The 103,839-nt window shown below is 42.0% G+C and overlaps 5 protein-coding genes across 6 annotated transcripts; all 5 read left to right on the top strand.

The window, feature by feature from the left end:
• Positions 1 to 10,547: 10,547 nt before the first annotated feature.
• Positions 10,548 to 11,843, top strand: LOC101464987 (granzyme B(G,H)). Its single transcript, XM_004552695.3, has 5 exons — positions 10,548 to 10,619; positions 10,698 to 10,848; positions 10,944 to 11,076; positions 11,233 to 11,487; positions 11,585 to 11,843. Exons 1-5 carry the CDS (start codon positions 10,562 to 10,564, stop codon positions 11,750 to 11,752), a joined length of 765 nt encoding a protein of 254 aa, XP_004552752.3. The 5' UTR covers positions 10,548 to 10,561; the 3' UTR covers positions 11,753 to 11,843.
• A 5,491-nt stretch (positions 11,844 to 17,334) lies between these two features.
• Positions 17,335 to 29,070, top strand: LOC143415052 (uncharacterized). Its single transcript, XM_076880397.1, has 6 exons — positions 17,335 to 17,407; positions 21,259 to 21,419; positions 24,312 to 24,428; positions 24,980 to 25,004; positions 25,163 to 25,201; positions 26,089 to 29,070. Exons 1-6 carry the CDS (start codon positions 17,380 to 17,382, stop codon positions 26,253 to 26,255), a joined length of 537 nt encoding a protein of 178 aa, XP_076736512.1. The 5' UTR covers positions 17,335 to 17,379; the 3' UTR covers positions 26,256 to 29,070.
• A 2,050-nt stretch (positions 29,071 to 31,120) lies between these two features.
• Positions 31,121 to 48,038, top strand: rab3b (RAB3B, member RAS oncogene family). The gene is made up of 5 exons (XM_004552691.5): positions 31,121 to 31,414; positions 33,732 to 33,956; positions 40,227 to 40,345; positions 40,424 to 40,548; positions 43,690 to 48,038. Exons 2-5 carry the CDS (start codon positions 33,732 to 33,734, stop codon positions 43,872 to 43,874), a joined length of 654 nt encoding a protein of 217 aa, XP_004552748.1. The 5' UTR covers positions 31,121 to 31,414; the 3' UTR covers positions 43,875 to 48,038.
• Positions 48,039 to 49,001: 963 nt separating this feature from the next.
• On the top strand, positions 49,002 to 71,172 carry LOC101487937 (nardilysin). Its single transcript, XM_014414262.4, has 31 exons — positions 49,002 to 49,154; positions 49,960 to 50,163; positions 50,592 to 50,850; positions 50,977 to 51,058; positions 52,110 to 52,263; positions 53,432 to 53,505; positions 53,627 to 53,722; positions 54,017 to 54,139; positions 54,399 to 54,456; positions 54,759 to 54,832; positions 55,320 to 55,389; positions 55,900 to 55,977; positions 56,124 to 56,244; positions 57,543 to 57,601; positions 59,231 to 59,285; positions 59,516 to 59,620; positions 59,717 to 59,840; positions 60,712 to 60,798; positions 61,135 to 61,254; positions 62,123 to 62,174; positions 62,548 to 62,698; positions 63,365 to 63,492; positions 65,852 to 66,014; positions 67,400 to 67,431; positions 67,560 to 67,698; positions 68,153 to 68,200; positions 68,691 to 68,743; positions 69,583 to 69,666; positions 69,742 to 69,949; positions 70,366 to 70,455; positions 70,578 to 71,172. The coding sequence occupies exons 2-31, from the start codon at positions 49,973 to 49,975 to the stop codon at positions 70,782 to 70,784; spliced, it is 3,285 nt and encodes a 1,094-aa protein (XP_014269748.2). The 5' UTR covers positions 49,002 to 49,154; positions 49,960 to 49,972; the 3' UTR covers positions 70,785 to 71,172.
• Positions 71,173 to 75,681: 4,509 nt separating this feature from the next.
• LOC101487470 (sterile alpha motif domain-containing protein 9) lies at positions 75,682 to 88,432 on the top strand. Of its 2 annotated transcripts, none has more exons than XM_014414246.3 (4): positions 75,682 to 75,803; positions 80,404 to 81,130; positions 81,269 to 81,551; positions 83,463 to 88,432. In XM_014414246.3, the coding sequence occupies exons 2-4, from the start codon at positions 80,414 to 80,416 to the stop codon at positions 87,050 to 87,052; spliced, it is 4,590 nt and encodes a 1,529-aa protein (XP_014269732.2). In that variant the 5' UTR covers positions 75,682 to 75,803; positions 80,404 to 80,413; the 3' UTR covers positions 87,053 to 88,432. The 2 variants fall into 2 exon arrangements, with proteins under 2 accessions (XP_014269732.2, XP_004552746.4); XM_004552689.5 differs by having other exon boundaries at positions 81,266 to 81,551.
• Positions 88,433 to 103,839: the final 15,407 nt, after the last annotated feature.

The following is a 103,839-nucleotide window of genomic DNA, read 5'->3' as shown; positions in this document are numbered from 1 at the left end:
AAAGAAATAGCAAACCTGAGCATGAAGGGAGAACAGCAGGGAGAGCACGCAGGGGATTACACCAGGTATGAACACAGACGACGCGACGAGGAGCAGAGGAAATCACACACTATAAGTACACAAAGAGACACTGGGAAATCACACACAGGTGGGGGAAACAGCTGGACCTGATTAACCTGACGAGACAGGGGAACACTAACACCAGGGACCAACAGAGGGAGCACAAACCCAGAACCCAGTATCTAAAATCCCAAAACACAAACCATCCCAAAACAGCCCATGAATAATAAAGAGAATAATAACAATAAGGGACACAAACACAAAGTCACTCAGTCATGGCCGCAGGACCATGACAGTACCCCCCCCCCCCCCCTCAAGGGCTGGCCCCTGACAGCCACAAAAACACACCACCAGACCCGGGCGGGCGGCAGGGGGCCCAGGATGGAGGGACCGGGCCACGACCAAACGGAGGCCCCAGAGTCCCAAACAAACGTTCACAAAAAAAAAAAAACTCACAGGGGAGCAGAGTCCAAAACACAGTTCAGGTGGCCGGCCAGGGGCCCGATAACACAGGAGGCCAGGATGGGACCGTTCAGGAGGCCGGCCACGAAGAAGGCCGTGGAGGCGCACAAAAGGTTCAGGGGGCCGGCCGTGCGGAAGGCAACGGCGGCCGCTCAGGCGAAGAGGGTCCGGGGGCCGGCCGTGCGGAAGGCAACGGCGGCCGCTCAGGCAACGGCGGCCAGTCAGGCAACGGCGCCCGGCCAGTAGCCCAGCCAGCGGTCCAGAAAACAGCTGTTTAGCTCCAGACCCAAACGAGGCTGGGCCAGGCGAGGCTGAGGGCACGGAAGCCGGGACCGCAGCAGGCGGAGACGATGATGCAGACACGAAGGCTGGACCAGACGAGGATGCAGACACGAAGGCTGGACCAGGCGAGGCTGATGAGGACGCCGAAGCTGAAGCTGGACCAGGCGAGGCTGATGAGGACGCCGAAGCTGAAGCTGGACCAGGCAAGGCTGATGAGGATGCTGAAGCTGGACCAGGCGAAGCTGATGAAGACGCTGAAGCGGAGGCTGGACCAGGTGCAGTGGGTGAAGATGAGGATGCTGTGGCCGAGGATGCGGGCACGAAGGCTGGACCAGACGAGGATGCAGACACGAAGGCTGGACCAGGCGATGCTGAAGCAGAAGATGAAGCTGGACCAGACGAGGGTGCAGACATGAAGGCTGGACCAGGCGATGCTAAAGCAGAAGCCGAAGCCGGACCAGGCGATGCTGAAGCCGAAGCCGGACCGGGCGATGCTGAAGCAGAAGCCGAAGCCGGACCGGGCGATGAAGAAGCAGAAGCCGAAGCCGGACTGGGCGATGAAGAAGCAGAAGCCGAAGCCGGGCCGGGCGATGAAGAAGCTGTAGCCGAAGCAGGGAAATGAGGCTCAAACAGCAACGCACTAGATTTCATTTATGTACACTATATCTTACTACAGCTGGAGTACAGATTTATGAGGATGAAGATAATGAATAATAAATTCACATTAATGCTGGAGACGCTGAATGAATGATAATTCAACAGATGAAAAGCTCTGTGAGTGTATGTGCAGTTTTACCAACAGCAGTAATAGTTTCGTAACTGCGAGTGTAGAGCATCGACTCTTAATCTCAACACAAAGGCAAATAAGTATATAATATTACACAGTATATGTATACAAAAGAGTCCAAACCTCCAAATTCTACCAACTACATTATAATTAAATTGTATTGATATGAGAAGCTCTATTCAACCCAAAAGAGTCATAAATTGTCTGTGAAGCCGGCAGGAGTCAACCCCAATGCAGATTTACAGGCAGGACTTTAACCCAAAAAACACAGCTCTTATTCCTGGATATGAACAGAGGTTGAAAGAGAATTAAAATATTCTACTGAAGTAAAAGTAATATTACTTTGATGAAATTTTACTAAAGTACAAGTAAAATTACCTGTCTAAAAATGTACTCGAGTAAATATAAAAAGTAGCTGATTTAAAATGTACTCGGAGCAAAGGTTAAATAGGTTTTTTTTGACAGCAGGAGGACAATGGAATACAAATCTCAAAGTAGTTGTTTTTTAATTAAAAGAAAAACAAATTAAAGTGCAATAGCAGTTCAACTGGGTGATGGTCACAAGTGCTGTGACTTTCCCTGAATGACCCAAATAAAACCAAACTCTTAGGTATCACGTTTTCAAGACAAAACTATGTAATTCTTTCATATGAGATTGTGTTCTAACCTGCAAATCATAGAACAAGTCAAATGAACTTAAAATTTTTCAAATGAACCATACAGCAGCTGTTATAAAAAAAATTATTTTCTTTTATTGACCCTGCCCTACTGTACCTTTAGATTAGAGTTCCTTTGTGTTCATCCTCCACTGTCATTCTTTGGATTTCTTGTTAATTTTGAGGAGCAGTTGATTTTCAAAGTTAGTAGTTTATCCTTGCTCGCTTTGCAGTGAACAGTAGTCCAGTACAGCTAAAGAGACGCTCACAGGCAGCTGAGGCAGGCAGGCCAGTGTTGTGATGTGGTTTGTTTGATGTGGAGGGAGGCTGGTACTCAAGACCGCCATCTTGCCCCAGGATGGTGAATGTGTCGAGGTTGTCAGCTTTGGTCTCTTCAGAAGAGCTTTGATCTGACTCCGACTCCCCTTCCTCAGGTTCACTTTGTTCACCAAACACACTGAATGCTTTAATAAAGTTTCAGCCACTGTCTGTTGTAGTTCTTACCACTTTCCCCCTTATTCTGTATTGACAATGAATGTCATCAAGGACCAGTAATAAAATGATTTTGGAGAAATGAAAAAACAAAACAAAAAGAGAAAGCACCAGCTAGGACATGAAAGGTGTGGGACCCTTTTAACCTCTAGCAAGCAAGGGCAGCAGATCTCCTCATCTATCCAATGAGTCGTGCCCCGTATTAAACTTTACTGGTGTGCTGTCTAACAATCTGTAGTGGTGGCAACATAGCTAACTTTACTGAGGTACACCTCAGTAAAACAAAATCAAATATAATATTTCCTCCTCGCAGAATTTATGAGTATCTGGATGTGCCCAACATCTATAGAGACATATCAAAACTACTTTTATGGGTCAAACCCATTCTCAACAAAAAGAAATGCAAAGTTTAGAGAATATTATTGGACTGGATTGTGATCTATGTTGTTAGACTTGATTGTTATCCTTAATATCTAAAACTAAAAGACTCTTAAAAACAGCTGGTTACTCTTTTTCCATGTCAATCTAAACACTTTGTTTACAACAACAACAACAACATTGATGTGTAGTTGTGTTTGACCACAAAGGGTAGGAACTAAGCCAGGGATGGGTCAGGGGGTCAAATGTTCAGTTCCAGCATTAGATGAGCTTTTACCCACAATTATTCATTATTTTATTATATAAATGATTTTATTTATGAAAGAGAAAACATACTTCAAACATTGGTTCAATTCAAATAAAACAAAAAGCAATAAATCTTTACATCATTGTGCACTGCTTTTAAATATGTATTTGTAAATATGTATAATACATTGCAACAGCATCAGTGTTTGTTCCGTAAAGGTTCTTCTTGTAATCAGATTTAGCTAAATTAAATAAAGATCTTCACCATTAGGGGGCAGTGTTTGGTGATAATGTTTTTGTGTAGTTGCTGCTGTAGTGAGGAACAAGTAGATTTAGTGTTTTGTCGGAGAAAGTGGTAGTCCTATGGTAAGAACTTTCTCTTTAATAAAGAAGGTTTTGGATGGGGGGGTCCTTCTCTGTGGTCTCTGTTTTCTCCCTCAGTTCAAAGACGTGTTTGTTTGGTTACCAGTTAAAAAATGTGGTATATATTTGTGGTTGAAGTATTTACAGTACAACACGAGTGATGATATGAGAGCTGACATGTCTGTGCATCTCCAGCCTGAGATTACCGAAAAGCACCACTGAACGACACAGGAAATCATTCCTGCCTGTGGCCATCTCCCTGTACAACGCATCCACTTAACACACTGTTTGCTGCTACAGCTACACATGTTTCTTTTCCAAATATTTATTTATAAGTGACTTATGTATGTATGTATGTATGTATATATATGTATATATTGTACTATTCTTAGTTAGCGTATTGTCTGTCTTGTCTTAATGTTGGTTTAAAATGGAGCACTGTAACAAAAAATAATTTCCCCCAGGGATCAATAAAGTATTCTGATTCTGATTCTGATTCTGATTCTGATTTTGAGAAGGTTCAGCCAGGCTAAATGACTCACCTTAAATAAAGCAATTATTATTTTATCATCACTAGTACTTACAGAAAAATCTCGTACAAAGCAACAACATTTGAAGTTCCATATCAGCTAATAATACTTATTACGTTCAGCCATCTTGGATTTTCTGCTTCCTCAATTTTTCTTTTTCCAAAGTAATCAAAGCAATATTACAAAGGAGTCACTAGAGGAAGCTCTAGGGCAGTTTACAAAACTATATAATCCATTTTAATTTATAAAAGTCTGGCGTGGGCCAGCCAAAAATGATCTCTTGCCACCCCTAGTTTTTAAAAATATATACAAGCGATGCTTTCTTCCTAAATACTATCGTCACGTTTAGTGCGGAAGAAACAGTTGAAAATAAAACATTTTCTAAGGACAGGACGAAAACAGTAAAGAAAGGGAAAAGAAGCTACCTCTTTCCTATTGGTGGAAAAATGTGCCATGTCAAAAAACATTTTTAAAAAAGGCAACACGTGGGATTTGGTTGTTTAGGAAGAGGGGAAAGTTTTGGGAATGACCTAACAGGGTTAACCAAGAAATCATGAAAAATTAGGTTGAAATTTTTGTCCATGACACTGCAGATTTCTGACATTTTGTGTAAATTTAACTAACAATTTGATTTGTTCTAACAAAAAAGTGTGAAACTTAAGTTAGACTTGTGTTTGTAAATGAACTGTCCTGTTTTGTGTAGCTTTCTGGTTTTTATATTTATTTGGCAACATATTTATTTATCATACAGGCTATACAGCCGCAAATAATGCTGAATTACATTGTGCATGTATTGTAAAACGTGATCTATGATCACAATATCTAAAATTATAAAACTGTCCAAAAACAGCTGGTTGCTCTTTTTCATCTGGCTTACAAAAATAAAAAAGCAAAAATAAAGAAGCTTTTTTGTGCAGTCTGAATGTAAACATTCCTGAGCATTAGGAATGTTTCATCTCCACACCTCTACTCAGGAATTTAAATTTGGTAACACCAAAAACCACCAACCGACAATCATCATTGTTTTAACATTTAGCTCAAAAAATTTCCATAAATGGTAAATGGACTGATTCTTATATAGCACTTATATAGCGAGTACTCAAAGTGCTCTACACATCATGCCAAGACTGAAACAGCATGGTTGTCAGCATCATTCGATCTGAAAAATGTGGTTTGTGTGGTTCAGCTTGTGTTATTTTGGCTGTGTCGAGTATTTCCACAGTAAAGAATCTTTCCGTGCAAACACTTTAGAAGGTACTGCCTTTCTATATCCGATACATACACTACTGTGCAAAAGTCTTGAGCGACCCACTAATTGAAATATTTAAAGAAGAGGAGTGGCTCAACACTTCTGCACAGTACTGTGGTCTGTTCAGCAACTACAGTAGAATGAAGCGGGATGGTTGAATAAAGTTTTCTGTAGCGTAATCAGGCTCAAACTACACGGCACAGAATGCATTTATGCATGCGATATCTCTAAAGCACATTTCCTGAAGATCAGGGTGTGTACGTGATCTTCTGTTAACCATAGCCACAGTTACATAACTGAAATAGAACAGGTTTCATCTCCACTGATTCCTTTTAATGTGGAGGAGTGTAGCAGTGTTCTGAGCCCCTCTTGTGCAGTATCTTAGCTGTTCCATCTCTAAGTCACTGGAGGAGTTAGTCGGAGGCTGCAGGAACATCATCTGCAGGATACGGAGAAAAAAAGGGAGGGCTGTGAATATTGCCTGTGTACAAAACCAGCCATGCTGATATCACAGATTAATCACACTCTAGATCTTGTTTTAACATATGGCATAGAAGCTCTTTTGAGCCAACCATCCCTTTAACGTTAACTAGTAATGACTTCATGAACTTCTTCACAAATAAAATTTTTATCATTAGAGAAAAAATTACCAATAATCATCCCACAGATGTAATATTATCTACAGCTACTCTTATTAGCATTGATGTTAAGTTAGACTCTTTTTCTCCAATTGATCTTTCTGAGTTAACTTCAATAATTACTTCCTCCAAACCATCAACGTGTCTTTTAGACCCCATTCCTACAAAACTGCTCAAAGAAGTCCTGCCATTAATTAATTCTTCGATCTTAAATATGATCAACCTATCTCTAATAATCGGCTATGTACCACAGGCCTTCAAGCTGGCTGTAGTTAAACCTTTACTCAAAAAGCCATCTCTAGACCCAGCAGTCTTAGCTAATTATAGGCCAATCCTTGAAAGAGTAGTTGTCAAACAGCTAACAGATCATCTGCAGCGGAATGGCTTATTTGAAGAGTTTCAGTCAGGTTTCAGAGCTCATCACAGCACAGAAACAGCTTTAGTGAAGGTTACAAATGATCTTCTTATGGCCTTTGACAGTGGACTCAACTCTGTGCTTGTCCTGCTAGACCTTAGTGCAGCATTCGATACTGTTGACCATAATATCCTATTAGAGCGGTTAGAACATGCTGTAGGTATTACAGGTACTGCACTGCAGTGGTTTGTATCATATCTATCTAATAGACTCCAATTTGTGCATGTAAATGGAGAGTCCTCTTCACACACTGAGGTTAATTATGGAGTTCTACAGGGTTCGGTGCTAGGACCAATTCTGTTTACATTATAAATGCTTCCCTTAGGCAGTATCATCAGAAGACATAGTATACATTTTCACTGCTATGCAGATGACACCCAGCTCTATCTGTCCATGAAGCCAGATAATACACACCAATTAGTTAAACTGCAGGAATTTCTTAAAGACATAAAGACCTGGATGGCCGCTAACTTTTTGCTTCTTAATTCAGATAAAACTGAGGTTATTGTACTCGGCCCTGAAAAGCTTAGAAATATGGTATCTAACCAGATTCTTACTCTGGATGGCATTACCTTGGCCTCCAGTAACGCTGTGAGGAACCTTGGAGTCATTTTTGACCAGGACATGTCCTTCAACGCACATATTAAACAAATATGTAAGACTGCGTTCTTCCATTTGCGCAACATCTCTAAAATTAGAAATATCCCGTCTCAGAGTGACGCTGAAAAACTAGTTCATGCATTTATTACTTCCAGGCTGGACTACTGTAATTCATTATTATCAGGATGTCCAAAAAACTCACTGAAAAGCCTTCAGCTAATCCAAAATGCTGCAGCAAGAGTACTGACAGGGACTAGAAAGAGAGAGCATATTTATCCTGTTCTTCCCTTCATTGGCTTCCTGTTAAATCCAGAATTTAAAATCCTGCTCCTCACATACAAGGTCTTAAATAATCAGGCCCCATCTTATCTTAATGACCTTGTAGTACCATATCACCCTATTAGAGCACTTCGCTCTCGCTCTGCAGGCCTACTTGTTGTTCCTAGAGTATTTAAAAGTAGAATGGGAGGGAGAGCCTTCAGTTTTCAGGCCCCTCTTCTGTGGAACCAGCTTCCAGTTTGGATTCGGGAGACAGACACTATCTCTACTTTTAAGATTAGGCTTAAACCTTTCCTTTTTGCTAAAGCATATAGTTAGGGCTGGACCAGGTGACCCTGAATCCTCCCTTAGTTATGTTGCAATAGACATAGGCTGCCGGGGGATTCCCATGATGCATTGAGTTTTTCCTTTCCAGTCACCTTTCTCACTCACAATGTGTTAATAGACCTCTCTGCATTGAATCATATCTGTTATTAACCTCTGTCTCTCTTCCACAGCATGTCTATTATCCTGTCTTCCTTCTCTCACCCCAACCGGTCGCAGCAGATGGCCGCCCCTCCCTGAGCCTGGTTCTGCTGGAGGTTTCTTCCTGTTAAAAGGGAGTTTTTCCTTCTCACTGTCGCCAAAGTGCTTGCTCATAGGGGGTCATATGATTGTTGGGTTTTTCTCTGTAACTATGAAGCGCCTTGAGGCGACTTTTGTTGTGATTTGGCGCTATATAAATAAAATTGAATTGAATTGAATTGAGTAGCAATGAAGATGAGGATCTGGCTGCAAACCGGAGGCACGGCCAAGCATAAATACTCACTGATGAATAGGTAGCTCTCAGGTGTACAAGGCAGGCCTGGTAGACACGACCTGCCCACACATCCACCTGGGAGACAAAATCAAATAACCTTTTATTCGTCACATAAACAATCACGTAAACAATTTCATGTAGTGAAATGCTTTTGTGTCTGAGTTGGGACAGGCTGCAGACGTTGCCGCGCCATTTCAGGGCTTGGTTTTAGTAGGGGGGGGTCTAACCAGGACCGCTCCTGGATACCGGGTGGGAATCGAATTTGCAACTCCTGCTCCAAAGGTGTGTAAGGAGGAAGAACAAAACAAAAGCCCCACCCCGCCCACACCCCGGCACACTGATCCCAGCTCAGGCCTCTTTAATGAACTCAATAAACTTTTTTTCATGGCTCTGAAGTCTAAAAACATACAAATAACAATTTTTTTACTTATCACAAAAGTTTAGAAAGTCCTGTGTTACAGCAGCCAAGGTATTAACCCCTCCCTCCAACAGAGTAGCTTCTATAAAGTAGAGCTCAATTAAATAAAAGCTAACTAAATCAAAGAGTTCATCAGGCTGAAAATCACCCTAAAGAGCTCAATAGGAAAAAAACTGAGTTCATCAAAGGAGCTCAAAGTATATAAAAGTCTTTATCCAAATAAAACTAAAGTGGGGGTGTGACCCCGGCATGGATGGTTCAGAAATATAAGGCTGTCAGACACAAAGCTGTGTGTTTCAGAAAACACGCTGCAGCTCCTTTCTGTCAGCTGTGAGGAACGTAGGTTTAGCAGGTGAATGGTGCAATTGTGCACCATTCACTGCTCACTCTGCCTGCAACGACCCACGTGATAAATAAATCACTGAAACCATTGAACTTCCTGTGTGTTGGGTCTGCTACCTGGTCCATACTGGTCCTGGTCCATATGGTCTGGCTGACAGATCACTGACACACACAGCTCATCCTGGCCTGTTTATCTGGAACGTTTTTGTCCACACGTGGAGGTTATATTATCATATAATATATCATAATATAAAATTTTTATCAAAATCTTTTTTTGTTATTCACATTGTGGCAGCTGTCAGGACTTTCTAAATATCTGCACAAAACATGAACAGAAATTCTGGTTTTATTTATGTGGTTTCATTTATTTATTTATTTTACCGTTTTTTATTATATTTTAATGTTTGAGTGTTGAATGAAATCTTTAAGGTCTTTCATATGGGTGTTTGTTGAAGTTTGAGGTGTGTGAACGAGGACGGTGTCTGAGCCTGGTGACTGTCAGACTGTCTGCACAAGTTTCATGCCTCAATCTGGGCGTCAGCCGAGCTGTGTGGAATTTTTTTGGTCCATGTGTTTGATTATGCAAATATTTTATGCTGTATGTCCTTCCTGATGTAACCTTCCTCATTCTTCTGAGCCCCCTTAACCTGTGGACGAGCAGGGAGGGGAACAGCTGGGTCTACCTATACCCACGTTTCCTGATTTTTTTTTCTTATTTTTCAAATGTTTTGATTGTCCATCCATCCATTCGCTCCTGCTTATCCTTTTCAGGGTCGCGGGGGGTGCTGGAGCCAATCCCAGCTGTCATAGGGCGAGAGGCGGGGTACACCCTGGACAGGTCGCCAGTCTGTCGCAGGGCCAACACACAAGGACAGACAATCACATTGATTGTGATTTTTAAAAATAAAATCTTGAAAACCGGGTGAGGGTGAAAGGTGAAGTGCATGATGGACAGGCCGGCAGTCTGTGACAGTGTTAGTAACGCAGCCGACTCGATTACGAAAAGAAAAAATGTTTTCATTTGTTGAGATGATCAGGAGTGAAGAGAGTGAAGATGAGTGAACTGACTACAAGGGAAAGGTTTTAGTTTTCAGATTTACCTGATTTATTGTCACAGTGAGGAGAAGCAGGTCCTCATAACGAGACTGAAAGACAGCAAAGAAGAAAGTCAGAAATGAGTGTGAACTACAAAAACAGCCACTCATTCAATCTGACCAAGTGTGATTTCCACAGAGAAGAATCTCAGTGTTACAGACGAGGTTTCACCCATTAAAAGTGATTTATAATCACACATGATCAGGAGGCCCAAAGGCTCTTAAATACATGAATAAAAGTGAGCAGCAAATGGAGTTAAAATAACGACAACTAAACATGATTTGTGTGTTTCACACTGATAAGCTGATGAACATGATGATAACGCCAGTTTCAATCTTGCGCTGAGTAAAGGATGTGGCTGAAAGCCAAATTTGAAGGATTATAATCTTATTTGGCGATGAAGCAAACTGACGTATAAAAGGTTCACCTCGACACTCCTACAAACAGAACTTCACCTTTGTGCTGGCAACATGCTGGGTCTGCAGAAATTTCTGTTTGTCCATGTTCTGGCATGCCTCGGACGACTTGGTAAGAACTGCAAGTCTTTGTTATTATACTCCAATTGTTTAATGGAACAGTAACTTCATTTTGGTTTCCTTTTTTCAGCACATGGAAGTGATATCATAGATGGTGAAAAAGCCCCAGAGAACTCGATGCAGTACATGGCCTCTGTGCAGAACAACAAGAGTCAACATGTTTGTGGAGGATTTCTCATCACTGAAGACTTTGTAGTCTCGGCTGCACACTGTGATAAATAGTGAGTAATCAGACATCTTTTCCTGTAATCTCTGACTCATGTCACTGAAATGCATTTAAAAAATGTGTTGATTTATTCATTGATCACTCCTTCAGCAACCCCACATACGTTGTTCTCGGCAACCACAATCTCAAGAACGGCAATCATCAAAAAATAAAGATTGAAAACAAAACCATCCATGAAAATTATCAACAGATTGGACAGGGTAATGACATCATGCTGATTAAAGTAAGTACATGTTCATGTTCACAACAGTTTACATGTTGTGTAATTTCCCCTTGTGGGACAATTAAAGGATTATTCTATGTGGTTTTATTATTCAGATTATATCTAAAGAACTATCATAAGAACAGATATATTTTTTACTTCATGTTGTGTCTCCAGCTGCCTGAGAAAGTTAAACTGGGCCACGGAGTAGAAATAATTCAAATTCCAAATGTTGAAATAAACCTAAAAGAAAACCAAGTGTGTCAGGTGGCTGGATGGGGAACAACTAAAACTCATGGTAAACCTGCTGATGAGCTGAGGGTGGTGAACGTGTCTGTCATTAACCCAAGGGTCTGTGAGGAACAATGGCCTGGTCTTCCTGCCAATGTTATCTGTGCAGGTGGATATGAAACAACCAAAGGATTCTGTCAGGTATGTTTTCTGTCCTTTCAGTGTAAACTGGCTCATGGTTTCAAATATATAAAAAACTGAATAAAAGCTGGTAAATTAAAATTCTTCCTCCTCACAGGGAGATTCTGGTGGTCCTCTGCTGTGCGACGGGTTGGCTGTTGGCGTTGTTTCTTTCAACTATAAAGAAAACTGCAGTTACCCCGATAAACCCAACATCTATACAGACATCTCAAAATACCGTCAGTGGATTGACGGGATTGTGAAATCCAGAAAATATGAGGAGTAAAGAATTCACTGACAGTTTGGCTTGTATATTATTGAAATGTCAGGATTTCTGATTCTCTGTTAGCATAACCAAAAATGAAAATAAAAATATACCGCAGCATTAAACCTGTGACGTCCTCATTTATTTTGAACATGTACTGTACATTTAAATAATAAATTCTTCCAAATGATATATACTCAGATAATATTCATGTATAACTATATTAGTGTAGACCTACAATACAAATACAACAACATTTACTTCACCAAACAAAGGTCACTTTGCAGATGCATTAGAAATTAATTTAAATAGCTCAAAATAATAAAACGTATTTATTTCTCCACCCAATATAAAAATTATACACTCTGTTCTGTTTTATTGTCATCTTCAGAAAACAACAGATGATTATCACCAGCCACAGTCTTCTCAAAGTTTGCTGAGTCATGTACACTTAAATAATATAAATGAAACAAACATAAATGTACCTATGTAGTGTTCTGCGTGCAGCATACATATGTATATTCCAGCACATGCACAGTTACACACTTTATTTTAAAGTGAGTGGGGAGTGTGTTGTGTAAATGATGCAAACAGACATCAAGAGAATTTGTATGGCAGTAGATTGATAAGAGAGACTACGTGATGCTAGAGGTGAAGCAGGAAACTGCTTCGTGTGATCCATCACCGAATTCAAAGAAATGTTTGTTGATAGACATTCACCAAACTCCAGATAAAAACATGCTGATGGCTGCACATCGTTACACATCTGTAAACATGTTTTCGCTGCATAAACCATAGCACACATAAGTGATATCACACATGATTAAATAACCCCAGCTGTTATGAAAGCAGACAGAAAGAACCCAAATCGGACACCAACAGATTCAGTTTACATATCAATAAGGAGTGGGAAGAAGTGCATGCCTATTTAATCCCACCACTTTGCTATAAGTTATCAGTTTTTAATTATCTTTATTGTTATAAACCTCAACAACAACTATAAGTATGCTGCTAATTACACATTAGCAAACATAAGGTACATAAAATACAAAATATTGTCACATTATCTTGTTTTTACAGCTTCATGATTACATGCACACATCAAAGCAAGTGCCTCCAGTTTTGGAATGTCAATTAAAACTCGGAATAAGTGTAACTACAGGGGTCCAACAAAGAATGGCCACGCATCATACTGATGTCTTCGAAAAAAAAAACATTCTCTCTCTCTCTCTTATTGTCTTCAAACACTGTGAAAAGTGAAGAAAACACAAAGTTTACAACATAAATATCTTTTATCTTATCAAAGTCTCTCATGTTAGTGTCCATAAACAGTCTTGAGCCAGCAGAACAGAAAAAATGCAAAATAATAGATATTACTGAAAATGTCCTGTACATGTATGCAGCATTTTATAAACAATATACATGAAAACCATACCTTGTGTGCCTCTTGGACCACATGCAGAATAACATTAATGTTGTGGCTGTAGCAGCATCTGTAGCTCCATGCTAGTTCTGACCCACAATGCCAGGGTTGTGCTCTCAGCCAAACTCTGGTCATGTGACCATTACAAACTCTACCTCAAACAAACTTTACATCTTTAACAAACCCTTATTTTGTAACCAGTTCAAGTTCAATCAATGCTGCACGTTTATAATCTTATCCAATACATTTTGTATTCTTTCCAACAAATAAATGAACTAAATTAAGCATGAATCTATCACAGAAACATATGAAATAAACAACTTTATTTTAACTGTCTCAGGGACAGTTACAATAAGTATGAAGTAGTAACTAACTGAAGACAGACATCCATCCATTCATCAGTTCATCCATCTTTCCATTTCCTTCTGCTTATCTGGAAGCCCAGACTTCCAGCTTTCCAGCCATCTCCTCCAACTCACACCGGCGTTCCCAGGCCATTCAGGGGTTGTAAGCTCGCCATCATGTCCGCACTGGGGACTCCTCCCAGTGGGACATGTCTAAGACACCTCGCCTAAAAGAAGGCATCCTAGGCAGATGCCAGAACCACCTCAACCGGCTCTTTTTGCTGTGTAGTAGCTCTACTTTGAGCTCCTCTTGAATGACTGAACTCTGCACTCCCTCTCTGAGAGAGAGGCCAGCCCCGCCTCGGAGAAAACTCCATCGCTTGTATCCAAGATCTCATTCTTTCAGAGCTTGTGACCGTAAGTGAGGCTGGGGATGCAGATCAGCTGGTGCACTGAAAGCTTTGCTTTTATACTCAGCTCTCTCTTCATCTTCATCATTGATCTTTTTCTCTTCTTTATATCTCATTAAAACTATATAGTTGTACCTCATCTTGAAGAGCTTTACACTCAGACCGTTCCTTTCACTCCAAGCACAGAAACACAAAAAGTATAATTTTCTTCTCTCTCAACAAAAAATCACATCCAATAAACTGTCCGATAAAAGTCCATGAAAATCCCAAAAACACAGTTGTTTTTGTCTGTGGAGTTTCTGACATATTCTACTGATTTCGTAAATTAAATCTCTTAACACCTAGTGTAACATATTTGATATAATTTTCCCCAGGGAAAACCTTAATAAATTACACAATACATTTTTAAACAATTTTGTTAAAGGGCAAACATAGTAAATATGATTGAAATTAAAATGTAATTAATTTTTTAGACAAATTTGTCAAATGGTTCAATAATATCTTCATTTTCAAAGAAATGTACTTTTCTAACAAATACATCATATTTCAGGCACCAAGGAGTTAAATGCAGAGAGATTTATAAACACACAGAGTGAAGAAGAAACATTCAATGCATCATGGGAATTCCCCAGCAAGCGGAGGATTCAGGGTCACCTGATCCAAAACTAGCTATATGCTTTAGCAAAAAGGAACGTTTAAAGCCTAATCGTATAAGTAGAGACAGCGTCTGTCTCCTAAATCCAAACTGGAAGCTGGTTCCCCTGAAAACTGAAGGCTCTCCCTCCCATTCTACTTTTAAATACTCTAGGAGCAACAAGTAAGCCTGCAGTGTGACAGTGAAGTGCTCTAATGAGTGTGATATGGTACCATAAGATGATTAAGGTATCATAAAAAACTGATCACTGTTTTTTATGTTATACAATTCTATACAAGTGTTGTCTTGTTGTTCAGCTCCACCTTATATGTTGTGTAGTGATGCACCACCTACTGGAATGGAAAGTAAATTACATTGGAGTGTGGCTCCTGAGCAAACCACTCCTGTGGTCTTGTGTCTTTGACCTACAGTGATCCGTTTCCTGTATTTAAGGTTGACTGTTTGCTGATGCACCATGTGGATGCTCCCGTTATTCTAATAAGGTGGTGTAAAGGAAATATTAGCCACTGCTGTTAGCTTCCTTTGACAGTATTGGAATGCTTCTTGATATTTTGGGATGAATACCTCATTAACAAGTGTTTTTCAACTAAGTCTCTCATCTGTTATTACCCCAAGAAAGCTCATCAATCAAGCTAAAGCGTGCTGTTATTGTCGCGGTACTGGGTCTGTGAGCCAGTGTTTTTTGGTTTAAGTTATACTCTTTGAATTATTGTTTTCTGTATTACATTTATAGTTCCTGGTTGAGGTTTCTGTTCTGTTTCTGTGCCTCCCCTGTGGTCCTGGTGTCATGACTCTAGTGAAGGTTTAGTTCCAGTCTCCTTATTTGTCTCCGTATGTTGTTGTCTTAGTTGTGTGTCACTCTGTGTGCATTTCTACTGCATGTCTCCTGTTGTATTTCTCCATGTTCCAGGTTGCATGTTTCTCCTCACTGGTCTTCATGTTCCGTGTTTCCCTGTCTCAGGTTTCTAGTCACAGGCTTTTTGTTCCTTTGTATTATTCTTTTGTAGCTTCTCCCAGTTTAGGTTTTGTTAGTTTAAGTCACTGCCATGCCCTGCTTTTGTTTGCATTTCTCTTTCCAGTAAAAATAAAACTCACTCACAGTTAATCATTAGTGCCTGCATTTGGGTCCACACTCCTCACCGCTCCACAGTTATGACAGTTATTCATTTTAGTATTCATCTCATCCAATAAATTTGGGAATGAAAAATATTAGCATAATGGAAAAAGTATAATTTGTTGGGCACAATACACGTCATTGATATATATGTTGAACAATTTAGGGTCCAACAATGACCAATATAATCAGTGAGTTTCATTAAATCCATTTATTTTTGCTCACAACACTGTTTTGTAATGTTGTTTGTTTTATCTGCAGCTCAGTTTAAAGACACTGATCAGCTCTGAGTGCATTAAACTTACCCCAACACATGATTTCAGATTGAAAGAAACAGGAGCAACACTCAGTTTATTCCAGCCTGGTTCACTAATAGGTCTGTTTCTATCATGTCCTCCACCCCTTCCTCTTAAATTCTATATACATATATATATATGTCATCCACAAGCATCCAGTAGTCCAGCTTTCTGAGCTGATCAAAGATGAGACAGGTTTGTATATTTAGGACAAAATAACACAACGATGTTTGGTTACTGAGCAGCACCTTTTAAATGATGACCATTACCAGGTAATGTGGGCGTGCAGACACAGCAAAGATCAGAAGGATCATTCCTGTTCAAGCATGTTTATAGTCCTGTCAGTTCTGTTAAATGCATATCAGTTCATATCAATACTATTTAGAATGTCCATGATAAAAACACACAATGCATCTGTGAAATGGGTGTAAATCTATTAATTTTTTTAATTACCCAGACAGTTATGGTTTTTCTTCCCTACCTGCAAATTTGCTCACCTGGTCTTCCCACTTTTGTATGATCTCTGCATCCTCCTCACTCATTCTTTGCTCTAACAATCACACAAAAATGATAATAACAAAAATAATCTGAGTTCTTATTAGAGCAGGTTGGAGATCCACATTTGATAACAGTGCAAATCGCTGCTTTGTTATGTGAAATGATCACCATCAGTGAATGTGGACAAAGCACAAGGTACCTTGGCATTATAACTGTGCTTCTGACTACATGTCCACTGTTACCTCTCAAGCTCTGTGCTGTCACGCAAATAGTAAATGTAATAATGTAGCAGAAATTATTGCAACATTGTAATTGAGCTGCTGCTGATAGGTAACGGCTTTAAATTCATGTAGAAAGAAAACCCTGGTTCTGTCACTACCTATAAATGTGCTGTAAACAGATCATGAAACTATAACCATAATGCTCATCAGCTCCTGGGCTGATAACTCGTGATATTCCAGCATGAGAATTTGCTCTAGTCTATATTAACGAGTGCACTGTGACATTCTGACATGAAGAACTCTGTGTGTTTAAGCCTGTTTTCATTCATTTACCATCTCCAAAAGACAAGTTGGCTAAATTTGACATTAGGATAGTATTATTATTATTAGGATTACTGGAGATATTTAAGGGATGCTATGATGGAATTTAGAGGTCCCCCAGAAAAGGTCTAAACTCGCAATTTTTTATTATTATTATTATTATTATTATTATTATTATTATTATTATTATTACGTTTGTGAGACGTAAAAGTAGTGTAATGATAGCGACCACCGACAGATGGCGTCAAAAAGGGAGGGTGGGGAGAAGCAATGGAGGGCGGGGCTTTCTGACGTAAAAGCAAACATAAAAGCAAACAGACTCAGTGCTTGGTGCGTTTACCCTCCGCTGCCAACATTTCTCCCAGCATGAACATCATGATTGTCTCCGTGTACGGTGAGTTGTCTGTCCCTCTGACGGTCTCTGTGTGTGATCTTTGTTTCAAATTTTCCTCCTTCGCTTTATTTCTTCTGTGAACAGTCACAGTCAGGGTTTCTGTCTCACCTGCAACAGGTGAACACAGCGGACACACTTTGACGCACTCCGATAGCCGGTGCTGTGCCAAAAAGTCAAAAAGGGATTTCCGGTATTTACCAAAAAATGACTGCTGGAATTGAATCCATCATAAATAACTTGTTGCTTTATAATGCGCCAACAAGATCACGAGTAATAATGACGTCACTCTTGTAGTTACAGCATATTACAGTGCCAGCTGCGCTCAGTAAATAAAAACAAAGTAACAGACATCATATTTTTAATGATGGCTTCAGTGTTTTCAGTCCTTCTGCACACGCAGCTGTGATTTAGTTAATGTGAAGTGATTTCCTGGAGGTGCTCAGAGGAGGTGTTTCTTGCTTCTCCTCAAACAATCCTGTTTGTTGGCTTCCTGTGAGGGGAGGCAGACGGTCTCCATCCTTCAAATAAATGCGCAAACTGATTAATCAGCCTGAATAATGGGACAATTTGACACGGATGACCAGTCCTGTTATCTTGACCCGCTAAATTATTATGAACAGCGCATTCCTTTGGTTACCGTTTTATATTCCCGAGCCCTGTGTCTGTTTGCCTGAAGGGTGAATGTGATTGAAACAGGCGAATGACCAAGAAGAACCTGTGACAACTTTCTTTAAATCTGTGACATTGACATATTTAAAGAACTCTGCAGTGCTGATTTCCCTTTGATGGAGTCTCACCTGCAAGTAAGAACAGGTGGAGCGTGGAAACAGCAGCCTGCCCTTTGACCTACAGATCATCGGTCTGCACAAAAACAGTGAACGTGAAGGGAAAGTCAGAGATCCGGCTGGGCTGTTGGGGGACTTTTTGTTGGGTGGAGTTTCAAATCCACGCTGCAGTAATGAAACTAGCTCAGCTCAATTGAAGGGGGAAAAAAGACAAACAAACAGCCATCAGAGCAGCTGACGTCACTCCGAGCGCAGGGCACGAGTGTCAGAGAGAGCAGATCCAAACACGGTTGGATCTGCTCTGGTTGGAGGCACTTGTCTTCGTGTTGGTTGCTGATAGTCTCTGATGTTTGATGTGGTTTCATTTGGGACTGATCGCGTGAATCTGATCATGAATGGAAGCTAAAGTTTGTTACAAGCCGTTTGTGAGCCTTGTTTCCTGTCACATGTTGACCTCTGCAAATTAGAACGTAGCCTAAACATTTAGATGAGAAATGGTCTCATCTTTGTTGTTTCAGAGTATTTTCTTCATGTTTAAGGGTAGTTTGTATGCATCATGATGGTTGAGTCTTAAGTGTGTTTTGAAACTTCCTCTTTCCACTGCTTCATGCTGGATGAGCTCATCGGATGTTCTCTTTCTAACTGCACAACCTGCGAGATTCACACGTTGACCTTTTAAAATTACATCTGAAGAAACGTTTCATTCAGCTGAGACTGAAGAAGTCACCTAGATGAGTGACGAAATGTTTCTCTCACTGAAAACATCACGTCCAGATGAAAACAATCAACCTTTTGGGAATCCCAAATAGAGTGAAACACGAGGTCACCTGAACTGTGATGTATTAATGTGTTTAGCTGCTTCAGATTCACCTGTTTGCTTTCCTGAGTGTTTCTGTTGGTAAAGAGGATAACAGGTGGAGGTTTGTGGTGTATTCACAGGATCAGCTTCAGAACCTGAAAGCAGACGAGTTTTCCTTTAACTATGCTCGTTTGAGTCTGTTAGTCCCATCCTGGCTCTGAGGTTGCATCTGTGTCAGTAAATCCATTGTGTTTGTGTCATTACGTCAGACTGTCAGACTGGAGCTGGTCAGGAAACATCAGATTCAGATAAGAGTCTCTTGGACTTGTTTTCCCATTGCTGAGAGGAACCAGCAACGGGAATCTGTTTTTTAACAGATGTAAGTGAAGTGAGATCCTGCAGTGGTTTAAGATTCCTGTAAAACCCACAAACAAGTTATCAGGAATGTTTTCAGGAGGAGGACTGACTAACAGGCTGAAGTCGGAGGTTTCACTGACGAAGAAAGGAAGTTTGATGGTTGTATTGCATCATAAAAACATGAGAGTGACTTTCACAGCCTGAAAAACTTTGAACCACAGACTGTTCAGTCAGCTGAACAGTCCATGGAAACATCCATCAGAGCTGGATGTTTCCATGGAAACGTGTTTGTTGTGAGCTGTTGTTTGGGGATTTTCACTCTGTACGTTTCCTTCTGTCAGGACATGCTGTGATAAAAAGCAGAAGGCTCGCCGAGGCTGGCACACTTTAAACTCTGACACAGTTTTAACGTGAGGCAGCGTGCTGGAGTGTGTTTCATAGCAACACACGAACACATCAGGAAGAGGAGGAGGAACTCTTCCAAAGGCATTCGCCTTCATGGTTAGAATCTAACAGTGGCAAGGCGGCGTGGCTTGCAGTGTACAGGTGAAAGTATGTCAGTGGGAGTGTCCTCACACTCACAGCAGAGAAACAGCTGAATGAATGAAGGCTCATGTTTGTTACAACAGCAGCACAAGGACTTTGTAGGCATTTCTCACTGGACTTTCCCAGTGATGAAAAAATCTTTGAAACTCGTCCGGAGGAACAGCAGAGATGGTGTTTTGGCCGCCACCCTGTTGGCTTGTCAGTGACCAGAAGTGACCATATTTGGGTGAGAGGGTGGAACACTAAGTTATCTTTTAATACTACCTATGCCGGTTATCAGTCTGCACTTACCGACGTTATGGGAGCATCACACAAACACAGATACCTGCTTATCAGAGTTCAGTCACATCCGGGATAAATCCCAGAATTTCACTCAGAAAAGCTGGAACTCAGACTTCTCAGTGTGTTAATACAGTAACCTCACTCCAGACATATTAATGGACAGATAATCTCTTTAAAATGCTCCAACAGCACAAACACGGTCAGGAGGTCCAGTTCAGGTGAAGCTAGCAGACAGCTAGCAGTCGGTTACTTACTGAGTTGAAACGTCGCCGAGACAAAGCACTGAATCGGTAAAGTAAAAATGACAAATACAGGTGTCACAGTGGTTAGCACTGTCGCCTCACAGCTGTGCAGCATTTACGTGTTCTCCCCGTGTCTGTGGATTCTCTCCAACTCGGGCCAAAGATGGGTTAATAAGGTAATTGGTGATTTTTAAATTGGCTGCAGGAGTGAATGGTTACCTTTGCGATCGAATGCCAACCTGTCCAGGTGTACCCTGCCTCTCGTGCCTCTCACTTAAAGGGTTAAACCTCTGTAAACCACCCCTCTGAAGTAATGCATCATGAACAGCATTTTTTCTTTGGGCCTCAGCTATCAGACTGTTTTGAACCTTTATGATCGTTATAACTTACAGAGCAAATGTTGGGAGTTTTTCCTTCCCACTGTTACTAAGTGTTTGCTCATAGGGGGTGTTTCTCTGTGTTATTGTAGGGTCTTTACATATATTAAACACTTTGAGGCGACTGAGGTTGTGATTTGGTGCTATAGAACTAAAATTTAATTGAAGCTCAGCTTTTAGAAATGTTCTGGTAATCAAATCGAAGACCTTAAACACAGTATGGATCCCCACAGGGCTCTATTAGTGTGCCCCTACAGTTTAAAATGTAGTATCAGAGCACTGCTATAAATTTGACAGCTGGCTTTAGATATAAACATCTGGAAAAGATCCAGTCGTTCCACTTTTGCTGCTGCTTTATACAGCAACAAACTGCCGTCGTAGCTCTGAGACCATCTTTAGGTGTTAGACTGGTCCAGTGTCAGAGTTTTGAAGTTGTGTGACCGTGCCGTTTGTTCACTTTCAGTTTTCGCCCTCGCGCTGCTGCCTGGTCTTCAGCTTTCTGCAGCAGAGTCTCCATCAAGTCTAACCTGTAACTCCACACGGCTCTCTAATGGGTCGGTCCTGTTCCAGCTGCCACACGGGCCCAGTTCATCCAGCTGCAGCACCTGCTGGGAGGATCAGAACGTGAGTCCACCACACTCAGCATGATGCCATTGCTGTTACTGCTGCACACATGCTCTCAGAGTTAGATCAGCAAATCACAAGCAATTACACATTTCACTTTCACAACCTGCTCCTATTGATCAACACCACGATTACATCATAGATTTTGTTCTTTTAACTTCCTTGTTTGGAGAACTCTGGACACTTCAAACATTGGGCGGGTCATTGGACTGGCTGTGCACCTCAGAGAAATCCATAAACAGACAGGGAATGTAAACCCGAGTGATCACAGGCGCTCAAGGTGACTTGGCTGCTAGGTGACTAGCAGCAGTGAAGGGCGGGGCTCACATAGCACAGGTGAATAATAAATTAATTGATAAAGGCTAAGAGAAGAACAGCATGTTTGCTCCTAGAGGACACATCTTCAGGTACATTCAGGCTCGTTGTTATGTCTGTAGCTCGTTTTCAGAATGCTCACTGAGTGCAATGTCAGATCCTGCCATACATAAATACCTGAATGGGTATCAAATCTAGTCCTTCCAGTTATACTTCCTAATGCCTCAGCTGCCATGTTTTGGGTGTGGCCTTCCTCAATTGCTTAAGTGTTTCTTTTGATTCTCAGACAAAGCAAAAATCGGCTGGCTGAGTGAAAAGTTGATTTTAGTGATCATGAAACAGAGCATCAGTGCCAGTGATGCTGTGAGCCAGCAGGAAGCTCTGAGGTGGAGGTTTGTGGTGTTTTCACAGAATCAGGTGTCTTTGAAATTGAAACCAGTTTTCTTTGATTTGTGGCAGTAAATCCGTCACGTTTGTGTCATTTAAGTCAGACTGAAGCTAAACAGGAAACCAGATTCTGTGTTTGTGTGATGCAGACAAGTAAGAGATACTCTGCAGGCAGAAGGACTGAAGTCAGAGTCTGACTTCAGTCTCTTTGAGACCGCATCTCAAAGAGACCGCGTCTCAAAGAGACCGCGTCTCAAAGACGGCATCTCTTTGAGACTTCCTCCCAATCCTCCCAGAGAATTCGATCAGCAATTCCCAGAGAATTGCTGATCAAATGCTAAACGCCTGTTTGTGAACACACTGAAACATGACAGCAGTGGGTCTGATCTCAGGCAGATTATCAGGAATGTTTGAGAATGTCTGACAGAGGCTGAGGGTGAGGTAATCAGACAGGAAGCAGGTTTGACTGCTGTATTACATCATAAATCATCAAAGCGACTTTCACAGGCTGTGGCGCAATGCGCTGTAGGGAAAAAGGAGTCGCCCGGCTCAGTCAAAAGACGGGTTAATGGGTTAGTTTAACTGCCGATTATAAATTGGCTGTATGTGTGAATGCATTCAATCTCACTGAACGCTTGTGGGATCAGCCTTTTGTGCCAGAGTGGCCAACACAACCACACTGGCTGACAAACGCTAGTTGATGAATGGGATCCATCCCACAGCAGTGTGTGACCAGGCCACTGACCTGCACGAGGAAGAGGTGCCAGGTGCCAACAAGCATTGTTACAGCAAAAATAATCAACCAAACACAAATCTCTTTACTTTTGGTGCCCTTATATACAGAGAGTTGTAGCTTTTTTCATTTTTATTTCTCATCTATTGCTTATTTTCTCTATTGTGGCATCTATTTTGTGTTTCATCCACAAATCTATTCTGTATGTTTTGGAAGCTTTTTGACCTTCCCCTTGGATGCTAGGACTCGGTGAATCTACGTATAAAGTTGATGAACAGAGTTTTAAAAAGGGAACAATAGCAGGAGGACTTTCCCCAGATTTCCACTGGACTTTCCCCGTGAGGTGAAGCGGAAGAAGCAGAGCAGAAGAATTTGTTTGTTTTCTTGGTCTGCAGCTCTGATGTAACTCAGTCACAAAGTTATTAACATTCTTTGCTTTATCAACCTCTCAGTGAAAGCTGGAAGCTTCGTGTGGTTGTAAAGTTGTGGCTGACGGCATTGCATAGAGTATGTGTGTGCGTGCGTGCGCGTGTGTGTGTGTCTTTGCTCTTTTGTTTTTCGTTTCATTTCTCGTCATTCTGTGAAACCTGAAACTCGGAGGGTTCAGGCAAATGTTACACAGCAGTAAAGTAACGTTTTCACTTTTTAAACTCGATTATGGAAACAACACAGTTACAATAACAACATTTAGTGGCAACAGCGTGAAAAATGAAACAAAAAGTAAACCTCGCCGTGGAAGATGTGGAATCACTTGTCACCTCCAGTCAGTAATGTTTAGTCTGTGAACTCTTCACTCAAATACACAGAATGACCCACTGGACCATACTGCATTCAGGTCCTAACACTGAGTGCTTACAGTCCAGCTGAAGATCTTCTTATTGCCTTTAACTGTGTTTGTAACATCAGCCTGTGTCTCTGTTCAAACCAAATGCACTTTCTAAATCCCGGAGCAACAAAATTTGACCTGTTGCTGGTGCTAGATGAAAGTTGAGAGAGTCTACCTCTGTGTTCTGGTGATCAATCATTTCAACCTTGATTAGCTGCTGAAGAATTACAATAACCCCCTCCGTGAATCGCCACCTTATCGTGGTGGAGGGGTTTGTGTGCCCGTGTGATCCCAGGAGCTATGTTGTCGGGGGCATTTAGCCCCTGTTAGGGTCTCCCAAGGCAAATTGGTCCTGGGTGAGGGGCCAGACGAAGAGCGATTCTGAGACAGTTAGGTAACACCTATTGCTGACCTTTCATAAGTCGGCCAGCTAGGGTGGTTTAGTGTCTGTCCAGGACATCTCCTGGCTGGGGATTATGTCTGCAGGATGGTGTGGGAATGCGTTGATGTTTTCAGAGGTTTCTGAGAAAGGGAGGTCTGAGAGTCTCTGTTAGACTGCTGCCTCCGTCACCTGCGTAAGCAGCAGTGGAAGGATGGACGGTAATAATCAAGTATTTTGTTTCTTTTGCAGAAAACTGTCATGGCACGAGGCTCACGCTTTCATGAAGTCTTTGTCCACAGTCTGACGGACAACTCCATCATCCTGGCTGACTGTCGTCCCCTGCGCTACATCCTGGAGTGCTCTGGGGTAAAAACAAGCTTCTTGCTCAGATTCAGACCTTTTTTTCTGTGGTTTTATTACAAAAAGACTAAAATCTTCCACTGCTGAGCTCAGTCCTGAACTATCAGTGTGCAAAGTTTAACGGTGATATTTTAACTTTACAGAAACGGAGTTCATCATTTCAAAACACAGATTTACATTTCAGTGCGTGCAGCTGAACACTGAACACTTCTGTGTCACTGACTGAAAAACAAACTGTGCATCTCTGTATCTGATCTGTTTTTATTTTGTTTGTTTGTTTAACTTTATGACAGGAAATTTAAACATGTTATTTTTGAGATTATGGAGCTGTTAAAAGCAAAAAAGGAGCAGAAGAACGTGAGGAAATGGGGCGGGGTTACACATTGATTAACAGGTTGCAAATGTGAGCATACTGTTTCTTCAGTTTCTCAGTCAGAGGAGATATTACCAGAAAAATCAGATCATCTCCACAGTTTGACAGAGCGACTGTTTCCTGTTCTTTGTATGCTCTCAGAAAACTATTTTTTAGCTCTGACCTCAACTTTTTTTTCCCTCAGATGCTGCAGGAGATCGAATGCGCAGGTGAGAGCTCTAAAGAGTAATTAATAATTAATTCATACAGGTGTTCCCACACTCAGCTTAAAAGTTTTTTTGTTTTTTGTTTGTTCGTTTTTCCAGCAGACAGGAAATGCTTTCCATCATCCGCTGTTTCATTCACCACATTTCTTTTTCTCTTCTAGTGAACTGCAGTTCTCACCTGGACCCTGCTTCACCTTCCCGTAAGTCACATGTTTCCTGAACAGGTTGGGGTGTTCAAGTCTCCTCACTCTGCTCTGACATGAACTGCAGCCTCACAGAGTGTCAGTAAACGCCACACCGCCTCAGCTCAGAGGAACACCTGGAGACTGTTTCTTTAAAGTAATGGATTACTTCACATATGTACTCCCTGTAGAATCTAACTGGTTAGTTTGCATTAATAACAGTTTAGTGTCAGTTTAACATCGAAGACTAAACTGTTCATATCTGAGGAGAGCAGACAGGAGAAGCCACAGATATCAAACTTCTGCACGTTTCTTCACTCAGTTTAAATCGATGATCTTAAAAACTTTTTCCTGAAGGTTTGTGCCGCCCGTTCACTTTCAGCTGTGCCACATGACTTTGGTTTAGGAGCACGGGCATTCATACAGGACGTCTTTCCTGGGCAGGTTGTTTAAGTCTTAGTAAAAAGCTAACAGCAGAGCAGGCTGAGGGTTATATCTCAGCATCCCTGGGTCATTTCATACATAAGCTCCTCCCAGCAGAGCTGAATGAAAACAGGTCCAGACTGTTCTCTACGTTCTGTTTAATCGCTAATTCTTGACAGTCCACCTTCAATTAAATTTGCCTCATTAACAAACACTAAACAAATTCTTCTTGTCCTTCCTACGGCCTCATCAGAGCGCTCTGCTTTCAGCACATGCTCATTTGAAATATTTTTCGCCTCTATGGACTCTGCGGCGCTCTGTAGAAACGGAAGTAAGACTTTAAAAAAATTCTGTTTCTGTCAGGGAGTCAGATCAGCGCCTCATCATCTGGACCACACCATCACCATCCAGCAGGATGTTTCTGTTCGAGCTGTGAAAATAATAATGATACTGAGAATGCCCTCATGTTTTTGTCTCCTCAGCAAACCCCACCCACCCAGACAAGCCGAAGTGGACAACCCGAGCCATCTTCGCTGTTAGCCTTCTGTCATCTGTCATCTTCATCATTGTCATGCTTTGGTGCTTCTATAAGAAAAAACGTTCTGTGACGACCCCAACTGCTCTTTACACTCCAGCTCAAACTGTTTAAACACTGCAAACAAACCCATTGCACGGCTCCATCATCAACAATAATAAAAACAATAATAATAATGATAATAATAATAATGATAATAATAATAATTGACTGTTAAATAAACATTCAGTGTATTATTAGATATTCTCTTTAAATATATATATGTTTAAAATGATGATGGAGCCAGATGTAAAGATAAACGTTTTGTTTTAGTCCAGGAGCCCCAAACAGATCCAGCTGTTTAAAAAAAAAAAATAACAAAAAACCCCCCTTTTTTTTTTTTCTTTTTTTTTTCTTTTTAGCAATAAGTTCGTTGATTTCGTAGCTTCAGTCCGACCAGAGGTCAGGGCTACACAGGTACCCTCAGGATAAACAGAGCTTCTAAACAGGGAACGATCACAGATGAATCTGAGCGAGCAGCCAGCTGTGACTTCACTTCCTGTCCATCAACGCAGCGTCGACATTCCCGTGTTAATCAGAGAGAAGCTGTTAACCCTGTAAAGCCTGGATCATGAAATAATTACTCCAAACATTCACATTTTTTAATCTTTAATTAAACCTGACAGACTTGTTTTTATTTAATATCAGTTTGTTTATGACTTTTACTTTATAAGCAACTGCACAAAAATGTTACAAACGTATTGTTCGGTTTATCACGGTTACACAGGAAAAAAATCACGCTGATAAATGTAGAGGCCTCAAAGTCATGTTTCACGTGATACATTTGGCATTACAGGGTTAACCGCTTCTTCAGTTCCTCACAGGTCATCCAAACCCCACCCCCACCTCAATCACCCACCTGCTGCACCAGCAGACGTTCCCACCTTGAGCAGTTCTTATAGAAACGTTACAGGAACTGGCCATGAATTCATTTTAATGCCGTCAGGATAGAAGTTAATTTCTCGTTTTTCTCACTGAAAATTTCTTTATATCCTGCCCGCACCAGTTTTACTGCCGATCCAAACACACACGACAGTGGACTCTTCCTTTGTTTATCCAGTGTTTGGGGTTAAAGGTGACCTTCGGGTCCCGATAGTTTATGTTCACGTGTTAAAACGAGCCAGGAGATCCAGTCTGAGGTCCTGCACAGAGATGGGTTTTCTTAGTGAAACAGATCCTGGAGCAGCTTCAGGTCTGGCTCTTCAGGTTACAACGTAAAGCTGCATGTCTGTAAGCTCTGTAGCCCAGTGGGCCGTACGTGACGCGTTTACTCACTATGTGCAGCATCATGTTACTCGTGATGACTTCATTTATACTTGAATGTTCACGCTGTCAGTCCCACTGTGTCCAAACCATCACCAACATCCCAACTTCACAGTATAATTGTGCTGATGCACACCGCAGGTGCAGGTGCCCCGTGATTGTGTTCACAGCACAGCTCACACCTGATGATCCAGACTGACATCTCCTCATGAAGCTTCTAGTTCGGAGATGTCGTCTGAACGTTAAAAAAAAAAAGCTTCCAAAAAAGAAGCGGGTGTTACGACCGGCGTTTTTTCCGTCCTGTCTTACTCCTCCTGGTATATGGACCTCCGTGTGTTATTCACCTGACGTTCGTAACCACATTCAGTGCCCCGACACACCAAGCTGACCTCAAACGACCCTGAAACCCACGCTGCCCACATCAGAGAAAAAAGCTTCATGGAGAATCTGGCCTCTGCTTAAATCCCACATGAATGTCACAGGAGCTCTGCAATGTTCATGAAATCACTCTTTAGTTTCCTTTAAGATCCGATCCTCTGGACGTCCAGGTGGAACAGGGCTCGGCTTGGTGCATCGGGGCTTTTGGCTCCTGGAGCCAACAACAGGCTTCGAATGCCGAATCCTACTAAACGTTATAAACCCGACAGTCTGTTACATATCGCCGCGTAGGACGCAGAGCCATGGTTTATAAACGAGGAAACGCGATGAAGCAGATACTTCTATTTATTTTCTGAAGTATCACATAAAGTTTTCAAGTCAGCAGCAGAGACACAAGCTGTGTTTCAGCTGCTCTGACTGGTCTTCCGCTGTGGAAGTTGGGAGATTTTAATCATATATATTACTATAATATAATAAATATATATGTATATATATGCTGATGGTTTTCATGTTGCACACAAAGACATGCAGTTTGTCTGGTTTTCTGTGTCAGGGCTCCTGGACTTAGATTCTTATATTGTATAAACATTGATGTAAAAATCAGGCCAGCTGGTGTAAACATGGTTTGATTTCCTCTTTTAAATTTATCTGCTCTTTGCTTTTTCTGTGGTTTGGTGTCATAGGTCTATTATGTTGTCCCTTCTTTGACAGTAACCGCGAGAACCTGCAGGGTTTCTCTCGTTTAAAGCTGCAATGATTGCTTTAACCTCGAGGTGACGGTTGTTGTGATTTGGCGCTATATAAGTAGAATAGGATTAAATTTATCAGCCTCTGCGATGTGATTGGTGGATAAAGGTTTTTGTCTGGTCTGATGTTCATTTTCTCCCATGTTTAATAAAGAAAAGCATCAAAATTGGTCTTTAAATTTGAAGTCAGGCAGTGAATGTCTGCAGAACCGAAACTGCAAAAGAGGCTGAAAGGCTTGAGTGATTAGTGCAGCTTTAAAGACTGAAGAGAAACTCGTCTGCTTTTCGAAAATTGTTGTTGTTTTGTTTTGTTTTTAATCAGGCTGTTTCTCTTATGCAGTGAATTATCACGTAAAGCTTAGAATCTAATCGTATTCTGATCATCTGAGCTACAAAAATGAATTTTTAATGAAAGATGATTGTATTGATCTGTAAATCGGTGAGGGGTTATTGATTATAGCTTCATGGTTATCTCTGTGCTTTAATAAACTCTTTGAAAATGATTCCCCGGTGTCTGTCTGATGTTTACATTCTTCTCTGTGATGAAAGCTTTAGTGTTTTATGAGTTTCCTCTTCACATGTGATCACGCTGAATATGAACAGGAAGTGATGACATCGGCATCACGATAGTCGAGTATGTGGCACGCACTTTAAATAATGAAAGTTAGAATAAAAAGGTCGAGTAAGGTCAGCAGTGAGAGGCTGGAGAGCCTGAGGAGCTGTACATGATTTAAAAATAAATCAATAACAATGCAGCTCAATATCAAGCAGGTAAAGTTTGGAGTCAAAAATAAAGAGCTGAGCTTCAGTCCTTCAGTCAGGTTTCTTTTTCTCTGTGCTGCAGCTGCTCTCACACAGACTGTTCAATAAAACAAGTGAACTGGATACATTTATAGCGACAGACACTGTCTGACACATCTGCCATTGACTGAACCACAACAAGAGCCAGTATCTGCTGCTCCTCCTAACTGTGTGTGTGTGTGTGTGTGTGTGTGTGTGTGTGTGTGTGTGTGTGTGATGCAGTGACAGGTGGAGTGCAGTGATTGGCCTCTGCCAGGCTCCTGTGTCTGGATTGGATCATTAGTTTGAGTCCTGGCTTCAGAGTTTTGGTGAGTTCTTGACAGTGACTCATACACACTTGTCACGCACTGAAAAACTGAGAAGCAGTTTCTAGGTTAGGAGCTATATATATATATATATATATATATATATTATAACAGCAGTTCACTTGCATGGTCTTAAAACCTGATTTGGCCACTTCAAATATCTTTATCAAACAGCAATGTTATGTTTGTTGCGATTTCTGCTGCCCTGTTGGCTACATCCTTTATATGAAAAGACATAAAAACAAAAATTTAATTCAAAGGGTAAAAGTCACTTTTGCCAAAAACTGACAGGACAGGAATGTCCTTTCTGCCTCAAAGTGACTTTATATCCTTCATCACTCATATGTTTGGCAAAGCTTTGGCAGATTATATGCCAAAAAGTCATTTACAACACTTTTTGTCACAACACCAGCTCCCAGACACTGAGTGAATAAATTGAGTCACAGCGCCATCTACTGGATATACACTCTAAGCAAGGCTGAAATCACGGGGAAAGCTTTTGAATGAAATAAAGTTTCCATCAGGTACACTGTCAGGTTCTACAGTGGTTTCTCTGCAGGCATCAGGCAGGTGAGCATTTTCACCTGTTCTGTTTCAAATGTTGGATCATTGCAGATCCTTATAGTTTGTGTCATAATGTAAATGTTTAAAGAGCGCACAGATTCATATAAAGACCGAGGCAATGATGTGTAGAAGGAAACAAATGTGCTGAAAAATATAGTTTCTGCGAGGTGTGTGAGGTCAGTTTTGTGGGGCTCTGTGCAGATGCCTGCATGGTTGTAGGTCTGTTGTAACTGCGTGGTCTCGACTGCAGAGGCTGCGCTACAAGGCAGATGCCCTGCAGACGGGCTGCAACAGCTCTGCTCTGTGAGTGTTGGGGCAGCACATATCTTTCTACTTGTTCTACTTGTTTATTCAGTGAGCTAGTTTCAGTCATTGTGTAAATTGTGTCTCTTTTTAAAATGCCAGCCCCGCCCCCTGCTGCTCCACCTGTTCTTACAGCACTGCACCATCTGCATGTGTTTCCTGCACATGCATGAACCGATCAGATCCCTCAGCTGAAGTTTCTCACAGTGTGAATCTGCAAGTGTGTCTGCCTGCTGCTGCTGAGGATGATGATGCTGAAGATGATGATGGGATGAAGATGATGAAAATACTGATGATGAAAATAATGGTGATAAAGATGATGATGATGATGTGATGATGAGGAAGATGATAATATGATCATGTGATGAAGATTATGAAAATAATGATGATGACGAAGATCATGAAAATCATGTGATGATGATGAGATGATGATGTGATGAAGATGATGAGAATGAAGACAATGGTGATGAAGAGGATGAAGATGATGATGGTGCAGTAGTTCCAACAGGCTGCTGTCCTCGCGCTCCTTCAGCCTCCTCCGTTGTTATGAGTCATCGCGCGCAGCGTCTGCGGAGCGGCGCGCTGTGATTGGTTGAAGAGGAGCCGCCTGCGCGCGCACGGAGCCGCTCGTTGACCGTGGAAGAGCCGCTGCTGGCGCGTGAGGAGCAGCAGGAGTTGTGTGCAGCATGTCATCCTGCCGCCGTGCGTGAAACAGCTGCGCGCGGACAGATTCAGACTCTTCAGATCGTTTCACAGCAAACATCCGGTCTGCACGCGCCTCCTCCTCTCCCCAGCACAGGAGCCACTGCTGAGAAGACACGGATTTTATCTGCACACCGAGACACCGAGAGAGCGTCCGATCCGCCCAGCAGAGGTGACACACACGGACACACACACACACACATACGGACACACACACACTGATCCAGAAACGTCGGTCACACCTGCACCGGTGCGACACCGGGGCTCGTGCATCTCTGCGATTTTCCTCCAGCCTCATCATCATCATCTTCACATCATCGTCGGTGATCGATGGCTTCGATCCTTCTCTAATCGATGGTTTGTATTTTTCGACGCTGAAGCTTGATGACGTCCATGTGGGATGATGGTGATGATGGTGATGATGAAGTCAGAGGTGCAGCTGGTCTGCGGGGATTCAGGCTGCTCCGTGGCTTCTCCTCCCTGCGGAGGCCCTATTGGAGGGATGGCTGCTCATTCTGATTATCAAACAGCACCTTCATCAACTTCACCTTTCATTTAGCGATAATAAGCGTGCTGATGTTAACCTGGTGATGATCAGATAATCCTCTCTGGTATGATGCTTCTGATCAGGAGAGCAGCACGTGAGCTCAGACCTGCTGGGTGTGATTCTGTGGTCCCTGATTGGTCCCGTGCCTTCACACACGTTTTACATGATACTTCATGAAGTTTAAACCTCTTTTGTTCGTTATACTTTTCAATCATTTTTATCCAAAGAAGCGAAAACGCGACTATTTCCATTGGCCTCTGCAGCATCTGTGTTAGTCATTGTACCCCATACAACGAGGTGACTGTTGTTGTGATTTGGTGCTATAGAAATAAAATAAAATTGATTAATTTTCTTATCCAGCTGACGAGTCTGTCCCAGCTGTCATAGGGTGACAGGCGGGCACGCCTGCACAGGTATCACAAGGTTAACAGAGAGAGAGAGAGACAACCATTCACACCTACAGCCAGTATAAAATCACTATGGTGATTATTGATTCATTAAACCACCAATTGTTGCTTCTTTAATGTGTTTATGACTTTAATGTTGCACCTTTAATGTGTTAATTAATTTATATTTTAAATCTACAGAAGAAGAAGAAACAAAGTACAACATCCAAAATAATTAAAGTGGCTGAGATCAGAAATACTTCAAGGATAAGTACATTAAGTACATTAAGACTGTATTTAAGTAAAGTACTTGAGTAAATGTACTCAGTTACATTATCTACAGTATGCTCTCCACTAGTGGTTGTTTTGGGGGTAACAATCATATTGCATTATGACATGCGCTAATGGAAGCGGCACGGGATGGCTCGGGTTCAGCTTCACCTGATGGATATTACCAGCTCGGGCTGAACCCTCTGCACCTGCAGTTCTCCTCTTCACGCTACACACAGTGCTTCCTCATGTTGTGATGTAACTTCCAGACCTTTGACCTCTGAATGGACCAAGCTGTGATGTGTCCTCTCCTGATGGATCTGCTTGATGTTTGCACCCAGAACGTCCTTTTTTATTCAGCTCCTTCAACCACACCTACAAATCAAACACCTGGAATCATCTGCACAGCTTTGACGATTTATTTACGATTTACATTGCACCGCGTCATTCTGTGGAGGAGCAGGCAGATACTGGATGCCGTGCAGAAAACACCCACAGGCCGTAGAAAAGACTAACGCACCTTCAGGTGTGAAAAATGAAGCCGGTGTGGAAAATGCCTTAAAGCTGCCTTCTTTTTAATGGCCACCAGGGGGCGAGAGCTGTGGCTGCAAACAGACTTCGGTCCTGTAGAAGTCTATGAGATCTCTGACCTCTGTGTGTTTTATCTGCTCAGCCACTTGTTTTAGGTTGTACTGAATAAAACATGAAGTCAGTGTTGGTTATTCTACGTTTCCTTTGTCTGCACGTTATGGACTCACCAGTGAGGCAGTCGCTTGATGTTGTTGGTGGTGAAGTTGACTGGTTACACTAGGTTAAAACGACGCTCATGCCACCATGAAATCTGCTCCTGTAGTCCACGCGTGCACAACACTCTGCATCCCACCTCAGAAACACCACTGAAACCAGCAGTGCATCAGACCTGTACGAGGTTCAGGCACCATGAGAGTGAGTTTTAGGCGACCACAGACGTCTGCTGTTCAGGTGTTCTCTTCACTAAATGTTTAATCACCTTCAAAGGATTTTCTTTACCCTTTTTCTATACATTCATGGGTCTAAATAATCAAGAGAGTTTGGAATACTGAGTGACAACACTGTAAGCAGACAGATTCTTCCCATCCCAACTGATCCCATCAAAGTAAAAGAGTTTTTATACCACTGACATGCTCAGACTGTTACACAAGCAAATGTAAACTCTGCAATCTCAGGTGAGACTTAAAAGAAGCTCTCAGTCTGGATGAATATTCATGTTGCTGATTCTTGTGTTTTTGTCCTTTTCAAATCTTCAGATGGCAAAGGCAGACCAGCGTTTCGGCCAGCGGGATGGCTCTGACCAGAACTTCGACTACATGTTCAAGCTGCTGATCATCGGCAACAGCAGCGTGGGGAAGACGTCCTTCCTGTTCCGCTACGCCGACGACTCCTTCAGCAACTCCTTCGTCAGCACCGTGGGCATTGACTTCAAAGTGAAAACGGTGTATCGCAACGACAAGAGGATCAAGCTGCAGATCTGGGTGAGGACGGTTTGCTTGTCTGAGATGCCGGAGACGAACTGGCTTGTGGAAACAGATGCTGATGTCACAAATTATGCACATGGTATCTTGTTGCATTGATGTCTTCAGTCTCTGCCTCTGTGATATTCTTTTTTTTTTTTTTAGCTATAAAGTAAAAAATAATAGAAAGAAGTTGTAAGGCTGGTGGTTAGGTGTTAAACCTGGTTCGCTTTGACGTCAGAGGACACCTGCATTGGTGTCAGGCCTCAGAACCAGCCCCTCTGTTAGGAAGAAGTGGTTTTGCAACCACAAAATGTTTCAGTCATAAAATTAATTATTGATCATCAGATTATCAGTTTAAACTCTGTGTTTGTGTGTCTGTTTTTTTGTGTGGCTCTTTTGTTAGTCAGGGAATGCGATGGTAGCGTCAATTAGCAGTGAGGAGTCAGCAGGAACTTCTCTTTGTTTATATTTTGTCTCATTTGCATCATCCTTACCTGGGCAGGTGGTAGGGTCCATGCAGGTAAGGCTGAGACGGTGAAAGGTGATGCAACATTACCTGGATTCTGTAACAGCCCTTTAAAAAGTTGGTACCAAACAATAACCTCTTTCCCTCATACAGACTCAGGGCTCAACACTGATGGTCATTCAGGGACGTAACACACAGCTGCTTCAGTATCTCAGGATGTTGTTTAAAAGGGATGATAAAAGCATGAGATGCACCAATGTGTCAGTCGGACCTCGGACTTAATGCAAGCTTCTTATCGGTGTGTCGTGGTGACGATGAATGCTGAAGCGGAGCTGGTTTACAGAAAAGTTTAAAGGGGGAATAATGATTTGATCCCAGTTGAAATGAAGAGTCTCTGTTTTTTATGGTGGTTTCATTTTAATGATGAGAGATGAATATCAACCAAAAAAAACCAAAACAAACACATTACATAAAAATTATAAACTGACTTGCATGTCTTGTTGCCTTGTTGGCGATCAGAGCAGTAAGATGTTTCTTGTTGTTGGTCATTAGGTTTGCTCACTTCTCAAGTTGCCAACTCAAAGCCTTAGTAGCTTCACAGGACTTGCTTCTTTTTTAGCCACTCCTTTGTTGCCTTGGCGATATGTTTTGAGTCATTCTCATGCTGGAAGTCCCATCCTTGACCCATCTTCAGTGATCAGGCTGAGGGAAGGAGGTTCTGGTTCTAGTTTGGCGTCATACATCGGCCCCCTCATCATGTACCCTCAGCAGAAAAACAGCCCAAAGCATAATGTTTCCACGTCTGTGCCTGACTGTGGGGATGCTATTCTTTGAGTCGTACTCAGCATTTCTCTTCCTCTAACCTCAGCAGGAGACCGATTTTTGTTTCATCTGACCACAGGTCTTTCTCCCAAGCCTTCTCTCATTGATTTAAGTGTTCACTGGTAAACTTAAGATGGGCCTGAACATGAGCCTCCTTGAAGATTCCAATCCATTACAGTGTAACACGATAACATTATGAAGCTCATCCCATGGAGTTCTGGGCTGATCCACTACTTTTCCTATGATTATCCTCATCGCATGAGGCAAGATCTCGCATGAAGCTCCAGACTTAGACTGATTGATGGTCACTGAGTTTTTGATTGATTGATTGATTGTAATCTGTTCGCCACATGGCAAACAGCCAGTCTGTAGGAGGTTCTGGCTGGTTCGCAGAGCATCAAATACTTGTTTCCCTCAATGAACATACAGATGTATTTATAACGTTTATGTAATGTCAATTTCTGGATTTTCAAATAATATTCTGTCTCTGTCCATTAAAATGAAACTATCATAAAAAATAGAGACAGTTCATTTATTTGTAAGTGAGCAAACTTACACACTCCTACCCCACATATGACCAAGAGCTGTGGGCAGTGATGGCAGACTGAGTATACAGGCAGCAGAAATGAGCTTCCTCTGAAGGTTGTCTGAGCTCACCAAATACAAAGTTAACCTCAGGTTACCCGCTCAGATACAGTCGCTGGAAGAGTGACACATTTTCTCCAAGGTCTCTCCTTTTTTTTAGATACATCTCTGTGCAAAAGTGAAGATGAACCATAGAGAAAGTCACAGTTTGTGAGCCAATCAGCCCCTCTTACAATGCTGAGCATCTCAGCTGACACAGCACCAAGTGAGCTGTTAACAAGGATGAAAGGTTTTCTAAGAGAGATCTTTCAGCTGAAAATGTTGTTGGGGAAATGGATGTCTGCTCACCTGCAGCCATTGGGGAAGTCTGGAGGTCGGGCCAGCTCCATGGACGCACCATGTTCCTCATCCTGTTCCTGGTGAGGTTTTGTGATATGGCAGAACACGCTGTCCTGATGGGTCAGGAGGATGCTGACTGAGCGGACCCATTCTAAATACTGGAAATACTCCATGTGGTTTAGATGTTGAGCTGCAGAGCCAAAGTGCTTGAAGATGCACTTTTCACCAATCAGCAGAAATTCGGAAACACCTTAAAGCACTTGCCTGATCAAATCTTATGTGATTTAACTTCCTGTTCAAAGGGAGTTCTTTCTTCCTCCTGTTGCCACGTCCTGCTCACACAGGGGATCGTCTGATTGTTGGTGTTTTCTCTTTATCTTACACTATGAAGCATCATGGGACAATTGTTGCTCTGAATTGGTGCTGTCTGAATAAAACTGAATTGAACTGGAGCAGTTATTGTGAAGAATCACTGAAATTAACTTTTTTTTTTTTTTTTTTTTAATTTTTGCTTTCATGTCCATAAATAAAAACTGCATGAATAGAATGATCTCACATTAAGTCGAGATCAGACCACATCTTTCATGCATACTACACCAAAACAATCAAAAACCTTCCACAAACTGACCACAGACATCATCTGATGTTCATTTGACAGCCCAACGCTGATCTAAGGTTTGATCGAATGTTTAGCCGCTGCAGATCGCACTGATGCTTCCTGCTCTGTTTTTTATTTGATTGGCTTGATTGATGTGGATTTAGCCTTTACTTGTTCCATTCGGGCAGTTTTTGTAAAATTGTCTGTTTATTCCTTTAAATTAAAGTTTAAAAAGCATCTTTTCCCTGCAGGTTAAACTTGTGCCTCCATCTTTGCTGATGCTGAATCTCTCAGAGGGTTCAGTGATGTGTCTCCTCGTCCTTTAATGTCTCTGCTCTCGCTGCTTTAATACACTGCGACGAAACGTTACAATTCTGTGACGTCAGCTGTAATGTTGAACGTGCTGTGACAGAGCGCACGTCTTCATAAAGCGCAGTAATGATCAGCTGCATGCGTTTAAAGTGGATCAGCAGACTGAGCTCTGCTTGCAGCAAAAACACACTCACAGCTCCTTTTATCAGTGGTGATGTTGTTGCCATGGCAGCGGCCCTTTACGCTCACACACACAGGCACACACACACACACACACTCCATTACTGTGTTGACTTTAGTGGCAATTAAAAGGAGCTCTCAGGGTGGAGAGGTTGAGACCTGGCGGGAGACAAAGGGCCCAGAAGGTGTTTGTGTGCATGCATGTGTGTGTGTGTGTGTGTGTGTGTGTGTGTGTGTATGTTGTTGACATAATTGGAGCCAATCAGAGCCAGCTGATTCAAACTGAAAGCATCGTTGTGAGTAAAAATAGACTGAACACAAACTGTTGGATGGAGAGCTATGACCAAAGCATCATGGGAGGTGTAGTTTATGGCTGTTAACTTCAACATGTTAACACAGATTTTAGATCACTGGCTCTGCTTACAGACACATGTAGTCACTACGGGCGACACCTCTGGTTGTCAAAAGTGTGATTGGATAGAAGTTTAAGAGGAGATTGATCCTCCCGCTCAGCCGAGCTCAGTGCAAACCTCTGATGAGTTTATGGCCTCAGGTCTTATGGAATAAAACGTGATATTTATTTTGGACTTTTTGGCTCTGTTAGTGTCATACAGGAGTAGGAAGTAGGAGAGTGTTTCAGCTGTCTGCATATTTTTGAGGCTGATCATCCTCCATCGTAAACACACACACACACACTCCACAGTCTGAATTAATTAATCGTATACGAGCTCTCGCTGTGTCTCTCCGGATAAAGGCAGAATCAGGAAGTGTTGAGTCAGAGCTAAAATTAGCAGAGTGACTCGGGGCAGCTGTAGTGATACGGAGGATGAAGTGGTGGAGGACGGTGGCGTGAAAGTCACACTGTGGCCTGGCTGCTTGTTGCAGAGATCAATGGCCTGAGACTAGCTGAAAGAGTCTCTGGTGCTTTCTTAGATCATTTTTATTGATCGTCTTCAGTTTCCACAGTAATGATGTGTATTCAATCTGTCATATCACAAGTCAGAGTTATTAAAGCAGCACTGACACATATACATTAGCACAGGGAGGGATGCTGATGCCGTTAGCTGAATGACTGTTTTGCTTAAATATTAAAAACGAACTTTTTATTCATCACCCTTTACTCTTCAGAAGTTGTTCTTTCAAGCCTTTGAGCTTCTGCAGAAACCCAGCAGGTGTCTAAAGAAACACTTAAGCTGAATCAACACACTCATATTTTAGGTTCCAAACAAATTATCTATAATGAACCTGCTGTGTAGTTTATGTATTTGTGAGGATGTTTGTTTCAGGAGTTTTTCCCCGCTGTGTCTCAATCCAGCGTCTTCCTCTCTTTTTCTTCTCCTGCAGATTTACAGACATTTTTACAGCTTTATTTCTGGAGCTTCAGCACTGATGGCTTCATCATGGTAGATTCATAGAGTGGACCTTAAATATGGATGCAGCCACGAAGTCTGGAAGTTTTGGAGTTTACTTTCGGCCTTCACCGTGCTGTTTTTTTTTTTTTTTTGATTGTTTCCAGATCATATTCAGACGAGAGGCTGGAATGCTAAGTTATCAGCTAACGCTCTTGTTATCAGTATGCATCTACAGACTGTATGGGTACATCACACAGACACAGATACCTAGAATTTCACTTCCTAGATGGTCTGTTAGTACAGTAACCTCACAGCAGTCATATTATTGGTCACATAATGTCATTAAAAAGGCTCTAACAGCACAAACAGGGTCCAGAGGTATTGACTGGTAGCAGCTACAGCCACTTGTGTCACCATTTACCTGTCAGTCAAAGAGGCCACGCCTCTAATAATGCAAACTTTCCAGGCGAGTGCTAAAACCACTCCCCCCATACTGTTGTTATAAAGGGGGAAATTATCGATAGAGACCAGACAAGCTTGTGTATCGAGCTGTAAATATGTTTATTTTTGCTGTAAACCTTTAACATCGGAGTCTGAAGGGGCTGACTCACTGCTGGAGCCTCTGCTGGACGTTGGAAGAACTGCAGCTTTTAGTACTTGGAGGCTGCTGATTAGTTAAAGTCTGTTTGCAGCTGGCACAGTCATGTGCAGTGTTGGTCAAGTTACTTGAAAAAAGTAATCAGTAACTAATTACTGATTACTTCCCCAAAAAGTAATCCCGTTACTTTACTGATTACTTATTTTCAAAAGTAATTAATTACTTAGTTACTTAGTTACTTTTTAAAAACATGATTTACAACCTGAATAGGTGATGAAGCGATAGATATTTCAGCCCAATTCTACTCTTTCTACATAATCCATCACACAAAATGTAATCAAATGGAAAAGTATCTTTTTAAAACTTGTTTTATTAGTTTTAATCTTTTAACTTTATGCATCAAGCAAAAATGTAATTATATGCAACATTCTCTGACTGGAAGAAATTTGTTTAATATTTAAACCTATTTTCTGCACATTCCAGCACATAAAATAAAATATTTTTTTGTGTTTACACTCACTCTTTCAAATAGATGCAAGTAAAACACAGCAGAAAATAAATAAAATCAAAGACTAGCGGTCCTGTTGCTCTATTTTCACCTGTAAAGCAGGAGTGGGGTAGGCGGAGGTTTACCCTGGTGTAGGTGTGCCGCAGCGGTCAGTGGAAGAATCCGCGAGTTTCTCTGTGAATTTCCCATTACGTCGTAGCGCACTCGGTGCTTGCTTGGAAGTTTAGGGGGTTTTTTGCTAATAAGGGGAAGTTTTCTTCCCACGCACAACGGACACTAATGTTTTTGTCACTTTTTACGAAATCAAACTCAAAGTAAGGTCAGTACCTCCACGCTTTAAACGCTGCACGCTCATACTCTCTCCCGCACTCCATATATGATCCCTTGTTGATCTGCACACAGCTGTTGTCACGAACGTCGCACTCGCTTACGTCACTGTCATGAGACATTCTCGCAAAAAAAAGTAATCAGATTACACTAACGCGTGCCCATCTCTGGTCATGTGACTAGCTGTGTGTTTGTTTTCAGGACACGGCCGGTCAGGAGCGTTATCGCACCATCACCACAGCCTACTACCGCGGTGCCATGGGTTTCATTCTCATGTATGACATCACCAACGAGGAATCCTTCAACGCCGTCCAGGACTGGTAGGTGATTGGCTGGAAGCCTGTGATTCAGCTCAGAAAGTGAAACTCAGCTCAGGTCATGTTGCTGTGTGTTTGCAGGGCCACGCAGATTAAGACGTACTCGTGGGATAACGCCCAGGTGATCATGGTGGGCAACAAGTGCGACATGGACGAGGAGAGAGTGGTACCCCCTGAGAAGGGAAAACACCTGGCTGATCAGCTAGGTGAGACTCAGCTCTCTTTCACCTCAGGTGGTACAGACAGCAGAAGAAACGTTTCTTCTTCATTAGTTGAGATGGTTGCAGTGAGAGAAACACTGCCTCAGGGCCCCAAAAAGGAACCTAAAGAGAAAATTATATATATGAGCTTATTTAGTTTAACTATTCAAAGAAAAAGGGATGGCTCATCTCTTCCTTCAGCAGCTCTGTGCTGAGGCTCATGGGACATGTAGTATGTATGATGTAGTAAAAAAGTAGAAAAACCCATAGTGTGATTAAAATACATACACACAATCCCTCCCCTTCCTCATATTATCTAACATTTACCTGCAAACACCTGAGCATGAAGGCAGTGCAGGAGGAGCCTTCAGACTAACAGGGATGGTTTCTGCAAACAGGTGTGTTTTCACCAGGTGAGCCCTGTCTGCCGAAGAACTTTCTTTAAATTATACCTGTTGGAGGAAATCTGATTATAAGTTCATTTTATTTTTGCTTTTTCTTGGTCTGAACATTTAGAAAGTACTCAGTTTAGCTTTAATTTTTCTTTATGCACAAGAACACGAAGAACAAGAATATGAAAGCAGGTAAAAGCTGTGGCTCTCAGCACTGACAGGGCGAGTAGCTTTTTATTCCAGTAAAAGCAGCATTGCACTTTATTGTTGATAGATTTTATTAATGCACCACCCTACGTGAATTCATTTTCACACACCGTGTGCTGACTGCAGAACAAAGAAATGAATAACTGTGATTCAGAGCGCCAGCATTGATTTTTCCTTTGTTTGATGGTGTTTAGCCTGAAAATTATTATTAATTAAAGCACACTCATGAAAACACCTTCAAACTTTTTCGGCCTAATTTTACATATGATCAATAATGAACATGCAGAAAAATAGAAATAAACATTATCATGTCTGTACTTTACTGACATCAGACTTCACTCCCAATGTTTTTAGACGAGCTCAGGTGTTATTCAGGGCCCTCTGTTCAGGTCACGTGTATTCAAAGCTGCTCTGAGGTCAGTCCATCAGAGAGCTGTGCTGACACTGAGCCGAAAGCCTGAAACACCTTAAACACACAAATATGGGATGAGATGCTTCACTCTTCATTCTTTCTGTCCTAATGCAGATAATTGAGCTGAAACTGAGCCTTGCTGCAGCTCTATTAACTGTTTAACTCACCTTTCATGTAGCCTGAGAAAGAGAGTGAATCAGATTCTCCACATCAGCTAAACGAGCGTCTGTTCAAGTGTCTGCTTCTCACACAGTCTGATTTATTTAAAAAAAATAAAAAATAAAAAAAATAAAACAGAAAATAATTTCCATGACACGGGAAAAACCTACTCGAATAGAAATGAGGAGGACCTCATGTCTGTCTGACAGCTCTTACATGAACCAATGTTCGCTCTCCAAACTTTAAGCTTTATTATATTAAGGATCTCTCTGGTATCAAATATGGAGTGTATTCCCTTTCATTTTTAAAACTAGAGCAGACATTGACACGTAGCTGAATGGCAACAGTTTTCATAAAGCAAACAGACAATATAAACAGCATCTATCTTACTAAAGCTAGAAGTGAAAATACTCAGCTTAAAAGAAGAAAACTCTTCTGGTTCTTTTCCAGTAAGCGCCTCCATCTCATTCTCAGGGTTTTTTGTCTTTCCTCTTGCATTAATATTCAAGAATGTACTTAGTAAAAACATATATCTAAATGATCTTTCATATATAGCCCTTTTCTACTCTTGCAGAGCACTCAAAGCTATGTGCTTAAATTGTCAAAATCCGGTTGTAGGAACTCAGGCGTAGAGCGTTTAGACGCCTCCAAAAGACAGTTTATTTACAGCACCAGTGCACAGTATATACAGTGAGGGGAATCCAAAACTCCAGGGAATCACAGGGTAGCTCTCTCACACTCACACACGGCAGGGAGGTCACAGGTCCGGGGAGGAAGGTCTGAAGCAGAAGAGAAGGGAAGTCACAAACTAATCACGAATCTCAAATTACTAAGCACGAGTTCGCAGGAGCTGCAAGAAACACTAACGTCAGCAGTACAATCATCCAGCGACGAGAGGATCTGTGTTCCAGCCTCAAATAGTGCTCCCGGTGATGACAGGTGATTGTTGTCAGGTGTGTGGGCCAAGGGCGGGAGCCCACAGTGAGCCCCGCCCAGGCAGAGAGGGAGAGAGAGAGAGAGAACCAAAACGGCAAATGTAGCCTTGTGGGGCCGGCCGGGCAGGCACGGAGACCATGACATAAATGTTTTCTATTGAACAGTCAAACTCAGGTTGATGCATCAGACAGCACGATGAGGTTAGTGTCTTGCCCAAGATGCCAACTGGAGCAGTCAGGAATCAAGCCACCAACCTTCTGATTAGTAGATGACCTGCTTTACCTCCTGAGCTACAGCCACCCCATCTGAGCAATACAATGCATTGTCATCAGCATGGAAAGGAAAGGAGATTTTATGTTTCATTCATTAAATTAAAGAAATAAACCCATGAGAAAGTTGTTTTCCTGCATAAATTGGAAGGTGGAGGTGTTGGAAAGGGTCCAAATCCAGAACACCAAGGAAGGTAGTGGAAAGAAAGCCTTTATTTGTTGGAATATCCAAAATTTTGCAATCCAAAGAAAACCCATGGAGATGCAGGGCAGCACAACACAAAGCACAGATAAAAACCTAATCTGACAAGAACACAGAGGGAGACAGGACTGTTTACACACACTAGACGAAGGGGGAAATAAGCCACAGTTAAACATATTCAAGACAATCAACAGACAGGAAGTAAAACCCAACAGAACCAGAAACACAGAAATAATGAAACACTACTGAAAGTGTGAACTGAAACTAAGTACGACCTAAAAACTAAAACAAATATCCATGAAAACACATCTGCATTACCACAAACTAACTTCAAAATGCTATAATAATAAAATCCAACAGAAAATTCAGAGAATTCAGACATGTAAAACACTAGGACAATGTCATTTCCACTGAGTTTAAAAGCACTTTGTTTATGAGCTATACAACATGGCATCATCAGCATAAAGGAGCATTTCGTTTATCACTAGTCTAATGTGATCCACTGAGTCCGACGCCTCTAAATGTTGCTGCAGTGGTTTTTAAGTAAAGCTCTTCTGCTTCCTCCTGCAGGCTTCGAGTACTACGAGGCAAGCGCCAAAGAGAACATCAATGTGCGGCAGGTGTTCGAGCGCTTGGTGGACATCATCTGTGTGAAGATGTCAGAGCGTGTGGACGTAGAGGCGCCGGCAGCTCCTGGTTCCAAGACCACCAGACTGACCGACAAACCTGCCCAGCTACCTCAGAAGTGCTGCTGATCGTCTGTCATACCCCAAGCTCTCAAAATAAGAAAAAGAAAAAAAAATATATAGATTATCTATTGTAACATTCCTCTGCACACTCGCTCTGCTTCATGTTTGTGAGCGGCCATCCATTACTACGCCTTCTCCAGGCCCTGCTAACTAACATCTATATAACCACTTTTACCATCCCAAGTGTCCGTGGGAAGCCCTTTAGCTGTCAGCGTACTCCATGCTAATGCGGATTTGGCGTGCTTGAAAAGGTTATTGTGCTGCTGGTGGTGATATCACTGTGACCAGTGACTGTTTTCAAAGATTTTTCTCTTATGCAGAAACAAAAAAAAAGAACAAAGCCTTGATTATACTAGAAAGTGACACAGTTACAGACAGGCTGAAAAAGTGACATCAGGTACTTCCGGTTCGTTCTCTTAGCTGTCGCATGGATAATTAGCATCTGATGATGAGCGTGCACGGTTTATTTCATAGTTAACTGTGAAATGCTGACATTCATGTGTGTGAAGTAGAGGCCTTTTACTGTGGAGTGAGGAGTCAGAGGTCAGGACTGTGAGGAAGACTTTTGGTAAGTGGGGGGAATTTGTGAGTCAGGGGTGGAGAGTGGACTGTTTCCGCCAAGAAACAAATGCACTGAAGGAGTTTCCAACAGGATGATTAGATCTGCGCATTTTCTGTGCTGGTGTGACTTCAAGGTGGAAACAATTAATGTCTAAAAAGCTGCACAGCTGGTAACCACAGACTCAACTTCTTGCAAGCATGAAAGTCGAATCCAACAGAAGCTGATCCAGAATGCTGCACAGATGTGAAACATCCAGCAGGAAACCACTGCAGGTCAGAGTGACAATAGGATCCATCCAGTCCAGCTGCTGCAGAGACCAAACTGCAGATGATTGTTAACACTAGTAAAAGACTTTTTTCTGCAAGCCGTTGCGTGCCACTCTGTAGTGCAGACTTCTTCACAGAGAAATAACCACTACAAAGTCGGTGGCTCTTGAGTTAAACTTTCCTTAACTTAAAGGTGAGCGGTTAAAGCAACTACCAGTGGAGTGAAGGACACCTCTGACTGACATATCAGGGGGTGGTAAATACATTAGAGGGCTACCTAAGCAACCACAGCCAGGAACAGCCATAATCCAGCTGCCATTAAAATGATGCAAGATGAGTGAATCACTTCCTGTGTGGACACCCCTTAAGAAGTGTGCTTCATTCGCATGCATCACAAAGATGCCGTCCGGCTTCTCTTTGTTACCCTGAAGATGCTCTCTTTGATTGCAGCACTGTGATGTTGACCGGGACACCGAGGGTGAATCTTCTTACTCTGCCTGAAATTAGACGCGATGATTGACACCTGCTTGCTCCGTGCTGTAATGACACGTGTAGTGAGGCAGCAGGCCTCTAACTGAGTAACACTGCGGGTCAAGTTTAGTGTCTCAAACACGCCAAATGCCCATTTAGTTGGAGTGTGATGTCAGCAGGGTCACAGGTCAGCACAGCACTGCCTTTCCTCTCAAAGTGTAGCACAACGCCACAGCTGCTCATGTGTTTACAGTCCTCCTCTGAGTCATCACTCATGCTGCTTCTCTACAGCTAGCATTAGTTCCTCTGATATAACATGCCTATAGCCCACAAACTCTTACTGGCCTTACTCAGACAGACGCTTTAAGGCTGCACCACCAACGCACAACTCTGACAGGGCTGCAGTCCAGTCGCTCGGGTCAGAGGAGCCGGGTCAGAGGTGAAGAGACAGCACCCCCTGGTGGTTGAACAGGGTCTTAAGATAACTACAGAAACTTCAATGAGAAGGAAAACACTTGAAATGGTGTTAAAACAAAGTATTACTGAGACAACACATAAGTTTACATCCAAGAAAAAACCTCCATTGGGAGTTCTGATCTGTAAAACCTCAGATTAAATCATTACTTTCAAGAGTCATATCGGATGAACAGCTGTGAGTATTGATGACACCTGTAACCAGGTGTGAAATGAAGCTGAAACTGCATTGTGATTTTATGGATGTTTGTATGATGATTTCAGTCTTGGTTTCAGTGATGCTAAATCCCAGAGGTGAAGATATTTTCTCTGCTCACTCTGTGAAAACCAAACTGAGATACACAGATGCTCTTTGAGCATGTGCAAACCATCCACTAAAAAAAAACCTCTGAACTCTGACTCAAATTGTCTGCATCGGGAAGATTATTAACAACAAACAGAACAAATATAAGTCTGATGTGAGCGTGTGCAGGAGCACAAACAATCCCTGTTTGTTATCTCTGTCCTCTCTAATCTGCAGCCTCCAACAGCTGCCCTCAGTTTGATGTTCTGCAGGACTTAACGTGATGCTGCTTGACTTTCAGCTCTCTTTGCATGTCCTTCATAGCTTATACAACCTTCCTGTTTCTGTCTGATGAAGCAGTCCTTCAGATCTTCACTGTTCCAGCCTTCAGTCAGTGTTTCTTCTCATTGACAGGAAGCCCCAAAACGTCTGCCCCTGTACCAGCTGTTTCCATTGTGTTGTGAAGGTGTGGAAGGATTTCTGAATGGACCAATGGGGTCCAAGACTTCCAAGGAATCAGAGGCCTCAGAGCCATTTTTATTTCTAAAGCCCGGTGTGGGTGTGGCTGCTGAAGCCTGAGTTCAGGTGCATTTTGCTGTAATGTAAGGCTGCGCTCAGAAGTGAGATGCAGAGTTCCTGCCTTCACAGAGCCGTGAGATTCTTTAAATACATGGCAGAGAATCAGTGATGACCCCGAATGAGATATGCTTTAAACTGAAACGCTGTCCTTCCTGTGGGACCGAAGCTCTGGATTCACCTCTCTGACCTCTGAGCTTTAATTACAGAGAAACAGAGCACGAGTTAAGAAGACTGGAGTTATTTAAAGCCACTGAGACCTGACGACACAACCCAGAGCTGCAGCAGTCAAACCTTCCAGCACCAACACACAGTTTTTCTGGTTCAGGATCAAGCCAGCGGACTCACATTAATGGAAGCTGCAAACAGCAACAGGAACTCCAAAGTAACCGACATGCAGGAGGTTTGTTTCTGAGGTTAACTGACGACTATCTGACCGTCATAGCTGAATGATCATCCACTCCCTTTGGTGGTGTGAGCGTGCTCATAAGGGCTTAGTTCACATACAAATTCTGTTCCAGACAAATGGAGACATGCTCGGAGCTCTTTTGGTGTTATTATGAAACAATCTGAGATGGAAAATGAGAGTGGAAAGAGTCGTGTTTGCATTCACACTAATCATCAACCTTCAGGTGTGAAGTGAACCTGTTTGAATTGCACTTTGCTAGAAGCTGAGTCAGAGTTCACGAGTCATAGAAGAGTAAAAAGCATCCAGGGTCTTGCCTCTGGCCAGTGCTGGAGTGCGTGCTCGCTGTAGTTTTGGTTTGACTTCCATGTCTGCTTTTTTCCAAAATCACAGAAGACCAAAGACAGGAAAGGAGATCAGGATCAGAGCCCCTGGCCCGGGCCACACTGAGCGCTGCAGCCCTGCTTCATGGTGGCAATCAGCTTTTGCACCGGCGACCGTGCCGCCAAGGCCACACGGAGACTGATTTTTAGTCACGCACACACGTGAGTGGAACTGATGAGTGAGGAGAGCACGTCTCTCGCCCCCTTTAGCAGGTGTAGTCGCACAGCCGCCGTGTTTGCAGTGTTTCCTACATGAGTGTGTGTGTGTGCGTGTGTGTTCGTGTTGAGTATCATGATATTTATCGCGTGTTCAGTTGTACGGGTTCTTGTGATATTTTGAGATCCAGTGCGTTTGTTCATGGAAGACTTGAAGAAACATTTGTTCTTAAATATTCTGATAAACTTATATCCTGCCAAACTGTTGTATAGCAACCACAGCGCACGTTGGTGTGTAACTCCCTGCCGTGTGTCTTCATATGGATAAGAACTTACAATAACATGGACATCGTCTTCATATGATTATTTTCTAAGTGACTTTGTAAATGATAGAGGTAGATCTGATCCTGGTGTTGAGTTTATTTTTCTGCAGTGTAACCATGGACTAATTCTTAGAGAGTTCCTGTAAACTTGTTGTCTTATGGTTTGCTCCTGTTCGGGGAGAAGCACAAAGTGATTGTACAAAATATTGTGAATGTTTGTATATTATAGATCAGATTTAGTATAATAAAAATCACAATCTTTAATCAGAATGCGTGTCGCTTTTCTTTGGTAGAATACATACGTACGCAGTCGTCACCAGAGAATCTTTTAAAAATTACATAAATCTGCAAACAGTTCTGAAAGTTGTGTCGAACCTCTGTGCGATTTGCTCCACAGGGGTCTGCTGTATCACTCCTGTTCACTTCATAATCCTCTCATGGGTCACAACACCTACAGAAGAACTCTGGTGGTTCTGCAGAGGTTGGATATCAGTGATGTCCAGGAGGACTGTACAGAATGTGAATAAAAGCAGAGAGATGGTGGTCAGCTTCAGAACGAAGATTGGGATGGGTGTGAGTGTGTGTTGGAGAAGTATCTGAGTGTTTACATCAACAACAGGCTGAACTGGAGGGATGACATAAGAAGGAGACAAGCAGGCTCTGTTTCCTAGGGAAGCCAAGATCCTTCACTGTGTGTAGCAAAATGATGGACATGTTCTATCAGTCAATGAGTTCTGCTGGAGAAGCAGCGTATTCAAGCTGACATAGGGCGAGAGGCAGGGTATACGCTAGACAGCTCACCAGCCTGTGGCAGGTCTAACAGAGAGACAGAAAACCATTCAAGTCTAATTATTAATCATCAACTTCATACTATGGGGACAAAGCTAGAGTACCCGGACATGACATGTAACCACACAGAACAACCTCAGAAACATCATGGATTTGAACCCATGACCTTCTTGCTGTGAAGCAGCAGTAATAACCACCACACGTGGTAGTTATTATCTGCATTATTGTTTTGGCTGCTGTAACAGCTTAACTGTGGATTTTCGCAGGGTTAAAAAAATCAAATCAAATCAAAATACAGTCAGCCCAAACGATGCAACTTTTTACTTAAGAAAACAAACGTTTCTTTATTTTAATGACAACAATAACCGAGACTGTGACAAACAGGAGGCATCTATAATTTATTAATTATTATATTACTACCGGTACCCCCTTCCCCAGCATGTTTCTCGCACAAGCTTTACAGCTCGATTAGTGGCAACCAATCAGACGGCCAGTCTTCTGTGATTAACGTGACCTCAGCCAATCAGAGGCCTTGTTTTGACCAGCTGGGTAGTACCGGGCTACTTCTCTTAAACTTCGGCGGCTTCAAAGACGAAGGTGAGTGTTTTATTCCTCCTGGCAGGTAAAAACGGCTCCTATCGTCCGTATGTTGGAGTCCAAGTGAAGCTGCTCCCAGCTGACGGACACACAGCCTCCACCTACCCAGCCCGGGCGGCTGGCTGACGCTACTTCCGAGTATCTGGAGTAGCTAGCAGTCCGCTAACCGCTAGGATTAAAGTATATTGAATTTATTAGCTGTGAAACGAGCCGGCAGAGCCTCCACCTGAAGCTCACGGAGCTCGGTGTGTTTGCGGAGACGCCGTCGGCGGTTATATGGAGTTTGCTGCCTCGGTCAACCCGTTAGTGCCTCCGCTAGTTTCATAACGGGGAAGCTAGCAGTTAAATAAACTGGATTTCACATGAGCTTCCGCTCAATTTAAATCCTTGTTAACGTTCAACGTTGTTCTCGCGAGAGACGATGCCGAGTCACCAAAATTCCCTCATAAAATCTGATATTTACCTTTTACCGAAAACCCTTACTTGCTGAAATAAAACCCGAGGTACTTTTCAAAGCAGGAGGCGTTGTTCTTCAATTCGGCATTCATTTAATCTATATATAGTATTTTATTATTGGCTACTTGATGCTGATTCTTTCTGTAAATTAGGAGTTTAGTTTTATGTATGAAGTGATTCCAATAACATCCATGATTAAATAAAATCTGCACAGTCTGGATTCATGTTTCTCCCACGCTGTCCTAAAGAAAAGTGACCAGTTTATGCCGATTATCACAGTCAGCGCTGATACATTTATTTCCAGTGAATTAGTCATTGATAACTTGTTAATGTGTGTGTCTCACTGTAGAGGACTCTCCAAAATGCCTCAGACCAGCAAATCGAGTGGTGCTGGTGCTGCCAGTCCAGCATCTGCGCCAGACCAAGGTGAGCCTCCGCCCCCAGAGGGCGCCAGGGCTCAGGTGGCTGCTGGAGACGGGGAGGAAAGAGCCACTGTAGACGACCAGGGAGACCCAGAGATCGTCAAATCACCTAGTGACCCAAAGAGATACAGGTGAGTGACACAAGCATTTATTCAACCCATGATGAGGGTTCAAATGCAACCAGAAAACTGCTGAGTCCAACTGACAGTTTAACCCCACAGACCTCCATTTCACATTTCAGGTGTTTGCTTCACAAGTGAACTCCTACCTGTGATTGGTTGAAACAAAAGTGTTCCAGCCAGTGAACTGTTAGAAATACTTTGTTTTGCCCCCCCCCCCAGGCTGTTATTTTTGTAAGGTCCTCCTGAAGGTTCATTTTATTTTTCATTTCAGAAAATTAGTGTTCGTTTCTGCATTTCTTTCAGGCTTTGCACTTTGTTTCTCTCAGTTTAGTCTGACGCCTCTCTGACAGGAACGTCAGTGTTTAAAGTTGTTACCTGAGATCCAGGTGTGACGTTACTTGAGCGTTCACTGTATAAACTCTTCTGGTCTCCTGCAGATACATCGAGCTGAGCAACGGCCTCCGAGCACTCCTCATTTCCGACTTCAGTGGGGCCGACGGGGAGGGAGGCGATGGAGAGTCGGCAGAGCAGGAGGAAGAGCAGGAAGAGGAGGAGGGCGGGGAAGAAGATGAAGGGGACTCAGGTGAGGGCTCAGAGGAGGAAGAAGGGGACAGAGCAGAGGAAGAGCAGGACAGCGACTTTGAAGAGCTGGAAGAGGAGAACCCAGTGAAGAAGAAGAAGAGCTCTGAGAAGCAGGTGGGTGTGTGGAGGATGGGTGATGAAGGCTCATCCTCTTCCTTGGAGTGTCTCTGAACAAAAACAGTTTAACTACGTCAGCTCTCTGTGACAGATCCACCGGCAGTGACCCTTATGTGTTTTCAGGCTGCAGCAGCTCTGTGCATTGGTGTGGGGAGTTTCAGTGACCCTGATGAGCTGCCCGGCCTCGCACACTTCCTGGAGCACAGTGAGTGTGAACGTCATCGCAAACATCACCTGAGCTTGTCTTACAAACGATCATCCATGGTTTTAATTAGAATAAAGCTTTATTAATGAGATGTTAAAGTCAATGAACAGTCATCATCAGGTGTCTGTTTCCAGCGTCAAACCTACCCACCCAAATCTACCCACTCTCACGGTGTGCTCACACCAAACACGAAGCAATCGTACACCTCGCCTCACTCACATGAATACAGCTGCGTTGGCCCTCACAGCCAATGAGACAAGGAGGAGTCCAGCCAACAGCTGGAATCAAATTAAACATCCATGTTTTCAGAAGGGATTGCAAAGTCCTCACTTTCCTCCACGTGCTTTCATTGTTGAATCGTGCAGCTCCAGCTATCCCTTAAACAGTGTCACTAAACCCCGCCTCACCGCCTCAGGAGAATCCTGATGATGCAGCACAAAGAGACTTTATTTCAGAAGCTAAAATGCAAATGCAAACTTGCCTCTGTTAGCAGTACCTGTTGTAAGTTATGAGTAAATAACATGAATTTACTGAAATCACTGGAGAAACTTTAATATTAAAATGCTGCCAAAATATTAGAAACATGCTTTTTTTCACTTGTATGAGTACTGCTGGAAAAAGAAGCTGTAAACGTGGTCAGTTCAGCCTGTGTGGCTTCGATCCGAGCCTCCAAAAGCTCATCAGGAAGTCCTCACTATGAGAAATGTTTAAAAAGCTAAAGACTTCCTGCTGCAAAGGGAACATCTGGGTGCACAAATCAGCACAGTCTGACTCTTACAGGTTGTTCTGACGCGTGGTGACGCGGCACTGACTTTTTAAGTGGTATTTCCCACGTAGCTGCTTTCACCAGCAGCCTGAAATAATCCAGACATCACCGTGAGGAGCCTCAAACATCTGAAGGTTAACACGTTAACCTGCTGGACCTACAGACGATTACGTAGTTTAAACCCAGGATTGGGTCACAAGTTGCCAGGAGCTGCTGGCAACTTGTGATTGGCCAGCAGAGACATGCTCTGACCGCTCTGTGCTTCTTCCTCCTCCTCCCCCTCAGTGGTGTTCATGGGCAGTGAGAAATACCCGGCGGAGAACGGCTTCGACGCCTTCCTGAAGAAGCACGGCGGCAGTGACAACGCCTCCACAGACTGCGAGCGGACCATCTTTCAGTTCGATGTGCAGAGGAAGCATTTCAGAGATGCGCTCGACAGGTGAGCTCCTCGGGTTTCCTGTTACCTGCTGTTCGTGGGATCCGCTGTGAGCTTTCAGGCGTGTGAAGGCAGCGCCCTCGCTGCGAGCGGACGGAAGCTCTTTGGGCCATCTGGACCTCTGATGGGAGGTCAGCTGTTCACTGCAGACGCTGTGAGGTAACATTGTCCTGAGGCTGTTTTTAGAGCAGCGGACAGACGGACGGCTGAGGACACGAGCGATCTGGAGGATGGAGAAGCTGTTATACCCACTGTTTCCCGACATGTATTTGTGGTTCAGAAATATCAGAAACTGTTAAAAAGTTCCCACATTCTGCTTTCTCTGTGTGTACACTGCCAAAAACAGCTCTATTTGAAATAAGCCAAATACTCTTAAATCTGACAAAATTGTGTTGTTTTGAGAAGAAAAATCTGCCAGCAGTGGTTGCTCAAATCCAGGCCGGCCGCTCTCAGCTGTCAAATACAGTTCTTAAATTGAAAAGTTGTCTCGTTCTTCCAGAATAAGATTATTTTTCTTATTTAAAGAGTACGGTTAGATTAATTTGCTAATTTTAAGGAGCAACATTTGCTTTCCCCATTGGCAGATTTTTTTTTTTTGTCAAAACAAAACAATTTTGTCAGATTTAAGAATATTTGGCTTATTTCAAGCAAAGCTGTGTTTGCAGTGTACCCTGTAACTGGTAAATAAAGCTGGAAATGAGCTGAAATATCTTATTGAGAAAAAGCTAGACATTTTTTTCTAGATTGAGCTTAATGTTCTTATGCAAAACTTGCTTGTTAAGAATATGAATAGAATAGAAAAAAAGTCCATAACCAAGGTTTTTTACTTTCTTGAAAATTGTTTTTTTGCAGTGTCGTCAGCTTATTTGTTTCCCATGTCCTCTGCTTGGCAGACATTTCCTTAACATTCAGGGACAAATGTTAACATTTCAAATGAAGAGGGTCGCCGTTTACAAAAAGGAGGAAAAGCAGCTTAACTGTTACACTCTTGCCGCCTGGTCGTTGTAAAAATCACACACATTAGTGTCATGAGCTTAAACTGTCCTATAACACACTGAGCTCTCCTACCAGACAAACTGTTGGACACAATATTTAAACTACACATATTGCTGCCTTTCTCAGTCTCAGCTGACACACCAGCTGTGGCTCTGACGTCCTGTCTGCGTTTCAGGTGGGCTCAGTTCTTCATCTGTCCTCTGATGATCGAGGACGCCGTCGACAGAGAGGTGGAGGCTGTCGACAGCGGTGAGTCCAAACATGTTTAAATATTAAAATCTGCCATACATTACGGCGCCCTCTCGCGGTCTTCTCCTCCCTCTCTTTACATCTCCCTCTGTGATGTCACTTCCTGTCCTCTGATACTCAGAGTTTCAGCTGGCGAGGCCGTCCGACTCCCACCGGAAGGAGATGCTGTTTGGGAGTCTGGCCAAACCGGGACACCCGATGAGCAAGTTCTGCTGGGGTGAGAACACACACACACACACACACACACACAAGCTGACTCCACTGGCTTTGTTTGATGGTTCAGTCTGATCAGGGCTCAGTAACAGGGAACGTTTCATGAAGGTGTAGTAACACGTTTTTAACAGATGTCTAAATCAGTGGGCTTGGGCTCATAGCCTGTAATCTGCTCGGTCTGTTTTCAGTTCTTTTGCTGCACCTGCTGCATTGTGTTTCCTGCCCAGGCAGACCTGCACACACTTGTTGGTTGTGGACAGATTTTTGTGTTTAACAGGTGTCGTTTTGTTCCTGTCAGGTAACGCTCAGACATTAAAGCACGAGCCCCGAGAGAAGCAGATCAACTCCTACGAGCGGCTCAGGGACTTCTGGAGGAGATATTACTCAGCTCAGTACATGACACTCACTGTTCAGTCCAAAGGTAACAGTAGAACCGCCACCATGCCGGTCTGTCACGTGTTTTCACTCTGAGTCTGTGGGCAGGACTTGTCCTGCTGATGAGCTGAGTTCAGCCTTGCACCTGTTTATTCCTAATGTGTCACAGAAAGCAGCAAAAACACAAAGTGCCAACAGACTGGACTGAACGCTGTTTATTTATAGAGTAAAGTTCAGCTTTAAACTGAAACTGCGGATAGAAACGAGCTCTGTAACAGCTGGATCACAGTGTTTTTGTTCTTCAGAGACTCTGGACACGCTGGAGGAGTGGGTGAGGGAGATCTTCATCAGGGTGCCCAACAAGTAAGACACACACAGACACACACACACAAATATTTAGGTGATGTCACATGTCTGCATCCAATCACGTGTTGCTGTAGAAACCCTGAACTTTGTTCTGTGTAGAATTAATAAACAGTGATCATCAGAATCTTTAAATGAATAAATGATGAGTTCTTTCATCAGTTAAACCTGTTGATCAGCTTCTTACCTGATCTGTTTAAAGTGAAGAGGTTTGATATTTATTGATATTGATTACTGGACAGAGTGCTGATCAGATGGATCAGTAATGGAAATTACGTCAACGTGCCTGTGTTTGTTTCCAGCGGTGAACCTCGACCTGACTTCTCTCACCTGCAGCAACCGTTTGACACGCCGGCCTTTAACAAACTCTACAGAGGTGACTCATACTGATTATTGATTTTTATGTCATGTTGTTGTTATTATTAGCAGCAATCCTTTGGTTATGAATATGGAGCATGAGCACCTGCTGCTTCCAGGTCTGTTTCCTGTCCCTGTTGTAGCACCTGGTTTATCACCTGTGGCTCAGCATCAGGTCGTCCTTAGTAAAACTGAGAGAGGCAGAAATCTGAATCTAAATCTAAACACCTCACAGTCAGGAGGAGACCCACTGCCTGATCAATACAGTTTATCAGAATCAATCTGTAATCACTAATGTCAATCTCTCGGGCCAATAAGACTATAACACTTAGATAACACTTCCCCTCTCTGACTGGCCAGTCTTCCATCACCTGACAGCAGAGTTCCAGGAAGTGAAGCCATTCGGTTTCCTCCCACATTGTTTCCATGGAGACGTCCTGAAACTCTGATAGTAATGATGTTTCAGTGAGAAATTGGGATTGATGAAGACTGCTTGTGTGTTGCAGTGGTGCCTGTGAGGAAGGTTCATGCTCTGACCATCAGCTGGGCCGTCCCGCCACAGGGGAAGCATTACAGGTGAGTCACTTTCTGACCTTTAACCCTCGACTGTTCAGCGCAGCTGGCTGGGATGTATCACAAGTTAAAGAGCAGGAGTCTCAGTCAGCTCGCACTCAGATTTCATTGCACAGCAATCACTGATCACCATTTTGATCGTAACACGCAGCCTGGCTAGTGCACGTGGCTGTTGTCTAACATCATAGTCACCATCAGTAAGACGAATCCTCAGTTTGAAGCTGTTTACTCTCCTGAATGAATCTGAAAGTTTTCCTTGTGCATCAGGAAATAGACCAATTCAGACGTGTTCTCAATCAGGAAATACTCAGAAAACACGATGACCACTCACTCGCTTTGACATCACTGAACTCTTAAATGCTTTATCCTCACATCATCGCAGACCGCCGTCACACAAAGCTTGTAGTGTTGAACGTCCGGTCTGATGTTTGTGTGTATGTGGATTGCGGCTCACGTCATTTGAAATGTTCACAGCTGAGTGTGTGAACACGTTTGTTTGTGTTCCTGTGTCAGAGTGAAGCCTCTTCATTACATCTCCTGGCTCATCGGACATGAAGGGACGGGCAGCATCCTGTCGCTGCTCAGGAAGAAGTGAGTCATGAAAACAGACGTGTGAATGAAGGAAGGCACTGCCCTGTGTGTGTGTTCTGTGTTTATAAGTATGAGTGTGTGTGTGTGTGTGTGTGTGTGTGTGTGTGTGTGTGTGTGTGTGTGTGTGTGTGTGTGTGTGTGTGCAGATGCTGGGCTCTGGCTCTGTTTGGAGGAAATAGTGAGACCGGCTTTGACCAGAACACCACCTACTCAATCTTCTCCATCTCCATCACTCTCACTGATCAGGGCTACCAGAACTTCTACCAGGTGCACACACATACATACATGTTGGGTTTTCATATCTTGCTTTCCCTAGCCCCTTACCGTAACCACAACCATAACCTAACTGTAACCCTGACACTAAAACCACATTTTGAGTCTCAAAAATGCCTTCAAACTTAAAAAACTTAAAAGATATTAAACTTCTAATTTTTGGTTGCCACAAAGATATGAGTACATGCTCACTAGGGCTGCCACGATTAGTCGACTAGTCACGATTAAAGTCGACTATCAAAATCGTCGACGACTGATTTAATAGTCGACGCGTCGTTTGAAGCTTTGTAAGATCCCAAAAGACGCAGGAATAAGTAGTAGGATTTAAGAGTGTAATAACGGACTGAAACAGAAGATGGCAGCACTGCATGTACAAGGATGCCAGCTGCCGTTAAACCCCGAAGAAGAAGAAGAAACTGTGTCCCAGAATTCATAGCGCGGCCCAGCTCAGTTTCCAACAATGGCGGCAGCTTGCTAGTTTTAATTTTACTCTTATTATTCTTTCTGGGTCACAAAATAAACGTTTAACATATTTTCAGGTGAGAATGTAGCTGTGTAAACCTCAAATATCTGCTCAGTTTATCAAGACACCAAATATTTTCAAAAGCGCTCCGACGTTTTCGGAGACGTCTGTTACCCACTAGCTCGATAGCGAGCCGGGGGCAAGGCTAACTAGAGCCGTGAGAACACCGGACTCCCGGCAGATCGTTTTCAAACCCACCGCCGTCTTTCGCTACTCAGGTTAAACATATATAAGTCACTTAGATAACTTAACAATGTTATTGTTTGGCTTTTTTTTAGTATTTTATTTGTTCCTGAGTAAATCGGTTTGGCTGAGATTAAAGTTATAGTTTTTACACAGCTGAATAAACGTCAAGCAGACAGCTGATTATCAGAAATGTGAGATGCTCCAGAATTTACTCCAGTGTCCTGTTATATTTTAGATAGCAAGGAGTTTATTAAACTTCACCGAAACAATCTGCAAATTTCATTAAAATTTAATAAACTATCATCTTGTCTTTATTTTTAGTTAGCACAGACCTTAAACACTTAAAGCTGTAAGCTAATGATAGTTATATAAGAGCAGATGCTGCTGGTGCAATAAGCTGTACGTTTTACGTCCAATGGATGCATGATCTGATTAGTCGACTAATCGCAAAAATAATCGGTGACTAGTCGACTATCAAAATAATCGCTTGTGGCAGCCCTAATGCTCACACACACACAAAAATGTGTTTGCTGATGTAAAAGCTTAGGTTTGGGGCCTCACCGTGCTGCTGTTCTCTCTGCAGGTCGTCCACTTTGTGTTCCAGTATCTGAAGATGCTGCAGACTCTGGGCCCCCAGCAGAGGTCAGGCTTAAAAACCTAATTCCCATCTCAGCTGCAGACGTCCATAGACAATGCTTTCTAGGTCAAATCTGGTCATCATCATTTAAAAACAATTCTATTTAGGATTTATGTTGTTGTTGAAAGACTATAAGTCATCTTTGCATGCTGTTCCAAAGGTGTGAATTTAGCCCAATTCCAGCTGTGACTTCCTGTTTTCCCTCTGAGCAGCTTCCTGTTGATTAGAGCTCTAATTGACATCTGATTGGCTCAGATGTAGAAGCTAAAATCTGTCACGTTTGGTTGAAAAGTGAGAGCTCAGCAGATGTCTCCATTACACCATTCTTCTGTTGAAAATCAGGTGTGTTGTTGCTGACATTGTATTTATGTATGATCACGCCACCGCACACCATCCACTCAGCGTCCACCGTCACTCATCTTTAAATCTACAAACATGTTTGTGTCGTTTCTCTTTTATCTCCATGTAAGTTTCTGTATCATTGTGAGCAGCATGCTGAGATGATCCATGCAATGATCCATGAGCGTCTGATAGTTTGAACTTACTGTTCCCTCGTCCTCGTGCGGCGTGTTGCTACAGCATTTAGTGAGGAAGAGGCATCCTCTCACTGAAAACCACACCCACACTGGACAGGAGATCTTTCTTCTACACATCACTTAACCTAAGTTGTCTATTTAGAGTTTAGAGACTCAGCTGCACATGCTCACATTCCGATACACCATACAGGCATCATACATGTTTTGCTCCTTTGTATCTGCTGTTGCAGTGCTGGATGTTCATATTAAACCGTAGTAATAACGAGGTCAGTGTATGTGTAGTAGTCTCTGTGAGCCAGCAGCTCAGATTGCTCGTTACCTCGGTGAACTGACATCACCGTGTCACAGATTTCTTTCAGACACGGCACGCTCAGAAATGAGAGAAGATCTACAGTTTCTGCTGCAGGTTCAGACTCTGGCGTGTTCAGATGGATCTGAGGAGGTTCAGGTTCAGTTTGTTTTTTAGAACTTTCACACTGGCCAGATGAGTGGGTTGTGCTAACAAGCTCCAGCCCCTCTGCAGGCTTTCAGAAGCTGTCCAATCAGAAGAAAGTTGTATTGGAGTGGGAGGAGCTAAAGCATCACTTTTCAGACAGGATGAACCGCAGGGCTAGACCCAGTTTAACATAAGGAAGGATTATTTTGAAGTCTGAGAATAAAACTGTGGAACGGCCTTAATCTAACTAACACTCATTAGATAAACTAACACTAACAGACACACAGTCTGCAGTACCACATCCAATCAGAGAATCCCATCTGTAATGAAAAGCACCGTAATTGGATCGATTTATTGTTAATTTTCTTCTGTAAAAGATGCTTAAACAGAACTTCAGTGAAGGGCAGAGTTCTTATCACACACTGAAGTCAGATGTTATGTGATGAGGGGACATGGCACTTCTGGTGGGAGGAGCCAGACACTTGTTGAGGAAGCTATGATGTCATCAAACTTTGTGAAAAATGACGTCCAGGAAAAAAATCTTTTTAAGCGTTAATCTGGGACGAAGTCACCGAGCTCTGAGATTATTTTATTTTATCTGCTTTTATTTCTTTTTCTTTGTCTGAATGAAATCCTCTGTTTCTGCTTTCTTTATTTTTCAGGATCTATGAGGAAATTCAGAAGATCGAAGCCAACGAGTTCCACTACCAGGAACAGGTAGAGGTATTGCACCACAGACACACAGTCAGGCTGAAGTGATGTGAGCTCAGGGAGGAGAGCAGAGGCTGAAGGTAGACACTCAGAGGAGGAGAAGGCGCTTCGTCAGGGACAGCAGAGACAGAGTAGGACAGAAACGATAGAGCCAAGCGTTGTGTAACTCCTCATGATGAGCTTCACTCTTTACTGTCTTTCTCTGTGAAACGCTCACTTCCAATTGTGTTGGGCAGACGGATCCCATCGAGTTTGTGGAGAACATCTGCGAGAACATGCAGCTGTTTCCCAAACAGGACTTCCTGACCGGAGACCAGCTCATGTTCGAGTACGACCCCCAGGTGAGCATCACCGTGATCCGGATCTTGATCCAGAATCAGTGCAGTAATCTGTCCTGTGTAGAGTTTACGCTCTCAGTGAACTGTTTGTGTTGTCAGGTGATCAACGCCGCTCTGTCCCTGCTGAAACCCGACAGAGCGAATCTGCTGCTGCTGTCGCCGGAAAACGAAGGCTGCTGCCTCCTCAAAGAGAAATGGTTCGGTACCTGCTACAGCGTGGAGGGTACGACGCTTTAACCACAGCACAGTTACTCTGTTAGTCTGCACCAAGGAGCGCGTAGCTAAAAGCTAACCCTAACCCTGAGGCAGGGGGAGGTCGTCGTGTTGGGAGGGCATGAAGCGCTTATTATTTTCATCACTTAACTCACACAGACCATTTTTATACGCTACTATAGTAACATCAAACTTCACCTTCGAGAACTTGGAGGTCTGAGGTAAAACGACTGTTTAGTTTAGTTTTTCAGCAAACAGTTGAACAAAATAACAAAAAACGTTTGTGTGCATGAAGCTGCAAAATTTGTTGTGTCGACATTACTGATACATGCGATTTTAAATCATTTATGGAGTAAATGTCTGCTTTGAAACAGAGTAAAGCTGTGAAGGCGACTTTGAGTCCTACCTGTTTGTGTAAATGTCTCAAATTTAAAATAATAAATAACGTAATAATAAACGTACAGCAGCCTGATAACTCAAAATTTAAAAAAAGCCAGATCCAGTGTAATTTACACTAAATGCAAATCAGCTGTTTATGTTTTCATGTACAGCTGATTCGGCTGTGAACCAAACATGCTTGTGTTTGGGCTGTGAGAGGAGGAACATGCAAACTGCAGCACTCCTGTTTCTTCATCATAATAAAGATGACTGAAGAAATCTGCCGTTAAACCTGCTTCTTTGTTCACAAATGTCTTCATCATCGCCATTACTGCAAAGTCTTCACAGGAAACAGGAAGTGACCAGACAAGCCAATCAGAATTAAGTGGTGTGAAGTTAGCGCAGAGTTTAAAGTTTCAGGGGGTCCTCGGCGGTGACAGTCTGACCCTGTGTCTGCTTCCTGTTTGTCGCTAAATGTGGGTGTGTTTGTTTTGTCTCGTCAGATATCCCAGAGGAGTGGGCTGAGCGCTGGGCTGGAGACTTCGAACTCAACCCTGAACTCCACCTGCCTGCTGAGAACAAATTCATCGGTCAGTGTGAACGCATTTGGCAGCTTCAGATGATGAATAGCAGCTCAGGCTGAGTCCACATCAAGCTGATTTAGGATCAGCTGAAGGCTGAAAAGTTCAGATGTGCATCTTAGACTCCTACAGCAAAGCCGGGAACAAGTTTCCAGCCTTCGGAGAAGTTTAGATCTGAAATCAGTCAGGATTTAAGAATTTAAATAACAAAAAAAACCAATTTCTACATCCTGTAACATCACAGCGTAAAGCTGTACATCAGTACGTTTCAGTGTTTCAGTCATCACAGCATCATTACTGACAACCAATAAACTCAATCTTCTGGGTTTTTTGTCGCTTCTGCAGCAACGGATTTCACCTTGAAAACGTCTGACTGTCCGGACACAGAGTATCCTGTGAGGATTGTGAACAGCGAGCGCGGCTGTCTGTGGTACAAGAAGGACAACAAGTTCAAGATCCCCAAAGGTGAGCTGGGCCGGCCAGGTCTACTGATGGAGCTGAACCAGAAAAGGGAAACCAAAGTTTGGACCAACCAACAATTCAGAACCAAATAATCTCACGTTTACCTTCATGTAAGACAAAAAAGCCATCACGGTTTAGCCCCGCCCGGAATCCTCTCCTGCTGCCTGGTCTTTTGCGACTCTAACGGGACCAAAATGAAGTTTGTGTTTTAGTGATTTAGACCTAACACCAGAAACTTATCAGGACAGACTTTCCTGAGCTCAGAGGCAGCTGAGCAGGAGGGTCACTTCCTTATAGACTTCTGTCCAGACAGACTTCTTTTTACAACCAGAGGAGTCGCCCCCTCCTGGACATTAGAAAGGGTTGCTGTTTAAGGAAATGCTTCCACCTTTATTTATAGTCTGTATCTGACAGTGAGCGAGTGCGGCAGAGTTAGAGGAGTTAATGTGCTAGTCTGACCTCTGCTGAGTCTGCAGCATCTTCAGGCACTGAGCACAAAGATGACGACCTGCAGAGTAAAAACTTTCAGTCAGTGTTTCAGTCCAAGTTTAAACCATAAATAAGATCTATACTGGTTTAATCAGACAGACCAGTTTAAACTATCCACCTGAAAACTGCTCAGGCATTAAAGCTCAATTTTATCAGGACATGTCTGATAGGAAGCAGGTGGAACAGCAGTGTCTTGTGGACACTTGATGTCATTACACTTTATCCAAATAAGAGTGATGCGGTGTGATGTCAACTCAATTAAAAACTGTATTTATACCTACAGTTACACAAAACACGAATCAGCAAGACAATAACAGCTGGAAACAGTCAGCTGTATCAGAATCTGTTTGGATAAATAATCACTGATGTGTTTTTATTTCAGCCTACATTCGCTTCCACCTGATCTCCCCGATGATCCAGAAGAGCCCAGAGAAGTAAGAGCCACCGACACACCTGAACATATTAGATCCACCTGCAGTGCAGCACAGTGTTACCTGGAAACAGTGACTGACACAAACATAGCTTTGTGTGCTACATATTCAGCATTTGTTAAATTTGAGCGGCACAGATGGAGAGTGGGCTGAGCCTCACTAAAGTCTCTAAATCTGTCGATGCAGTCACTGAGTTCTGAACAGAGAGGTGAGCAGAGCGTGGCGATCACAGCTCAGAGTGAGAGTTGCGCTCGGTCTGACGTGGTTCAAACGGACACGTAGAGAATTCAGATCTAGCAGTTCATTCACATTCTGAGATGATCACGATGATGATTATGATGATGAAGGTAACTCTCTCTCTTCTCCTCCTCCTCAGCCTGGTTCTCTTCGACCTCTTCGTGAACATCCTGGCTCATAACCTGGCAGAGCCGGCCTACGAGGCCGACGTGGCTCAGCTGGAGTACAAACTGGTGGCCGGAGAGCACGGACTGATGATCCGGCTGAAAGGCTTCAACCACAAACTGCCTGTGAGGAAACACACAGACACTCAGACACACACATTTTGGTATGAAGGTTATTCCTGCTCTGCATGAACCTGCAGAGTCAGCACTTGCAGCTCTGACAGTCTCCATCTCGGCTTTTATCTTCTTTATTCTGAAAACCAAAGATTGCAGGAAGTGTCCTGCAGATGAGCAGGTACTTATTTAGGCATTTATACTAAAGCTTTTTCTAAATTAACTTAAACTTCAATCATCACCAGTCACATGTGATAAACTACTGAAATGTTGCCCCATAAAATAAAATCCCACCGTCTTCGTGTCACTGAATTCTCACAAACTTCAGGAACTGTGAGTGCCGGTCTCTCTGATAATTCAATTCAATTTTATTTATACAGCGCCTAATCACAACAACAGTCGCCTCAACACGTTCTATATTGTAGTATAGAGACCTACAATAACACAGAGAAAAAAATAATCTCCAAAAGATAAAAGTCTCTACAAAACACATGGGTGAGTGCTCTATGCAGGTCTCATCAGCTTTTTTGTTGTGGGCTTTTGCTGAGAGTAGTTCGATGCTACTTGACTGTGAGGGTATCTGTTAGTTAAAGATGAAAGCACACAATAATGAAGTTGGTTTGATATCTGCGAGTCGGAGTGTTAAACATCATTTCAGCTGCTTTGTTTTCCTTCCAGCTGCTGCTACAGCTGATCGTGGATCAGTTGGCAGACTTCAGCACCGAGCCGAGCGTCTTCACCATGTTCTCAGAGCAGCTGAAGAAGACCTACTTCAATATCCTCATCAAGCCGGACAGGCTGGGCAAGTACGTCCACACAGGCCTTTTGAGTTCAGTATCTAGAGGAGCGAGGGGTTGAACCAGTGATTAGTGGATGACCTTCTGAGGCACAGCTGCTCCTGAACCAGTTCTGTTCTGTTTTAACAGCAAATCGTGTCACATTTTAATAAGCTAATCAGAAACTTTTCCATCAAATAAACGATTCCCAGTGATTTCCATCAAGCTGTGTTCATGTTCTCTGCCCCGTGCTCAGTCAGAGCATGCTCACTGATGTCAGTATGTGGGCTCGTACATTTAAGAAGATAAGATAAGATAAGATAGAACTTTATTAATCCCTCAGGTGGATTCCTCTGGGAAATTCGGTTTCCAAATAGCACAGCACCAACAGAGCACCAAAGTTACAGAATGTGAGCAGAATACCATATAAATACAGAGACATATATAAATAAAGAGTATACAAAAGGAATAAATAGGAATAAGAATACAAGGGAATTGCACATTTCAAGTATTGAAGTCTATTGCACCGTTGGTTATTAACAAAAAGTATTTCACAGTGAAAAGGCACTACAGCTTAGTTGTTCCCCCCTCCTTTGTCCTCCTGTTTCCCCTCCCTCTGCCCTCCAGAGAGGAGTTAAACAGTCTGATGGCGTGTGGGACAAAGGAGTTTTTAAGTCTGTTGGTTCTTGTCTTTGGGAGAAGCAACCTGTCACTGAACAGACTATGGCCGTGTGCAGAGGATGCCCAGCATTGTCCATAATGTCCAGCAGTTTTTTTTAGTGTCCTTTTCTCTGCCACTGTCACCAGAGTGTCCAGCTTCATGCCGACCACAGAGCCAGCCTTCCTGATTAGTTTTTCCAGGCTGGGCATGTACTCCTTTGCTGTGCTGCTCCCCCAGCACACCACAGCATAGAAAAGTACTCCAGCAACCACCGACTGGTAAAACATCCTCAGGAGCTTCCTGCAGATGTTAAAAGACCTCAGCCTCCTGAGGAAATACAGTCGGCTTTGGGCTTTTTTATACAGGTGCTCTGTGTTGCATGACCAGTCCAGTTTGTTGTCCACCCACAGCCCGAGGTACTTGTACTTGTTGACCACCTCCTCTCCCTCTATCTGAACCGGCAGTGGACCTGCTCTGGATCTCCCGAGGTCCACAACCAGTTCCTTGGTCTTCGAGGTGTTGAGTTGCATGTGGTTTGTGTGACTCCATGTGACAAAGTTCCTCACCAGACTTCTGTACTCCTCTTCCTGATCATTCCAGATACACCCCATGATGGCTGTGTCGTCTGCAAACTTCTGAATATGGCATAATTCAGAGTTATAGCAGAACTCAGAGGTGTACAGGGTGAAGAGAAGAGGGGACAGCACAGTTCCCTGTGGTGCTCCTGCGCTGCTAACCACAGTGTCAGACGTGATGTCCTTCAGCCTGACGTACTGTGGTCTGTCAGTGAGGTAGTCGGAGATCCAAGCGACCAGACAGGGGTCTCCACCTCCATCCTGTTTAGTTTCTCCTGGAGCAGACAGGGCCGGATGGTATTAAAGGCACTGGAAAAGTCAAGAAACAGGATCCTGACCATGCCTTTTCCCCCATCCAGGTGTGAGTGGGCTCTATGTAGGAGGTACAGGATGGCATCCTCCACTCCGACATCCGCCTTGTATGCGAACTGTAGTGGGTCCTGGGCATGCTGTAGCTTTCCACCTCCCGCTGTGCTGCTTTCATCTCCTCCTTCACTTTGCTCCTGAAAGCCTTCTTCTTCCTGTTGAGGACAGCCTTGACTTCCTGTTTTACCCACAGTTTGTTATTAGGATAACACCGTACCGTCTTAGCAGGGGCGACCGTGTCCACACAAAAGTTGAGGTAGTCTGTCAGACAGTGTGTCGCCCCCTCTATGTCCTCACCATGTGGGCTCAGAAGCACATCCCAGTCTGTGGTGTCATAGCAGTCTCTCAGAGCATCCTCCTTTTCTGGGGTCCATCTCCTGATGGAGCGTGTTGTGACCGGCTGCCTTTGGACGAGGGGTGTGTATTGTGGCTGTAGGTAAACCAGGTTGTGGTCTGACTTCCCTAGTGGGGGGAAGGGGGTGGCTCTGTATGCATCTCTCACATTGGCATACAGTAGGTCAATTGTCCTGTTGCTCCGTGTGGGACAATTCACAAACTGGTGAAAAGCAGCCAGAGTAGAATCCAGTGTGGCATGATTAAAGTCTCCAGATATAATAATGAAAGCCTCGGGGTGTTGTGTCTGCAGTCTTGCTGTAACTGTGTGTATTTCCTCTGTATTTCTGAGGGTTTGATCAGTATCGGCTCCCAAACTGAGCATTTCCGGAGAGAGACTCCGTCTAAAGCGAAGCTGTAGGTGGATGTGATCAGTGTGGTGTTTCCTCTGCAGAGACATCCGTCTGCTGATCCTCGAGCACTGCCGCTGGTCCGTCATCCAGAAGTATCGCGCAGTCTCAAAAGGTCTCACTGTCGACGACCTCATGACCTTCGTCAGAGGGCTGAAGGCGGAGCTTTATGCTGAGGGGCTGGTGCAGGGAAACTTCACTAGTGCGGTGAGACACACACACACACAGACTTGTTTTCATATAGTGAGGACATCTAAGGCTACGTTCACACTGCAGGTCTTAATGCTCAATTCCGATTTTTTGATCAAATCAGATTTTTTTTGTCTGCTTGTTCACACTACAAATAAAATGCGACTGCAAACGCTCTCAAGTGTGAACGCTCAAAGCGGCCCGCATGCGCAAAAGAAGACGTCACACACAACGCGCTCTGTTTAGACCCAGAGCAAACAGTATTGTTTGACAGATGGCCCTTAATATAAAGACTTCGGACTTCACGTTTCCCAATTTTTGCTTTAAGTTATTTTGTTATTTACATAATAATGTAGATAACCTAATAATTATCCTTATTGCTGTTTTAGAGGAGCGGTGCTTCAAAGGATAGTAGCTGTCAGAATCTGCAGATTATACAGTACAAATAAAATGTTCACGTTTCTCCAACGTTGTCTTCCCAACAGTTTCACTGACATCTACACGGGATGGCCAGGAAGCGTTCGCGATGTCTTCTCCGGCGCTTCTCCGGCGCTGATAATTGGCGTCTGTCTTCTGTCAGTGACGTAAAAGACGGATTTAATGCGACTTCACCATTCAAACAGCAGTCGTTTTCTAAAACATCGGATATGTATCAGTACCACATACGAAAGTGACCCGGATCGGATTTGAAAATATCGGATTTGTGCCGTTCACACTGTCATCTCATGATCGGATATGGGTCGCATAGGGTCAAAAAAATCGGATTTGATGCGCTTTCGCCTGCAGTGTGAACGTAGCCTAATTGACATAATACTTTCCCTAGCCGGTTACCCTAACCATGAAAAATGAATGACTAATCCTCAGCCTAAACCTAAATTTAACCATAACCCAACTGTAACTCTGACACTAAAACCACATTTGGAGTCTGAAAAAGGCCTTCAAACTCATGGGGAAAGGGCATTTTGTCCTCAAAAGGGCTGTTGGTCCCCACAAGTATAGTAGCATTCCAATTTTTGGTCCTCACAAGTATGTATAAACATGGTTCACATAGACAAACACGCACACAGAGCTGAGGTTAAAGGTAAAGTCTGTCAGCGTGTATCCTGGGACTGAGTTCCTCCTAAACAATATGCATCAAAACAGATAAAACCTCCACAGCGGCGCTGCTATACAAGAAGAAGAAACAGGAAGTACAGAAAATGCTGTTTTCTCTAGGAAGTTTATTTTTTTTTAAACTCTAGAATCTCTGCTTCTCTAAGTCCTGATTGTGTCTTCAACCGCAACAGGTTACAAAGATCGAGGTGTGTTGAAACGCCACCGATGTGCAGATCAGAATCAAGTAGAAGAATATTTAGTTCAGGTTGAAGGTCTAAGCTCACTGATGATGTCATTTCCTCCCACAGGAGTCCAAAGAGTTTCTGCGCTACTTCACTGAGTGAGTATCTGCTGCTGTTCATCAGTTCACAGAGACATCTTCAGTCCTCTAAATGACGTCAGCGAGGTTTTACAGATTCAGGGAAGAGTTCAGCTTTCTGCTCTGATGTCACACCAACCTGTGTGCAGGAAGCTGCAGTTCCAGCCGCTGCCTGCAGACGTCCCCGTGCTGTTCCGGGTGGTGGAGCTGCCGCTGAAACATCATCTCTGCAAAGTGAAATCTCTCAACAAAGGAGACGCCAACTCTGAGGTCACCGTCTACTACCAGGTAAAAAAACAAAAAACACACCACAGAACTGCTGATTCCCGCTTTGTCCAATAGGGGGCACTCTCAAGCTCGTCCAGAATGAACAAAACTGTAAATTTCATGATGTTCATCCTGGTTTTGATAGAAGAGCTCAAGACAACAGATATAATTCTATTTTTTATATTTTTGTGGTTTTATTTCAGTAAAATGCCTTAGTGCGAGTATCGGGGACATCACAGCGCCACAAGTTGCTTTACAGCATCCTCTATTTTAATTTGGGGCATGAAGCCAGCAGCGGTCTCCTGATAGTATCACCTTCAATCACAACCAGCTGCTTCCTGCTGGGCTTTAATTCTGTGTGTGTGTGTGTGTGTGTGTGTGTGTGTGTGTGTGTGTGTGTGTGTGTGTGTGTGTGTGTGTGTGTGTGTGTGTGTGTGTGTGTGTGTGTGTGTGTGTGTGTGTGTGTGTGTTGCAGTCCGGGTTGAAGAAACTCAGAGAGCACGCTCTCATGGAGCTGATGGTGGTGAGTGTCGCCTCAAACACTGAACACAATTTTAACATTTAGAAGCAAAATGAATAAATCCAGATCGTTCAGGTTCACAAAGTTCTGTGACTCCACCCATAAGAACCTGTAGCCGATGTAAAGATGGACGATCACCCCTCTAAGGTCGTCTCCCTGTACACCTGCTCTGACCACTCACCCTGTGATTTGACCTCAAACACGTTCGCAGAGCAAACACGAGCCTCTGCTCTGGTGAGGAAGGGGCGGTCAGCACAGGACTAACAGGAAGATATTTAAAAGGTTCAGAGGAGACCGCCTTCAAGGAAAGATCATCCAGGTTTAAGCAAGTGGGGTTTTTAAATCTGGGTGAAGTGATGAAGCTTTTAGATCACACCTCATACACATTAATTTTATCAAGCTAACACCTGTTCACTGGTACGTATTCTGACTGAAACTACAGGAAGTGAACTCATTACAGCTTCCTGTTTGAAGTTTATGTGTGTGTTCACAGATGCACATGGAGGAGCCCTGCTTCGACTTCCTGAGGACGAAGGAGACGCTGGGGTGAGTGTTCTTCCGGTTAACTGTCACACTGATTCAAACCACAGCATCAATGGGCCTTGACCCATTGTTGTGATCTGTACGCTCGAGTGGGATGGCCTTCGTTGTCCTCCAGGAGGTTTGTTCACTGGTGCATCTTTATTTATAAGGCCCTGCTTGGACAAATGCCCACCTACATTTGCGATCTGCTCACACGGAGGAGTACTGTTTCTTACAGCCTGCGTTCAAGCGATCTTTTTTTGCTCAATGTTCCATTTGCAAGAACTGAACTGGGAAAGAGGGCTTTTACTTATGCTGCCCCTTTCACATGGAACATGATGCAAAAAGACTGGAAGATAGCAGATCTTATTTCATTAAATGCTTTTAAGTCCAGATTGAGAGAGCCAGAGAAAAATGTTTTTAAAATGTAATTGTTATTTATAATATGTATGTAACTTTGTAATTTCAACATGTTGTCGCGTCTTGGCCAGGACTCCCTTGAAAAAGAGGTTTTTAATCTCAATGGGACTTTTCCTGGTTAAATAAAGGTTAATAATAATAATCATCATGTTGATAAAGCAGGTTTCCTGAAACAGGTTTCCATAGCAACACAATCACTGATAATGAGAACCTCCATCAGTGAACAACTCTCCACCCTGAGCCAACAGGAAAGGAGATCCCACCTTAACGTCAGCTGAATAAAATCAGAAACCTTTAATAACAAACGATCACGTGTTCATATCTGTGTCACACAGAATGGAGTGTGAGCTGCTTTTACATTCAAAGAAACAGCAGGGGGCGCTAAAACGCAGAACTCCCCACATCATCACTGAGTTTTTAACTTGCTGACCTCTGACTTCCAGGTACCAGGTGTACCCCACCTGCAGGAACACGTCGGGTGTGCTTGGATTCTCCGTCACCGTGGAAACTCAAGCCACAAAATTCAGGTGAGGATACCTGTGTGAATTTAGCTGAGGTTTTCAGGTGAGCCAGTTTAATGCTTCTATTGGTCCTCCTCACAGCTCCGAGTTCGTCGAGGCAAAGATCGAGGAGTTCCTGGTGAGTTTCGGTGAGTGTCTGTCGGGTCTGAGCGACGAGGCCTTTGGGACTCAGGTGACGGCGCTCATCAAGCTGAAGGAGTGCGAGGACGCACACCTGGGGGAGGAGGTGGACCGCAACTGGTTCGAGGTGGTCACGCAGCAGTACGTCTTCGACCGGCTCAACAAGGAGGTGACGCTCATGTTTCTGCATCTGCATGTTACTTTACCAACATCCACCCATCCATCCACCTAGTCTCTTTTCTGTTTATGTAATTCAGGGTTGCAGTGGAGGTGGAGCCTATCCCAGCTAAGTTGAGATGGATGAATGTGAATCTTACCAGAAGTCATGCTATGAAGTTTTCTCTCAGCACGTTCTACAGGCTCAGGTTTAACCAAACCAGCCAGTGACCGTGCCAGTGCTGGTGAATGGCCTACCGACCACTCACTCTTACAGCTGGGATGGGCTCCTCCTTCCCTGAAACTCTGAACTGGAGAAAGGAAAGGGATGGATGGATCTATTGCGAGTTTGTCCCGGGAATTTGATGCTGAGAGGCTGTGTTGCTGGTTCTGGTCCCAGTTGATGACCGACTGTGGTTTGCGTTGCAGATTGAGGTTCTGAAGACGTTCACCCAACAGGAGCTGGTCTCCTGGTTCCTGGAGCACAGAAACAACAGCAGCAGGAAGCTCAGCGTGCATGTGAGTAAACAGGAAGCAGTATTTCTCTCTGAGCTGCGTTTGTAAGAAACAAGCTGTTTCAGTAAAGTTGAGTTGTTAAAGTCACACTCTTTATTTTCCTTCCTGTTCCTGTCTGCACTCAGGTGGTCGGCTTCGGCGTGGAGGAAGGTGATCAGAGCACCACCTGCAGCCCAGATTCTGCTACCTCGTCCTCGGCCTACGGTGAAGTGAGCGAGCTGACATTTGTGCCGACCTCGTCGCCATCTCTTCAGGACACCACGCTCATCACCGACATCAGAGCTTTCACCTCCTCCCTCCCCCTCAACCCCTACCACAAAATCATCAACTAGGCTACACCCCATAAAAGTGAAACGCCTGCTGATTGGTCATGTTTCTGCTGTGTCCTTTTCCTCTCTGTGATTGGTTACAACAGTGCTACATTCACTTCTTGTGGGAACTAATATGCTCTGAGAATCAGATTTCAGGTCAGTTTTGGACAAAGAGTCCAGAAAAACTACAATCATGGCACCTTCATGGGTCCGATGAAATTCCCCTCCTTGTAGCTTTCAACTGTGAAATAATGATTTTTCCCACAAGACATGAATGCAGCGTGATGACTCAGGGCTGTGGTATCAATAAAGTCATTATTTTATTTGTAAACACACACGTGTTCTTCCTGTTATGCTCACTCCATGCTTCAGTTTGTCCTTCAGTAATAAAACATTTAAAGACATTTCATATTTCATCTCCAACTTCTTGTTTTCATTTGGAAAAAAATCAGAAATAAAGCAGACAAAAAAGGCAATCATTGACCTCCCTTAATATCACTGACTATAAAAACTATAATAAATCCTCAGATTTTTGGAATCCTGCAGTTTAGAAATTGGAATAACCACTAATAAAAATAACTCTTAGCTAGAATATGAGCTTAAATGAGTGGGAGTACATGCAGTGTTAAGCTTAACATATGCTTGGATAATGTGAAAGGACGCACAGGAGAACTGTTTCTTCTTTCTCGCCTTTTTATCCCCAGTAGTCCACACATTTATCACCGTATTTGATTCGTTGTTTTATTAGTTATTTAGTTAGTCTGATAACCTTTTTAAAAAGGCACACAAATGCAACAATCTCATTACGTAAGTTTACTGTTAATATAATCAGACAATGGACTCAGCCTGATCACCTCAGAGGGTCACAGCTCCATTTCAATGCAGTGGACTAAATGTCCTTGAGCAGCACAAACACTTCTCTAACCAGTCGGAGATGAATTTGCATTGCGTTTTTTCCTGCACTGCTGTGCCGGCACACCACTTGCCTGTATATATTTGTGTTTGTTTAATTGATTTTATGAGAAAATTACATTTGAAAAAAGTGCCACATATATGTGGCACATATATATAGATATATATGTATATATATATCTATCTATCTCTCTCTCTCTCTCTCTCTCTCTACATATATATATCTATATATACATATATAGATATATATATACAACAGTGAAAAAAACCCAAATCAAAGTAAAAATAAAGTTAGCTAAAAAACAGTAAAACTAAGACTGACATCGTAAAGTACACTTTAACTTTGAGGAATACAGCTACTTGAAGTCATAATACAAACGTGTGTTTGTGATCTTAAGCCCGACAGGTGTGTTTACCTGTCATTATGTGGATTAGCAAGCGTAGATGGCGTTTCAGAAAAAAGGGCCCAAATGCAAATGCAGGACTGGTCCTAGGAAAAAGGCGAGCCAGATGATAATACATAAATACCCATTGAGTCCAAGTAGTACCGAGTTAAATGTACATACAACTTGTTTAAAACACGTGTATGAGCTCAAACATTTAGTAAAACAAAACTGAGCAACCCACCTAATGCATCAACCAAAAAACAAAAAGCAATACAAAAACTGGACACATGGATGAACACAACACAATGATCCCTTAGTGACTGTTCCACAAGTATTTCGTCTTTCCTTTGAAGTTTGCAAGACAGCAGTTAAAAATTCTTTAAAGAAAAATGAGTTCAATTCTACATGACCAGTGATGTTGTAGACAAGCGAATAAGGACTTGCAATTATAAGAAATAAAAGCTTTAATAAGCATCTTTAGGAAGATAAACAAAAACTATACTTTTAACACATTTTACCTTATTTTAAGGGTCAGGTAACCATGTAATTAAAATAGCATGATTTCATAATCATATAGTACACCAGTGCTATGGTAAAGTTCTGTGGGTGATCTGCTTTTGGTAGTAAACGGTAAGAGAGACGGATGTTTTAAACGGGGCTGAAAGATGGGTACCCTGTGACAGATTTTTCTGTTTCTGACAATGGAGCTCACTAAATCCTGTGCACGGGTATTGCAGCAGTGATGTAAGCACCACAGGCATAGATACACATATACAAATAGAAAACACAGGGGCAGAGAATAAACACCTAATACTTCTGAATGTAAGCAGGACAGCTTGAAGTAATTAACACACATGCATATGAGATACTTCAATTTAGGGTTTTAAATGGCAGTGACAGGTGATTATGCACTAAAATGTTTGGTCTTATGAGTATAACATTATATTGATTATAGTATTTTGATTTTCCAATATATAAGTAATTGTCAGTGGCATTTATATTAATCAGGCTGAACTTTAATCATACTTTAGATCAACCTGTTTTACTTATTGTTTCATTTGTGCTTTGGTTTGGGAAGTTGTTTCTTTACTGATCCTTTCCTCTCTTCTGTTATTAGACTTGAGATATGACTGCTCTATGTTGTTGCTGTTCACGCCAGTCAATTCTATAAGACATGCTGTGTAAGTAAATACGACAACAGTTTGGTCTGAATTTCTTAAAAGATTATATCTCACAAACTTAGTTTAGAGGGTCCACATTGTCTACACTGTATATAGTGAAGTCTGCAAGTTTTTGAACAGGGAAATTTGCTTCTGCAGATCATCACAATGAAAAATTATTGTCCATGTTTGCATATCCCTTTTTAAAAAACTTGTTTTCATGACATTATTGTGTGTCGGTGGTCAGGGCTATCCAGACTGACAAGTGGGACATTGAGTGTCACCTTTCCGGTGGGGAGGGAGCCTGAGATTGTCTAAATTGAGGTCTGTTCTATAGCAAATGCAGGAAAAAAAATTGTTAAGAAAGGAAATAAGTTGGTTTTCTAAAAAATATGATTGTTTGCTTGTGGACCACCAGGACAGATGAGTCCTCCGTCACAGATAGTATGGTCAGTGAGGATGGTCACCTGCACTTTTAAGGCCATTACATCTCTAATCCACATCCACTGCCACTGTACCTAAGGGTAGTTGGGACAATGTTAAAGACTTTCTTCTGCACTTGCATGTGGAACACCTAAATCCATGACAGTCATTCAGGCAGTAATACCAGGCCTGGAACCAAGCAATCCTTAAAATATTACAACATACCAAGCTTCTGTGTTTGAACGCAAAACAAATGTTTTGTTTGATCCAAAGACAATAAATACATTTATACTGATTATATAAGTAATGTAACTTGCAAAACAAAGTTGTGGAAAGCCTAAACTTGGATTCAGAATAACTAAATCTGAGACTTTTTTTCATTGTAATATTATTACAATGATGGCAATGTAATTGTTTGTTGTTCAGCAGAGTCCAGTATGTTTGCTGATATACTTTTTTGCATTTGAAAATAAAAGTTGGGCTGATTTTAATACCATTACAGGAAGTGTTGTTAATTATTATTTTTGAATCATACTTGCATACAGTATAACATTAGTATAAGCGTTGTACTAGACATTTCAAGGATAATAAAACTGTTTTTTAATCACATTAAGTTACCACAAATTGATTTTTAATTTAGTAGAACTTGAAATTTTAATCAGTGGGTAAACAATTAGTATGACACAGTCAGTCAAATTATTCTTGGTACTGTATACTTGCAATGAATAAGTTGTTCTAACATAGTTATCTTAAGTAAACATTACTAGTTCTGGGAACTAATTAGACTTTATAGTGTATTTGAAGCTGATGGTGTCTCTGGAGTCGCGGTGTAAGATCCTTCAGAGGCTTGCAGTTGTGCATAAACCTGCCATTCAGCCATCCCTAACCAATACCCACAAGCAGAAGCAGTTGCAGTGGGCCCAGAAATGCATCAAGATTAATTTTCAAAAAGTCTTGTTCACTGATGAGTAGTGGATGGCAACCATGTCCCAACTTGAGTGCAACATCAGCAAGGAGGTGGGGGAGTCATGTTCTGGGCTGGAATCACGGGGAGAGAGCTGCTAGGCCCCTTTTGGGTCCTGGAAGGTGTAAAAATGGTCAATTATATAGAGTTTCTGACTGAACACTTTATTTATGGTACAAAAGGAAGTGTGCATTCTGTAGCAAAATTATCTTCATGCATGACAATGCACCATCTCATGCTGGAAAGAATACCTCGGTGCCATTGGCTGCTATGGGAGAAAAACTAATGCTGTGGCCCCCATCTTCCCCTGACCTTACCCTTATTAAGAACCTGTGGAGCATCCTCAAGAAAAAGATCTATGAGGCAGTTCACATCCAAACAGCAGTTGTGGGAGGCTATTCGGACATCTTACAAAGAAATTCAAGCATAAACTTTTTAAATATTCACAAATTCAATGGGTGCAAGAAATGTGAAGTTTATATCAAAGAAGGGGTCCTATATTAGCATGTAATTTGACCTGTTAAGATGTTTTTGATTTAAATAGCGTTTGGTTTCAGTAAATATGACCACCCTAAAGCTGCAAATTGAAGAAATAACAGCTTTCAATTCTTTACAACCAATAAAATGTTTTTAAACTCTGTTGTGCATAATAATTTGGAACAGTGCATTTTGAGGTTTTTTTTTTCTTTTTTGCAAAAACGTAGATATCATTGGGAGGTTTTGAATAATGCAATTTGAATTGTGCTCTAATGGCTGATGACTTGAAAATTATACAGACTGCCATTTGTATCAACTATATTATTTACATAATAATTTGGAACGCAGTGTGTTTTCAGGCTAAGATTTAAGACTTTTCAGCCATTAATATCCACGCATGCTCACAGATTTGACACATTTACAAATCTGGTTACACACAAATGGATTTCAACATGTACACATTTATTTCCACGCAGACCAAAATGCGCACACACATTGCTAAAACAAAACCAAGTTAAACCACCTGTGGGTGGGTGCGACTATGATTTGAAACTGCACCTCACATGACTTCCTGTGAAAGGAAGCTCTTTTTTGAAGGAAAACAGAATGTAGGCTACATAGTACCTCCGTTATAATGACCGTGCACCTATATTTGTGCACACAGTAGACGCTATCATATTTCATATTCACTAAGTCGACTGCCAAAACGAAGCCTGAGGTGAGAATTTTGTTTATGAATTTTTTTCTTTTTTCTATGTTCCTGTAAATCGGCTAAATGTTTAAGTAGAGGCAAAGAGAATCATTCAAGAATGAGTTAGTAGATATGATTGTGCAAAGTTTTAATGTTTAGAAATTGTTAAAAGTATCGTTTTTAATGTGAGCGTGTGCTCTTTAACTTTAAACCGAGCTACGACTCGACGGATTGTCTTATTATTAGGGAGGGGCTGTGCAAATGTTATGCTGACAGCAGCATTCCAGCCAGATCCGACATACAGCTGAACTTCCAAAGTTTCTTATATTAGATTCTAAAGGAAAGTCTTTACACACTGAAACGGTAATTCAACACCGAAATATTGTTAACTTGGGGAGTTTTTCAATACCAAGTAGGCTACATTTAGTCATTTGTATATGCAAACTTGGTGCAAATAAGTTCGAACTTGCCCAGTTCACTTTCAGTTTCCGAGAACACAGCTCAGCTCCAGTTTTTTCTTTACTCACTACCCTTTTACAATGGCTGCTCGATAAATCTAATTCCCACGGGTTTTTCTTTGTTTGTTTTTTCCTTTGTTTGTTTGTTTGTTTGCTTGCTTGTTTTTATTTAAAAAAAAATGTATTCTAAGGACTTTGGCAAAACAATTTGGGAAAATTTCAGTTTACTCTAGACTGACTTGTGCATTAATTTACATTGTCAACTTAGAACTGGTTAAGAACTGGAAACTACTATACTGAAATAGGTTTCTGATGTAGAAACTATATTTTAATTCTAAAGCTGCCAACTACAATTATATGAATTTCATCTGTAGATCTAAAGAACACCTCCATATCTTTAGTCTTATTCATGACCTTTATTAATTGTCTTCCAACATCCAGATATTTATTAGAGGTGGGAATCAACATACATCCCACGATACGATATTATTGCAATTTTTTAAAATATTTTGCGATATTCATATTCTGTACATAAAGGTAAACTTTATCAATATTCATTTTATCTAATATCAAAGTCTCGCACTCAGTCTTTCTCTCATTTCAGTCAGTTTTATTGTTGACAAACTGAACGGCTTGTATTACAGTCTAGTCCAACTTAACTGAATGCAACCATCTGGTACAATTATAGCTATTCTGAACTATGCAATTTATGAAAACTATGGAGCCGATTCAGCAACTGAAGAATTTGAAAGTAAATTAAAACAAAATATAATTTTACATTAAATAAAAAAGTTTTAAACTTAATTAAATTAAATTAAATAAAACATGTCTTAAATTAAAATAAGTAAACTGTCATGTTTATTGCTGCCAAAAAACAAGTTAAACACATTTGGACAGTGAAGGAATGTCAGGATTCTTGCTCAGAAAAAAGAGCTGACCAACATGCTCTGAAGTCAGAGCATGTTCCAGTCCACAAAAACTTTTTTTGTAATAAAATATCGATTTCTGCTGTCCCTGTATCAATACATTATTAGAAAACAAAATATCACGATACTACACAGTATCGATTTTTTCCCCCACCCCTAATATTTATGTGATGTGTTTCATAGTGTCTCATAGTGTCAAGCATAATACTGTTGAGCAACAGCAGTCCCTACATGACTGAAAGACAGACTTCACCTGTTTTAATAACGACATGCATGCATGCAGCTCATTCTGCTTGTTGAACACAAACAAAGCGTTCAGATTTGAAAATGATTTTATTTTTATCTTTTACAATTCTGAAAATTACAATAGACAGTCTGTATTTATGATACGTTTTAAGAAGTATTAAAAAAATACATAATTTAATCCCTTGGTGTTCAGTGACTTTTACAGAAAGGCAAGCAGAGAGGATCCTTCAACATCCATATCTTCACCTTTCTGTATTCATTCCTGGCTGAAGAATAATTAAATAATATTACTTGTACTACTTGTATTGTTAAATAAATATACCGTATTGCAAAAAAATATTTCCTATTAGTAATGAGGAGTGGTGGAGGATTTTTTTTAGAACCATTCCTTTAGTAAAAGAAGCAATAAAACACTTTGAAAACGCCCCACTACATATAAAACTGTATAACTGGAAAATTATAAATAAATGAACAAAAAGTAAAATACTCTGCACAAAAATTTCATCTTTATTGTATAGATCGATATTACTGCTAGATGTTTACGTTTGAACCCATTTTAAATACTAAATTCTGTTTAATGTCCAGCATCATATTCTGTATAACCATGTTTGTAAAATATATTGATAACAAAAACATGACAAGTGAATTAAAAGATTTGCGCAGTTTGTGAAATGGTTGACTGCTAACGGGGAACAGGTTTATCCACAATGAGCTTGATTCATTGCTGGTCCAAAAATGATGAAAATGCTCTTGCTTTTCTCCCTGGATTAAAAAAATCTTCGAAGTTAGTTTTAATCAAATCTGAGTTTTTTTTAAAACTAGTATAACACATTTCTACAAAATATACTAACCTGAACTAAGGTTCAAACTAAATATTCAATTAAAAATATACCGACAGCTCCAGTAAGACATTAAAGTAAACGAAAAAATCCAATTATGAAGTTTAACATTAATCTCAGCCAAGTACACTCAAGAGTGCTTGTTGAAAATACTCCCTTAGGTCGGACTTCCAATCTAAAAAGTCCAAGAAGCCCCTACAACTCCAACATTACAATCCAAGATAAAACTCACTAAATGAGCCATATGCTGAGCACTGACCAGACTATTGTTGGGTTCTTTGTATGAGAGAGAAGACGAATATGCTCAAAGTTTAAATCTTGAAAATTTATTATCACACAGTTAGAATTTCAACTTAGTTTTTAAGCTGTCTGTAAAGGGACTGGAGAGACAAGAATGCCACACCCAAGCAGTAAACACTTTTATTATGAGACACCAGGGGGGGGGATGCTTCCCTCTAACAAACACGCCATATTTATAGCTTTGTTTTCTTGCAGGTATTAGAACCCCCCCCCTACAAATTCTCTCTGTCTGTTAGTGTCAGTGTGTATAATTCTACTATCAATGCATATCTTTGTAGTATAAAAGATAAAACATAAATGTGTGGTAAAAATTAAAAGAAAGATAGATAAGATAAGCCGACCCTGAACCACTGAAAAGGCACAGTATTTATACTGGTACACAACAGGACAGAAGGGTACAACACTCAGTGGAGGGTATGGTTTTCATGTGGTAGTTAAACCTTGCTTTTCCAGCTTTACTGTTGGAACATTATCAACTCGAGTGATGGCACATCCAGCTCCAACCTTGGACTTCTGAGGCAAATAGACAGCATTACTGCAGCATCGTATTACTTCCTGTTCCTGTTTCAATGCACTGTGGTCTTCTTGTCGTTTAATTTGTGGGGCTTGATTAATTGCAAACTTTTGCACAGAGACAAATTTTATAGTGTACAACCCAAATTCCAGAAAAGTTGAGACATTCTTTAAATTTTAACAAAATGAAAACTAAGACTTTCAAATCATATGAGCCAATATTTTATTCACACCAGAACATAGATAAAATAACATGTTTAAACTGAGAAATTTCCTAATTTTATGCTTCCTACAGATGGTTGAAAAAGCAACAAAGTTAAAAAGATTCAGTTGGAAGAACATTTAGCAAGTAATTGAAATTAATTGATATCAGGTCTGTAATGTGATTAGCTATAAAAGGAATGTCTTGGAGAGGCAGAGTCTCTCAGAATTAAAGATGGGCAGAGACTCTCCCCAGAGAGTGTGTACAAAGATTGTGGAATACTTCAGAAACAATGTTCCTCAAAATCAAATGGCAAAGGCATGGCAACTTATATCATCTACACTGCACAACATCATTTGTGTTGTCAGATTTATGCGGCAGCTAGTTGGGCATCACCGCACACTTTTGTGCGGTGTTATCGGTTGGACGTTACAGCCTCCCTTGGCTCATACTGTCCTTTCTGCTGGGTCTACCACTCACTAAGGATGTGGTGGTCCAATTCTGGTTCGGTGGCTGCTCTGTTCTGCGTGTATATATGTCCCATACTTATGTGCTGAACCTCGTTCCTCTCCTTCAGGGAACAGAAGTTATAGACATAACTATTCGTTTGTTTGTACCTTCTCTCTTCAAGCCTCCGCTGTCTCACACTCTCCCTCTTTCTCCTCCTGTGTCCCTCACCTCTACATCCATCAGTCAGTCCATCAGTCTGGCTGACAAGCCAGCCAGGACCAGGCTAATCAGCTGATCTCTGGATTAAAGAACACCTGCATTGTGTAGCTGCTGCACTGAGGTCCAATTCCTCAATAAAAGTAACAGTTCCATGGCAACAAGGAGAACAAAAACTCTCTCAACCCACATGTTTAAGAGAAAGCTATTAAAACAAACTAACATTCTAAATAATATGTAAAGACAAAGTAAAAAAGAATAGCCAGTGCACACATTAATATTTGCCATTTAATTATTATTAGTTATCTGATAGCCACATCAGCCATTTTTTATTATTATTATTAACGTAGCAGCTAACAGACTGTACTTGGATAAAAGATAAATAATTGCTGCAGGCTGGAACGGGTGGAATATTGAGCCATGAAGGAGTGAAATATGGACACATAGAGATGATGTGGTTTTTTTCCTCAAATTTAGGTGATCCAAAATGAACCAGTCAACAACAAGAAAACCACCTCTGATTGAAAAGTGGACCACAGAGGATGTTCACCAGTGGCTGACGGCAGAGGTCAAAGTTCAACAGAGTTGTGCAGACAGATTTACTGAAGAGGAAGTGTCGGGGGCATGTTTAGTTTCCTTCGATAAACAAGACATTTTGGAATTGGGAATAAAACACGGTCCTGCTGTGAAAATCACAGCTTATCTGGAAAGTCTGAAAAAAGCATGTAAGCATCAATCAGAGTTCCCAGAATATGTGGAAAAATGGACCAAAGAGCAGGTGAGGCAGTGGTTAGAGCGGCATGTGAATGTATACAGCAAATATGCAGAACGACTCAGAGAGGAAGATGTGTCTGGAGATTGCCTTGTTTGCTTCAGGAAGCAAGATTTAGTGGATCTAGATGTAAAAGGTGGTCCTGCTGTAAGAATTATTTCAGCACTCAAACAACTGAACCAGAAACCGGAGCCAACTCTGCAACCTATTACAGACCAAAAAGAAGCTGCCAAACCCACTGAACCAGGAAATGCTCAGGCCAAAGAAATAAACCGTCCAGAATCATATGAAAACACTGAATCCAAAAGAGATGGGATAGTGGAAAAAGACTCCAAACAGATTCAGTTACCATTTGATAAAACTTCAGAGAAAAAAGAAATTCAACAACCAAAGCCACAGAACACAGGGGTCTGGAACAAAGGAACTGTTGTGGTAAAGTTTCTGTTATTATTTATACACCACACTACATCAAATATTATATACATATTAATATAGCTTTATACAAATGAAAATGAAAAAATAAAAATCAATAAAGCTGTTGGATTCTTAAATATTGCTTTCTTCCAGCAGACCACAGTGTCACCCGATGCATCCAGGAGTACTGTGGAGATCGAGAACATCCTTGATGACCTTTTGAAAGAGGATCTTAAAAAATTTATTTTTCGTTTAAGATTACACACTGAATCCAAACGTAAACCTATTTGTCAGAGTAAACTGGAGGATAAGGACAGCATGGATATTGCTAAATTAATGACTGACCACTATGGAAGCAAGGAAGCTCCACAGGTCGCAATACAAACTCTAAAAGAGATAAATCAGCTGAAACTTGCCCGTCAGCTGGAAGAAAGAATAAGTAAGTATGAATCAACTAACTCTTCATTTCATGGTTATGTAGTGGCTGAAGCCTGTTCCTAGTAAGAATGCATTCAAATAATAAAATGTGCAACTTAGGTATAAGCTATAAATTCCTGAGAGCTTTGGGATGTGGTTTAGAGTATAACCAACTGCACTCCTGTAGAAGTACTATAACAATATATGTTGGATGACGGTATGAAAATGTCTACCGTTTCATATTACGCTATTGTTTGTTTCATGGTGTCGCAAAATAAACTAGTTATTCAGCCTGTCTGGGAAAGTAAATGGTAAATGGCCTGTATTTGTATAGCGCTTTTACTAGTCCCTAAGGACCCCAACGTGCTTTACACAACCAGTCATCCACCCATTCACACACACATTCACACACTGGTGAAGTAGTCTCATCATTCTTGACCCCCTGTCTAGGTTTGTAATTTGTCAGTGCCTTTACTCCCTGTCACATTCGCTTGGTATTTCCTGTCTCACAGAGGTGTCCCTGGATTCTCTCTGCATAAGTGCATTTTGCAGCCTTTATTCCTTTATTAGAGTGCAGACCTGGCCCAGCAAGGAGCACTCTGATCCCCTGTCCTGAAAGCCACATCTCAGGCTGTCAGCTGTGAGCGCACCTATGTGGTCATCCAGGATTTCTGGTTGTCTGTTATGTCCAGCAATGTAGCAATCAGAATTATTGTCTGAAGGCCAAAATAAATTCAGAACAGATTTATTTTCCCAAGTTGACCCTTTGGTGCTGTTATTGAGTCATCAGTGTTTTTGATTAAAAACTGATGGCTGCTTAATGTTGTCCTACTTTCTGTTCACACTTTGCTCCTAGATACGTTTCCACTGCAGGTCTATTTTAAGTTCCAAATATGGGTGAAACACTCGCATTTACATGGTGACAACTGAGCACTACAGAGCTGCGCATTAAAAGGAAACTTTAAAATCAAATAATTTGTCTTATTTTTAATAATAAAATTATTCAAATTACTCATTGAATTGTTGCAGCCCCAGTTTAAATTACCATAGAAAGTACTTGTCAGGACATACTTGTATTCTATATACTGGAAAATTCAAAGTTTTGAGTGACAGATATCGTTAATTTTTATTTCTCTTATGATTTTATGAAAATCACAATAATATATAAAATACATCAAGCTGAACCGTTAACCTTCAGAGTGATCCTGTTTATGCTTTCTTTTGGGTCTGCGCTTGCAGGTCCTGCTGGTTCAGAGACTTATCACCTATAAACAAAGCAAGATAAACAGCGATCCATTTTAACTTGCAAGGGAAGTCTGGTTAGAACCAGGCTCTTGGAGCTGAACGCTCTTCACCTGTTTCTCAGCCAACTTCAAAGAAAACGCTTTCCCTGCAGCCTTTTATTCAGTGAATACAAGCACCACCCATTGTAAAAAACCAAAAAAAACCTGTGGTGCATCATAAAATTAAGGCACTGTGTGTGTGTGTGTGTGTGTGTGTGTGTGAGAATGTGCGAGCGTGTGTGTGTGAGAATGTGCGAGCGTGTGTGTGTGAGAATGTGCGAGCGTGTGTGTGTGAGAATGTGCGAGCGTGTGTGTGTGACTTCCTGCTGATCACAAAGGGCCATCTCCCCTCATCCTGTATATGGATTAATTCCTTTAAAGGGTCACCATACACAAGCATAGGTGAGGCCATAAAGGGCAGGAAGAAAACATCCTTACTAAAAAAGGACACCTAGAACCTCACATGCAATGTGCCTGCAGTTAAACACTTGTAGCTATTGCATCCCCCACCTAGAGACAGTGGAGGAACAGAAAAATATCTAAACATGCCATTTAGGACAAGGTTTACAAATTTAAGTACCACAATGGCAACATTTAACATACACTCTAACACTTTCTTTTTACTTTGATTTATTTTTCTGTTCATACAGGTCAGCTGATGCAGATGACTCTATCAAAAGAATCTGTGAGGAAAGAAGCAAACCAGGGAGAAAAGCTGAAGACTTTGTTAAGTTGTGGTGGAAACTCACTTGATAACTATGACAAATTTGTTGTTGTTGTAAACAAGAGCAATCCAGAACAACTACATTATCTTCAGTTTCTGACAAAGTTGAAACTGTTCTGCGTGTTAGACTTTGACCACAATTCTGCTGCCTCAGGTGGATTGTGTCACTCATACAGAGAGTCAAGGGTGGCCAACCTGCATACACCACCACAATTTCAAGGACAGACTGAGTCAGTGATAAAGAACCTCAACCTCTACAAACAGACCAGCTGGGTATTCTGTAATGGCCGGCATGACTTGAACAGTAACTCAAACTTGGCGCTGGATTATAAGAACTGGCTCAGGAAATCCTGTAAAGATGTAGAACAGATAGTTTCATTCATCTGCAACCCTGAAGTTCTCCTCCATGGAAGATATCTGATCATCTTCCTCCTACTTTCACCTGTGGACACTGAGAAAGACCCAGTCTTTGATATCTACAAGGCATTCATAAAGCACATAAAGGAGGAAAACATCATCAGCGTATGTGAGTCTCAGAGCACATATCTGAAATGGAGGGAGCTGATCAAGGAGAAGTGTGACTTTGACATTGAGCATCTGTCCATAAATGAACTAACCCTGAGTGAGATCAATGGCACCATAATTGCGATGGGACGATTCAGTCAGTCATCTGTACGGCTGCTTCCCTCTTCTGGTTCCAGTACTGTTGTCCTAACACAGAAGGATGAAGATTTATTGACAGCTCTAGATGTTTTGTGTACGAACCAATGTGAAAGCGTATATGATGAAAACAGTTCAGAGTTTCATGAATTTAGAATCAGTGTTGAAGAAGAATTCTACAGAGGTGGCAAAGTGAAATGGTGGAACTTCTACTTCTGTGACAAAGACAAAGAGAAGCCATTTATCAAGCGAGACAAGTATGAGAATGTGATGAAGCTGATCAGATCTCAGTGGAGAGATTCAAACGACATGTGTGTTCTGCTCAACCTGTTTCACCATCCTGGCTGTGGCGGCACCACCTTAGCAATGCATGTGATGTGGGACCTCCGTCATGAATTCAGATGTGCCGTGCTGAAAGACAACTCCATACCCAAAACAGAAGTTGCCATCCAAGTTATTAAACTAATGAAACTTGAAAGTGAGAAACCATCTCCAGTTCTGCTCTTAGTTGATTCAAAAGAAACGGATAATCCTTACGATCTTGTGATCTCCATACGTAAAGCTGCAGTAGAAGAAAACTGGAAAGTTATCATCCTTAACTGTGTTCGTTCCCATAGTCCAAAGCAGCAATACAGACAGCACAATCAAACACAGAATCAGTTCATAACTGCTTCTTTGACGCCACAAGAGCAGAAAGATTTTGAAAAGAAACTCAAAGAGCTTGAAGAAACTCATGACAAACCTGAAAACTTTTACAGCTTCATGATCATGAAGAACAATTTTGACCAAAAATACATAGATGACCTTGCTCATAACACACTGGAGAATTTTGATTTCAGCAAAAAGGAGTCTGAGCTGTTTGCCTTTCTAGCTTTACTGAACACTTACGTGGAAGAATCAGAAATATCTCTCTCTCTCTGTGAGGATTTTTTGGGGATGAAATTTATTCGCTGGAGAGAGGACAGTGTTTTGGAAAGAATGAATCCGTATTCAAACCTTCTCATCATAGACAGGATTCAAGAATCGGGTGGATACGAAGGCCTCCGGATACTTCATCAGACCATTGCATCTGCCTGTCTGGCTGAGTTGGAGAGAAGCTGCTACACGAAAGTCAGTGAAATTACTATGCAGATGCTTCATTATGATCTGTTATTCAGTACTTTCGTTGTTAAAAACAGACTGATGCGCTCAATTGAACGAATGTTGATTGAAAGGCAACGTAAAAAAGATGGAGATGAGAGAGAACTATTTTCTCCTCTTGTACACAAAATCCATAACCAGCAGGGGAGACAAACCATCCAAGAAATCTTTGTGAAAGCCTCATCCAGATTTGTGACAAGTGCATCTATTCCTCAGGCATTGGCGAGATATTTGTACATCAATGAGCGTGACTACCCAGAGGCTCTGAAGTGGGCAGAAAAAGCCAAAGACATTAAAGAAAATCCTTACACCTTTGACACAATCGGACAAATTCACAAAAGCAATTTAAAGTCTAACATGGACAGAGAAAAGCAGGAGAAATCACACAACCCAGAGGACTTGGACACAAACATTAAGATAGCCATCAATGGTATGAAAGCTTTCAAAAGAGCCCAACAGCTGGCAGATAAGGAAGATGAACCACAAGAAGAACCACCTGATGATGATTCAGAGGACTACCCCAGAAAGTCATACAATGTTTATGGGTATGTGCGCATGCTAGAAATTGCTTTCATGGTCTTTGAGATACTGAGCAAGTTGCCTTTCTTTGATGAACACAACCCAATGAAGAAAAAGTATCTGCAGAGTTTTCTTAGGGGAAATAAGCTCAACACTCTTTGTGATGAGGACAATGAGATCACCAATTGGTATGTCAAGATCATCAACGAACACGAGAGGTTTCTTGTTAAACTGAAGTCTGACGTCAAAGAAATATTTGATATCCTTAACTGTTACTTTGCCTACATTAAAGGGGTGTGTGAATTTGACTCAATGAATCATCGAATAGTCTGTGACCATTTTAAGAAGTATGTTCATCTTTTCTGTAGTACACCTGAAGAAATGACAAAAGAAAAAGAACATCAATCCAATCTCACTTTGAAATTGGATGTCCAGGAACAAAAGCTGTTTCTTGAAAAGAACCAAGCAGACACTTTCTCAGGAATACTTCAGCATTTGGACAAGCCTGCTGAAAAGATTGAAAAGGTCACAGAATGCTACGCATTTCTGCAGAAAACTGGCAATCAAAAACAAAATGCACAAATGAAAATTAATTACATCTTGTCAAACATTGTTCTTTACTTTTTGAAACCAAAATCTAAACATGTCAAGAGTTACAGATTCCTTTCTGGTCTACTTTCAGAAACTCTGCAGGAAAAAGGACTATGTCAGGATCTCCCAGATCCTTATTATCTGGCTCTGCTTTTATTCTGGCCAAGTCCTACAGAGGAAAACACAGAAATCGGGACATATGTCACAGCCATTCGAAAGTCTTCCCACAAGTACCTGTCCAAGTTATTTAATAAGAGAAGCACTATTGCCCGCTTATACTTAGGAAAAGGGGAAGGACTAAAGAGGCTTGTTTCAAAACCTAAACTAGATGAGAGCTTTCTGCCAAAGATGCCTCGTGATACTTTGGCACAACTTTGGTGGAACGGAGACATATTTAAGGAAAAAGCAATCATCAGCCGCCTCCACCGGGTCAGTGGGACTATTGAGCAAGGAGCAGTGTATGCAAACTATGGTCAACAGAAGATCCTGGTGCGTCCAGCTCGGTTAAGTGGAATCAGAAGTGGCTTTAGCACAGAAAAAGTGTCTTTCTACATTGGTTTTGCCATTAACGGACCGCTTGCATATGATATTAAGTATGAAAACTAAGAGGGAGACATTCATAATGCAGCAAGTGAGCCAAGACACTGAAGTGAGACAAGTCTAGCAGCTGGTATTAGCTTTATCAAGAAAATGTAAAGAAAATGTAGAGAAAATGCAAAACAAAAGGTGTATAATGTTCCCTAGTCTTCCCTAACCAAAATAAAAGCAAACAATAGACAAATGTCTAAACTAAGCTCCTAATCCAAACCAAAAAGCCTTCTCACTTCTACTACTGCTGCAGTGTTCGACATATACAGTGTAATATTTACAATTATCTGTTTACAAACCTATTTACAAAAACTGGTGGGCTGCTCACTAACAGACTTTCAGATCAGAGTCCCCACACAAGAATTACTAACAAAGATGCTGTTGATTTTGGAGGCAACACAGGAGCTGGTGTTTATGAGGCTGGTGTCCATCTAGTCAACCAATCCTGAAACCAATTCAAATCAGCCACTCAGCAAACAGCTTTCTCAGCAAATACACTAAATTGGAGTTAAGAGAGAGAAAAGCATATACTAACATATACTGTGATGGGAGGAGCCGAACACAAAAACAACAGACATGATTCTGGATCATAACAGTATATTAATTTAATGTGTTGATTGAATTCAGTGATTTGTAAGTGATATGTATACTCTGTTATGATAAGTTTTTCAGATCACTGTGGTTCTGGTGTGGGATATTGACAAGCCATTTGGAACAGCTTGTTTTACTTATGTAAGAAATATAAAGTTGTTGCTTTTCCTTTGAAAAATATTGCAATACTAATCAGGTAACAGGAGCAATCTCTTTTTTTGACACGATTATTTGATTGTTGTGATTACTATGTAGCGATTTATATTTGTAAATGCTATCACAGCTATGGATTTAAAAATATATAAATGTGTATTTTGTCATTTTTTAATACGTAAACAACAGACAAATCTTATGTGTATTTATAATTTAGGAGGTCTTTGTTGAAACTTGAACATCTTGTTTGATGGGTTAAGGTTATGCACTTTGCAGTGATAAATGTTAGGAACTCTTTAGCTTCATATTCCTCCTGAAACCAAAGAAATGAAATAAACATGAATGTTTATTTTAAAATATTCTGTTTTTCATATTTACATCCAGCAGTAGTTGTGGACTCTCATTCAGAACTCGTAGTGTCTGTATAATTATGGCCTCATAAAATAAGGAAAATCTTTGCTTCTGGCATGATTCATATTTATGTTTCTAATGTTGATAAATAAAGGTTGGTTCAGAAAATTATTCAGGCTTTGTTTTAAAAATTGATCTCTATATCCAACCAGAGCATGTTCTGGTAAGATATACATTCTACATCAAGTCAAAACAGCATCAACTAAACTGTACAATAAATTAAAGTGAAAACAAAATGCCTTATATCTAAGTTTGGTCTTTTTTTTTCCATTAAAAATGTTTATTACTGTATTCCTACTCAAATCCTTTCGCACACTGAGGTCTAACTTATAGGCCCACCCTTTGCAGCTATAACAGCTTCAGCTGGTGTGGGAAGTGATTTTTCTGTAGAGGACCTCCAATCCCAAAATGAATTAAATATAATGTAAATGTAAAAATTGAATATGTCAACAATTAATTTGAATTGGAAATAATTCATTAATTAACTATACAACTAATTAATTAAATGTGCATTCATTTCATTGGTTTAATTAATTATATATTTAATCAATTCATTATTTTTTTAAATTTTTTATATTTTTTTATTGTCTGTCTTTTCTTTAAGAAAAGAAAAGCAGGTAAGTCATAAACTCCTTGATATGTTGATATTATGTCAGTAATTCTGTAAGTCTGAAGAATAATGTAAAATGTTCACTTTTTTATAGCACATCATTAAAAAAAAACATTGCAGTTTCACTAGTCAGTCACAGGAAATGGTTTATGATAGTAATCCCTGCCTGTTGGATGACAGAACAAGAATGTTCCAGTGTACGTGACTAACCCATATAGGCTTAGGCATGTGATCAGCCCAAAAAAAAGTCACATAAGTATTTAGTAAATAATAAAAATAACAGTAATTTAATAATTTGCACTCAGTAACAGGCCTTTTACTTGCTTATATACTTACCTCCTTACTGCTAAATGGCCTGATTCAGGACAGAACAGAGCTGCTACCCTGAGGCTGAAGTTTCCCGTTTCTGTTTTCTTAATCGGCTCTTTTTTGACATTGTGCTGCAACTGCAAAATTAATACTGTACATCATAATTTAGGGTTAATCTATTTAAAATGTATAATATCAGTAAATAATATTATTGAGCTGATCTGGGGTTTTGAACTTGCATTCTTACATTTATACTGCTTGTATTATTGTGTAGTAATACTTCAGTCAGGTACTGTGCACAGTCTGACTCTGTCATCTCTGACCGTCTCTGTTGTGACTCAGATTTACATGCGCACACACACACACACACACACACACACACACACACACACACACACACACACACACACACACAGAAAGAAAGCTCGCCTCACAGAGCGCCAAAAATTCATAATAACCCAAAAGTAATAAAAATGATGAAAAATCCATACAGTTTATGGAAATTCTGTACAGGCTGACATATATGACTCCAGATGGACTCATGAGCACTTCTTTTTGTGCTCAGACAAAGGCCCTAACCAATTCTGGACATCCAAACCAGGTCCACAATTTGGTCATCCACCATGAGCAGACATGGATGTCAATATGACATCTTTTTTTCAACATCTACTAAACTTCTAGTGTTGATGTCGATAGGGCCTCCATGCACGGTCCAAATATGGTCAATGTTCACGTCTTTTCAGTGTCAAATTTAAAATCATTGGTTTTATACTGCTTCTAGAGGCTCTGTAGTCCCGTGTTTCCAGAAGGTGTAAGGCATGTTTTAGTAAAGAAACAGTTATGTGTGAAGGAGTGCAGAGTGATCAGCAGACATCTATGAGATTGCTGGCCTCCTGAGCTAAAACAAAAGTGAGCAGCTGCTCAGTGGATGTTGAGCAGAAATGTCCCCAGCTTCTCATAGACAGTTTCAAAATGTGAACATCAACAAAAACGAGTAGATAGTCCAATTTATACATACACACTGAAACAAACTTCTTTCAGTCCTGCTACTGATCACAACTACATTTACTTCCTCTTACAAAGCTCTTCACAATAAAACAGGATACTTGTGAAAATGTAAAACCCCTCCCCAGCCCCCCACCCCATATATACTGAATAAAATATAAATAATCTGTATTCATATATACTATGTTGATAGCAGCAATGGTAATATTTGTAAATAAAAAAATGTATTTGTCAGGTTTCAGTTAACGGACTCAGGCGCAGACCGGGACTCCTTACAGGATTTACAGATTTTATTTACACAACGACACCAGGTGATGCTATTTACAAAGTGCTGGAGGGAGGGGAGGGGGGTCCAGGGTATGTGAGGGAAAAGACGGGAATCTGACGTCCTCCAAAGGCTCTCTCTCTTCACTCCCCACACTGGGGAAACACCATCCACTCACTCGTCCACGGGATGACAGGCAGGCAGGGAAAGGTCCGGGATAGATCTGTACACAGAGATTATAGTTAGAGGCGAACAGACGGAACGAACTCACAGATCCTTATTTACAATCTACTGAGCGACTGACGCTGATAACTCAACGATCCAGCGACGAGTGACACAGTGCTGCTGTCTTAAATCGGCCTTGTGATTATCCCGATCGGCAGCAGGTGCGTGGGCCAGGGGCGGGAGCCCATAATGAGCATCGCCCCGGCAGGAGAGAGAGAGAGAGAGAGAAAACATGTTGCCTAATACAGAATCAGCTGGTGAGGCACAGGGACCATGACAGTATTGATCACGTAAGTTTCCTGCACCTGTCATAGACGTCCACCTGACATCCAAAAACATTATCCAGTCCAAAGTTCAAATTTTTAAGACCAATGGACTCAATATTGACATGATCTGCACGTCTCCCCAATGTCCAATGTTTAGTGGGAATGTAATATTTTTTAAAAATATCAACATTGTTATGCAATGCAGGTTCATATCTACAAAATGGAAATTGACTTGGTGTGTTACAGTTTTTTACAGACGCTAGGACACATTTCTCAATACTTAGGTCACTTTTGCAAAACTCCTCACACAGTGAGCACAACAGAAGTCTATGTGGGCTAAACTGAGGATCAGTTATCATTGTTTTGGCACAAAATGCATTCAATGACTACATCTCTCAAATTTCATGAATTACAGTTTTTTCTGATTGCTTAAGCACATTTTTTGTAACTACTGGCTAATTTTGCAAAACTCTTCACACAAATAAGAAAACCTGTCACCCAATAATCAAAACATTGTAGTTCTCTTGCAAAAGCAAACACAGCTAGATTAACTCTTCACACCTTCGTAAAAATGGTGTTTCCGTATCAAACAGTACACACAAGCCATCATCTACTAAGCACACAATGCGCCAACTGCACACTGATGGTATGAATACAAAACACATCTGGCTTTTGCTTTCTCTGTGCACAAGGTAGGCTATGTCAGTTTGAGCTCATACTTCTGTCATAGATCCATAAGCATAGAGGGATCCAAACTTCAAGTACTGGTGTTTATTCAAACACATCAAAACAAACACAAGTGTTTATTTCCAAGTATAGGATTATTTGCAATCGCCATAATGACTATATGGGTTACTTTGTCTGCAGTGAACATGCTTCCTCTGCCCCAGCATCTGGTCATCTAGCAATTCTGTAAAGTAACAATTTCAGTATTTGTACATCAAAGGTATTGGTGTGTTTCTCATTGGCATATGGCAGTGCTACAAGTCTTTGTGCGAAGTGACTGTACTAAGCGATTCTCATTTCAAGATGTCCTTATGGTACTTGCTACAGTGTAGCGGCTCGAGTTAGGCTGGACCCGTTGGCCAGCTACCCTCAGGGTCATTCCACGGTTGATTACATGGTCCACTATTGTAGCTCTGATGTCATCAGCAATTCTATTTCTTACTCTTCCTACCCTTCCTCTCCCCCCTCCTCGTCTTCCTCTTGCTCCTCCTTGTCCTTGTCGTCCTCTTCATCCTACTTCTTCACCTCCATGTCCTCTTCCTCGGCCTCCTCTACTTCTCACTCTTTCTGCTCCCTCCATTGTACTCCACAAACAAAGCTTACCTGTATTACAGTTTTTTCTGAATGCTTAAACCCTAACTGTGATTCCTGTAGCACAATCTCTAAAACTATTCAGACTTATAGCAAAACCACTCACTGAGTTTGCAAAACTAAAACTGCTTTGCACTCAGTTTGCAATTTTGTAACACACACTTTGCAAAACTGTAGGCACAATTCACTGCACAACACTCAATTACCAAATTTCCAACACACTCCTAGCAAAAGTATACACATGTATGGCTATCATTAACACTAATTTGCCAACTGTCTGGCACACTTTCACATGTGAAAACTTTTTTAGATAATTAGTTCACTTTGCAATCAGCCTAAGCACTATAATACAGGTAAGCTGTGTGTGCGGAGTACAATGGAGGGAGCAGAAAGAGTGAGAAGTAGAGGAGGCCGAGGAAGAGGACATGGAGGTGAAGAAGTAGGATGAAGAGGACGACAAGGAGGAGCAAGAGGAAGACGAGGAGGGGGGAGAGGAAGATGAGGAGGGGGGAGAGGAAGGGTAGGAAGAGTAAGAAATAGAATTGCTGATGACATCAGAGCTACAATAGTGGACCATGTAATCAACCGTGGAATGACCCTGAGGGTAGCTGGCCAACGGGTCCAGCCTAACTCGAGCCGCTACACTGTAGCAAGCACCATAAGGACATCTTGAAATGAGAATCGCTTAGTACAGTCACTTCGCACAAAGATTTGTAGCACTGCCATATGCCAATGAGAAACACACCAATACCTTTGATGTACAAATACTGAAATTGTTACTTTACAGAATTGCTAGATGACCAGATGCTGGGGGCAGAGGAAGCATGTTCACTGCAGACCAAGTAACCCATATAGTCATTATGGCGATTGCAAATAATCCTATACTTGGAAATGAACACTTGTGTTTGTTTTGATGTGTTTGAATAAACACCAGTACTTGAAGTTTGGATCCCTCTATGCTTATGGATCTATGACAGAAGTATGAGCTCAAACTGACATAGCCTACCTTGTGCACAGAGAAAGCAAAAGCCAGATGTGTTTTGTATTCATACCATCAGTGTGCAGTTGGCGCATTGTGTGCTTAGTAGATGATGGCTTGTGTGTACTGTTTGATACGGAAACACCATTTTTACGAAGGTGTGAAGAGTTAATCTAGCTGTGTTTGCTTTTGCAAGAGAACTACAATGTTTTGATTATTGGGTGACAGGTTTTCTTATTTGTGTGAAGAGTTTTGCAAAATTAGCCAATAGTTACAAAAAATGTGCTTAAGCAATCAGAAAAAACTGTAAAAAGCCATCTCTAGACCCAGCAGTCTTAGCTAATTATAGGCCAATCTCCAACCTTCCTTTCATATCAAAAATCCTTGAAAGAGTAATGGATTGGATTTATATAGCGCTTTTCAAGGCACCCAAAGCGCTTTACAATGCCATTATTCATTCACTCTCACACACTGGTGGAGGCAAGCTACAGTTGTAGCCACAGCTGCCCTGGGGCAGACTGACAGAAGCGAGGCTGCCATATCACGCCATCGGCCCCTCTGGCCAACACCAGTAGGATAAAGTGTCTTGCCCAAGGACACAACAACCAGGACAGAGAGCCCGGGGATCAAACTGGCAACCTTCTGGTTACAGATGCGCTTCCCAACCCCCAGCGCCACGGTCGCCCTGTAGTTGTCAAACAGCTAACAGATCATCTGCAGAAGAATGGCTTATTTGAAGAGTTTCAGTCAGGTTTCAGAGCTCATCACAGCACAGAAACAGCTTTAGTGAAGGTTACAAATGATCTTCTTATGGCCTCTGACAGTGGACTCATCTCTGTGCTTGTCCTGCTAAACCTCAGTTCAGTGTTCGATACTGTTGACCATAATATCCTATTGGAGTGATTAGAACATGCTGTAGGTATTACTGTACCATTGGCCAGCTTCCCTCAGGGTCATTCCACGGTTGATTACATGGTCCACTATTGTAGCTCTGATGTCATCAGCAATTCTATTTCTTACTCTTCTTACCCTTCCTCTCCCCCCTCCTAGTCCTCCTCTCCCCCCCCCCCCCTCCTCGTCCTCCTCTCCCCCCTCCTCGTCCTCCTGTTGCTCCTCCTTGTCCTTGTCGTCTTCTTCGTCCTACTTCTTCACCTCCACGTCCTCCTCGGCCTCCTCTACTTCTCACTCTTCCTGCTCCCTCCATTGTACTCCACACACAGAGCTTACCTGTATTATAGTGCTTGGGCTGATTGCAAAGTGAACTAATTATCTAAAAAAGTTTTCACATGTGGCAGTGTGCCAGACAGTTGGCAAAATAGTGTAAATAATAGCCATAAATGTGTATAGTTTTGCTAGGAGTGCACTGATCATTTGGAAATTGAGTGTAAAGCAGTGAGTTGTGTTTACAGTTCTGCAAAAAGAGTGTTGTGCAGTGGATTGTAGCTACAGGTTTGCAAAGTGTGTGTTACAAAATGGCAAACTGAGTGCAAAGCAGTGTTTGTGCTTTTAGTTTTGCAAACTCAGTGAGTGGTTTTGCTATAAGTATTAATAGTTTTAGAAATTGTGCTATAAGAATCACAGTTAGGGTTTAAGCATTCAGAAAAAACTGTAATAGACCTCTCTGCATTGAATCATATCTGTTATTAATCTCTGTCTCTCTTCCACAGCATGTCTTTCATCCTGTTTTCCTTCTCTCACCCCAACCGGTCGCAGCAGAGCCTGGTTCTGCCGGAGGTTTCTTCCTGTTAAAAGGGAGTTTTTCCTTCCCGCTGTCGCCAAAGTGTTTGCTCATAGGGGGTCATATGATTGTTGGGTTTTTCTCTGTATTTACTGTACAATATAAAGCGCCTTGAGGCGACTTTTGTTGTGATTTGGCGCTATATAAATAAAATTGAATTGAATTGAATTTGTAGTGAAATGTCATTACTTCACAGAAAAGGAACTACTTCTTAGAAAGGCAGCTCACTTTCACTCTTTTGCCAATGACATCCAGTTATAGCTCTCCTGCTGGCCTGATACCTCCCTCCCACCTTCTTCTTTTACAGAATGCTTATCTGAATTAAAATCCTGGTTCAGCTCTAATTTTCAAGCTCAGTGAGGTTTAAACTGAAATCCTTCTTATTGGCACTAAATCCAACCTACTGAAGGCAAATCATTTCACTCTCACTATTGAAAACTCCACGGTTCTCTCTTCACCTCAGGTTCAGAGCTGTAAAGGTCCATTTTTGTTTATTGGTATAAGCTGTATAGTTATGAGTAGTGTCCAGTAGAGGGCTCTGTCACTTAGTTAGCGACAAGCTGCACTTCCCAGCTCAGACCGGAAAATCAAAGACTTGTGGTGTACATGTGCCAGAATGCTGCTCTCAATGAAGCGCAAGGCAGTGTGATACCAGAGTCTAACAAAGTAAACACATTGCGGCCCTTGGGAGGCGGAGCGAAGTAGATGTTTTAACCTGTACCTGATTGCTGAGTTGATATTTTGTTGTATTTATTACTTTGATTTATATTTGAGTTTATATTAATAATAAACATCGAATAAGATGTATTTTGTGTTTCTGTTTAGTTTTCACGGTGCATTGGCACACCTCAGCACTGTTAGATGCTAATGAATCTTGAAGTAAAAACAATGTGAAATTCTAAATAATGTACAAGCTTCTTCTGCTCACCTTCAAGGCCCTTCATAACCTTGCTCCTCCTTACCTTTCTGACCTGTTAAGCACTACCTCTTCTGCCTACTCACTTCAATCTTCTTCTATCCAATGTGCTGTGCCTTCTTTCCATGTCAGCACCATGGGAAGCAGAGCTTTCGGTTGCTCAGCTCCCAGGCTGTGGAACTCTCTGCCCCCAGATATAAAAAACATTGGTTCCCTCCTCCTGTTTATTTGGGTTCAAGTCTGCATATTCACTGTGAAATGTTTATTTATTTTATCTTGTTTTTTTATTGTTCTTCATTTTGTCATTGTTCTACTATGTGTGCCCCAGTTACATCAGTGCAAAAAACCAAACAAACAATAAATATAAGAAGAGTAGGAAAATAAATATACACGTTAGGAGTAGGGGTAAAGGGGTCAATAACAAATTAAAATGTACAATTTTCAGTATGATGCTTTTATTATTGCTATTGTTAAGTGTCCTCGGGTGTCTTGAAAGGCGCTTTTAAATAAAATTTATTATGATTATGATTATTTTTATTATTATTAATAATAATAATAATAATAATGTCACTATAATAATAATAATAATTATTGTTGTTGTTGTTGTTGTTGTTGGAGCAAATTTGCAGTACAATAGACAGTTTGATGAAAAACAGCTGGACTGATACTGTTAACTAGGGCTGCTCAATTAATCGAATTTTAAACAAGATTATGATCTGGGCTTTCAAAGATCATTAAAAATGACTGAGCCGATTATTAGCCCCTCCCTCATTTATCCGCGACACCTTAAAGGCCGGTCCGTGAAAATATTGTCGGGCATAAACCGGTCCATGGTGCAAAAAAGGTTGGAGACCGCTAATTAAGAGAACCCGAGGGAAGCTCGGAAAGCTAAGCAGAAGTTATTTGGAGAGGAGAGAGTGACTGCCCTTGGTTGAAAAGAGAGGTAAAAAAAAACCTTCAGTGGTGTTGCACACTATTTTATATTATTTTTCAAAGTCATTATTCAATACATTGTTATTGTTAACCCTTTAAAGCCGGTCAGAGCAGCACGCTACGTTTTGTGTAACTATTTTTAAATCCCTGTAGAACCTGAACCGTGTAAGCTAGCGCAATAATTATTATTTTTTTGCATATGAAACCGGAGGAGTTGTACTTGCATCTTATGCCATCAGCTTGTCCTCGGTCACAGTTTCCTTCCACATAAAGCTTTGCAAAAATTGCATAAAAAGCGCTTGCAGGAACAAAAACATAATATTCCAGAAACACGCTTTGCCGATCCGATCAGCTGTTCATAACACTTTCCACAGTGAAACAGACGTCCGCCATTTCCTGGCCGAAACCGGAAGTGACATCATTTTCGCGGAAATGTAGTTTTTTACTTGTAGGCCTTAAAAGCCTATACTGGTCATGTTTGACTTTTCTGAATAGTTGCTGGGATGCTTAGAACTCGAATTGCACCGCTGGAAATAGTTTATTTTGATGCACATGCTGTTTTCTTTGCAAATTTGCATCATAGGATTGTTTTTTTGTTTTTCCTGCAGTATATAAAAATTGGTGTAACTATGAAGACACTCAAAATAAATTTCCTGTTGTTGTAAACTATTTTGTGCAACTTTTTTGTATTTAAAGTTTTGAGGGATAAACCGCTTAAATTTCTCCAAGTAGAAATATATGTAAAAAAAAAACAAAAACGATTTTCAATTTTTTTGTAGTTTATTGCACTTTTTTGCAATTGATGTAGTTACTATGGACTTAATGCATACATATTATTAAAATATGGGCTATAACAGTTGTATAGCAACTTGAAATGCTCCCACAAATGGCACTACAACATGTAAAAAAAATAATATAAGCTCTGGCGGACTTGGTTCTATAGTAGGTCTTAAAGGGTTAAATAAATATCGTCAAATAATCGAGATCTCAATTTCAGTAAAAATAATCGTGATTATCCTTTTTGCCATAATCGAGCAGCCCTACTGTTAACCCTTTTTGCTGTCACTTTTCTTTGGTGGGCAGGGTTTGTGCTTTGAGGACCTTGACAACTCTGAGAGTGGTGCCCAACAACTCACACGTCTATCTGTCCTGGTAAAGGCAGACCCTGATCTTTGGACCTCAAGCTAAAAAGAACATCCTGTTGTGCAGTTGTGCTATGGCAACTGTAAAACCTAATGGATGGAAATATTTCTGGATGGAAATATGAAATCAGAGCTTTTTATACTTCAGCATAACAACACATATAATATCCATCCATCCATCCATCGTCATCCGCTTTGTCCGGGGTCGGGTCGCGGGGGCAGCAGCCTAAGCAAAGAGGCCCAGACCTCCCTCTCCCCAGCCACCTCCTCCAGCTTGTCCGGGGGAATACCAAGGCGTTCCCAGGCCAGCCGAGAGATATAATCTCTCCAGCGTGTCCTGGGTCTGCCCCGGGGCCTCCTCCCGGTGGGACATGCCTGGAACACCTCACCCAGGAGGCGCCCAGGGGGCATCCTTGTCAGATGCCCGAACCACCTCAGCTGGCTCCTTTCGATGTGGAGCAGCAGCTGCTCTACTCTGAGCCCCTCCCGGATGCCCGAACTTCTCACCCTATCTCTAAGGGAGAGGCCAGCCACCCTTCGGAGGAAGCTCATTTCTGCCGCTTGTATCCGCGATCTCGTTCTTTCGGTCACTACCCACAGCTCGTGGCCATAGGTGAGGGTAGGGACGTAGATCGACCGGTAAATTGAGAGCTTCGCTTTTACACTCAGCTCCCTCTTCACCACGACGGACCGGTGCAACGTCCGCATTACTGCAGCTGCAGCCCCAATCCGTCTGTCGATCTCCGGCTCCCTTCTCCCATCACTCGCGAACAAGACCCCGAGATACTTGAACTCCTCCACTTGGGGCAGGAACTCATCCCCGACCCGGAGTGGGCACTCCACCCTTTTCCGGCTGAGAACCATGGCCTCAGATTTGGAGGTGCTGATCCTCATTCCCGCTGCTTCACACTCGGCTGCGAACCGTTCCAGTGCGAGCTGGAGGCCTTCACCCGATGAAGCCAACAGAACCACATCATCTGCAAAAATCAGAGATGAGATTCTGAGGCCACCTAAGCGAAAGCCCTCCGCCACTTGGCTGCGCCTAGAAATCCTGTCCATAAAAATTATGAACAGAACCGGAGACAAAGGGCAGCCCTGGCGAAGCCCATCACCCACCGGGAACGAGTCCGACTTATTGCCGGCAATGCGAACCAAGCTCTTGCAACGGTTGTATAGGGATCGAATGGCCGGTAGCAATGGGCCAGACACCCCATATTCCCGCAACACCTCCCACAGGACACCCCGAGGGACACGGTCGAATGCCTTCTCCAAGTCCACAAAACACATGTAGACTGGTTGGGCAAACTCCCATGCACCCTCAAGTATCCTGGAGAGGATAAAGAGCTGGTCCAGTGTTCCGCGACCAGGACGAAAACCGCATTGTTCCTCCTGTATCCGAGGTTCGACTAACGGACGAACTCTCCTTTCCAGCACCCTGGCATAGACTTTCCCAGGGAGGCTGAGGAGTGTGATCCCCCTGTAGTTGGAACACACCCTCCGGTCCCCTTTCTTAAAGATGGGGACCACCACCCCGGTCTGCCAGTCCACGGGTACTGCCCCTGATCTCCACGCAACATTGCAGAGGCGTGTCAACCAGGACAGCCCTACAACGTCCAGAGCCTTCAGGAACTCGGGGCGGACCTCATCAACACCAGGGGCTCTGCCACCAAGGAGTTGTTTAACTGCCTCAGTGACCCCGGAAATTGGCGGGTCATTCCCCTCATCCCCAGACTCTGCTGACGTGTCAGTGGGATTAAGGAGGTCCTCGAAGTATTCCTTCCACCGCCTGACAATTTTCTCAGTCGACGTCAGCAGCGCTCCGCCAGCACTATACACAGTGCAGGTAGAGCACCGCTTTCCCCTCCTGAGACGTCTGACGGTTTGCCAGAATCTCTTCGAGGCAGTCCGAAAGTCTTTTTCCATGGCCTCTCCGAACTCCTCCCACACCCGAGTTTTTGCTTCAGCCACTGCCCGAGCCGCATTCCGCTTGGCCTGTTGATACCTGTCGGCTGCCTCCGGAGTCCCACAGGCTAACCAAGCCCGATAGGACTCCTTCTTCAGCCTGGTGGCTCCCTTCACCTCTGGTGTCCACCATTTGGTTCGGGGATTACCACCATGGCAGGCACCCACCACCTTGCGGCCGCAGCTCAATGCAGCAGCTTCGGCAATGGAGACGCTGAACATGGTCCATTCGGACTCAATGTCCCCAGTCTCCCTCGGAATGCTGTTGAAGCTCTGCTGGAGGTGTGCGTTGAAGATCTCGCGGACTGGGGCCTCTGCTAGACGTTCCCAGCACACCCTCACTACGCGTTTAGGTGCACCAGGTCTGTCCAGCGTCCTCCCCCGCCACCTGATCCAACTCACCACCAGGTGGTGATCAGTTGACAGCTCAGCCCCTCTCTTTACCCGAGTGTCCAGAACATATGGTCGCAGGTCTGCTGATACGATTACAAAATCGATCATTGACCTACGGCCTAGAGCGTCCTGGTGCCACGTGCACTTATGGACACTCTTATGTTCGAACAGGGTGTTCGTTATGGCCAAACTGTGGTTAGCACAGAAGTCCAATAACAGAGCACCGCTCGGGTTCAGATCAGGGAGGCCGTTCCTCCCAATCACGCCCCTCCAGGTCTCGCTGTCGTTACCCACGTGAGCATTGAAGTCTCCCAGCAGGACAACAGAGTCTCCAGGTGGAGCACCTTCCAGCACCCCCCCAGGGACTCTAAGAAGGCTGGGTACTCCGAACTGCCACTCGGCGCATAAGCGCAGATGACAGTCAGGACCCGTTCCCCGACCCTAAGGCGCAGGGAACAAACCCTCTCGTCCACCGGGAAAAACCCCAACGTACCGGCAGCACATATAATATACATAAAATAATGAAGACAACAGATGACGAACTTCATTTACATCACATGATCACATGCAATAAGTACAAAGTGAAGGAATCAGGGAAGGACATGAGGGGTCGGCTGACAGGGGGGAAAAGAGGTACTGTGCTTCACACACTGCTCTCGCTTCACTCTCGTTCTCACACTCAGCTCCAGTCCTCCTCTTCACTTGACGTTCACACACACTCTTCCTCGCTGCCAGGCAGTCATGCTCAGTCTTCCACAAGAAAGCAGGGTTACTGGATGGTTCCGGGAATCTACAGACAAGATAGTGGGTAATCAAAGTAATTAGACAATTGACTCCAGGGCTATTTCATGGCCCGGTGGGGAATTCCTTTGTTATAGCATTATCAGTTAAGCAAATGAAAGGCCTGAAGTTGATTTGACGCGTGGCGCATTTGGAAGATTTTGCTGTGATCAGACAACATGTGGTTAAAGGAGCTCTCCATGCAGGTGAAACAAGCCATCGTTAGGCTAAACAGAAGAAAAAAAAACCTAGAAATTGATACAATATTAGGAGTGGCAAATTCTACAATTTGGTACTATGCAAAAAGACCTGGATGTCCACGGAAGGCGACATAGGTGGAAGATCTCAGATTCATTTCCATGGTAGGAGTATCGATATCCAAGTCTACCATAAAGAGAAGACTCAATGAAAGTAAATATAGAGGGTTTCACTGCAAGGTGCAAGTCACTCATAAGCCTCAAGAACAGAAAGACTAGATTTGGGCATTATACAGATGGACAATGACCCAAAGCAACCCAGGAGTTTATTAAAGCAAAGAAGTGGAATATTCTTGAATGAGCAAATCAGTTAACCCAACTGAGCATATCACTTGTTGAAGACTAAACCTTGGACAGAAACGCCCACAAACACACAGGAGCTGAAAGCCGCTGCAGTAAAGGCTGGCAGAGCATTAAAAGGAAGAAAGCCAGCGTCTGGTGATGTCCATGAGTTCAAAACTTCAGGCTGTCAGCAAACCCAGCAAAGTGTTTTCAACCAAGCATTAGAAATAAACATTTAATTTTTCAGTTATTTAATTTGTCCGATTACTTTTGAGCCCTTGAAATGAAGGAATTGTGTTAAAAATTTGTGTTAAAAAAATTAAGTTCCTCATATTATTATGCAATCTTTTTCTAAAGCTGAAAGTCTGCACTTCATCTGCATCTGAGTTGTTTCATCATTTCATATCAGATTTTGTGGTTGATTTGAGTAGGGAGCACATCTTATAAGTGCAACTAACTTGAAGATAAGTTTTAGGACTTCAAACATGTCTCTTCTTCCAGTGTCTAAGTGTGTCTGTATCACAGTGCAAAGTTGCAGCTAATATTTTTCAGTGCAATGTAGTTTTAGTCATACAGTGTATCTGGCAGTTCTTCTAGGCTTTTATTAGAGGGGCACTGTGGTGGTCCATTGGTCTGTGAAGATGGAAAGGCATACGGTGTGATATCCAGTGCAGTTACTCCACACTCAGGTGGCCCAGACATCATTAGATTCACTAAAATTCCTGAATCCACTGAAACACAGCATCATGTTTGTATTAGACCTGCTGATTAGTCAGTTAATGTGGAAGTTGCAGAAATGAGAACAATCTAAGAAGTACCACGTCTTAATGCAAAATTAAGAAAAAATCTATAATCTAAACTAAAACATTGATTCTCAGGTTTACTAACAATTAAATTAATAATCTCTTGTTGCATTACTTTTTTGGATAGTTCTGGGGCTTTACAACTGATTTCATATCTGCAGACGTCTGAAATCTGAATTTTGTTCAGTGAATTTAATATTTTATGTCATTGATGTCATGGTCCCGGGCCATGTGGGCCCGGTATTCTCAGTTTTTGTATGTTTTGTATTTCATCCCCTAGTCATGCCTTGGTTCCTAGGTTCTTCTGTTAAGATGTTCCTTATTTGGTTACCTCCTGTGTGCCCCTGTGTAACTGTGAGCCCTCGTGTTTTATTCCATGTCTTCCTCAGCCCGTTATGTCTGTGTTTTCCCCGTGCTCTCTCTCCTCCTGTTTGAACCTCTGTACTTCCTGTTTGACTCTGCCTGTCTCCCGTCAGTGTTATGTTCACCCCGCCCTGTCTCGTTATGGTTATCTGTGTCAGCTGTGTTCCCCGTGTGTTCCCACTTTCCTCGTTAACCCTCTGTGTATTTCTGTCTGCGTCTCCCTCTGTTCGGCGTCGCGTTCTCCCTCATGCTGTGTGTGATTCCCCCTGTGTTTCCTGGTGAACTTTATGTTAGTTTTTCCCAGTTTAGTTTTCCTATTATCTTTTGTCAGCAATAAAGCTGCATTTTGAGTTTATCCCTTGAGTCCGTGAGTTTTTGCGATTGGGTCCTCATCCTGCCTGCCACACAGCGATCCATGACAATTATTGTTCCGTCTTCATATGTTTTAAAGAGATTCTTCAATCTAATGAGAAAATAAGATCCTCTAATGTTGTTTTATCTCATATTGTCTAAAAATAAACCTTTCGTACCTGTTTATACATTTCTCTGTTCAGCATTAATTAGAATCATTTGTATAATGACTTCTTTGTGACTGTTTGTATTTACTTTTTCAATTTAAATTGAACAGAGTCTAAAGAATAATGGAAAATGTTCACTTTTTTATAGCACACCATTAAAAAAAAAAGACTCAGCAATAAGCCACGGATAACTTTGCATTCTTACATTTGTACTGCTTGTATTACTACAGTAATACTGAAGTATTTCTATTTTTATCTTAATTTTTTTTACTTATTCAATGTATCATTTTTGGCAGGTCAAGTGTACAGCACTTTGTCTTCAGCTGGGAGTTGTTCTGAAAGTGCGATATAAATAAATTCCTTGCTTCAGTCACGTACTTTGCACAATCTGACTCTGTCATTTCTGATCATCTCTGTTGCGACTCAGATTCACACACACACACACACACACACACACACACACACACACACACACACACACACACGGAGCCCCCAAAAATTTATAATAATCCAAAAGTAATAAAAATAGATGAAAAAGTCCATACAGGTTATGGAAATTCTGTACAGGCTGACAATTATGACTCCAG

The sequence above is a fragment of the Maylandia zebra genome, linkage group LG23, assembly GCF_041146795.1.
Source record: "Maylandia zebra isolate NMK-2024a linkage group LG23, Mzebra_GT3a, whole genome shotgun sequence".
NCBI lineage: Eukaryota > Metazoa > Chordata > Actinopteri > Cichliformes > Cichlidae > Maylandia > Maylandia zebra.
This window is presented reverse-complemented; position numbering and strand designations above follow the sequence as displayed.

Bases quoted from the DNA above. Each gene is read 5' to 3' on its own strand.
- LOC101487937 (XM_014414262.4), top strand. From the start codon at position 49,973: ATGCCTCAGACCAGCAAATCGAGTGGTGCTGGTGCTGCCAGTCCAGCA. The intron at 68,744-69,582 runs GTGAGTGTTCTT...TCTGACTTCCAG, and splicing joins AGGACGAAGGAGACGCTGGG to GTACCAGGTGTACCCCACCT. The intron at 69,950-70,365 runs GTGACGCTCATG...TTTGCGTTGCAG, and splicing joins TCGACCGGCTCAACAAGGAG to ATTGAGGTTCTGAAGACGTT.
- rab3b (XM_004552691.5), top strand. From the start codon at position 33,732: ATGGCAAAGGCAGACCAGCGTTTCGGCCAGCGGGATGGCTCTGACCAG. The intron at 40,346-40,423 runs GTAGGTGATTGG...GTGTGTTTGCAG, and splicing joins TTCAACGCCGTCCAGGACTG to GGCCACGCAGATTAAGACGT. The intron at 40,549-43,689 runs GTGAGACTCAGC...TTCCTCCTGCAG, and splicing joins ACACCTGGCTGATCAGCTAG to GCTTCGAGTACTACGAGGCA.
- LOC143415052 (XM_076880397.1), top strand. From the start codon at position 17,380: ATGAACATCATGATTGTCTCCGTGTACG. The intron at 24,429-24,979 runs GTAAAAACAAGC...TTTTTCCCTCAG, and splicing joins ACATCCTGGAGTGCTCTGGG to ATGCTGCAGGAGATCGAATG. The intron at 25,005-25,162 runs GTGAGAGCTCTA...TTTCTCTTCTAG, and splicing joins GCAGGAGATCGAATGCGCAG to TGAACTGCAGTTCTCACCTG.
- LOC101487470 (XM_004552689.5), top strand. From the start codon at position 80,414: ATGAACCAGTCAACAACAAGAAAACCACCTCTGATTGAAAAGTGGACC. The intron at 81,131-81,265 runs GTAAAGTTTCTG...GCTTTCTTCCAG, and splicing joins GGAACAAAGGAACTGTTGTG to CAGACCACAGTGTCACCCGA. The intron at 81,552-83,462 runs GTAAGTATGAAT...CTGTTCATACAG, and splicing joins TCAGCTGGAAGAAAGAATAA to GTCAGCTGATGCAGATGACT.
- LOC101464987 (XM_004552695.3), top strand. From the start codon at position 10,562: ATGCTGGGTCTGCAGAAATTTCTGTTTGTCCATGTTCTGGCATGCCTC. The intron at 10,849-10,943 runs GTGAGTAATCAG...TCACTCCTTCAG, and splicing joins GCTGCACACTGTGATAAATA to CAACCCCACATACGTTGTTC. The intron at 11,077-11,232 runs GTAAGTACATGT...TTGTGTCTCCAG, and splicing joins ATGACATCATGCTGATTAAA to CTGCCTGAGAAAGTTAAACT.